This window comes from Apium graveolens, chromosome 1 (assembly GCF_009905375.1).
Source record: "Apium graveolens cultivar Ventura chromosome 1, ASM990537v1, whole genome shotgun sequence".
Classification (NCBI taxonomy): Eukaryota; Viridiplantae; Streptophyta; class Magnoliopsida; order Apiales; family Apiaceae; genus Apium; species Apium graveolens.
This window is the reverse complement of record NC_133647.1, coordinates 24,912,867-25,057,045: the sequence shown is the minus strand read 5'-3', so window position 1 is coordinate 25,057,045 and position 144,179 is coordinate 24,912,867. Positions and strand designations below refer to the sequence as shown.

The 144,179-nt window shown below is 36.8% G+C and overlaps 1 protein-coding gene and 1 non-coding gene across 2 annotated transcripts; one reads left to right on the top strand and one right to left on the bottom strand.

The window, feature by feature from the left end:
• Nucleotides 1-26,033: 26,033 nt before the first annotated feature.
• Nucleotides 26,034-26,139, top strand: LOC141682528 (small nucleolar RNA R71). The gene has a single exon (XR_012559811.1). It is a non-coding gene; the product is annotated as a small nucleolar RNA R71 (small nucleolar RNA).
• Nucleotides 26,140-71,778: 45,639 nt separating this feature from the next.
• LOC141659699 (uncharacterized) lies at nucleotides 71,779-141,645 on the bottom strand. Its single transcript, XM_074466641.1, has 5 exons — nucleotides 141,564-141,645; nucleotides 124,835-125,079; nucleotides 124,325-124,758; nucleotides 72,582-72,669; nucleotides 71,779-72,198 (listed from the first exon to the last, which is right to left on the bottom strand). The coding sequence occupies exons 1-5, from the start codon at nucleotides 141,643-141,645 to the stop codon at nucleotides 71,779-71,781; spliced, it is 1,269 nt and encodes a 422-aa protein (XP_074322742.1).
• Nucleotides 141,646-144,179: the final 2,534 nt, after the last annotated feature.

Genomic DNA, 144,179 nt, shown 5'->3' with positions numbered 1-144,179 from the left:
AATGTGTTTTTAAGTGAAAGAAACAATGTGCTAGAGACTCAATTTGTTGAGTTTGAGAAATTGAAAACTGAATGCAAGATTGCTAAGGATGAACTAACTGAATCCTTAAAGAAAGAGGAGATTTTAAGAAAGCAACTTGAATGAGAACAGGAAGTAATTAAGGCATGGATGTCATCTAGAGATGTTCATGCTCAAATTACTAAAGTTCAAGGTATAGAATCTTTTTGTGATGCAGCCTGGAAAAAGAACAAAGAGAAGCTTGATTCCAATCTCGTTGAAGGACTTTCAACGGATGTGGATTCGACGGATGATGAAAATTATCCGTCGAATAATCAAAAGAATTATCCGTCGAAAGACAATGAGCCACATCTGTTGAATGTAAGTAAGCTAGTTAGCAAAGCTAAGCTAGCTAAGTTGAATGATAAATATGGATCAATTTCTAAAAACTTTATTCCAGGAGAATCAAGTCAAGTAAGAAAAGAAAAGAGAGTCAATGTTCACTACAAGAAAAAAGTCCATAGATATCGCTTTTTGGCCGATGTCTATGTTGTTTCCCAACCGATGTTGATGTCGGTGATGTCTATTCTAGACATCGGTGAATACCCGATGTCTATACTCGATTAGACATCGATTTTAGTTAAAAAACAGATGTCTATGTGTTGATTATTAGAACAAAATGCTATAAATAAATTATTTAATAACTAAATTACACCTAATTAAACATGTTAAACATATCATGAGCTATGTTTTTTGTCACAAAAACATCGATTTTAGTGAAAAACACTGATGTCTATGTGATGATTTTTTACAAAAAATGCTATAACAAAATTATTTAATAACTAAATTACACCTATTAAAACATATTAAACATATATTGAGCTATGTTTTTTGTCACAAAAACATCGATAATTTTGACAGAGGTGATGTAAAATGGCATATTAAACATCTGTTTCTTTAATGAAAGGTGATGTCTAATTAAGCGTATAGACATCAGTTTTTTCTAGAATGAAGTGATGTCTATGTATCATTTAGACTTGAACATGTTAGTCTTTCACATCAGTTATTTGCCTTAAACTGATGTACATTGCATTTTTTGACATCAGTTTTGTTTGGTTAAAAGTGATGTTTATAACATCACTTGACATCGATTTTATCTTAAACAAAGTGATTTCTATGTTTAATTTAGACTTGAACCTGGATTCCTTTGACATCAGTTTTTTTACCTTAAAGTGATGTACATTATCTTTTTTAACATCAGCTTTTCTTAATTAAAAGTGATGTGTAAGAAATTTATAGACCAAATTGTGTAAAGTTTTATATCACTAATTTTCTAAAAAAGCGATGTACTCGTTACTAATAGACATTTGTTATAAATAAAACCGATGTCCTTTACTACATAACCAAAACTAAAACATTGGAATAACACGCATCCATACAAATCTAACCAGTCAATCATTCATACATTTAACCATTCAATCATCCGAAAACCACCAACCCCATCATCTGCATCAATCATCCAAAAATCACCAACACCAACCCCATCATCTGCATCAATCATTCAAAAATTACAGAATCTACATTACCAAATGTACAACCCCCAGCATTTGCAAACCTATACAGCAACCCCAGCATTCATACACTTACATTCTTACTACACAGAACCGTCTAAATTACCAAATGTACGACTACGCAAAAGAAAAGACCTTGAGTACAAGAATTGATCAGATATGCTCTTGGATGAACTGCAGAGCCTCAATGCGAACTTCATCTAGCTGTTCAATGCTGTAACACGATCGAGTCTTGGCCAACCACTACAAATTCCAAATAAACAAAATTCAGTACATGAATGAAAAGTAACCATATCGAAAAGTAACCATATCTCAGTATAAAGCAAACTGGAAGCGTCAAGGTAATACCTTTTTAGTAAAATTCAACTTGTCATCATCGATAATTTCTTTCATGTATCGCATTATTACATACGCACATTCAATCCCACCGGGTTGTTTGGGAGATCCCTATTTCATTAATTAAAAGATAAATCAGGCATGTCAAATAAATCATATATATTAATCACAAATATTAGGTACTCGATCTATTGTACTTACACTAAGAAACTTTGCCTTGGCCATCTTGTTGCCCCTGCCGGTTTCAGAGTTGTAACTTTTCAAAGCCCTGCATAAAAAACATAAAAACTCATATAATGTACAGAAATGAACATGCAATTATAACAAACTGTTATGTTAATAAAAATTTACCTTGATAACGCCTTTTCTAGTTCTGAAAATTGTGTCGGGTGAGGTAGTGGATTCAGAATATATATTTCCCCTTCCCAGATAACGACCAAAATCCAATACATACTATTTTCATAAAAAACAAAGACAGATAGGACACATCACATAGAAATTTGTACTGTACTATCCATGTTTTTAATTTTCAGTATTACAATAAGTACTTACTTCTGATTATGCGGAAGAAAGAATAGGCGATCCGGGTTACCCTCTCTCAACCGGTTTAAAATGTATGCTTCAAAATCAGCATTCACGTGATATGTGGATCCGGGGTCAATAAAAGCAAATGTCTCCGCCAGTTCTGGTATTTCACTAATCTCAGAATGCAAGTGCCTATCGAAAGAGTGCTGATATTAAAATGCAAGTTCTGGAAAATTACAAACATTAAAAAAATGATCATTAAAAAGAAAAAAAAGGTAACTTGCGCCATGTAACTTGCAACTACTGCTTGGCCCAACATTTCAAACTCCAATAAAGACACAACATTCTCATGCAACAAATAAATTGTTTTTTCATGTCCAAACACATTCGGCTCACATCGAACCTGGATACTGACCCCGGTAGTTTTCATCCAAGTTGTTGCATGTTTATACAACAGCTTAAAGCCCTTTGGCACTTTTGCACCTGGCTTTGCTTGAAGAAATTGTGCCTTCAAATCCTGCAACCCGTCATTCTTTTTTATTTTTCAGCACTTGTTCGGGGCCTTTCTTTTTTCTGCACCTGATGATAATATAAAACCAAAATAAAATGTACATACCACTTAATTTTTAATATCTTGAAATGAACAATTTAATTACAAAATTCAGACAATATTATACATATATATATTATTCATCATACCGCAACATTTGTGTAGCTAATTAATTCCTCAGGCCATGCCAAAAAAGATCCTAGAGCATCGCGGACAGTCATCATGTCATCATCACGTGTCTCAGCTGGAAGCAAGGCATCTGGTTTTATGAGGCCATCAACGGAGACACATTGATGTCCAATTGGTATATCAACTCCATGTACCAAATCAGTTGAATTATGCTCGCGAGGATATACCATACCAAATACAACCTTATTCTCAAGTCTCTCGGCAAATAGCTCACAAGATCGTTGGGCCTATAATATTTAAATAAACAAAATTAAAAAATTAAGGTAACAATGATTTACCTTAGTAAGATAAATGACAAGGTTGCTCACAAAATTAAAATAACTTACGTGACTTCCAGGAGGTGAAGGCCTAGTTGGGCCATCTGTAAAAACACAGTCATCATCTTCATATACCAACACAACTCCTCTTGCAGGTGGTGGATTTGACTTCATTTCTTTATCCTTTTCCGGATCGAAACTTGCCTTTTCAGATGGCATTGGAGAGTGAAAAGTACCTCCACTTTCGATCACTGACTTCAAGCGATCAATCTCTGCCTCGAGAGCTTGCATTTTTTTTTCAAGCAGTTCATCCCTTTGTCAATCACGGGCCATCAACTCTGCCTTTGTGATTCGAAACTTTGGCTCTCTTGGCAAATTAAAGTATTGTTTTAGAGTGATGTACCCTCCAACAGCCCGAACCCTCCCAGAATGCTCACGACTCTCCAAAGCCGTTGTCAGAACATCTTCAGCACCAGAAAACTGAATCTCACCCTTCTTCTCTTTTTCCAACAATGCGTTCTGTTAACAAGAAAATAAATAAAACATTGACAGGGGTCCTATTTATACTGATTCGCCTACTTTACTGATTTATGTCGTCCTAATTTTACTGATTCGCCTACTTTAATGTAATTTAACCAAAATTAAAACTTACAATTTTATCGCATACAACAGCCAAATCTTCATCGACCTCTTGTCCGTTTTTCCGCTTACGAGCCTTTTGCCAAAAAATCGCTCTATCCGGTTCTTCTCCCGGATTCAACCTTCCTTTTTTTATCTGTTACAAATAAAATAAAATACAGTAATACAAATAACTCCAGGGCTAAAAAATGTAGGACTCTAATTTATTATGGACTGACCAATTATAAATTAAATACAGTTATACAATTAAATGAACTTTTCTTACCTCATCTTCTTTTAAACCGATGTAGCCCTTTCCTGACAACCGGTGATGATATTTTCTCTTAGACACTCTTTCACTTTGTGGGTCATGAATTTCCTAAAAACATGTCACAAGATTACAAAAATTACAACAGACGATGCAAAAAAATCACCAAAATCATATATTACAGAATTAAAACATACCTTCCACTTAGAATCAGTCCTCTATCTCACAAACCTTTTCCAGGTTGCCTTACTAACATAACCATAGCCTCTTGGCGGCTTACTCAGCTTCTTCTTTTCTCCAATAAATGGTAGCACATACTTTCTCGTCAAATCAGTCTTAAACTGTCGCCATTTAGAGCCTGCTGACTTTAGGACCATGTTTTCAATTTCTGGTTTAACTTTGAAGGTAGCCTGAAAAAACACAAGTTCACAAAATCATAACAGGAAAAACTTATATTGAAGATCTACATTTGATAATAATTTTTTACAATTGATCTAGTACCTGGAGATCTAACCAAAGCTTTGATTTTAATTCAGGGTCTACATTTGGCCACGTAGGAATGTCGATTGGAATCGTAGTCCTGGCCAACATACCAATGTAAGACTGCAAACGGGCTCTAGTTTCCCAATTAGGAATCCCCCATTCATTGGCAGTGACTTTAACTTTCTTCCCGCGAGCTTTCTTGACAATCACTTTGTACATTGCGCATACGCCTCGCTTACCCCCAGACTTCCTTGTAGCAGTATTAGTTGTAGTATTTTTCTGTTCTGAGTTAGTTAGTTGAGATTCCGATGCATGCCCTTCATTGTTTTCATCATTGTTCGGAACCTCCTTCAGCCGCTTGGGGCTTCCACCGCTAAGATTCTGTGATGCAGTCTTTTCTGATTGCTTTCGTATTTGCTTTTTTGGTGCCATTCTTTCCTCTTCCTCTAATCTGAAAAATTAACTAATATTTAACAGATTAGAACAACTACACAGTTCATGGTATAATGTCTAACAGATATGCAGAAAATTAAACAAAATTCTCATTTAATTGTCAAGAAAAATTACAGATAGACTTCTATAACTACATAGAAAAATTACAAGAAAACAGAGATCACAAGATACATTACAAATAACAAGAAAAATTACAAATAACAAGAAAAATTACAAATAAGGAGAATATATAGCTAGACTCCTATAACTTTTTGACCCATATACCCTCAACATTTTCTCTTCTATTACAAACACTTGCATCATCAATATTAGCAGGGTCACATGTAGGGATATTAGAACAAAATGGGGGAGGGTTCCAGGAGGTGTCTTCAGGAGCATCTTCATTGTAAACATCATGATAGTCTCGAGTTGTCGCCGATAACACAACGGACCAATTAGCATCAACTGGATCCTCAATATAAAATACTTGGTTGACTTGGTCAACAGAGACATATTTGTCCTTTTTGTGACCTGGTCGATTGAAGTTGATAAGGGTGAAACCAAGATCATCGGACTTGACACCTTTGTCACTTGCTGTCCATGTACATAAAAACAGAGGGGCCTTGAATGCGTGGTAGTCTAATTCCCATATTTCCCTGATCACCCCATAAAATTTTAAATCACTTTCTATAGGATTCATGTCCTTAGCACTAGAGACTTGGACTGTCCTCGCAACTAATGACACACCACTATTCTTAACTACCCTTGCATTATCTCGATCCTTTGTGTGGTATCGGACCCCTTCAACATCATAACTTTCGTAAGTCAAAACTGAAAATGAAGGTTTCCCAGCCAACCATCTTATAGTTTCAGATACGGCTTCCGCATTCTCCCTCATTTCTGTACTGACCTACATATAATTTATTGATGCATATAAGTGGCTACAAATTTAAAAACACGACTTATGAAAATAAAAGAGAAGGAAAAAGAATGTAAACCAACTTTTTGTTCAAACCAATCGGCAAATTGTCGATTGTGCTCTCCCAATAGCCACTGTACACTCTTCTTTTTCCCTCGATAAATCTCTTCCAAATATTTTTTATGCAACCTGAAATTACTTACATCAAATTCGACTAAACTATACCAAATACAACTTTAACAATTATATGTATACATTTTATGTTTTACTTATATAACATATGGTTCCACTTCCGAATTATTACGAAGAACTGAAAGATGAGCCTCATCTCGTTCTTTTTCCGCAACTGACTTCATAGTCACACCACCGATTGCACCAGAAATTTTTTCTTCATCTTTCGGAAGACCGGCTGTTCTACTACTCCCGCTATAGAACTCACTACAAAATTCTATTGACTCTTCTTTGAGGTAACCTTCAGCTATAGAACCTTCTGGATAGAATCGGTTTCTTACATAACTCTTCAATATTTTATTAAAGCGTTCAAATGGAAACATCCATCTATAAAAAACCGGTCCACATAATCGCAGTTCCCTTACTAGGTGGACCATAAGATGTATCATAACATCAAAAAATGACGGAGAGAATATCTTCTCTAACTCACACAGGGTCAATATCACATCTGCTTGTAATTTATTCAACTTTGACACATCTACAACTTTGTTGCACAGAGAGTTGAAGAGAAAACACAATCTTATGATACTAACCCTAAAAGCACTGAACGAATGTAAACAGGTAGTAGTTGTTGGAGAATGATATAGCAGTCATGGGACTTTAAACCATACAACTTCATATCAATCATCGATACACAATTTCTTATATTTGAAGCATGTCCGTATGGAAGTTTCATGTCGTACAATGATGCCAATATTGTTTGTTTTTCTTTCCGGGAGAGAGTATAAGGGGCAGGAGGTAGGTATGTTCTTTTCTCACCTACTTCTGGAGCTAAATCAGGTCATATTCCCATGTCAACCAAATCAAGACGTGAGGCAAGGCTGTCTTTACTCTTGAATTTCATGTGCAGAAGTGTCCCAATTATATTATCACACACGTTCTTTTCGACGTGCATGACATCTAAACAATGTCGAACATGGTGAAACTTCCAATACTCTAACTCAAAAAAAAAACTGACTGTTTTTTCCATGGAGACTCCACCTTTCTTGGCTTCCCCCCTTCCCAAAACTGAACCTAAGTTGCTGTTGTTGCCCCAACACTTCCTCTCCGCTAAGTGGTTCAGGTGCACAACCAAATTCTTGTTCTCCATTAAAAGCTGTCATTTGTCTCCTATATGGATGATAAAGATCTAAATACCGACAATGTCCTTGGTAGCTCATTTTTCTACTACGACTTAGATATTTAGCCACGGTCTGATCACCGCATACTGGACAGGCACTATAACCCTTATTAACGCACCCCGACAAATTTCCATATCTCGGAAAGTCATTTATTGTCCACATCAAGATTGCCTTTAGAGTGAAAAAGGATTTGATATGGGCATCGTACACGTTTGGTTCACCTTCCTCCCACAATTTTTTTAAATCGTCGATCAGTGGCTGGAGATATACGTCAATATCATTACCAGGCTCTTGTGGGCCTGAAATTAATGTTGTTAAAATCATAAACTTCCTCTTCATGCATAACCATGGAGGAAGATTATATGTTACTAACATAACTGGCCAGCAGCTGTACCGATTATTTAATCCATTGTTATGTGGATTTATACCATCGGCCGCTAATCCTAAACGTATATTTCTTGCCTCCCTACCAAACTCAGGCCACCTACAATCTACATTTCTCCAAGAAGGAGAATCAGAGGGGTGACGCATCTTTCCATCTTTGGATCGATTATTTGCATGCCAACTCATTAATTCAGCAGTAGATGAAGATTTAAACATTCTTTTAAATCTGGGGATTATCGGAAAATACCACATAACCTTAGCTGGCACATTTACCCTAACTTGACCATCTTTTCCAACTTTCCAGCGAGAGAGATGGCATTTGGGACACTCGGAAGAAGACTCGAGAATTGGACCCCTGTATAATACGCAGTCATTTGGACAAGCGTGGAATTTAATATACTCGAGGCCTAAATTAGTCAAGGTTTTCTTGGCTTCATACATATTAGACGGAAGCAGATTATCTTTAGGAAGAATTGATCCAATTGATTGAAGCAGATCAGTAAAAGCTTTATCGGAAACTCCAAACCTAGCCTTCCAATTATGTAATTTTAAGACCGACTCTAGTTTAGTACACTCACTTCCCTCAAACAGAGGTTGTTCTACATCGGCAACAAACCTCTTAAAGTTATCTGACTCTTTATCGCAATCTTCCCTACTATAGGCTGCTTCACACACGTTAAATGTTTCTGAAATTGGTATGGGCTTCGAGGGAGGACAAGTACTACCAACAGATGACCTAGTACTATTATCATGGTTTTCTCCATGCCAAATCCAATCAGAATATCCTAAACTAAACCCTGATTCATAAAGATGACCTCTGATTATATTCACAGAAAACTTTTTGAAGTTAGAGCAGTGTGCATAAGGACAAGGAATTTTCTTGGGGTTTTTAGCATTTTCCTCGGCAAATATCAAGAAGTTTTCAACACCAATTTCATACTGTAGAGAATCCCTATCGGCTTTTATCCAAGACTTATCCATTTAAAACCACCTGGTATGTCACTAAAAAATTCAGTATAAGGCTTATATTTATTTTATAAGTCTAATATTTATTTTAGAAGTCTAACTTGATTTTAAGTATGACATCCACACATAGGGCAGACTATAAACGACATAAGAAAACTGAGAATTCATATTATATATAATGCATATTATACATTTTAATGTTATATATTTTATTATAATATGATATGAATCGATTTGTAATGCATTACGTAATTCATATTATACATTTAATTATAGTACTAGTACTATATATTAATTAGTCATTCGGTACTTAATGTATAATCACTATATAATTAACCATAGTATAATAGTCAGATCACAGATGCAGATTATCAAATTATAAATGTACTATTTTCAACTAAACACTTGCATACACAATCACTAAATTAACCACACACTTGCATCCAAAATTCAGAACACGACTACATTTAAATATAACATACTAATACCAAAATGAATTCTCCTGCACATAATTGCAAATAAAACAAAACTGAGATTTCATATAATACATAATGCATATTATACACAACACATAGATCAACATAAGAACCAACTACATAGCACATAGACAAAAAAAACACTATCAAAACTAACAAAATAAATCAAATGTATAAGCGTACAAAACAGAGTTGGAAAAGAAAACTCACCGAAGATCGAAAAATTAAACAGCACTAATGTCCTGCAAAAACAAATCACAACATTACAAATAAATGAAAAAATAAAAAAAATAAAAAAATACAAATGTACAACCAAAAACACCCAAATTACCTAAAGCTTTAAATCTTTTTCTCAACTTAGATCCTGTATACAACAAGAAGAAAAGTATTAGCAACAAGTTTAGACATTAAATTAATAAAAAAAATAAGGGTTTCGAATTAGATAAAACCCCAATTTACAAAATTAGGGCTTTGGATTCAAAAATCCTCAACTTTTAAAACTGGTCTTCATGCAGAGAAGACAAGTTCGATTCAAGTAGATACAACACTTACTGAAGTAGAGAGGTTAACTGAAAGAGGCTTAACGGAGAGATTGAGAGTGGGGAGAGAGAGAGAGAGAGAGAGAGAGAGAGAGAGAGAGAGAGAGAGAGGATATTCTGATTGTGATGGTGAGATGATGACCGGAGTTCAGAGAGATTGTGAGGGGAGAGAGGTTCGAGAGAGAGGGGGGCTTCGAGAGAGAGAGAGAGAAAATTTCTATTAGTTTTTAGTTTTTTTGTTTTTAGTTTTCTGTTTTGATTTTGCTGTGTCTGAAAATTGATTTGGGGGGAACCAAAATTTGGTTAAGGAGGGAGAATTTTGGGATTGGGTGGAATGTAGAACTAAAAAAAGAATGAAAATTTCACTAACGGGGGAAAGAAATGGTGGGCGCGAATTTTGTATTTTTTTGGTGAATTTTAGACATCGGTTTAATTATAACCGATGTCTACAAAGAACAAAGACATCACAAAAACACGGGGTGATGTCAATACTTTTTTTAACATCAGTGGCAAAGTTAACCGATGTCTAATGTGTGATGTCTATTGACATTATTCTTGTAGTGGTTGGTCATCTATCTATCAAGCAATTAAATGACAAATTAGAAAAGATTGATGTTAAAACAGAATCAAAAAGGAAAAATGTAACACCGCCAGATCCGGGGTCGGGGATCCGGGTCGTCACGAGTTCCATTTCCCTTAATAACACCCAATCTTAATAATTACTCAACTACTCTGTACTGTGACCCCACAATAAACACACACACCACACGTTATAGTCTCAGAGATGAACATCCAAAAATAACCACAAGTCATTTTATTCCACAATTATCTGCCAATACACCTTAAAAGGTTTTCTGAATAAATTTACATTTCTTTGCCATTATTACAATTCATAAATATAAATAAATCTGGTACATCAAAAGTTGAAAGCCTAGCCTATTGGTAGTTCCTACCTCAGCTACGGCGGCATCAATGCTTCTAGAAAACTGCGGAACGTCTCCTAATCGCTTGCGAATCGGGAGCTTGGTTCTGTTCATCTTTTCTATCTGTTGTTGTGTGATGAAAGAAGAAAGCAAGGGTGAGCAGCAAGCCCACCAAAATAATATGTATAATGATTAATAGTATATGAGCCTTCTCATAGTACTCATGAAAGTCTTGGTCAAAAGAAATGAACCAAGTTGATATCTTAATGCGATGAAGTCGCAAAATATTCAGTATATATACATATATACTTTTCAAAATCTTGGAAGTCCTCTTCCATACATAATATACACCGAGTTCCAGTTTATAACTGTATAAAAATATTGTTGTAAGGTGATCTCATATATCTAACCTTGTCTCAACATTTTTTTTTCTGAAAATCTTTGTCATGCATAAGATAATCATTTACTAGATATAAGTTTAAAAGATGAAGTTACAAGATACTCCAATATACTTATATCTTTTCCAAATACTACTTGAACTACCACCGTTCAAGTTATAATTAGTTTCAAAAGTTCATCACGTAGATGAGACTACAAGACCAGATTTGAATAGATTAAATCTTTAAAATATCATCAAAATAAAATGAAGTTACGAGATACTTCATTTGATGCAAACATCATTTTGAAAACTTGACCCTGCCAACACTCAACAATCGCCCAACCGTAGCCTTTCTATCGAAGTACTCTGGGTAGTGTTGCAGAAATTATCCAATTGGATGATGAACTCATTACGGGAGTTTGCCGCGCCAGGAAGACCACTTACGATGATCAGTCGTAGTAGTACAACCCCACCATTTTCTACATGTAGAGGAGAACCTGTCAGATTTACTTGTCAACCGAACACTGAACTCCTAAGGAATGGACCGCCTTAGCGGAACTTCCAGGCCATTTGGGCCAATATAATAAGGCTGGGCCGGCGCTACTCGGCCACTTACGTCACTCCTATTTCAGATGAAATCCATGACTCTGAAATGTAAAGCTCATCCCCACTTTCCCCAAGTAGAAACTTGTTGATACGGCTCCACCAAGAAGTCGTATCTATTTGGAAAGAAGAACTCACCGATATTTCCCAGGCGATGCCTGTTAATGGATTAACTTGTTCCAAGAATTTTACTTCCCGAGTGTTGGGTAAGTAATCGATTCATTTAACAAAACAGCAACCTTGTTACGAATATAAAACACACCACAGAGCCGGATCCCTCAGGTTTTGAGCGAGTATTTAAATCCCCTTCGAAAGGAGAATCTTAAATATAAAAATGAGTTTTAGGATCCGCTCTAACTTTTAAAAATCAATTTGAAGACTCGCAAAATATTTTTAAGAATGTTTGGAGTGATGCTGATTTAATAAAATAAATCAATCCCCAGAATATTTAGAAAATGTCTGAATATTATTATTTAAATAATATTCCCATAAAGAATAATTTTTATAAAATAATTGAAGTAGAAGTATTAAAACTTATACTTGAAATGAATAGCAAATAATCAAAGATATACTTATACGAAAGTAATATCTTTATTTGAATAATCAAAAATAAGTTTGATTATCGACACCTTATTCTTTAATACAATAAAGAATATATCTCAGCAAATAATCGGAGTCATAGATCCTCAAATGAATATTCAAATAATATTCATTAAATAATATAAACTGAGTCATAAGCCCTCGAATGAATATTCATATAATATTCAGATAATAAAATAAAAGGAGTCATAAGTCCTCGAATGAATATTCAAAATAATATTCATTTAATATAAAGGAGTCATACGCCTTCGAATAATATTCGAAATAATATTCAATAATAAAATAAAGCTAAAGTTATCGAATAAGCCGTATTCGATTAATAGTTTTGAAAACTATGACCATATATATATATAAGTATATATATATATCCATATATACAAAACCTACTCGGGATCCTCGACTCCCGGTTTTAGAAAATATTTTCACCTTTGGGTCCCTATACTAAGGGTATATGCAAATTATCGCTATCCTCTAGCATAGGTATTATCAACTGAATCAATTGAATCAACAGATATATATCAAGATTACAAAACAGACATGCATATATACCATATCAGCATGCTCCAATATATCGCAAAATTTGCTAATAACAATCATGCACTTATCACAAGATAATGCATATACATATATTTACATCACAACAACAGTATAACGGGTAGAAAACTTGCCTGAGCGACTGGGGGTTACGAATGGCTCGGGACGAATCTGGTAACCTATAAACAACAAGTAAGTTGGAATTAAACCAAAGTCACTTGTAAATCTATACTTTAACTAACTTAGACTCTAACGCTTGTTTTGCGCTTACTGACTCTCTTAAGTCACTCGAGTACCCTCGGCTCCACCATTTTTAATAATTTAACCTTTACGAGTTTTAAGGCGATTCCTTCACGAGTGTCTTACCAACTGCCTAACACACTTACCATAAATGTTTCATACATTAATTAACCTTTTTTGGTCTTTAACCTATGTTTCAAAGTAAGGCGAGGGGAAAAGTTTCGTTCGCGAAACGCCGTTACTTGAAACGGTCGTTTCTCCTAAACCGTGCATCGGAATCGAACGAACTACATATCAAAACGAAGCTCGTAACATGAGCTATCTAAACATGGCAGTGGTCATAATCTAGCAGGGGGTTCTCGGGTCCTAATGTTATGCACAAAAACAGTCCAAAGAAAATCGGACGTTACGATGGCTATGTTTACGCGATTACCAATGTTTAAACTACTCCAATTAACCACCAACCAACTCATAACCATCAATACAACAAAACTTCACCTAAACCATACCACATCAGTCCATAATCTCCAAGGTTTTCAACTCAAACAACCACAATCAAGACCTATGAACTATAATCAAGCTTCAATTACCAAAACACTTCCAAATCAAACCAAACTACTAATAATCACAATCCATGCTTCTCATTTCACAACACCAACCATTAAACTTACTAACAAATAAAGTAAAGGCTAGGGTTTGAAGTTTATACCTTCCTTGGGAGGTGTTAAGTTGCTAGGAAGCCTTAGGGAGCCTCCTACAAGCTTGATCTTTCCAAAGAAATCAAGAACACAAAGTTAGGCTTTGAAGTTTCTAAAAGTCCGATTTAAAGAACTGTAAACATGAGGGTCTTACCATGATTATTTGGACGAGACTTGTGAACAAGAGTTGTAGGCCATCTCAATACCTTTCCAATGAGCTATAGAACACAATATTTGAGTGAGAAATGAAGGAGATACAGCAGTTTTAGTGTTCTGGTTCTGTTTTGGCCGAGAGCATGAAGAACAATGCCTTGGTTTCTTTTTGATTTTGATGAAAAATGATTTGCTTGGCTTGGTTGGTTTGATTTTTGTGTTTGTTTTAGTAAATTACCTAGTTGCCCTTGATTTTGTGTGGTTAAAAAGCCACCACATCTCCTTCCTTCCCATGTCATGCTTGTGTCATCCTCATGATGTCATCCTCCCCTCCTTGTCCTCTTCTCATTGGTTGGGTGACATCATCCTCTCTAATCCCTTTGATTAACTTCCTAATTATTTGCCTAATGACCGCTGATCTGTTATACTGTTCGCTTAACTTTCGTTTTCGTTTATCGTTTGAGGGATCATACCCGGGATCTTATTACTTAGGTTCCCTTAACCTTTCTCAATACATTATATTCCTTTTTATGATCCTCTATTATAATCCTTTAATTTAAATCCTTTTATCCTGTTACCTTATACTCAATTCTTTCCGTATCTATTGGATTTCCGGGAAAAATCAAAGTGTTCGGATTTGGATTCTGACGATCTTTACATACACTTATATCCCATATAAAGTACTAATAAAATCTCAGAATATCCATATCAGAACCCCTACATAGTGTGGCATGAAAAGTTTTCTCATTCAGCAAAAACACTATTCATAAGGGTTTCAAAAATTTCCAAAAATTGGGGTTATTACAGTCTCCCCTCCTTAAAAGGATTCCGTCCCGGAATCAGATAGAAATGAATAGGGATACTTTCTTAGTATTGCACTTTCTAACTCTCAAGTCAATTTTCCCACATTGTGGTTCTACCATCAAACTCTGACTAGTTTGATAACCCTTCTCCTAAGCACTTGTCCATTTTCGATCTATAACCCTTTCTGGTTGCTCCCTATAGGTTATGTCTGGTCGCATGCCTATGCGCTCATATGCCCCTATTTATCTGGCTTCCGAATTACATTTTCTTAACATTGATACGTGGAACACATTATGAACTTGCTACATATTCGGGGGTAGGGCTAGCTCATATGCTATCTTCCCAATATGTCTTAATATATCCAAGGGTCCAACAATTCGTGGACTTAGCTTCCCTTTCTTTCCGAACCTCATCCTTCCTTTCCAAGGGAATACCTATAACAACACTAGGTCCCCCACTTCCTATTCCTTGTCCTTTCGTGTCAAATCAACATACTTCGTGTTCCTATCTTGGGCTACTACCAGCCGTCCTCTGATTAGATCTATTATATCCTTGGTCCTTTGGACCACTACTGGTCTGAGCATCTTGCGCTCTACAACTTCATCCTAACATAAGGGAGATCGACATTATCTTCCCTCAAGGATCTCATAAGGTGACACCTCAATAATGACATATGATCTATTGTCGTGATATAACTAAATCCGCGTTAAGTGATCATTCCAAATTCTTTCAAGTCTATTGCACAGACTCTTATTATAGCGTTTAGCATTAGAGCTTTTGCTTCTCAATACCCATTCTTTTCTAGTTCGTAATCGCTACAACCTTCCGTTCCTAATATTATACTAGTTATACTTTTGCTCGTTAGCGTTCTATAACCTTTTAATAACCACTTCAACCTTAGTATCACGAATGTGTTTCCATTTCGAATACTACCACAACTTTATTACTCCTTTTTCTGCTGTTTCTATTTCCCAAAGTTTGATCAATCATATAGAAGTAAAGGAATTTGTTGAGAGATCACTATGATCATGAACACTTGTTATATTGCATAGTTAGTACAGAAGGTGGCCAGCCTTTAGTACTTGACAAGCAATTAAACAATAGATGGTATCCTACTAGGCTTCTATCACACAGATAGATAGTCATTCGGCAATACCTCCCCTTCTGGAAGGATTGTTCTTCTCAGATTACATGAAATGAAAAGAAGAGAAAAGAACGAACTGAAGAGAATTGTATATATAAAAAAATAAAAATATATACTGCCACAAAATATCTGGCTTGGAACCTACCTCTGAATTATAGAGGTTTGTCATAGGAGAACAAAACATAAACGTATTTATATCAGCATCAAGTATTATAGCATCGTATTTCCCATGCCTAAATATTTCTATTCCGTTCATCATTCTATGGACCCATGCTCTTCCTCGAGCTTATACACAATCACCTTTGAAACTCCCTCGACATCGAAAATCGAATCTGGGATCTCATTCTAGACCTCATCGTTACTAGAACCCATTTCTATACCGCAACCTTCTTCGTATAATAATACGACTCTCTATTGATAAGAAAGAATAAATATTCACTAGGTAGATACTCTACTTAATTATTCTATCAATGATAACTTATACACTACCACGACCCAATTAGTGGTACTCAATCTCAACATCCATTCCAATACAACTCTCACGGTTGTAATCAGCTCGTTACTCGCAGAATCATTGCTGCCTTACTATGGTCCACCACTGACCCACTGTCATCATTCACTTTCCATGAAATCTTAATAGCTAACCATACGGAGTCCATACATGTCGTATCAAATCCTTCTAAGGAGGTAACATAATCACCATTTCTGATTCATGAAGAACACTCCTGATCCTGACATACATACATGACATGAAGCAGATAAAATTTTAGAAGAGTTTCAATCAAAGCAACGATAGCAGGTTAATACCATTCTAAATCATATGCCTTAAATAGAAGACTTACTCAAAGGTTCGTTTAGTTCTTTTGAAACATGGTCCAGGCTCATTCTCAAGATAGTACCTTCTAAGATAGATAGCCCGCTCATGGCGATTACACGAATTAAACCTTTACCAACTACTATTACGGCTGGGTATTGCACAGTCATCAGAAGGAATGTTAATCTTCCAAACCATAATACAACCTTCAGCTTTTAACCATCATCACTGTATCCTTTGGCACAAGCGCCTACAATTATCCTTTTACCGTTAAAGTGTCGGCCACCTCTTTGGCCTTTTCTGATAGTAATAGTTCCTTACAGTCAATGTCATTTTAACCACCTCCAAATAAATTTTCTGCCTTATTTCAATCACAACTTATGTGAAAATGCTTTTCTTTAATATCTGATGAGTAAATAAAAAAAAATATCACCATTTTTCCATAAGTTATTGCCTCAATCTTTAGAGGCTAATCACTGTCAAGACTGACTCTTAATCATACTTAGAACATCTTTTATCTTAAGTCCTAATTGCCCTGAACAATTTCGACCATTACTGGTTCGATCCATACTTTCTCGTGGTTTAACACGTGCCCCACTTGGCAACATTATAATTACGTCATATTTTCTTTATCAACATTTCTATTCTTGAGAATTTTGAATATTACCTTTCTCCTTGTAAAACCTCTAAGGTTATCCTTCAATCGTTCCTCCTGTATTCCCTAGATACAGGGCATATCAAAATACCATATACTAATACTAGAATCATTGTCTATATACTTTTGAAAAAAATTTCTCCACTGATTCTTTAAAGGTTGTTATTACCTTAATCCTTTCCAATTCATACTGTCAAATTTCATACTATCCCTATTAAGGGTGAAATGCCAACCTTTATGCATTCCCCTAGAATTCATTTTAAGTTACCGATGTTCTATCCTTAATTCCACCTTTGAAAAGGTACATGCATCCATCCATGGATAAACCAAGTCATATATCCTTGATAGATTATCTTCTTCATCATTCCCACCTCGATAGTCTATACCTAACTTCATAATAGCATCCTTATTCAAATTGAGGTCAATCCATATGGCCTCCAAAAGATAACAATGGTCATCCGCTTTTCTTTCCTGATTTGGTAATGATAACATGGATGTTCTGGAAGATATTGGTCATGTTCAATGTGAACTTCTTCTTAATAATTTCTTATTTACTTTTGTTGTTTATCTCAACAGTCACCTCAATGTTTGGATACCTCTCATACCTGGCATCTCCCTTTCTGAGTATCGAGCCACCGGTCTTACATTTCACATTATTGAAGGTCACTTCCTTCATCCAATTTTCCTACTTTCTTAATTTCTTGTCTCCTTAGTCTATCCGCGTCTTATTATTTATCCTTCAAACTATCTAAAGGTTTCCTTGAATCCTCCCAACTTAAAGGGGATAAAATGTACATAACTCGTATGCCTTTATATTCCTTTCCACTTCAGTTTCTTTTTATTTTCCTTTCTCTTATCATTATTTCATGAACTAACACAACATAAGTATTGATTCCAAACATCCCGTCATTCTGGATTCGTGTCCTCAGAACGAATCTTGATAACTTTTACAACTTAGATTCATAATTCATCATACTCATCCACTTTTGTTCTAGCTCCAAAGCTTTTACACTATCTCCTTATCTTTGGGAATTACTTTCCCGAAAACAATTGACTGAACTTAAATCAGTTTATTCTAACCTCTGGCTCCGTGCCTTTCTTGGTCTTTCACCAGCGGGTGGTCTCTCTCTTAGAAGGGTAAGTGACAAAAACAGTCTTTTGTGGTTCGTCAATCATTCAGAATCTCAAATGATTCCTCTATTTCCTTTAGCCAGGCTCTTGCCTCGACTAGGTCAACCTGTTCCTTGGAACTCTGAGAGCTTAGAGACTTAAAGGTCCTGAAAGAATTTCCTATCGCATTGTTTCCTCAAGGTGGTGGTTGGGGATAATAGTCTAAGTTCTGTCTAGACAGGTCCATGAATTGCCGTATAGGAGTACCGTCTCGGGTCTCCTTTCCTTACTCGACTTTCTGTTTCCTTAGTATGAAATGTTTCATCCTACTCCCCATAATTGGGGTCATCTTTTAATTTAAAATCCTCATTTTCCACTCCATTATGTCATGGGTTCCTTCTATCTTGATGGCGACCTCCCTGACTATCACGTTCAGGGTTTGCTCTAAATCTTATTCCTCAAACTATGGCTCTCATCTAAGTTCTCATCCTTATGCTCTTGAACTTTCGGAACCCAAATTCTATAGGAATACCTCATTATTCCCTTATCATCTTTCTCTGGCACCGTATGCTCTTTTCCAATAATTCGGTCTCTATTGGAATCTCAAACAGCTTTTCGGTACCGGCTCCGGTTACCTTCACTTCTATTTCCATTTTCTCAAAATCTCTTATAAACTCTCTCAAAGACATTATCATCTTGAGTCTCTCCTTTTTACTAAGGGCATCAGCCACCACATTGGCTTTCCCCCGAATGATAAAGAATCTCAAAATCGTAATCCTTGATTAGCTCTAACCACCTTCTCTGGCGCATGTTGAGCTCTTTCTACGGGAAAATGCACTAGAGCACTTATGGCTTGTGTAAATCTCGCACTTCTCTCCATACAAGTAGTGCCTCCAATCTTTAGGGTAAAACTATTGCCACGAGCCTAAGCTCATGGGCGGGGATATCGAATTTCATATTACCTTAATTGTCTTGACATGTACGCGATTACCTTACCGTGCTGCATAAGCACACACCCTAAGCCCTTGTGCGAAGCGTCACTACACTTCACAAAATCTCCTTTTCCATCCGGCAATGCCAGCATAGGGGCCATCACCAATCTCTGCTTCAGTTCTTGAAAGTTGTTCTCGCATTTCTCTGTCCATTCGAACTTCTCAGTCTTACGAGTAAGCCGCGTTAAAGGGGTTACTATCTTTACAAACTTGAACGAACCTCCGGTAGTGACCGGCCAATCCTACCTCTGGTAGTCGACCTAACCATGGTCATCAATTCATCAGTGGTCCTTTATCCAATCTTGTCAGGATCCTCCATGGGATCCTCCTCAACAACTATCCCTTCTAGGACAACATCCTTAACCGCTACATCCTCAATATCAACATCATCCGGTCCTGCATTAGGACACTCTATCGGATCCACAATCCGATCTCCAATTAGTAATAAAACATCATCGCGCTGTTGCTCCTCAACCTCAGGGTTCGGAGTCCCGCTACCATATACGATAACGAACTACGCTCCTATCACGATATTTATAAGGGTTCCCATAAGGGTTTTAACTGTCAGTACTACGTTAGGTAGTCCGACTATGAACTTGGCAAGAGTTCTTATTATCTTAGTGAACTTATTATCTTAACGTCCCATCATCTCTGAGGTTTATAACGCTTAGCTCTGATACCATTTCTGTAACACCCCCAGATCCGGGGTCGGGGATCCGGGTCGTCACGAGTTCCATTTCCCTTAATAACACCCAATCTTAATAATTACTCAACTACTCTGTACTGTGACCCCACAATAAACACACACACCACACGTTATAGTCTCAGAGATGAACATCCAAAAATAACCACAAGTCATTTTATTCCACAATTATCTGCCAATACACCTTAAAAGGTTTTCTAAATAAATTTACATTTCTTTGCCATTATTACAATTCATAAATATAAATAAATCTGGTACATCAAAAGTTGAAAGCCTAGCCTATTGGTAGTTCCTACCTCAGCTACGGCGGCATCAATGCTTCTAGAAAACTGCGGAACGTCTCCTAATCGCTTGCGAATCGGGAGCTTGGTTCTGTTCATCTTTTCTATCTGTTGTTGTGTGATGAAAGAAGAAAGCAAGGGTGAGCAGCAAGCCCACCAAAATAATATGTATAATGATTAATAGTATATGAGCCTTCTCATAGTACTCATGAAAGTCTTGGTCAAAAGAAATGAACCAAGTTGATATCTTAATGCGATGAAGTCGCAAAATATTCAGTATATATACATATATACTTTTCAAAATCTTGGAAGTCCTCTTCCATACATAATATACACAGAGTTCCAGTTTATAACTGTATAAAAATATTGTTGCAAGGTGAACTCATATATCTAACCTTGTCTCAACATTTTTTTTTCTGAAAATCTTTGTCATGCATAAGATAATCATTTACTAGATATAAGTTTAAAAGATGAAGTTACAAGATACTCCAATATACTTATATCTTTTCCAAATACTACTTCAACTACCACCGTTCAAGTTATAATTAGTTTCAAAAGTTCATCACGTAGATGAGACTACAAGACCAGATTTGAATAGATTAAATCTTTAAAATATCATTAAAAATAAAATAAAGTTACGAGATACTTCATTTGATGCAAACATCATTTTGAAAACTTGACCCTGCCAACACTCAACAATCGCCCAACTGTGGCCTTTCTATCGAAGTGCTCTGGGTAGTGTTGCAGAAATTATCCAATTGGATGATGAACTCATTACGGGAGTTTGTCGCGCCAGGAAGACCACTTACGATGATCAGTCGTAGTAGTACAACCCCACCATTTTCTACATGTAGAGGAGAACCTGTCGGATTTACTTGTCAACTGAACACTGAACTCCTAAGGAATGGACCGCCTTAGCGGAACTTCCAGGCCATTTGGGCCAATATAATAAGGCTGGGCCGGCGCTACTCGGCCACTTACGCCACTCCTAGTTCAGATGAAATCCATGACTCTGAAACGTAAAGCTCGTCCCCACTTTCCCCAAGTAGAAACTTGTTGATACGGCTCCACCAAGAAGTCGTATCTATTTGGAAAGGAGAACTCACCGATATTTCCCAGGCGATGCCTGTTAATGGATTAACTTGTTCCAAGAATTTTACTTCCCGAGTGTTGGGTAAGTAATCGATTTATTTAACAAAACAGCAACCTTGTTACGAATATAAAACACACCACAGAGCCGGATCCCTCAGGTTTTGAGCGAGTATTTAAATCCCCTTCGAAAGGAGAATCTTAAATATAAAAATGAGTTTTAGGATCCGCTCTAACTTTTAAAAATCATTTTGAAGACTCGCAAAATATTTTTAAGAATGTTTGGAGTGATGCTGATTTAATAAAATAAATCAATCCCCAGAATATTTAGAAAATGTCTGAATATTATTATTTAAATAATATTCCCATAAAGAATAATCTTTATAAAATAATTGAAGTAGAAGTATTAAAACTTATACTTGAAATGAATAGCAAATAATCAAAGATATACTTATACGAAAGTAATATCTTTATTTGAATAATCAAAAATAAGTTTGATTATCGACACCTTATTCTTTAATACAATAAAGAATATATCTCAGCAAATAATCGGAGTCATAGATCCTCAAATGAATATTCAAATAATATTCATTAAATAATATAAACTGAGTCATAAGCCCTCGAATGAATATTCAAATAATATTCAGATAATAAAATAAAAGGAGTCATAAGTCCTCGAATGAATATTCAAAATAATATTCATTTAATATAAAGGAGTCATACGCCTTCGAATAATATTCGAAATAATATTCAATAATAAAATAAAGCTAAAGTTATCGAATAAGCCTTATTCGATTAATAGTTTTGAAAACTATGACCATATATATATATATAAGTATATATATATATCCATATATACAAAACCTACTCGGGATCCTCGACTCCCGGTTTTAGAAAATATTTTCACCTTTGGGTCCCTATACTAAGGGTATATGCAAATTACCGCTATCCTCTAGCATAGGTATTATCAACTGAATCAATTGAATCAACAGATATATATCAAGATTACGAAACAGACATGCATATATACCATATCAGCATGCTCCAATATATCACAAAATTTGCTAATAACAATCATGCACTTATCACAAGATAATGCATATACATATATTTACATCACAACAACAGTATAACGGGTAGAAAACTTGCCTGAGCGACTGGGGGTTACGAATGGCTCGGGACGAGTCTGGTAACCTATAAACAACAAGTAAGTTGGAATTAAACCAAAGTCACTTGTAAATCTATACTTTAACTAACTTAGACTCTAACGCTTGTTTTGCGCTTACTGATTCTCTTAAGTCACTCGAGTACCCTCGGCTCCACCATTTTTAATAATTTAACCTTTACGAGTTTTAAGGCGATTCCTTCACGAGTGTCTTACCAACTGCCTAACACACTTACCATAAATATTTCATACATTAATTAACCCTTTTTGGTCTTTAACCTATGTTTCAAAGTAAGGCGAGGGGAAAAGTTTCGTTCGCGAAACGCCGTTACTTGAAACGGTCGTTTCTCCTAAACCGTGCATCGGAATCGAACGAACTACATATCAAAACGAAGCTCGTAACATGAGCTATCTAAACATGGCAGTGGTCATAATCTAGCAGGGGGTTCTCGGGTCCTAATGTTATGCACAAAAACAGTCCAAAGAAAATCGGACGTTACGATGGCTATGTTTACGCGATTACCAATGTTTAAACTACTCCAATTAACCACCAACCAACTCATAACCATCAATACAACAAAACTTCACCTAAACCATACCACATCAGTCCATAATCTCCAAGGTTTTCAACTCAAACAACCACAATCAAGACCTATGAACTATAATCAAGTTTCAATTACCAAAACACTTCCAAATCAAACCAAACTACTAATAATCACAATCCATGCTTCTCATTTCACAACACCAACCATTAAACTTACTAACAAATAAAGTAAAGGCTAGGGTTTGAATTTTATACCTTCCTTGGGAGGTGTTAAGTTGCTAGGAAGCCTTAGGGAGCCTCCTACAAGCTTGATCTTTCCAAAGAAATCAAGAACACAAAGTTAGGCTTTGAAGTTTCTAAAAGTCCGATTTAAAGAACTGTAAATATGAGGGTCTTACCATAATTATTTGGACGCGACTTGTGAACAAGAGTTGTAGGCCATCTCAATACCTTTCCAATGAGCTATAGAACACAATATTTGAGTGAGAAATGAAGGAGATACAGCAGTTTTAGTGTTCTGGTTCTGTTTTGGCCGAGAGCATGAAGAACAATGCCTTGGTTTCTTTTTGATTTTGATGAAAAATGATTTGCTTGGCTTGGTTGGTTTGATTTTTGTGTTTGTTTTAGTAAATTACCTAGTTGCCCTTGATTTTGTGTGGTTAAAAAGCCACCACATCTCCTTCCTTCCCATATCATGCTTGTGTCATCCTCATGATGTCATCCTCCCCTCCTTGTCCTCTTCTCATTGGTTGGGTGACATCATCCTCTCTAATCCCTTTGATTAACTTCCTAATTATTTGCCTAATGACCGCTGATCTGTTATACTGTTCGCTTAACTTTCGTTTTCGTTTATCGTTTGAGGGATCATACCCGGGATCTTATTACTTAGGTTCCCTTAACCTTTCTCAATACATTATATTCCTTTTTATGATCCTCTATTATAATCCTTTAATTTAAATCCTTTTATCCTGTTACCTTATACTCAATTCTTTCCGTATCTATTGGATTTCCGGGAAAAATCAAAGTGTTCGGATTTGGATTCTGACGATCTTTACATACACTTATATCCCATATAAAGTACTAATAAAATCTCAGAATATCCATATCAGAACCCCTACATAGTGTGGCATGAAAAGTTTTCTCATTCAGTAAAAACACTATTCATAAGGGTTTCAAAAATTTCCAAAAATTGGGGTTATTACAAAAAATAATAGAAATGGGAAAGTAGGAATCAACAAACATAACAACTACACACCTGATAAATATGCACTAAGAAAAATCTGTCATAAGTATGGTAGTGTTAATCATTTGTCTGTTAATTGCAAACTTGCTATGCCTACTCCTATGTCTGCACCTCCTTCATTTCCCAGCATGCCTACAATGCGTGTTAATGCTATGCCTGCACAGAATATGAATGCACAATTTGCTAATATTCCATTTGCACCTAATCCTTATTATGCTGCATTTCGTATGCCTCAAATGCCATTTAGCATGCCTTACTGGAATAACATGTTTACACATAACATGCCCTCTCCTGTTAATCAAAATGTGCATGACAATTCTACTTCAGTGAATGGTTTCAAAGGTCCAATTCAAATGACTAAGGATGAATCTGAAATACCCAAGTCAAATAAGGTCAAACCTAAGAAACCAAAGAAAAAGGCTAACAAGGCAGGACCCAAGGAAACTTGGGTACCAAAATCAACTTGATTTGATTTTGATGCAGGGAAACGGATAGAATCTTTGGTATCTGGATAGTGGTTGCTCAAGACACATGACTGGAGATTCTACCCTGCTCACTGAGTTCAAGGAAAGAGCTGGCCCAAGTATCACTTTTGGAGATGATAGAAAGGGTTATAATGTGGGATATGGCTTGGTTTCAAAGGATAATGTCATCATTGAGGAGGTTTCCCTAGTGGATGGACTCAAGCACAATCTGTTGAGTATCAGCCAGCTGTGTGATAAGGGAAACTCAGTCTCTTTCAACTCTAAAGCCTATGTTACCTGGATTTGTTTCTGTATCACTAGGAAGCATTCCTGGTGGTCGATTCAATAAGGCATTAGCAATTTTCCCTATTTGGTTCTCCAGAGTCTTGATAGAAATAGCTTGGCTTGGCATATAAGAGCCTGGTTTTTGCACATAAGCCGCAACTCCTCCAATTCAGATTTTTCATTCGAAGATAGACATGCGTCATGAGTTTGTTGTTTTGGTGTAATTTGTTGCTGAAAACCAGGAGGATTGAATAGCTTATTTCCAAACTGCTGGAATGGTTGTTGCATCGCATTCTGATTGTTGCTCCAGCTGAAGTTAGGATGATTCCAGTTGTCAGGATGAAAAGTGTTTGGAACTGGTTGCTGCGATCTCTGAAAGTTGCTCACAAACTGAGCTGAGTCACTAGATATAGTGCATTGCTCCATCACATACGGACCTGCACACAGCTCACAAACACTAATTATCTGCTTAACACCATAGTTAGCCAGAGAATCGATCTTCATGGACAACGCCTTTAGTTGAGCAGTGATAGCCGTAGCTATATCCACTTCAAGAACTCCTGCTACCTTGCCCTATGGACATCTCTGGGTTGGATACTGATATGCATCAGCAGCCATCAATTCAATTAGATCATAGGCTTCCTTATAGCTCTTTGCCCATAATGCTCCACCTGATGCTGCATCGAGCATGGGTCTGGACTGTGCTCCCAACCCATTGTAAAAATAATTGATGATCATCCAATCAGGCATTCCATGATGAGGACACTTCCTAAGCATTTCTTGTAGCGCTCCCAAGCTTCACAAAGCGATTCTCCCGTTTGCTGCACAAATTGAGTAATAGCATTCCTGATTGCAGCTGTCTTTGCCATAGGGAAGAATTTAGTAAGAAATTTTTGAGCAAGATCTTCCCAAGTAGTAATCGAACCAGCTGGTAGAGAGTGTAACTAGCTCTTAGCCTTGTCCCTCAGAGAGAATAGGAATAGTCTCAGCTTTATAGCATCTTCAGAAACACTGCTAAACTTGAAGGTGTCGCAGATCTCAATGAAATCCCAAAGACATTAACCTCTTGAGTCTCTCCTTTTTACTAAGGGCATCAGCCACCACATTGGCTTTCCCCGAATGATAAAGAATCTCCCAATCATAATTCTTGATTAGCTCTAACCGCCTCCTCGGGCATATGTTGAGCTCATTCTGCGTGAAAATGCACTAGAGCTCCTATGGTTTGTGTAAATCCCGTACTTCTCTCCATACAAGTAGTGCCTCCAATCTTTAGGGTAAAGCTATTGCCACGAGCCTAAGCTCATGGGCGGGGATATCGAATTTTATATTCCCTTAATTGTGTTGACGCGGACACGATTATCTTGCTGTGCTGTATAAGAAGCACCCAAATTCCTTATGCGAAGCGTCACTACAAATCACAAATCTCCTTTTTCCATCCGGCAACGCCAACATAGGGGCCGTCACCAACCTTTGCTTCAGTTCTTAAAAGTTGTTGTCGCTTTTCTCTGTCTATTCGAACTTCTCAGTCTTATGAGTAAGCCGCGTTAAAGGGGCTACTATCTTTACAAACTTGAACGAACCTCCGGTAGTGACCGACCAGTCCTACCTCTGGTAGTCGCTCTAACCATGGTTATCAATTCCACAGTGGTCCTTTATTCATTCTTGTCAGGATCCTCCACGGGATCCTCCTCAACAACAATCCCTTCTAGGACAACATCCTTAACCGCTACATCCTCAATATGAACATCATCTGGTCCTGCGTTAGGATGCTCTATCGGATCCATAATCTGATCTCCAATAAGTAATAAAACATCATCGCGTTGTTGCTCCTCAACCTAAGGGTTCAGAGTCCCGCTACCATATACGATAACGAACTACGCTTCTATCGCTACATTTATAAGGGTTCCCATAAGGGTTTTAACTGTTGGTGCTACGTTAGGTAGCCCGACTATGAACTTGCCAAGAGTTCTTATTATCTTAATGAACTTATTATCTTAACGTCACATCATCTCTGAGGTTTATAACGCTTAGCTCTGATACCATTTCTGTAACACCCCCAAATCCGGGGTCGGGGATCCGGGTTGTCATGAGTTCCACTTCCCTTAACAACACCCAATCTTATTAAACAATCAACTACTCTTTACTGTGACCCCACAATATACACACACACACCCCAAGTTATAGTCTTAGAGATGAATACTCAAAAAAAAATCACAAGTCGTTTTGTTCCACAATTATATGCCAATACGCATTAAAAGTTTTTTTAAATAAATTTACATTTTCTTTGCCATTATTACAATTCATATTATACATAAGTCTGGTACATCAAAAGTTGAAAGCCTAGCCTATTGGTAGTTCCTACCTCAGCTACAGCAGCATCAACGCTTCCAGAAGATTGCCGAACGTTTTCTAACCGCTTACGAATCGGGAGCTTGGTCTGGTTCATCTTGTCTATCTGATGTTGTGTGATGAAAGAAGAAAGCAAGGGTGAGCAGCAAGCCCACCAAAATAATATGTATAATGATTAACAATATATGAGCCTTCTCATAGTACTCAGGAAAGTCTTGATCAAAAGAAATGAACCAAGTTTTATATCTTTAATGCGATGAAGTCGCAAAATATTCAGTATATATATATACATATATACTTTTCAAAATATTGGAAGTCCTCTTCCATGCATAATACACACAAAGTTCCAGTTTATAACTGTATATATAAAAAAAATCGTTGCAAGGTGATCTCATATATCTAACCTTGTCTCAACATTTTTCCGAAAATCTTTGTCATTCATAAGACAATCATTAACTAGATATAAGTTTAAAAGATGAAGTTACAAGATACCCCAATATACTTATATCTTTCCCAAATACTACTTGAACTACCACCGTTCAAGTTATAATCAGTTTCAAAAGTTCATCACATAGATGAGACTACAAGACAAGATTTGAATAGATTCAATCTTTGAATATCATTATAAATAATGAAGTTACGAGATACTTCATTAAGTCCCGACATATATATACCTATATATATATACATTTCATACACTCCTTGAAAACCTCTGTTATGAAAATTATAAACAGAGTTGCAATATCCAATGAATTTGGAAAGGAGAAAACCTTGGCATAAACCTGATATCTTGCTGATCAGGCAAAGATACCAATAAGTAACCTTTTCTACTAGTAGATGGACGAATTCCCCACTGGTCATCACCCTGGTCGCAATAGGACCTTATGCTGGACTGCCACTCAGCCACTTATGCATTTGATGGACTCCCACTGAGCCACTTACACTATCATGGACGCCCACTGAGCACATGTTGCTTTGGCCGACTCAATAGATGGACTTACTTCCCGAATGTTGGGTAAGTAATCAATTCATTTACCAAAACTGCAACCTTGTTGTGAATATAAAATACACCATAGAGCCGGATCCCTTAGATTTTTGAGCGAGTATTCAAGTCCCCTTAAAATGGAAGATCTTGAATTTGAAAACAAGTTTTGGGATCCGCTCTACCCTTTTTAAATTCATTTTGAAGACTCGAAAACATTTTTAAGAATGTTTGGAGTAATGCTGATTTATAAAATAAATCAGTCCCAATATGAAAGGAATATCTGAATATTATTATTTAAATAATATTCCCATGAAGAATAATTGAGGTAGAAGTTGGAAAACTTATACTTGAAATGAATAGCAAATAATCAAAGATATACTTATACGAAAGTAATATCTTTATTTGAATAATCAAAAATAAGTTTGATTATCGACACCTTATTCTTTAATATAATAAAGAATATTATTAAGTAATAAGCAGAGTCATAATACCTCGAATGAATACTATAAATAATATTCATAAAATAAAGGAGTCATACATCCTCAAATGAATATCCAAGTAATATTCAATAATAATATAAACTGAGTCATAAGCCCTCGAATGAATATTCAAATAATATTCAAATAATAAAATAAACTGAGTCATAAGCCCTTGAATGAATATTCAAATAATATTCAAATAATAAAATAAACTGAGTCATAAGCCCTCGAATGAATACTCAAAATAATATTCAATTAAGTAAAATAAAGGTATCGAATAAACCTTATTCGATCAATAGTTTTAAAAACTATATCCATATATATAAATATATATATATAATATACTCGGGAACATCGACTCCCGGTTTAGAAATATGTTCACCTTTTATCCCCTATACTAAGGGTATACGCAACTACTTGCTTATTTCTAGCATAGGTATTATGCAACTATAAGCATTGAAATAACAGATAGATAACCAGATTACGAAACAGACATGCATATATACCATATCAGCATGCTCCAATATATCGCAAAATTTGCTAATAACAATCATGCAATAACACAAGATAATGCATATACATATATTTACATCACAACAACAGTATAACGGGTAGAAAACTTGCCTGAGCGACTGGGGGTTACGAATGGCTCGGGACCAGTCTGGTAACCTATAAGCAACAAGTAAGTTGCAATTAAACCAAAGTCACTTGTAAATCTATACTCTAACCAACTCAGACTCTAACGCTCATTTTGTGCTTACTGATTCTCTTAAGTCACTCGAGTACCCTCGGCTCCACCATTTTTAATAAATTAACCATTATGAGTTTTAAAGAGATTCCTTCGCGGGTGTCTTACCAACTGCCTAACACTCTTACCATAATTGTTTCATACATTAATTAACCCTTTTTGGTCTTTAATCTATGTTTCAAAGTAAGGCGAGGGGAAAAGTTTCGTTCGCTAAACGCCGTTATTTAAAACGGTCATTTCTCCTAAACCGTACATCGGAATCAAACGAACTACATATCCAAACGAAGCTCGTAACATGAACTATCTAAACATGGCAATGGTCAGTTCATGGTAGTTAGTGTTCGGGTGCAAAAGTCATTCACAAAACAGTCTAAGGAAAATTGGGCATTACGACGGCTATACCTTAGCGATTCTCAAATTTTACCAAATCAATTCAATATCAAATCACCACCAATCAACACCAAACCAACCACAACAATCCAAACATCAACCACAAACAAACCAACCTACCACTCCACCATTTTCTAAGTCAAAACATCCATGGATCATAATTTTAATACCAAGTATGATAACGGCTCAATAATTAACTACAATAACTTACATACATAACTAAACATGCTTAATATTTCATTCACTAATTCAACCATTAAAACCTCCATTTACAATCCAAGCTCATACAAACTTATAACTTAAATCAAAGGGGAAAGCTTGGTTATACCTTCTTGGAGCTTCTTAATACCATCAAAGAGCCTTGAAATTCCTAAGAGAGCCCTGATCTAAGCTTAAACAACCTTGAACTTCCAAAAGAAATCAAGAAATCAAAGTTAGTTCTTGAAAGTTACTATTCATTACTATTCATCATCATCTTTGATGAATTAATTAGCTAAGAAAGACATGATTTTTGAAGCTCAAACTTCTAGGATAACTAAGTTATAATATCAAGAAGCCATGGGAATTACCTTGAGAATTATGAATGAGCCAAGCTTGGACTTTGAATTTCTAAACCTCCATTTTTATGAAAAAGTCGAAGCTACAAGGTGGGGAGAGAAGAAAGGAGTTGCTTGGTTGATTACTTGGTTAAAAAATATGATTAGAATACTTGGTGGAGGTTTAATCTTGGATAAATATCTTGATTAATGCTTGCATCACCATGCTTACCTCACCATCTAGCCACTTGTCTAACTCTTATGGAGTGATGATGTCATCTATTTTCTACTCCACTTGATTAGTCTCCCTTGCTTCTTTTACAAGCTTGTTTCTTGACCGTTTATTTGTTTTACGCTTCGCTTAACTTTCGTTCTTGTTTATCGTTTGAGGGATCATACCCGGGATCTTATTACTTAGGTTCCCTTAACCTTTCTCAATATATTATATCTCTTTTATGATCCTCTCTTATAATCCTTTAATTTAAATCCTTTTTATCCTGTTACCTTATACTCAATTCTTTCCGTATCTAGTGGATTTTCCGGGAAAAATCAAAGTGTTCGGATTTGGATTCTGACGATCTTTACATACACTTATATCCCATATAAAGTACTAATAAAATCTCAGAATATCCATATCAGAACCCCTACATAGTGTGGCATGAAAAGTTTTCTCATTCAGTAAAAACACTATTCATAAGGGTTTCAAAAATTTCCAAAAATTGGGGTTATTAAACAAACTGTAATTTTGCAGGGGGTCGCCGGAAAACGTTATGTCTCGCCGGAGAAGACGATTCCAGCGTCCTCACCCCACCAACACCTCCAGATCATAACTACACAATACCAGGAACATAACCATGCCATAAAATTACACAACCCATCCCTGAGTTGGCCGAAATTTGGCCGAGAAGTTCGCGGGTTTCTGGCGAACTCGACGTAACTTTAAAAATACAACTCCCTTCAATTCATGAATCCTCTGTTAACGAGCTATATACCAATCGATTGCAAATTTTATAAGGAACACAACCCACTATATATTAATAGCTAATAACCCCTAAATCAAAAAGCCCTAAATTTTAATTAAGAACATTCATTCGGGTTATAAACCCTAATTTCAAAATTCGAAAATCAAACTCAATTTTGAACATGTTATTGAACTCCAAATCAGTCATATAATATATCAAAATCATCAGGAAAACAAGCTCTACAACATGCAATCATCAAATCATTCAAACAATCATCCGAAAAAATTCATATTTTTTATCATAATAATTCAAAAATAAATAAAAATATAGAAAATGAACCTTGATTTCTGCAGTTCTGGAACTTGAAGAAACTGATTGAACACTCTGAGACCTTCGTTTTGGTTACTCAAGCTTTAAAAACAGAGATCACTAACACCTTCAAATTGCTGTATGATTCTTAGAAAGGTTTATGAATATAGGTATTTTCTCTGGAAAATTATGTAATTACTATCTGCAAATGATTTTTGATACGTAATAAAATACGGTAAAGGTTATTTATAATTACGGAAAATTAGTATCCCGTTGGATCATTCCGGATATAAAATGGTACGTTTATTTATAAAAACTGATCCAAACGGTACCGGTTTTCGGGATAATTATCCAAACCAGTACAATTTGTAGTGAGGTCTTGGTCTCAGCGCCTGGTTACACGTATTATGAGGTAATAATTGTGATAGTTTAATAAAAAGATCCCGTTTATCAAAAATACGAGTTTTACGGAAACGAATAATGTATCGAAAATGTTACGCCGGGACCCGCGCAAGACAAGCCATACGCCGGATCGAAAAAGTCGAAACATGGAAAATGCTCGCAATATTGCAATTAGGTAGGGAAGGAGTTTTTGGAAGAGTTTCGGGTTATAAAAACGTAAAAACAGATGATGTCGGTTGGTTCCCGATTATATAAAATAGTTTTTAAATACCCAGAAAAAGATGTTACAAAATCCATATATTTCCTATAAAATCATAAATCACTATAAAAATAAATAGGAAGATATGACAATTATCTATATTTTATTTTGGACATATAAAAATTAAAATACTCAATTAATATTATTTTTTTAACATCCAAACACTTTTAACACTTAACAAATAATTCACTGAATAAATACTGAACATACATAATAATTATTTATTAGCAAAATAATTACACGATATATCCCGGATATTACATCCTTCCCCCCTTAAAAGGATTCTGTCCTCAGAATCTCCTAAGAAAATAAATGAGGGTACTTTGCTCTCATATCACTTTCTAACTCCCAGGTTGACTCTTCAACCTTTGGGTTTCTCCACAATACTCTTACTAGCTTTACCACTTTATTTCTTAATACTTTCTCTCTTTCCTCTAGAATTTCTATCGGACTCTCTACATATGACAAATCTTCCTGAAGCTCTATTGGCTCATATTCTATTACATGCCTGGAGTCTGGATTATACTTCTTAAGCATCGATACGTGAAAAACATTGTGAATGTGCTCCATGTGCGGAGGTAACGCCAACTCGTAAGCTACTTTGCCAATGCGCTTTAAAATCTCAAAAGGTCCAACGTATCTTGGGTCAGTTTTCCTTTCTTTCCAAATCTCGTTAATCCCTTCCACGGTGATACTTTCAGTAATACCAAATTCCCTTCTTCGAATTCCATGTCTTTCCTTGATTGATCTGCATATTTCCTTTGACGGTCTTGTGCTGCTATTAATCTCTTCTTGATAACTTCAACAACTTCCTTTATCTGCTGTACTAATTCAGGTCCAAGTATTTTGCATTCTCCTACCTCGTCCCAATACACTGGAGATCTGCATTTGCGTCCATAAAGGGCTTCATAGGGTGGCATCCCAATACTGGCATGATAACTGTTATTGTAAGCAAATTCTACCAGGGGTAAATGCTCGTCCCAGCTTCCTTTGAAATCAATAGCACAAACACGCAACATTTCTTCAATTTTCTAGATCGTTCTTTCACTCTGGCTGTCCGTCTGTGGATGGTAAGCCGTACTCATATTTAGTCTCGTTCCCAAACATTCTTGAAAACTCTTCCAAAATCTCGAATTAAATCTTGGATCTCGATCGGATATGATAGACACATGAACTCCATGACGAACTACAATTTCCTTCAGGTACATATGGACCAACTTGTCGAGTGAAAATATTTCATTTATAGGCAGAAAATGAGCTGACTTGGTAAGTCTATCCACTATAACCCAGATGGAATCATGATTAGCTTTTGTCCTTGGTAATCCAACTATGAAATCCATGGAAATATGCTCCCACTTCCACTCTGGAATCTCCAATGGCTGTAGCAATCCACTTGGTCTCTGATGCTCTGCTTTAACCCTCTGACATGTATAACATCTGCTAACCCATTCCGCAATTTCCCTCTTCATATCTGGCCACCAATAATTTTTCTTTAATCTTTGTACATCTTGGTACTCCCTGGATGGATTGAATACCTTGAATTATGAGCTTCCTGTAAAATTTCATTTTTTAACTCCGCTACTGGTGGAATCCAAATTCTAGAAGAAAACCTATGTTAGGTCACACACACACTGTAGAGGGGGTGAATACAGTGTATAGTACACTCAAATCGAACTTTAAGAACTTAAGTAACAGAAAACAAACTTTATTGAAACAATAAACTATGTTACAGTATGGAACTGTTACCTCTCAGTGATGAACAAATATCACGAGAGCTGCTAGGGTTACAATGAATAATCTTCTCTAATAATGATAACACTTTTAGTGTAAACCCTATGTCTGTGTTTATATACTACACAGTTACAAGATAATCGCTAATTGATATGGAATATAATTCTGCTTCCTAAAATATATCAATCAGATATCTTTTCTTCCAAGTATTCCATTCTTTACAGAATTCCTTCTTCATGCATATCTCTTCTTATGTTTATCTTGATCTTCTTTCCTTTAATCAGCTACTGTCCTTATCTGATCGTCCTTCAGCACTTAAGTTCTGATATCTATCTTCTGATGATTATCTCCTGATATCATAAGTACTGATATCCTTAAGTCTTGACTTCCAGTATAAGTACTGATCAACAGTTAAGTACTGATTTATCCTGTTCAAGTAAGATCTGAAAGCTAAACATAAAACATATTAGCCATGACATTATCAAATATATCTAAAAATCTCCCCCAACTTGTAAATTAACATAATATACAAGTTTAACAGATATTTAATGATGTCAAAAACATTAAGTACAAATGCATGAGAATTAGACTAGATAACTACAACTTACAGTCCTCAAAGCTTTTACCAATTTCAACTTCTGATAACAACTTCAGTCTGTATAAATATCAGAATTTAAGCAGTTGTAGATCTTCGACTTGGCTTCATCATTTTCTAATCTCTCTGATGTCAGGAGTTGTTCTGAGATAGTTCTTCAACAAACATTTCTCAACATATCTGAGTTCATCAATCATTCTCCTTTTGACATCTTTAAGCTCTGCAGTATCTTCACCAGTTTGAAAGATTGCAGCTCTGAGATCATTGATCTTTGCTTTTCTCAACTCCTGATCTAGTCTTATGACATAAGCTTTGTCAGACTCTAGATTGAATTCAAGTCCCTTAATACCAAGATATGTTCTGATCTGTGCATTATTAAGCTTCATATCAACAATATCACCATTGTGATCTATGTACTTTGGAACATATATGCTGTCAGACTTAACAGAATAAAGCCTTTTCTGTCTCTGAATCTGTTCTTTTAAGTAGTTTGCAGCAGTCCCTGTTATTCTGTCATCCACTTGAAGTAAGAAAAGTACATGCTCCAATTCTTCAAAATACTTCAATGGAATGGCATTTTGTCTTATATGATAAACCCTACCATCTGTCATGAAATACAACATGATGTATTCTTTCAAGTAGGTATGGTAAACCATCTGTACAGATTCCAGTTGATTCAATCTCTCAGGAGTTGCTCCAATACCTGGTTCACTCAAAGAAGTTGGATCATTGGTAGTGTTGTGTACTCTTCTTTCATCAACACTTCCCAATCCAGTTTTATCTCTAGCTTCCTTTCCAGTAACTACTCTTCCTTCAAAACCACTTGCAGTAGTCTTCAAAGATTGAGTCTATTTTGCTTTAGTGAATCCTGGTAGGAGTGTCTTTGATCTATTTTCTGATATCAAGTTAACTTGAGCTATGTCAGAGGTTACTTGCTTCTTCTGAATATCAGAACTTACAATTTCTTGACTCTGAACAACTTGAGCCATGTCAAAGGTTGTTTTAAGAACTTTTCTTGAAGTCAGAGCAAGATCATCCTTTTCATCAGTAATTTCTTCTTCCTCAGGAGGTACATAAACCTTGATAGGTTCACCAACCTTTTCTTTACCCTTGGATCTTGGATCTATCTGTGGTTGTGATCTAGCCAATGTTGCTTCAGTATGTGTCCTTTCTTTGTTCACAATGCCTTTGAGTTTTGGAAGTGATTTTTTACCAGAAGCTTCAGATTTAGATGTGACTTTCTCTGATTTAAGTCTGGCTTCTTCTTCCTTTAAACTTTCAAGTCCATTCCTGGATTTTCTTGAAGAAATAACTGTCTTGACATTTCCTCATCAAGATCTAGAAGTTCATCAGAACTTATCCTTTTACCAGCAGCAGAACTTATTCTTTTCCCAGTATCAGAACTTGTCCTGTGACTAGCTTGTCTTGATGTAAACCTTCTACCTTGACTATGACCGCTACCCATTCCAGAGTATCCTTGATCATCATTTCCATCATCCTTTCCTTGCAGTGTCTTGTTAATTTTGCATTTGGACTTAATTACCTTCTCCCCCTTTTTGGCATCAGCAGGTAGTAAAAGAGAGATAAATAATTCCACTGAGGATTGGATTTCAGTAAGTTGCGATTGTTGAGAAGCTTGATTTGTCAGAATTTCATCAATCTGAGCTTGTTGTTTCTCTTGAGTTTTCTCAATATAAGCAATCCTGTCAATGGTAGGTTGAAAGAACTTTTTCTTATCAATTTTCCAAACTTGTTCCTGTTTGATAAAGTTCTCCTGAATCTTGTGTAGCTCTGCATGAGTAGTTGAATGAAGACCTTGTAGATGTTTAGTACTCAATGCAGTGACTCTAAGCTGGGTTTTAAAATCATCAGAATTTAACATTTCATCAGCTTTAGTCAAGTGCTCAGCAAGATGTTTTTCAGTTGGAACACATGAAACTGAGTTCCATTCCTTAGTCCACTCCTGACCTACAGGAGTTTCACGCCAAGGTACTGGTGCTTCCCCGGTAACAAACTTCTTTACCAGTTCAGACTTAGGAAGAGTCTGTTGAGGAGTATGTCCTGAAGGACCTGCTTCATCAGCATCTACAGTTGGAGCAGCATCACCAGTATCTCCAGCATTTACAACATCAGAACTTAAAGAATCAGTATCTTCTGATAAGATAACAGTGTGAGTAGTAATGGAGGCTTCAGCATCCTCTAATTGCTGATCTGATACTAAGTTCTGATCAATAGCCATATCCTAATGCTCACCTAAAGTCTGATCATCAGCATCTTGATGCAGAGAAGGTGTTGTTGATAACTCTGGAGTTTGAACAGCATCAGTAACAGGTGTTGTGGAAGGATTATTTGCTGTTGGAGCTTCTAAGAGAAATACTTCAGACACAACCAAGTGTTGAACATCAATATCAGCACTTGTGCCTGGATCAACAAGAGACACAGATGGTGAGTTAGCCTTGTCAGATACAGCTTTCTGAGATGGAGTTGATGGAGAAGAAGTGACTGGAGCAAATTCCTTGTCTTATGAGATCAGAGATTCCTGATCCCCTTCCTTAGCTGCTTCCTCTTCATCATCTGAAACTGGCCTTTGTGCCCTCTGTTTCTTGTACTTCCTTGTTGATTTGGATTCCTTGGGAGTTTCAGGAACTGTCATTCGTCTAAGCCTCTTGAGAAGCCTAGAACCCCCAATTTCAGAATCCTTCTGAGAAATCTCTTTCTCAGCTTCAGTTATAACAGGTTCTCTAGCAGGAACCGGTTCCTCAGAATCAGATTCATCTCTCAATGCAATCCTCCTTCTCTTTTGAGGTGTTTGAGGAACATTCTTTGTCCTCTTTGGCTTGGAAGATGAAGATTTCACAGTAGGTGCTGAAGATGAAGGTTGAGCAGTCTGTGAAGTGGAGAGATAGGATTTGAGCTATGTTCTGAGGGTAGGTTGAGTAGAATGAGAGGTAGGTACTGAGGTTGATGGATTTTGGGTGTTTGGAGTTGGTTGGACATCAAAGTAAACAGATCTATAAGTATCAGGATCAGCATTTACTAGGATCTGTTTTACAGACTGAGGAATTTGTAATGGTCTAACCACTTTTTTCTTAGTATCAGCATTTACCAGGTCATTAAAGTATCGTTTTGCAACCTTAAAAGGTGGGGTTTGGGTGCTGACTAAATGAGGTTCATCAGTACAATAAGTGTAAATAAGTTGACAGAATCTAGCAAAATAAACAACATCTCGATCCTCTGTCATCCTATCCCCAATAAAACCAATTAAAGCAGTTGCAAAATCAAAATGAGTTTGATTGATAATTGCATACCCGATATGCTGACTCATAATTGGAATAGCATCAAAATTCGAACATTTGTTCCCAAAAGCTTTGGTGATGCAATCAAAGAAGAAACTCCATTCTCTTCTGATATTAGCCCGTTTCAACTGTCCAAGTTTCGTCAGACTCTTTTCATATCCCAATTCAGCCATTAACTCCCGAAGGGCTGAGTCCTCTGGAATTGAGAAAGTACAATCTTCTGGAAGATGTAAAGCCCTGCGTACTGTACCAGGAGTGACTACAAAGGATGAATCACCCACTTGGAAGTTAATACTGGGAGTTCCACGTTGACCACCATCATCAAAAAGTACAGTCCTCCAAAACCTCAGAACTTGTTGGCTTGAAAAGAATTCAGGTTGTGTTAATGCATACCCAACCTCACTATGTGCAAGAAGATCTTGCACAAAGTGCAATTCAGATGGAGCTTCAGTGTGATCAAGAACTGCAGCATAGTTGTTGGGGACAAACTTAGCTCCATCAATGATTAAATCCTTTGGTGCCATGTGAAAAAAAATTGAGATTCAAGTATGCCTGTTAGGTGTTTGATATAATGTCTGTATGAAAAACCAACATGAGAAATAAAGAGAAAGAGAGTAAAAGTAAGGAGAGAGATAAAATATGAAGAAAATAAAAGATTAAAGAAATCTTCTCTCTGTTGTACTTATACTCTGAACAAAAATGTTACCGTTGGACACCTGTCAGACATGCAGTAATAACGGACAGTTACTGGGCTCGAGAAAACAGGAATCATTACTTACCCATTTGCCTAGTTTCAAGGAAAAACCGTTCCATTTATCAAGAGAAATAGTTTTAATTCAAAATTTAAACCGTTCTCACTGATTGAATTATTTTTCACTGCATCATTAATATTCTGAAAATACATCACATGAAAATGACCAAGATAAATTAGATAAGTAAGTGCTGAAAACGAATCAGAACTTAATATAAAACAAAATTTATATGGTCATCGGAATATCAATCAGGATTTATCAACACAAGATAAAATAACTCAGAGACAAAATCTTGAAGTAAAAATAACTTTCATTAATATATCAAGACAATACATTTATGAAATGGAAATTACATCAATACTTATACAAGATTTTCCCTAAGCTTCTAAACCGAACATCAACAGCCTTAGTCCTAGCTAAGAAGCCTGACAAAGCTGATGATGAAGAAAAACAGGAAGAAGACAAGATTAAATCATTTCTTCTTCTTCCTACTCTCGACAAACAGAATGGCGAGTCTGATGATTCGCTCTTGCTGGCGGAGAGCTTCCAGCCTTTCCTCCTCCAATCGCTCCAGATGGCGATGGTAGTCCATATAGAAGAACAGGAGGTGTGTCAGTACCTCCTGTGGGACAGAGTCCCATATCTCCTCAGGAATGGCTGTGACATGCCATTCCTGCTGCCAATCGGCACAGCTTAGCTCCATATTGAAGTTTTGGTAGTTCAAAAACATGTTGTATCTGACCATTGTGTTTTTGAAAGAAGAAGTATGAAGATAAGTGTGTGAGAAGAATTTGATGGAAAGACTGATGTGAAGTGGCTGCTTATATAGGCAAGAGAATGCCAGAAGACGCAAAGAAATTGAATGTTGATAGGTAGAATTAATTCTACCTCGTCTCCCTAGACTTTGAAAAAGAATAACATTCATTGGAAAGAGGAAACATGGTTTAAAGCGCACAAGAAACAAGTAACATTGGACTGTTCAGGTACAAATACCATTAACCCTAACCATAGTGACTATTAATCTTCCACTTCAACATATTCAATTATTAACTGAGACTGTTATCAAATGTTATTCACAGATAAGTCAAGTAAAACATTAGACTGTAATATCAGAACTTAGACTTATATCAGAACTTAACAGTCATCAGAACATAATTTCTTAACTCGAAAAAGGAATGCCCATCTTAGTAAATCCTCATACAAGTTCTGAGTTGTAGACTTCAGAACTTAATCATTAGAACGTGTAACTAGAACTTGTCCTCAGAATTTGTGCAAAGTGACACAGTGACTGTTTATCTAAAATAACATAGACCGCCACAGTAATTTTCATCATTCATATGGACTGATTAGTGTGTGCATTAAGATAAATAACAGACAAAGAGTAAAGTCTGAGTCACTTCAGTACATCTTAGAAATAAGGCATAACTAAAATTTTGCTAAAGAGCTGTCATTGTCCTGAAACCTACTGATGAATGAGTTCATGCTTGAGTCCACCTCAACTGTTTTGTGCTAATTTTATGCATCTTTTGAAATTCTATTTTACAGTGGCTTCTCAGTGTAAGTGAGTCACGACTGTTTATCAGAATTTATGCTATTATCAGAGTATTTCTCCAGTAATCATAGAGTGTGAAAAGTCACCAAGAAAATATTTTGCTTTTCTAATGCATATTTACTTAATACCAGCAATGCACTTGGGTCGTCCCTTCCATATTTTTACTCTAGATCTCAAAGGAGTACCTGATTTTATTCTTTGATCTTTTTGCTTTTTCTTTTGATAAGTGAGGTTTATCAGCACTTAGTACATTCAGCAGTTTTACTAGTATCAGAACTTAACAGATGAGTAACATTATTCTAATTTGTGACTTAGTAATAAGATATACAAAGTAAACTTAATTAAGCTCAATTATCAGAATTTGCTAGTGTCATAAGATTTCCACTGAAATAATTACTTCTTACATGGAATCATTTGTTTATTGAAGACTACTAGGTCAGTATCTAGCACAGTTATCCTCATAGGATTGAATAGGTACTTGAACAGACATATCACTTATCAGAGTTTAGAAATATATATCAGACAACAGTCAGTACTTAAAGACATTTATCAATTAAGCACAGAATACACAATGAGATTAATTCTGTAAATACTGAGCATAAAGTCTGATAACACAGAACAAGACTAAGCAGATTTAGAGAAAGAACCTAAAACCATTCCAAGTTCATTTACCAATCTTGTAAAAGTAGCTTCACACAGTGGTTTTGTGAAGATATCTGCTAGTTGTTGATCTGTGGGAACAAAATGCAATTCCACTGTACCTTCATCCACATGTTCCCTGATGAAGTGGTACATGATGCTGATGTGCTTTGTCATAGAGTGTTGAACTGGATTACCTGTCATAGCAATAGCACTTTGATTATCACAGTAAATAGGGATTTTGAAATATGTTAACCCATAATCCAGTAACTGATTCTTCATCCAAAGAATCTGTGCACAACAGCTTCCTGCAGCAATATACTCTGCTTCTGTAGTTGATGTGGAAATTGACTTTTGTTTCTTGCTGTACCAAGAAACCAATCTGCCTCCAAGAAATTGACAGCTTCCACTTGTGCTTTTCCTGTCAATTTTGCAACCTGCAAAATCTGCATCTGAGTAACCTATTAGTTTAAAATCTGATTCTCTAGGATACCATAATCCCAGAGCAGCTATTCCTTTAAGATACTTAAAGATTCTTTTTACAGCTGTTAAGTGAGGTTCTCTTGGATCTGCTTGAAATCTTGCACAAAGACAGGTAGCATACATGATATCAGGTCTACTAGCAGTTAGATAGAGTAGAGAGCCAATCATACCTCTATAGTCAGTAATATCTACTGATTTACCGGTATCCTTATCCAGTTTTGTTGCAGTGGCCATTGGAGTGGATGCACTTGAACAATCTTGCATTCCATATTTCTTCAGCAAGTTTCTGGTGTACTTGGTTTGACAAATAAAAGTGCCTTCCTCATTCTGCTTGACTTGAAGGCCCAGAAAATAGCTAAGTTCCCCCATCATACTCATCTGATATCTTGACTGCATTATTTTGGCAAACTTCTTGTAAAGTTTGTCATTTGTAGATCCAAAAATGATATCATCAACATAAATCTGGACCAGAAGTAAGTCCTTTCCATGGTTGAGGTAGAACAGATTTTTGTCTATTGTCCCTCTGTTGAATCCACTTTCCAGAAGAAACTGAGCTAAAGTCTCATACCATGCTCTAGGAGCTTGCTTAAGTCCATAAAGTGCTTTATCAAGCCTGTAGACATAATTTGGATGTTTGGTATCTACAAAACCTGGAGGTTGTTCAACATATACCTCCTCCTCCAATTCTCCATTGAGAAAAGCACTTTTCATATCCATTTGAAAGACAATAAACTTTTTGTGAGCAACATAAGCCAAGAATATCCTTATGGCTTCTAACCTAGCAACTGGTGCAAATGTTTCATCATAATCAATTCCCTCCTGTTGAGAATATCCTTTTGCAACCAGCATTGCCTTATTCCTTGTAATTATGCCATCACTGTCAGTTTTGTTTCTGAATACCCACTTTATACCAACAACAGATCTATTCTTTGGTCTTGGCACTAGGGTCCAGACTTTGTTTCTTTCAAATTCATTCAACTCTTCCTGCATTGCTTGCACCCAATCAGCATCTTGAAGAGCTTCTTCCACTTTCTTTGGCTCAGTCTGAGAGAGAAAAGAATTGTAAAGACATTCATTTGAAGTACCTGTTCTAGTTCTAACACCTGCATCAGGATTTCCAATTATCAAATCAGGTGTATGTGATTTTGTCCACTTCCTTGCAGATGGAAGGTTTTCTCTAGAACTGGATGCTCCCCCATGATCCATGCTATCTTCATTTTCATTTTCTGATGCTCCCCCTGAAACTATGCTCTCTGAGTTGGAGTCTTCAGTATTTAAATTTTCAGCACTATCAGAACTTGGCTTATCAGAACTTGACGAATTAGAATTTAAAGAGCCAGATGTATGTTCTGATGTTTCTTGAGCTGTGGTAGGATCTTGAGTATGCTCCCCCTGCATCGGTGCATCTTCCCTTGGTGTAGCCACCACAGTTTCAATAACATCAGAGTTTATTCCAATCAGAGTTTACAGTATCAGGACTTAGACTTTCAGGATTTTCAGTATCAGAATTTGAGTCTTCATTTTCAAATCTCAGCTGATCATGGTCAATGAAATCTTCAAGACCAGTAATCTTCTTGTCATCAAAAGAGACATTGATAGATTCCATGACTACTTTTGTTCTCAAATTATAGACTCTGAAGGCTTTTGTGGAAAGTGGATATCCAACAAAGATTCCTTCATCAGCTTTTAGATCAAACTTTGATAGCTGTTCAGTATGAGTCTTGAGAACAAAACACTTGCATCTAAATACATGAAGGTATTTCAGATTTGGCTTCTTTTTCTTCACCATCTCATATGGTGTTTTTCCATGCTTGTTAATGAGTGTTGCATTTTGAGTAAAACAAGCAGTCTGCACAGCTTCAGCCCAGAAATAGGTTGGAAGCTTTGCTTCTTCAAGCATTGTACGTGCAGCTTCAATGAGAGTTCTATTCTTCCTTTCAACAACTCCATTTTGCTGTGGAGTTCCAGGAGCAGAAAATTCCTGCTTTATTCCATGGCTTTTGCAGAACTCTTCCATTATCAAATTCTTGAACTCAGTGCCATTATCACTCCTTAAAACTTTCACAGAATCTTTGACCATTTTATCCAGATGTTTGACATGATCAATCAAGATTGATGCAGTTTCACTTTTTGTATGCAAGAAATACACCCATGTGTATCTGGTGAACTCATCCACTATGACCAACGCATACTTCTTCTTTGCAATAGACATGACATTTACTGGACCAAATAGATCAACATGTAGTAGATGATAAGGCTCAAGAATTGATGATTCAGTCTTGCTCTTGAATGAAGATTTTCTTTGTTTGGCTTTCTGACATGAATCACAAAGACCATCAGGAGCAAATACTGTGTTTGGCAATCCTCTCACAAGATCTTTCTAGACCAGTTCATTTATATTGTTGAAATTTAAATGAGAGAGTTTCTTATGCCAATTCCAGCTTTCTTCAATTGATGCTCTACTCATCAGACAGATTGCAGAACCATCAGTACTTGTTGAAAGCTTAGCTTCATAAATGTTACCACGCCTGTATCCTTTCAGAACAACTTTGCCTTTAGATTTACTCACAATTTCACAGTGTTCTTCAAAGAAATCAACATGATAACCTCTATCACAGATTTGACTTATACTCAGTAGGTTGTGTTCAAGTCCTGAGACCAGAGCTACTTATTTAATTATGACATTTCCAAGATTGATATTGCCATATCCCAATGTTTTTCCAATGTTGCCATCTCCATAAGAAACACTTGGACCAGCTTTCTCCACAAAGTCTGATAGCAGGGCCTTATTTCCAGTCATATGTCCTGAACATCCACTGTCCAGAACTAGAATATTTTTCCTGTTTCCCTGCAATCACAAAGACCACTAATTATTAGTTTTAAAGACCCAGACTTGCTTGGATCCTTTGGCCTTATTAAGTTTGTTAACATTTGCAGTGGATTTAGCATCAGAGTTTATGTTAACATTTTTCTTATCAGAACTTACACTATCAGACTTTGAATCAGAATTTACACTAGAAGGAACAATGGAAACTTTCTTCAAAGAAGGTTTTATTTGATAATAATCATAGTACAAGCTATGATATTCCTTACAAGTATAAATGGAATGCCATAAACTACCACAATGAAAACAAGGATTTTGTGGTTTGTATCTAACAGACTGACTCTTAACTCCTGACTTTGAAGGTAAGGAGTTAATATTCTTATTCTTCCTGCAAAAAGAAGCCAGATGGTTAGAACTTCCACAGTTATGACATGTTTTCCTAGAAGCATCAGGAACAGGTTTATAATTATTGCTTTTATTCACACCTTCCTTTCCATTCCTATTTTTCCTAGGTGATTTTACCTTGTTTGCATTCTTAACATCTTTCAGCTTATGCTTAAGCTGCTTCTTTGTCATTAAGCCTATGTTCACTTCAGCTGTCTTTTCCTGTTTTAGTTTGTCAGAAGTTAATTTCTTTGTAACTTCTGATTTTTCATTTTCAGACTTTACAATTACAAACTTAACAGGTTTTAACTTTGGCTTTTGCTTATCAACAGACTTAATTTCTTCAGTTCCTTTATCATTCTTATCTTCTCCATAACCTAAGCCCTCTTTTCAGTTTCCACTACTTAGCAAATTTTGAGTTGTTTTGCCAGAGTTAGTCCAAGTCCTGATAATCTCTCTTTCCTTTTCTAACTCAGTTTTTAGAGATTCATTTATTTTTAGCACTTCATTCCTAACATAAAAAGCATCATCTCTATCCTTCTGAGTTTGATGGAACATGACTAACTCTTTTTCTAAGAAATCATTTCTTTTCTTAAATGCAAGATTTTCAGAAGTTAATCTTTCACATGTTAAAGTTTGATCTCTATAACTAACAAACATGGTTTTAAGATATCTTCTCAACTCATTAATATCATCAGTATGAAAAGCATAAGTAGTCTGAGGTACCTTTGTTTCAGCAGCTTCAGAACTGCTCTCAGCAATTTCTTTATCAACATTTGCCATCAATGCATAGTTTTCCTCACTTTCAGAGTCTGAGGTGTCTGTCCAGCTTTTCTGCTTTGTGATAAGAGCCTTGCCTTTGTCACCCTTTACCTTCTTGCAATCAGGAGATATGTGGCCTTTCTCACCACAGTTATAGCATTTAACATTGGTGTAATCTCCTCTGTCAGACTTTCCTCCTCTGCCTTCAGATCTTCTGAAATTCTTCTTATCAGAACTTATGCCTTTCCTGGAAAACTTCTTTCCCTTCCTGAACTTCCTGTATGCAATCTTTGTGATTCCTTTCACCATAAGAGCACACAGCTTCATCATCTCCTCATCAGCATCAGTCTCAGGCAAGCTTTCAGAATCTGAGTCATCATCACTCTCAGAACTTGATGACTCAGTATCAGACTTTATGAAAAGAGCTTTACCCTTGTCTTTCTTTGAGGAAGCTGCTTTGGGGAATTCTTCTTCAGCCTTAAGAGCAACTGTCCTTGACTTTCCTCCTTTCCTCTTGCTTCTTTGTTCCATCTCCAGCTCATGAGTCTTGAGCATTCCATAGATTTCGTCAAGAGTTGTTTCATCAAGATTGTAGTTGTCTCTTATTGTCGTTGCCTTCAAATCCCAGCATTCAGGAAGAGCTAACAGGAACTTAAGGTTTGAATCTTCAAGATAATACTCTTTATCAACCAATGACAAATCATTCAAAAGTTTGACAAATCTATCATATAAATCATTCAATGACTCATTAGTCTTTGAGTCAAAGTGTTCATACTCTTGAGTGAGTATTGTCTTCCTTTTTCATCTTAATTGTGTCAGTTCCCTGACACCTTGTTTCCAGAGCATCCCATATCTCCTTAGCAGTCTTGCAGTTGATTACCCTGTTTGACATTACATTATCAATGGCACTATGCAGTAAGTGTCGTACCTTAGCATCCTTAGCAATTGATGCTATGTCTTCAGCAGTATAATCACTCTTCTCCTTTGGTACGGTCTTTGCTGCTTCACCTGCAACTGCAACAGCGAGCTTGGTTGGTTTGTGAGGGCCTTCCTTGATTCTATCAAGGTATTCTGGATCTGTTGCTTCCAGGAACATGGTCATCCTTACCTTCCATATGGGATATTCAGATGGTCTCAGTATGGGAACTCTGATGGTCTCATACCGACTCTGAATTTGTGTCTTTGGTGGTTCCTCAGTTTTGGTAGGCTTAGTTGGAGTTTCTGTGTCCAACATGATTGTGTTTGGATCTTTAACTGTATGTATGTTAACAGATAGGCTCTGATACCAATTGTTAGGTCACATACACTGTAGAGGGGGTGAATACAGTGTATAGTACACTCAAATCGAACTTAAAGAACTTAAGTAACATAAAACAAACTTTATTGAAATAATAAACTACTGTTACAGTATGGAACTGTTACCTCTCAGTGATGAAAAAATATCACGAGAGCTGCTAGGGTTACAATGAATAATCTTCTCTAATAATGATAACACTTTTAGTGTAAACCCTATGTCTGTGTTTATATACTACACAGTTACAAGATAATCGCTAATTGATATGGAATATAATTCTGCTTCCTAAAATATATCAATCAGATATCTTTTCTTCCAAGTATTCCATTCTTTACAGAATTCCTTCTTCATGCATATCTCTTCTTATGTTTATCTTGATCTTCTTTCCTTTAATCAGCTACTGTCCTTATCTGATCGTCCTTCAGCACTTAAGTTCTGATATCTATCTTCTGATGATTATCTCCTGATATCATAAGTACTGATATCCTTAAGTCCTGACTTCCAGTATAAGTACTGATCAACAGTTAAGTACTGATTTATCCTGTTCAAGTAAGATCTGAAAGCTAAACATAAAACATATTAGCCATGACATTATCAAATATATGTAACAACCTAAGAATACCTTGATCATCCTTTTGTGTGCACAATTCTTCACCTACCAAACGATTTATGTCTTGATCCATTACCTCTTCTTGACACTTTCTTATCTTATCTAATAATTCTGGCTGGAAAGTCATACTATACACTTTCGCTTCGTCAGGCTTGCAAACTCTAATCTCCAATTCCAATTTCTGAAATTCCGTATATATCTCCTCAGGTACTGATAACACATTTAACTTTTCTTTCCGACTCAACGCGTCTGCCATAACGTTTGCGTTACCGGGATGATAGTTAATCGTGCAGTCGTAATCCTTAATCAATTCTAACCATCTCCTCTGCCTCATATTAAGCTCCTTCTGTGTGAATATGTACTTCAAGCTTTTATGATCTGTGTAAATCTTGCATTTTTCTCTATAGAGATAATGTCTCCAAATTTTCAAAGCAAAAACTATGGCTGGTAGCTCCAAATCATGAGTAGGATATTTCTGTTCGTGTTGTTTCAGTTGCCTTGACGCATACTCAATCACCTTATCGTGCTGCATCAGAACGCATCCGAGTCCTTTATGAGAAGCATCGCTATAGATTACGAAATTTCCTTGATCGTCTGGAAGTGAAAAAATAAGTGTCGTGATTAATCTTTGCTTCAATTCCTGAAAACTTTCTTCGCATTTATCGTTCCATATAAACTTTTCATTCTTCCGTGTAAGCTTTGTCAATGGTGTTGCAATCCTTGAGAAATTTTGAACGAATCGACGATAATATCCCGCTAATCCCAAAAAACTTCTTACCTCTGTTGGTGTTCTCGGTCTTTCCTAATTTATAGTTGCTTCAATCTTTGTTGGGTCCACTTGGATTCCTTCATTACTGACTATGTGTCCTAAGAACTGAACTTCCTGTAGCCAAAACTCACACTTCGAGAATTTAGCATATAACTTCTTTTTCCTTAAAATCTCCAAAGCTATTCTCAAATGTTCTGCATGATCCTCTTCTGTCTTTGAATAAATCAAAATATCGTCTATAAACACAATAACAAACTTGTCCAAATATTCCTTGAAAATTATGTTCATCAGATCCATAAGCGCTGCCGGGGCATTGGTCAATCCAAAAGACATCACTAAAATTCATAATGTCCATACCTTGTTCTGAATTCTGTCTTTGGTATATCCTCTGGCTTAATCTTTAGTTGATGATATCCCGATCTTAAGTCAATTTTGGAGAAGTACTTGGCTCCTTTCAATTGGTCAAACAAATCATCAATTCTGGGTAACGGATATTTGTTCTTGATTGTAAGCTTGTTGAGCTCCCGATAGTCGATGCACAGTCTCATGTTTCCATCCTTTTTTTTGACAAATAGTACCGGTGCACCCCACGGGGATACACTAGGTCTGATTACTCCTTTCTCTAACAATTCTTTTAATTGCTTTGCTAGTTCCTTCATCTCAACGAGCGCCATTTTGTACGGGGCCTTGGATACTGGTTCCGTTCCAGGTGCTAAGTCGATTGCAAGCTCAATTTCTGTATCTGGAGGAAGTCCTGGTAACTCGTCGGGAAACACGTCTGGAAATTCAATAACTACTGGAATATCCTCAAGTTTTGCTGGCTCCTGACTTCTATCAATCACATAAGCAATGAAATGCTCACATCCTTGACGTAGTAACTTCTTGGCTTGAATCATCGTTAAGAATTTCTTTAAATGTTACTATCCTCTCGTCTGGCATCTTTACCATTACCTTCTTATTTCGACAATCTATCTGGGCATCATGCTTAGATAACCAATGCATTCCTAAGATAACGTCAAATTCTCCTAATTTAAATGGTATCAAATCTACACAAAACTTACTATTAGAAATCCCAATCTCATAATTCCCACAAACTTGATTAACAGATATACATTCTTGATTTTCTAATTCCACAATCATTATTTCATTTAAATACTCAACTGGACAATGTAACTTACATACAAAATCTTGTGAAACAAACGATCGAGTTGCTCCCGAATCTATTAACACTTTGGCATATAAAGAATTCACATTAAGCGTACCTGCCACGACATCAGTATCCTGGATAGCGTCCTTTACAGACATGTCAAAAACTCTAGCCCTTGGAGTCTCATTCACTGCTGGGGTAGATCCCATAATTCTTAATGCATTACTGACTGGGGCTGGTGTCTTGCAATCCCTGACTATATGTCCTGGCTTCCCACATTTAAAACATGTAAATCTAATAGCTGGAACCTTTACTGCTGGATTCCAGATAGGCTGATCCTTGTTTGATGGCTCTCTCGCCGGCTGATTTCGGCACTACCTCGAATAGTGCCCTTTCTGATTACACTTGAAACAAGCTACATTCAACTTGTTACAAACTCCTCCATGTTTCTTCCCACATACCTGACAATCTGGAAAAGTTAACCTGTACTGATTCAGATGATTTATATTGACTGGACAGTTGCCCTGGCCTCCGTCGCCTGCATTTGGTCTCTTGAAATTAAAATTTCTCCCTGGCTGAAACTTGCCCTTCTTAAAATTTGGAAACTTCCCTGGTTGTGACTGACCTTCATTTCCTTAAAATTTCCTTTTCTTACTTTCCTTTTCCTTCTGTGACATCTCACTCTCTGTCTCTGTAATCATGGCCTTCTGTACAACTCCTGCATAGGTATCCAATTCAAAAATGGCTACCTTCCCTCTGATCCATGGCTTTAGACCTTGCTGGAATCTCTTAGCCTTCTTCCTGTTAGTATCCACATATGACGGCACATATCTTGACAACTCTTCAAACTTACTTTCATAATCCGCCACCGACATATTTATTTTCTTTAACTCTAAAAACTTTAGCTCCATCTGATCCTGAACAAACTAGGGGAAATATTTTTCTAAAAACAATTCCTTAAACCTCTGCCAAGTAATAACATCTGTACCTTCCAATGTCTTCACAGTCTCCCACCAATAGGTGGCCTCATTCTTCAAGTAATAACTCGCAAACTCAACCTTCTGTTCTTCCTCACCTTCACTAAGGAAAATGACTTCTCTATTTCCTTTAATAAAGTATTTGCTTCAATCGGATCTAAGGAACCCTTGAATTCTGGTGGGTTTACCGCCTGAAAAGTTTTGAAAGTTACCTGGGGATTGGTCTGTCTTTGTTGTTGTTGTGCCAGGTGAACTGTTTGTTGGGCCAAGATTTGAAGAATATGGGCTATTGCTGGGTCTATGGGTCCTGGGTTTGCATTCTGTTTTGTATCATCTTGGTTATTATTGTTGTTGTTGTTGGTTTCTTCATTCTGAGAGTTGGTGCGGGTATTTCTTCTGGGAGGCATTTTTCTGTAAAGAATCAAACAACTTATTTAGCTTTTAAATCAAATCATTTGCATAAAAGAAAAGTTTTGTAAAACAGAAATATCTCTTTTTTGAAAACAGTTGTAACAGTTGAACTAAGTAAATTGCATGCTTCTTTATAGAATATAAACAGTTATGGAAATAGGGTATATGGTATCACAGGGGTATGACTGGTGCAATAAATAAGGTAAAATAAAACAGGTGCGGTAAAGCAAATGACAATGCTGGAAAGGAAAGGTACTGATATATATAGATCAAAAGTTTTAAGTAGTACAAGCTGAAGGGTTTTTAGCACATAAACGCAGCGAAAACGTAAATTTAAATCTTAAAAAAAAATCGAAACCCTCCGCAGGATCCATGCGAAAAATAATATTTAATTCATAGTTCAGTATGTTTACCTTATGAAGCTTTATGTTAATGGAAAGATGGAGGTCTTTAATGGCGATCCAAAAATGATGAACGGAGATCCTTAGCAGCTGCTCCTCAAGTGTGAAGCACTCCACCGGTATTCACCAAGAAAACGATTTAATGAAGGAGGAGGAGATGGAGAGAATTAGGGTTTTGTAAATCTTTTTGGTTGAGGCAAAAATAAGGTCTATAATAGTATATTTATAGGCAAAATTTTCAGCTGAAAATTTTCCCATAAAATATTATTATTATTAACCCTTTATTATTATCACTAATAATTAAAACACCTTTTAATTATTAATCCTTTTTCTAAACTCTTTAGAAATAATTCTCTCACTTGATTTAATTTCCAAAAATTAAATTCTTAATTAATAATATTAAGAACCTTTTCTTAATTAATTTATAATCAATTAAATCTCATTTAATCAATTATTAAATTTGCCAATTAATTATTTATTTCATTAATAAATAATTATCAGCCATTATTAATTAATTCCTCCACCGTTAAATCATTCTCTTTTATGGTGTGACCCTGTAGGTTCAATATTAAGCCGGTAGTAGAAATAAATAATAATAAAACTATTATATCATTATTTATATAAAATCTCTAATTCCTTAAATATGATTAATTAATTAATCATATTTATTCTACATCGTGAGGGATACTTCTCAGCATATCGCGACTATCCGGATAATACGAATTCACTGCTTAGAATACCAAGAACCTATTCAGTGAGTAGTTACCGTACAATCAATTCCTTCAACCCTGCAATGTCACGATTAAATACAAGGCATGGAACTTGTGTCAAGCCTATCTTATTTAATCATTTGCTTTCCCATTCACTATGCTTAGTTCTATTTAATGTAAATTAGAAACTCATTTCTAATTTCAATCACTCTGGCAAGAGATTCCTGAACTAGCATAAGTGGATCAACATCGGACATTCTCTTCTTTCACTGGACGGGGTAGATCCTTTATTGATCGTACACTATCTTCGTGTACAAATTCCTATACCCAGTAGAGCCCTTATAATTGTCCCTGGAGACTAAGAACTAAACCAAAGCATAGTTCAGTCTACACAAGATGAGTATGATGACCTCAAGTCTAAGGATACTTGTACAACTATCACTATGTGAACAACTGCTGACACGTGAGTGAACTCCATCAGTTGTTCAGTTGTGTGAGTCATGTTTAGTGAACTTATTCTATAATAAGCACCTACATACTAGCTATAGTGTCACCACACAAATGTCTATGAGAACAGACATCCTTCATAATGAAGCAAGCATAGTATGTACCGATCTTTGCGGATTACTAATTACCAGTTAGTAATCCTACGACCAGGAAATATTTAAGTTTAGAGTTATCATCTTTTAGGTCTCATTATTATGATCTCATCATAATCCATAAAAAGCTTTACTCTAAACTATGGTATATCATATTTAAACACTTTTATAGATAAAACCCGCAATAAAACCAAAACAAGTCTTTTATTAATATCAATGAAATCAAAACAGATTACATAAAAGTTATTCCTAAATCATCATACATGATTGGACTTATGACACATCTCTTTCAATCTCCCACTTGTACTAAAGCCAATCACTCTGGTATATAATACCCATCTTGTCTTTATGACGATCAAAGTGACTTTGAGAAAGTGGCTTTGTGAGTGGGTCTGCTACGTTGTTATGTATGTCAAATCTCTTGACGTCTCCTCTTTCAATACAATACAAGAAATGTTACCGCGCTCTCACTAACCTTTTTGTAGACACATGGTTCATCTATGTTTTTGATAAAACCAAACTCTTTGATTGTCTCATCAAAACTGATGTTCCATCTACGAGAAGCTTGCTTTAAACCATATATGGTTCACAGCAGCTTACACACTAGGTGTTCATTTCCCTTGGAAAGAAAACCCTCTGAATGTATCATATACACTTCCTCTTCAAGTTTCCCATTGAGGAAGGCCGTTTTCACGTCCATTTGCCAGATCTCATTGTCGTAGTAAGCAGCAATCGCAAGCAAAATCCAAATTGATTTTAACAGGGCTACAGGCAAAAAAGTTTCATCAAAGTCAATCCCTTGCCTTTGTCTGAATCCTTTTGCCACGAGCCTGGCCTTATAGGTCTCCACCTGCCCATCTGCTCCAATCTTTCTTCTGTATACCCAGTTGTACCCAATAGGCTTAACACCTTCAGGCGCCTGAACCAGAGTCCATACTTGGTTGGTATACATAGATTCCATTTCGGATTTCATGGCACTATGGCATTTCTCTGAGTCAACACTACTCATAGCCTCATTATAGGTCACAGGGTCGTCATCATCAATGATTGACAACTCATTGTCATTCTCAATGACAAGGCCATAATACCTCTTAGGTTGGCGAGACACTCTCACTGACCTACAAATGGGCTGTTCCATAGAAGGTTGTTCAGTCTGAACAGGTGTTTCCACTTGATCCGTAGTAGTTTGTGCTTCTTGAACTTCATCAAGTTCAATTTTGCTCCCACTGTTTCCTTTAAGGATAAACTGCTTTTCCAAGAAGGTAGCATGTCTGGAGACAAACACCCGATGATCGGTGTAAAAGTAATTCTCTAAAGGCTCTTTAGGATATCCCATAAAATTACATTTTACAGATCGAGATTCCAGCTTATCTGGGTCAACTTTCTTGACATAAGCTGGACATCCCCAAATCTTAACGTGTTTAAGACGGTTTCCTTTCTTTCCATATCTCATATGGAGTTTGAGGAACAGATTTGGAAGGCACCTTATTCAGTAAATATGTTGAGGTTTCCAATGCATAACCCCACAGGAATACTGGAAAATTCACATAGCTCATCATGGACCGAACCATGTCTAACAAAGTTCGATTTCTCCTTTCAGATACCCCATTCAACTATGGAGTATATGGAGGAGTCCACAGGGAGACTATACCATTTTCTTTGAGATAAGCTAGAAACTCTCCATTCAAGTATTCACCACCTCGATCTGATCGAAGAGTTATAATACTATGTTTGGTTTGTTTCTCCACTTCATACTTATATTCTTTGAACTTTTCAAAGGCTTCAGACTTGTGTTTCATCAAATACACATATCTGAATCTAGATCGATCATCTATGAAAGCAATGAAGTATGAAAATCCACCCATGGCTTGCGTAGACATTGGTCCACATACATCTGTGTGTACCAATCCTAGCAAATCTGCAGCCCTCTCTCCAGGTCCACTAAATGGAGATTTGGTCATTTTACCCAATAGACAAGACTCGCATGTAGGATATGATTCAAAATCAAAGGGGTCAGATAACCCTTCCTTATGCAATGTCCGCAGTCTATTTTCACTAATATAACCAAGTCCGCAGTGCCACAAGAAAGTGAGATTTTCATCATCAATTTTTCTTTTATTAGTATGTTCAATTTGTAGTAAATTATGCTCTACGTCACATACATACAGACCATTGTTTAAAATACCACTTCCATAAAGAACGTTATCTCTAAGAATTGAACATTTATTATTCTGAATAATAAACGAAAATCCAGCCAAGTCTAACATGGAATAGAATAATATTCCTCACAATCGAGGGAACAAAATAACAATTATTTAGAACAATAGTCTTGCCCCTAGGCATATGTAAATGAAATGATCCTACAGCTTCAGTAGCAACTCTTGCTCCATTTCCCATCCGTAGAATCACCTTCTCTTCTTCAAGATTCCTACTTCTCCTTAGTCCCTGCAACAAATTGCAAATATGAGAACCACAGGCGGTATCTAATACCCAAGTAGAAATTTGACTTAGTGACATATTAGCTTCGATCATGAACATACCTGAATCAGAAGCGGTAGTCTCACTACCCTTCTTCTTCTTCTTCTCCAATTCTGCAAGGTAAACCTTGCAGTTCCTCTTCCAGTGCCTCACCTTGTTACAGTGAAAGCAAACAGCTTTGCTCTTGGGGTCTTCAGCTTTTGGTGGAACCGGCTTTTTCTCACCTACTTTTTTCTTCTTGGAAGAGTTCTTCTTCCTTTTCTTAGGATTGGAACCTTCGCCAATTAGAACAACAGAACTCTTCTTAGGGGGAAAATTCGATTCCGCAGTCTTCAACATGTTGTGGAGTTCAGGCAGGCTGACATCTAGCTTATTCATGTTAAAGTTCACAGCAAACTGCGAGAACGAACTCGGAAGTGATTGCAAGACCAAGTCTTGGCTCAGCTCCCCATCCATGGCAAAACCAAGTTGTCCAAGACGTTCAATCAAATTGATCATCTTAAGTACATGGTCATTCACAGATGATCCCTCAAACATCCTACAACTAAACTGTTCCTTCGATATCTCATATCGAGCTGTCCTCCCTGCCACATCATACAACTCTTGTAGATGTATAAGGATAGTGTGAGCATCCATATGCTCATGTTGCTTCTGTAGCTCAATGTTCATGGAAGCTAGCATGATGCATTGAGCAACATTTGCATCATCTATCCACTTACGATACACAACATGTTCATCATTATGTGCATCGCTAGCAGGTTCAGAAGGCTTAGGTAAGTCAAGCACATATTCCAGCTTCTCAACCCTAAGAACAATTCTCAAGTTTCGAAGCCATTCAGCAAAATTAGGACCAGTCAACTTGTAAGCATCTAGTATACTCCAGAGTGATAGTGCAGAAGACATAACGAATATAGTAAATATGTAAATGATGAACCCATAACAACACTTAGCAAATATTCAATTTATTTTCTAGACACTATATGAATCGGGTCTTTATTCATAAGTGGCTCCCACTAGTGTATCTAATTTTTTCAACCCCCTAAGTGAAAATTAAGCATTCATAATGCTAGTGGGAATAGGGATCCTACATTCCATCACACAACCTCGGTTGTGGCATGAAACGTCATGTGATGTTAAATAGGCAGACAACTCTTGTCAATTACATCTTATGTTATTCCCTAATATAAGTTTAGCCTCTTGAATAATTGAGTAACGGCTGTGGCACGACAAACTCAATATTCTAAGTCAAGTCTAACCCAAAATTTCCTACAATTGAATCAGTCCCCAACGGCCCATGGCTGTAGCACGTACCGACCTTTAGATTCTAATTCACTGTACACATCTCTATGTAATAGACAAGTATTTCTTATTTCGAAATCAAAGCCCTCGGCTGTAGCACGAAACGACAATGATTTAAAAATAAGAACCACTTTCTACCATGTTGGAAGGCTATGACCTACACAAGTCCGTTGTGTCATTGGCCAATTACTACTTGATATTATTTAATTTTAGAGGGATTATATTACGTTACAATCATAATCAAATTATAAAGAGATTCTTCCTTTTAAATTAAATATTTCAAATCAATAATCGATAATCAGATGATTCCCAGATCGGGTGGAGCATTGTCAAGAGGCGTCACTTAATAACCCTTTCTTACAGATATAAATCTGTTGTTGACAGAATCATCCTTTCTCTCAATATTGAAAATTCATATTCAATTATGTTTTTCATAAACACAAGAATCTCATGATCGTATTCATAATATTTATTGTTAAGGCAAGAAACGATTCCTATTATAGATTTTCTAGAGCACGCCTTATATTGATTTAAGTTCACCTAAATCTATCATCGCATGGTAAACATAGGCATATATCTCGTATATAAAATTAAATAAATAAGTAAATGTAAAGTGCAATAAAGTAAATGTGTTTGGTTATGGCCCCATCCTATGTGATCTTTATCAAGCTCATGATAAAGATCAAGGTCAATCTAATATGGTGATGGAAATAAATACAACTACTTATTACATAAGTCTTCTTCTTTGTTTAGACTTCTTGTATGCTTCGTCTTCTTCTTTGTATCACCTCCATTGGATAGCCTTCTTGAGTCTTCAATTACATTACATAGATTGAAAGTAAAACTAATCTAATGAACTTACAAGAATAACTCGAGTTACATTCGAGATTTATGATTACAAAGATTGACGACATGCAAGTCGTATTTAAAATCAAAACCAAAACCAAAACCATTACACTAAGGTCGAAAGGCCATAACCATCCACCATGCTCATACAACACATAAAAGCATGTTAAAACACATAATCTGATCTTAACATATCATATTATCCATGATCTAATCATAAAAAAAATGACAAAAATCAGAAAAATCAGAAAAATCAGAAAAATCAGAAAAATCAGAATCAAATCAGAAAAACAAGAATCACTGTTTACGGGCAGTAAACGTCATCAAACGCCTTACAGATGAGTCTTTGATAGCTTTAGCTATAGGTTTTGTTCAGACGCTCGTTTACCTATGGAATAGTGTATTCGTTTGCGTAAATCGGACACCAGACCCAGATTTCAGCAAATCTGCAGCAGCGAATTCAGAATCCGTATCTAATATGATTCTCATAATTAGAATAAACATAAATCATGTATATATCAGTATATATACAGATTACATAATCATCTTATGAATATACAACTCACATGAATATCATATATTCAAAACCATACATATATAAGCATATCATATCAACATCAAATCATGGCGAATCACGTACATGCTCATATATCGAAAACAGTTAAACACATAAACGAATTAAAAACTTTTCGCAAGTAGCTCTGATGCCATTGAAGGGTTTTTAGCACATAAACGCAGCAAAAACGTAAATTTAAATCTTAAAAAAAACCGAAACCCTCCGCAGGATCCATGCGAAAAATAATATTTAATTCGTAGTTCAGTATGTTTACTTAAGAAGCTTTACGTTAATGGAAAGATGGAGGTCTTTAATGGCGATCCGAAAATGATGAACGGAGATCCTTAGCAGCTGCTCCTCAAGTGTGAAGCTCTCCACCAAGAAAATGATGTAATGATGGAGGAGGAGATGGAGAGAATTAGGGTTTTGTAAATCTTTTTGGTTGAGGCAAAAATAGGGTCTATAATAGTATATTTATATGCAAAATTTTCAGCTGAAAATTTTCCCATAACATATTATTATTATTAACCCTTTATTATTCTCACTAATAATTAAAACACCTTTTACTTATTAATCATTTTTCTAAACTCTTTAGAAATAATTTTCTCACTTGATTTAATTTCTAAAAATTAAATTATTAATTAATAATATTAAGAACCTTTTCTTAATTAATTTATAATCAATTTAATCTCATTTAATCAATTATTAAATTTGCCAATTAATTATTTATTTCATAAATAAATAATTATCAGCCATTATTAATTAATTTCTCCACCATTAAATCATTCTCTTTTATGGTGTGACCCTGTAGGTTCAATATTAAGCCGGTAGTAGAAATAAATAATAATAAAACTATTTTATCATTATTTATATAAATTTTCTAATTCATTAAATATGATTAATTAATTAATCATATTTATTCTACATCGTGAGGGATACTTCTCATCATATCGCGACTATCCGGATAATACGAATTCACTGCTTAGAATACCAAGAACCTATTTAGTGAGTAGTTACCGTACAATCAATTCCTTCTACCCTGCAATGTCACGATTAAATACAGGCATGGAACTTGTGTCAAGCCTATCTTATTTAATCATTTGTTTCCCATTCACTATGCTTAGTTCTATTTAATGTAAATTAGAAACTCATTTCTAATTTCATTCACTCTGGCCAGAGATTTCTGAACTAGCATAAGTGGATCAGCATTGAACATTCTCTGCTTTCACTGGAAGGGGTAGATCCTTTATTGATCATACACTATCTTCGTGTACAAATTCTTATACCCAGTAGAGCCCTTATAATTGTCCCTGGAGACTAAGAACTAAACCAAAGCATAGTTCAGTGTACACAAGATGACTATGATGACCTCAAGTCTAAGGATACTTGTACAACTATCACTATGTGAACAACTACTGACACGTGAGTGAACTCCATCAGTTGTTCAGCTGTGTGAGTCATGTTCAGTGAACCTATTCTATAATAAGCACCTACATACTAGCTATAGTGTCACCACACAACTGTCTATGAGAACATACATCCTTCATAATGAAGCAAGCATAGTATGTACCGATCTTTGCGGATTACTAATTACCAGCTAGTAATCCTACGACCAGGAAATATTTAAGTTTAGAGTTATCATCTTTTAGGTCTCATTATTATGATCTCATCATAATCCATAAAAAGCTTTACTCTAAACTATGGTATATCTTATTTAAACACTTAAATAGATAAAGCCCGCAATAAAACCAAAACAAGTCTTTTATTAATATCAATGAAATCAAAATAGATTACATAAAAGTTATTCCTAAATCATCATACATGATTGGACTTAGGACACATCTCTTTCACAAGCGTCAAGACGTTTCGGAAGTAAAAGAAAAAGGGTACAACAACCTACTCACTAGTCAGTAGATCTAGTCTGTAAATATAACCCAAAAGTCTACTGATACATACTACACACTACTGTACATACTAAACATCCACAACAACACTGATCAACATCTCCATCTCTATATTTAACTCCAAGGAAACTCTGGTCCTCCCAGCCTCTCAAAGTCCTCCATCACCTCACTAGCCCATCCCATAAGTGCATCAGGGCCTCGACCAGGTAATGTAGCTCCATATAGCCTAGCCTCAAGAATCCTATGTGTCACATGGATCTCCTCTCGAAGCTCCCTCACACCGCGATCAACATCTGTAGTCCTGATGATAAGCTGCAGCTCTCAGATCTGTGCCAACAGGGAATCACGCTCCAATAAAAGAGCCTCATACCGGTAATAAGGAACAGGATGCAATATAGACTGGAATGGGGCACCCGCAACTGAATACCCAGTGGAATCTGAATCAGCTGGTGGGGGTCCTCTGATAGGTGGCCTCATGCCTGGGGTAGAATAGCCTGTAATGGTACGGGCTGCAACACAGATGGAGGTAAAATAGCCAACACTGGTGGAACAACAGGACGTGGATCTGAAGATGATACTCCAACTGAGGGCTCTGAATGATCTGTTGATACGGGGATGAAAGAGTCAGCCATCGCTGCTATCTGAAATCATATCGCAATATAAGAATTTTGAACCACGACGCGAATCATACGAATACCTATTATACCGTAGCACTCAACCTCTCGAGGTTCTATTTTTCTATTTCTTACTTCTAATCCTAACCCTCTACCCATTCCCGTCAACCTAGGCTTGTGTCAGTGACTTATAACCTGTAGCTCTGATACCAAACCTGTAGCTCTGATACCAAACCTGTGGCGCCCTCCAAACCCGGGTGAGAAGTTTGGGGTCCACACACACACCTTATATATAACCTGCTTATAATAAAAATAAAGATAATAATAATATGCAGTGACCCTACTTACCAACTACCACGGATCGCAACAGGTTAAAGTATGTACACAAGCCAAACACACACTTATATTACAAACCATTCAAATCCCAACTATTCAAACTCAAAACTGAGTATTAAACATTATTACAAACTTTTACAAACTTAAATTATATCAAAAGATGCCTACTATCTTAACTCGATCAACCTGAACCCCTAGCTCTCGCGCTGGACTAGGGATCCTCGCTACCAACTAGTTCCTTCTTAACTGGAAAAGAACATAAACAACATTGCACAAATGAGCTAACTAGCTCAGCAAGTCACAATGACAAGACTGAGAATAATGATCATCAAGTGAAAAGGGTTATGATATCAAGTGAACAATGAATTATGATTTAGAATTGGATATTATAATTTTATTTAAAGAAAAAAAACCAAGGTTAGGCTGCTGATCAGTCACGCACTAACCCCGAGCAAAGTACACATCACTACTCTAACTACTGGATCGAAGGCACACATTGGCCTAACTTGACCATTAATATGGTCTGACCACGAATCTGGTCCACAATTTTATAAAAACAATCAAATTCTAACATAATAATAGGATAAATAATGTAAAACATTAAACAGAATCATAAATAACATGGGATGTTCGATAATGAAATGGTTTCAATCTTCACAAGGATCAATATGGCATTTTTAAAGCTTAGCTGTTAGGTAATGAAAGAATTGGATAACAAAGGAATCAATGTTTCAGGATTACAAGGATTTGGTATTTCAAAGCACAAGATACAGTGATTTGAATATGTAAGTAAATCGGTTCAGTGTTTGGTATTTAGTTTGTATGTATTTGTGGAGTAGTATCGTATATTGGTGGTACGTATATGGGTATACAACAATCAATGGTTTAGAAAGAATAAGGTTTACGGCTCAAGATCAATAACTAAAATCAGGGTGTAGGGTTCAGTGCTTCAAAGCACTTGCAATATAAAACATAACTATCAATCAACTAAAATTTATCTCGAGAAAGTTCAGAATACTTGCCTGGTACTAGCTTTCTATACCGCGCTAACTTCCAATCACAACCGTCTACTCCTCGACTATCTGTTTCCCTTTCCTATGCCTTGCCTCTTCTGCCCACATATCATAAGCATCTATCAATGCTCAACTTATACGATTCTATTCGATACACACTTCTATCTACCTTTCGTCTTACCCAAATCCGATTAACGGATTGAAAGTTATGCTATAAACAAGTAAACATCAAACACATAGATCGACAGTCAAGTAATAAGTCACATATAGCACATAACACGTCAAATAATCAATGACATATCATTTATAAAGGGATCTCGGGTCATAAACAGGCTTTCGGGTATTTAAAATGATTTTGAAAACATTTTTCGGAATTAAAACGTGTCGTTGGATCAAGTTCAGGGTAATAAACAGGGTTCGGTTGGCCAAATCTGGCTTCAAAACAATTTTATAATAATTATCGAGCCTTGAAAACAATTTAAAATAATATTTTAAAACTCGAAACTATTTTTCCGAATTTTTAAATCATTTTTTGAATAATTAAATATAATTAAATAATTAATTAAAATCAATCAATAATTAATTAAATCAATTAATCAATTAATTTTCGAATTAATTGACCAATTAATCAATTATTTATTAACTAAAACTAATTAACTAATTAATTTAGATTTATTTTTGAATTAAAAATAATTTTTGGAATTAAAATAATAATTTTTGGAATTTTCAGAAATTAAAAACGAATTTTTATAATTAAAATAAATAGAAAATATGATTTTTAAACATTTTTAAAACAGGAATCCTAATTTTGAAACTTCTGGAAACCTCAGGGACTAATCTGCATCGTCCCCAATAGTTAAGGTACCAAACTGTAATTTTGTAGGGGGTCGCCGGAAAACGTTCTGTCTCGCCGGAGAAGACGATTCCGGCGTCCTCACCCCACCAACACCTCCAGATCATAACTACACAATACCAGGAACATAACCATGCCATCAAATCACAAAACCCATCCCTGAGTTGGCCGGAATTTGGCCGAGATGTTCGCCGGTTTCCGGCGAACTCGACGTAACTATAAAAATACAACTCCCTTCGATTCACGAATCCTCTGTTAACGGGCTATATACCAATCGATTGCAAATTTCATAAGGAACACAACCCACTATATATCAACAGTTAATAACCCCTAAATCAAAAAGCCCTAAATTTCAATTAAGAACATCCATACGGGTTATAAACCCTAATTTCAAAATTCGAAAATCAAACTCAATTTTGAACATGTTATTGAACTCCAAATCAGTCATATAATATATCAAAATCATCAGGAAAACAAGTTCTACAACATGCAATCATCAAATCATTCAAACAATCATCCGAACAAAAATTCATATTTTTAATCAAAATAATTCGAAAATAAATAAATACATAGAAAATAAACCTTGATTTCTGCAGTTCTGAAACTTGAAGAAACTGATAGAACACTCCGAGACCTTCATTTTGGTTACTCAAGCTTTGAAAACAGAGATCACTAACAACTTCAAATTGCTGTTTGATTCTCAGAAAGGTTTATGAATATAAGTATTTTCTCTGGAAAATTATATAATTACTGTCTGCAAATGATTTTTGATACGGAATAAAATACGGTAAAGGCTATTTATAATTACGGAAAATTAGTATCCCGTTGGATCATTCCGGATATAAAATGGTACGTTTATTTAGAAAAACTGATCCAAACGGTACCGGTTTTTGGGATAATTATCCAAACCAGTACAATTTGTACTGCGGTCTTGGTCTCAGCGCCTGTTTACACGTATTACAAGGTGATAATTGTGATAGTTTAATAAAAAGATCAAGTTTATCAAAAATACGAGTTTTATTTATTTACCGAAACGAATAATGTATCGAAAATGTTGCGTCAGGACCCGCGCAGGACAAACCGTACGCCGGATCGAAAAATTCAAAACATGGAAAATGCTCGGAATATTGCAATTAGGTTAGGAAGGAGTTTTCGGAAGAGTTTCGGGTTATAAAAACGTAAAAACGGATGACGTCGCTTGGTTCCTGATTATATAAAATAGTTTTTAAATACTCGGAAAAAGATGTTACAAAATCCATATATTTCCAATAAAATCATAAATCAACATAAAAATAAATAGGAAGATATGACAATTATCTTTATTTTATTTTGGACATATAAAAATTAAAATACTCAATTAATATTATTTTTTAACAACTAAACACTTTTAACACTTAACAAATAATACACAGAATAAATATTGAACATACATAATAATTATTTATTAGTAAAATAATTACACGATATATCCCGGATATTACACTCGACTCCTCGTATGAGGTCCCTGTCAAGCTCCAGCCACTCGTGTTTCGGTTCCGGCTCCAAAGGCAAGGCCCCTTCGGGTAGTCCCAAGTCCAAGGCAACCCTTCGAGGGAAGACGAGGGAGCCAATTCCAGGGAGCAGCGTCTCTTCTTCTGAGGAAGGGTCAGACGGAGAGGGGGAGGATTCCTCTAATGAGTGAAGGAAGTGGCCTTGCATGGCTTTGAGTGCCATATGTGGATTTTGATTTTTAGACCTTATTTATTTGAACTTTTATTGGTTTGCAACCTACCGGTCCTTCCGGACTTTAACTTATGATCCTTCGGGATCTTTTATCTATGCACTATGTTTAATTTCATTTCATACTTGTCTTTTATTTTCGGCATTTGGTCCTTCGGGACTTGCATTCTTTAGATGCTCGTACTTAAATACATTGGTAGACAAGATGATAGAAATAAACTTGCATAAATAGATAATGTCTCTCAGAAATGGGTTCAACCCTTACATAAGATGGTTTCATCGACCTTATTTATAAAACTAATACTAAGTACTAGGAACATGTAGTGAATTTCCTAAACATAATAAACCTTCAAGTTCGAAGCATGCCAAGTGCGAGGTTCATCACCATTCAGGGTCTCTAACTTCTAGGATCCTCGTCCCAGTGTCCTTCTGACCTTATAGGGTCCTTCCCAGTTGGGGGCTAGATTTCCTCTCTCCCATACTCCTGATGCCTCAATCTTCCTCAGAACCAAATCTCCCTGTTGAAAGAACCTTTCTTTAACCCGTCTATTGTAATAGAGGGTGGCTCTTCGTTGATGCTCTGCATTGCGGGCGTTGGCTTCATCCCGGACCTCATCAATGAGATCAAGAGTGGGCCTCATGCCTTCTTCATTTATCTCTGTCTCGTAAGCTTCGATCCTAGGGTTCCATGAGTGATTTCAAGGGGCACCACTTCCTCGGCTCCGTAAGCCAGCATGAATGGGGTCGCTTCAGTTGTCACTTTACAGGTGGTTCGATATGCCCATAGTATAGGCAGCAACTCATCCACCCAAGTGTTTCTCAAGCGTTCAATCCTGTTTTTAAGTCCATCAAGGATGATTCTGTTAGCAACCTTCGCTTGCCCGTTTTCCTGAGGATGTGCAATGGAGGTGAAGCGAAGTTCTATGTTGTTATCGTCGCAGTACTCTCTGAACTCTGCATTATCAAATTGTTTCCCATTATCTGTGACAAGGATGTGTGGGATTCCATATCGACATATCACATTCTCCCAGAAGAATTGGGTAATTTGCTTGGTGGTTATCTTGGCTAGTGCCTTAGCCTCGATCCACTTTGTAAAGTAGTCTATGGCTACCACAATGAACTTCCTCTGTCCCGATGTCATAGGAAATGGTCCAAGTATGTCCATCCCCCACATTACAAAAGGGATGGGTATGCTGATTGACGTAAGCCTTTCTGGGGGCTGTCGTACTATCGGAGCATGCCTCTGGCATCTGTCGCATCTCTTCACATAAGCCTTTGCATCGGCTAACATAGTTGGCCAGTAGAACCCCAACCGAGTTATCTTGTGAGCGAGGGCCCTGCCCCCAAGTGTTGTCCACAAATCCCTTCATGGGCTTTTTTAAGTGCCTCCTCTGCTTCAAGAGGTCTTAAGCACTTCAAGTACGGAATAACAAAGGACCTTTTATAAAGAAGGCCTTCAATCAACGATTATCTTAACGTTCTAACCGACAACTTGCGTGCCTCCTGGGCATCGTCGGGGAGCCACCCAGTTTCTAAGTGGGTCTTGATCGGGTCTATCCAACAGCTTTCCACACCAACCGGTGCTATCAGATTTATGACATGAATAGTAGAGGTCTTCAAGACCTGGAAGTAAATACTTCTCGGATAGTTCTCGATTTCAGACGAGGCGAACTGAGACAAGGCATCCACCGTAGTGTTTACCTCTCTCGGAACATGTTCTGCGTACCATTCATCGAACTGAGTCAGTATTCCCTTTACGACTCTTAGGTACCTGGCCATAGTTTCATCCTTGGCCTCAAACTCTTCATTAACTTGAGCAACTACAAGTCTTGAGTCTCCGTAGACCTTCAGGTTTTTGGCCCTCACGGCTCTACCCAATCCTAAGCCAGCTATTAATGCTTCATATTCTGCTTCGTTGTTCGTAGTCAGAAAGTCCAACTTCAAAGCATATTCAATTATAAACCCATCAGGGCTTTGCAAGACTGGTCCTGCACCACTAGATTTTGTTTTGGACACTCCGTCAAAATGGAGAACCCAATACTCTTTTAAGGTTGTTTCTTAATCCTTCTCCTTTTCTCCTCCCTCTGGGGTTACTATCTCTTGCCCCCCGACTTCTTGGTCATTAATGGTGCATTCGACCATGAAGTCTGCTAAGGCCTGAGCCTTGATGGTTGTTCGAGGCTTGTACTTGATATCAAATTCTCCTAACTCAATCGCCCACTTGATGAGCCTTCCACTGGCCTTCGGGCTATGAAGAATGTTCCTCAAGGGTTGGTCCGTTAAGACTTCTATCTTATGATACTGGAAGTATGGTCTCAACTTCCACGAGGCTGTGATGAGAGCAAGCACGAACTTTTCCGTGGTGGAGTAATTCAACTCTGCTCCGTGGAGCACCTTGCTTACATAGTATACAGGCTTCTGGAGCTTCTGCTCTTCCTTCACGAGGACTACACTCACGGCTTGTTCAGATACCGCGAGGTACAAATAAAGAATGTCCTCCGGACTTGGTTTAACCAACAATGGGGCTTCAGTCATGTACTTCTTCAGCTGTTCAAAGGCCTCTTGGCTCTCAGTTGACCATTTAAAGTCCTTCACCTTCTTAAGGGTTTTGAAAAAGGGCAGACATTTGTCTCCAGACATGGAGATGAACCTCCCTAGAGCTGCGATTCTTCCTGTCAGCTCCTGAACATCCTTAATGGAGCATGGTGACTCCATGTCTAGGATGGCTTTGATTTTTTCGGGGTTGGCCTCTATCCCCCTCTTAGAGACCATGTGACCCAAAAAATTTCCAGACCCAACGCTAAAAGCACACTTGGCTGGGTTTAACATCATCTTGTGGTGCCTTAGCACTTCAAATGCCTCATTGAGGTGACTAATATGATCGGCCTTGCTTAGGCTTTTGACTAACATGTCATCGACATAGACCTCCATGGTCTTCCCAATTAGATGGGCAAATATCTTGTTTACCAGTCTTTGGTAAGTAGCTCCTGCATGCTTTAGTTCAAAAGCCATAACAAGATAACATAATACACCAAAGTCGGTTATAAAAGATACCTTGGGGGTGTCATCCTTATGCATTTTGATCTGATTGTAACCACTGAAGCCATCCATGAAGCTTAGCATCTCGTGTGCAGCAGTGGCATCGATCAGGATATCAATCCTTGGTAGGGGGTAACAATCCTTGGGACAAGCATCATTCAAGTCAGTGAAGTCAATGCACATCCTCCACTTTCAATTGGCCTTCTTAACCATTACGGGGTTGTCCAACCAATCAGGAAATTGCACTTCCACAATAAATACAGCTTCTAAAAGCTTCTCGACCTCCTTTTTAATGGCTTCCATCCTATCAGGGGCATAAGTTCTCTTCTTTTGCTTTACAGCCTTTCGAGTTGGATCAACGTTCAACCTATGGGTTATAAAGTTTGGGTCAATCCCAGGCATATCAGCTGTTGTCCAAGCAAATACATCATTGTTTTCCTGGACGAAAGTTATCATTCGGCCCTTCAAGGGCTTGTCCAAAGATGCCCCCATGTACATGACCTTCTCCAGGTCCAAGGGGTCTAAAGGAATTGGGACCAAGTCCTCGGTTGGCTTCCCTCGCAGTTCGTCATTCTCTCAGACATCCATGTCTTCTATGGGGAGGACCTGCCCCCCTGTTCCATCGGGCCTAGGTGCTGCAACATAGCAACTTTGGGCCATCTTCTGATCTCCCCTTGCTTCTCCAGCATCATTTCTAGTTGGGAACTTCAGTACCATGTGGTAGGTTGAGGGCACAGCTTTAAAAGCATGGATCCCTGTTCTACCCATGATAGCATTGTAGGTAGAGGCTGCCTTGACAACCTGAAAGTTCAACATCTAAGTGGCCTCCCTGGGCTCTTCCCCGATAGTTACGAGAAGTTTTATTGCTCCTTCTACTTTGTATTCCACATGGTTAAACCTGTAGATGGGTGTGTCGGATGGAGTTTGCTGAGAATCATTGTAGCCCATCATTATGAATGTGTCATGGAAAAGAATGTCTACGGAAGCTCCATTGTCCACTAGAACCCTCATAACATGACAATATCCAATTATCGGAGTGATAACTAGAGGATCATCCTGAGCAAATTTCAAACCTTCAAGGTCAGGGTCACCAAATTTAAGCGTCATCTCTGTGGCGCCCTTCAAACCCGGGTCAGAAGTTTGGGGTCCACAACACATACACAAAATATAAACATGTATAAGAAATATTATTTGCAATGACCCTGCTTCACATAACCATGGATCGCAACAGGTTAAAGTATGAAAACAAGCCACAACCTTAACTTTTATTACAACGTACTAAATCCCATCTAATTTAACTTACAACTGATAATAAAATTATTCTTACAATCTTACTATCTCTCTATCGAATGAAGCTCCTGCTAGCTCGATCCAACTCAAACTGGAACCTTAGACCGTACTTTGGACTGAGGAACTTCACTATCATCCATATCCTTTTTAACTGTAAAATATAAAAAGAATCGCAAGAGTGAGCTAACTAGCTCAGCAAGTCATAATAACGATAACTGAGGTTAAAAAATGATCAATGAGATGATTCAGAGGAATCAAGTTTCTTTTTAACTAATTATTAGAATTGGATTTTCATTTTAAGTTTTAAAAACTAAGGTTAGGCTGCTGATCAGTCACACACTAACCCCGAGCGAAGCACACAGCTCTGCTCTACGAACTGGATCCAAGGCACACATTGGCCTAATTCGACCACGAGTCTAGTCTGACCACGAATCTGGTCCACATAAAGAAAACTATCTAATTTTAAAACAATTCAGTGTAATAGACAATGTAATTCAATAAGCAAGATCATAATCAATAGCGATGAAGCATTGGTATAAAAGCATAATGCGATTCATGAGTATCATGAGGGTATATCAGGGTATGTATAAGAAACGTTTTTCAGTTTGAAAAAGGATCAGGTATTAGACCAGTAATGATTTTTCAAGGTATAGTTCTTTGATGTTATAAAGAATGATTGGAGTATAAAAGTTTATGTGTTTTCAAACAATTCTCTTCCAGGGTTTGGTGTTTGGTAGTTATACATTTGGGGAGTAGTATCATATTTGGGACGTTTGGTATCTGAAAATCAACAAAGGATGGTTTACAAAGAATAAGGCGTATGGCTCAAGATCAAGAAAAGTCAGGGTTCAAGGTTAAATAGTTTAAAGCACTTGTAATATTAAAACAGGAGTTATTTTGAATAATAGTGACACGTTATGAAACAGTTCAAAAATATTTGCAGTATATCTTGAAGAAAAGTTCAGAAGTACTTGCCTTACAGGGCTTTACAACTATTACTGATCGACTCTAAGCCGACTCTGTCGCTCAGTCTTTATTGTCTATCCACTAGATCACTCTGGATTTGACCTCAACACTTAAGTCCTTTGATCGGAACCTTACTGAGCTTCTCGACTAACCACCAACTATCTTTCGTCCAATCCCAATTCTCGGGCATTCCGACTAGAACCTACAAGGTCGAAACACCCTAACTTAGACATTTGATTATGCTTGACATATCCTCGCTAACAGTCTACCCATGTGTTAATAAAACCCGACTCATAACATATACATTATTGCAATACAAACATCAGTTAAGGTTCACATCCTCAAAAATCGGTTCGGTGTTCGTTTCCAGAAAATATGCTTATTTGTCCTTTTATGAAATTAGGGTTACTGAGTTTTGGACAGAACATTTACCACAATATACAATCAAGTTCGTATAAAGTATAAGTATATATATTCACTCGACGTCCCGATAATTACCGGATACGCTCTCGCATTTCCATAGTTGATTTCCCGGAAATCGGGCAGCGTCTCCTTTGTTTATCGGACTACCCGTCGAAACATCAATCGACGTCAATTCACAGTCAATCAATTCAATCTAAACCAATCACGTAATCCAACCAACCTTACAACCGGATATTTAACTCTTACATTTATTTATTTATTTCAAAAATTACCAAATAATTATAAATTGTTTTTTGGCTCAAGAATCATCATTGTTAATAATCCGTCGACTCAATGAGTTCATTGCCGACGGCGGCATAACTCCAACGGTGCCCATACGGGTTTACGGTCGGAATTTCACCAATCATTTCTTATGTATACATTTTCTTTTAAACCCGAATAATTCAATTGATTATTAAATCATAAAATCACAAAAGCCATCATCGAAAACACATTATCGGATTAAACCGAAATTCACCGAGCAAGTTTTAGCTTACTGTCGATACAACAACCAAATTTCCACATGAACAAGACACCCAACACGCGCGCACGCGTGTAAATGCGCGGCACAGGAGCAGCGGCGAAAACAAAATCGCCGGAAACAGAAGTATAGCATAGCAGCAAGTACAGGAAACACAACCACTTAATCCATATACCCATATACACATGATCTGCATACATATAAGATCAGGCAATAAGAAACCCGAAGCTACCAGGCCAACCGGAGTTTTAGGCGGCAGCGTCCCGGAAAAAGGAACGGAATCAGGCGACGATCGGAGCAAAGAAAGGGGAGGAAGAAACGGGGAGGGAAGAGAAGACAGAGGGAATAAGTGAGGGAGAAACACAGAGATGACATATGAGCAGAGGAAAATGTATTCCGATGAGAGGATGAGGACAGCCCCCCACCCGTGTTTTCTATTTTTACCCCATGTTTCTTCTTCTTGTTTCTTTTTTTTATATCTCTGCTGTACAAATCAATGCAGTACACATAACAGTACAATTAGTAGTACAATTCCTGTAATTCAAACACGTATATTATTAGATAATTACGAAGATTCTGGGACCCGGTTTATCCCGAAATTCGAAACTAACGGACAAAGGTGCACGCGAAACAATTTTTGAAAATTATGAAAATAATCTTAAAATGTCATAAATATCTCGAAATTTATAAAAACATAAATTTCGCAATATCAAAATAATTTTTGAAATGCAATTTATACCCACTCTTAACAATTTAACGAATCAATGCGCGGGTGAAATTAATCCCAAAAAATTTCAAAATAATTTTAAAATTCTCAGAATATTCCAAACTTCAATAAATATGAGTTTCATAATTTTTGAAGAATTTTTGAATTAAATATGGATTTTACAATTAAAAGCAATCAGAAAATCATTTAAAGATAAATAATTAATAAAATATTGATTTCTCAATTTTATAAAATTCTAAAAATAATTATTGTAATTACAAAATCATAAAAACAATTTTAGAGACAGTCCAAATATTTACGAATTTTAAAACTGTACTAAAATCACCTTTAAAAATAAAACAGAACAATATAACTAAATGTTTAACTACACATTCCAATCCTTTACACCAGTAAATCACAAACAAATAGTATATATCAACACACTGCTGCCAAAACCAAGACATATATTTTATTTAATTAATACTTTCCATAATAACATATTTAAATAATTCAAAAATACACGAGTCATTATAATCTCCGACTTAGAACGCTTAGATGGTTCTCCAACTATGCTCATCACTTCTCTTGCATTAGGTTTTCAAGATTCCTTGTAGTACCAACTGCTGTAGGTCCTCCTGAGATCATATTGATTACTGGACCTCGGGGATGTGGGTTGCGATCTTTGTCGTTACCCCTTTGATCGTCATCTCTTCGATCATTATCTCTCTTTTGGCCTCCGGCCTCCTCACCCTTGGTGAAACGTCCAAACTTTCCCCTTCGGATCAGATACTCAATCTCATCCTTAAGTTGTCTACAATCGTCAGTATCATGACCAACATCTTTGTGAAACCTGTAGTACCGACTCTGGTCTCTTTTCTCGGGGTCTCCCCTTAGTGGCTTCGGCCATTTGAAGTCCTTATCCTTTTCAATTTCCATAAGGATTTGGCTGCTTGGAGCATTCAACCTTGCATATTCAGCGAACCTTGGTTTCTGATTCTTTTTAGAATTAAAAAAATAAATTTTGGGAATTTAGAATAATTAAAATCTATTTTCTGAAAATAATAGAAATAGATAATATCATTTTTGAAATTAAATAAAACAGAATCTAATTTTTTGGATTTTTGAAAAGCCCAGGGACTGAAATAGAAGTTTCTGCAAAATAGGGGGGCTAAACAGCAATTTCGCTGTCTTCCCTGTTTGCTGTCGTCCCGCCGGCCAGTCGCCATTAACGGCGACTAGAGCTTTTCCGGCCAACTGATAGACTGCCCAGAAAGACTCCAAAATCACAGAGAATGGTGTCCAGACTTCCAGAAACACAATAATTCATTTCAAATCGTTCAAAACTCCGTCGATTAATCGGAAAAAATGCCGAAGTTTACGCTGCCATTTCTCGTTGTTTTATGGAGAACACCTTCCCAGAACCCTCTGTTAACCACATATATATTAATAGATTCATTTTTCAGCGATCTACACAATGGTATAATCAATTTAACACAATAACCCCTATAGCAAAAACGTCTAATTTCCTATTAAGAATAATCAAACACATAAACCCTAATTTATTAATCCGAGAATCAAACGTCATTTTCTTCTATATGTTATTGAACTACAAATTCATCATATAGTATACCAAAATGACCAGGACAAAATTATCTACAAGATTTAAGCATCAAAATACATAAACAACTTCAAAATTAAAAAGCCCCAATTTAATCATAAATTAGTTCGAAATAAAATAAATAAATAGGAACAACACCTTGATTTCTGCACTAAAATTGATTGTAGAGTCTGATAGAACTTTTCAAGAGCTTCGATTCGGTATATGGCACGCTCGATTCCGAGTTTGGTAATGCTTTCGTTTTTAAGTTTGATCCTCAAGAACGCAAAGATTTTACGGGTTTTTCTCTGTAATTCTATATTTTTACTAATTGATTATGATTATACGAATAAAATGAAAAGAAATAGGATACTTATATTTATGGAATATTAATACGCGTTGGATCGTATTGGATCGAAAAAATAAGTTACTTAGCCGCTAAGTAACTTCAAAAATGATCCGATTGGCTACCTGTTTTGGATAATTATCACAACCGAGCTTCTTATAAAACACGTTATACAAAAATAATGTAATAATATCCCATCTCTGGAGAATACGGGTTTTATTGATCTATCGAACTGATTACCGTGTCGAAAATTTTGCGCTGGGACGCGTACGCGTCAAACCGTACTCCGGATCGAAAAAGTTAAAACACCGAAAATGTCCGAAATTATCAGATTAGGTTAGGAAGGAGTTTTCTGAAGAGTTTCGGGTTGTAAAAATGTAAAAAGATTGAAGTTGGACGATTCTCGACTTTATAAAATAGTTTTGTAATTATTCAGAAAATAATTAATTGTTAGGTCACACACACTGTAGAAGGGGGTTGAATACAGTGTCTAGTACAATCAAATCAAATTAAGAACACAAGTATGTAACACAGAATAATCTTATTAATAAAACTGTATTACAATGGAACCGTTCTCTCTCAGTGATGAACAAATATCACGAGAGCTGTTAGGGTTACAATGAATAATATTCTCGATTAAGATAACACTTTTAGTGTAAACCCTATGCTGTGTTTATATACCACACAGTTACAAGATAATCTCTAATTAATATCGAATATGATTATGTATCCTAAAATATATCAATTCGTTATCTTTTCCTCCAAGTCTTCTATTCTTCATAGAATTCTTCTCCGTGCATATCTCTTCTTGTTTTAGCCTTGATCTTCTTTCCTTTCAATCAGCTGCCTTCCTTATCTGAATGTCTTCTTAAATCCTGATATTATCTCCTGATAAATATCTTCTGATATCCTAAGTTCCGATAACTTAAGTTCTGATATCTTAAGTTCTGACTTCAGTATAAGTACTGATTTCCAGTTAAGTCCTGATTTGTCCTGTTAGTCAAGATCTAAAAACTAAACACAAATCACTATTAGACATGACATCACAAATATATCTAACAATCTCCTCCAACTTGTAAATTAGCATAATATACAAGTTCAATAGATATTTAATGATGTCAAAAACATTAAGTACAAATGCATATAAGAATTTGACTAGATAACTACAACTCACAGTCCTTTAAGCTTTTACCATCCTTAGAGTCTGATATCAACTTTAGCCTGTATATCCTTCAAAATTTATCAGCTGTAGTTCTTGACTTGGCTTCAGTGTGTGATCTCAGTAATGTCAGGAGTTGTTCTGAGATAATTCTCCAACAGACTCCTCTCAGCATATTCAAGTTCATTTTGCATCCTCCTTTTTGCTTCCTTAAGCTCTGCAGTGTCTTCACCAGTTTGAAAAATACCAGATCTGAGATCATTGATTTTACACTTTCTTATCTCCTGATCCAGTCTGATGACATAGGCTTTATCAAACTCTAGATTGAATTCAAGACCCTTAATACCAAGAAATGTAGTGATTTTGGTGGTATTAGGCTTCATCTCAACTATATCACCATTGTGAGCTATGTACTTAGGATAGTTTGGCCTGTCAAACTTTACAGAGTATAATTTCTTCTTTCTTTCAATATTAGACCTTATGTATTTGGCAGCACCATCTGTTGATCTGTTCTTCACTTGAAGTAGAAATAACACATGTTGCAATTCTTCAAAGTACTTCAAACGAATAGCATCCTTTCTTATATGGAATACCCTCATATCTGTCATAAAATATAACATGATATCTTCTTTTAGTACAGAGTGGTAGACCATTTATACATACTCCAGTTGATTCAATCTTTCAGGAGTTGTTCCCACTCCTGGTTCACTCAAAGAGGTTGGATCAGAGTTAGTATTATTTACTCTCTTTGCTTCAGAACTACCCAATCCCGATTTGTGTCTAGCTTCCTTCCCTCGAATAACTCTTGCTTCAAAACCACTTGATGTAGTCTTCAAAGGTTCAGTAGACTGTTGAGCTTTAGTAAACCCAGGTAGTAGAATTTTTGAAGGTTTAACATGAGCAATGTCAGAGGTTTCCTTTTCTTTATCTTCTGATATCAAGACAACTTGAGCTCTGTCAGAGGTTGCTTGCTTCCTTTGAGTATCAGAAGTTACTAAGTCCTGATCTTGAACAACATGAGCTCTGTCAGAGGTTGTTTGAATATTCTTCTTCTTCTTCAAAATCAAACTAGTATCTTCATCAGAATTTACTTGTTCATCCATGGCTGGAAGATAGATTTTTACAGAATCATCAACTTTAGCTTTGCCCTTGAACCTTGGATCTACCTCTATTTGTGATTTGGATTTGAATTCAAATTTGGTTGCCTCAGAGTTTGTTTTCTCTTTAATCACAATGCCCTTAGGCTTTGGAGGTTTCTTTGCAGTAATAGAAGCTTTAGACTTGAATTTGTCATTTTCTGCTTTAAGTCTGGCTTCTTCTTTCTTCAGACTTTCAAAGTCCATTCCTGATTGTCTTTGAGAAATAGTCTTTTTGAAATTTCTTCATCCAGCTTCTGTATCTTGGGGTTTTGATAGTAGACTGTTGTTTCCTTCCCCTTAAGCTTCAGTGTCTGCATAAACTTCTGTGATTCTTGACTTTCACCCTGTATCAAAACATCAGGCTTAGTCAGAACTTGTTTATCAGAACTTATTCTTCTACCTGCATCAGAGCTTGATCTCTGTGTAGAAGTTCCTTTTTTCCTAGATGAAGAGCCTTTGCCTTGACCATGACCTCTACCCTTTTCAGAGTTTCCCTGGTCATCATTTCCATCATCCTTTTTCTTCAGTGCTAAATCAGTAGAGCATTTGGACTTAACCACCTTCTCCCCCTTTTTGGCATCATCAGGTAGTAGGAGAGAGAGAAGTAGTTCCACTGAAGATTGGATTTGATTTAGTTGAATTTGTTGAGAAGCTTGATTCTTTGGTACTTCAGCAATCTGAGCTTGCTGTTTCTCCTGAGCTTTCTCAATAGCCTCAACTCTGTTAAAGGTAGGCTTGAAAAACCTGTTCTTATCCAGTTTAACATTCATGTCTTGCTGAATCAGTGTTTCTTGAATTTTGTTCACCTTGGCTTGAGTTATTGAGTGTTGACCTTCAAGGTTCCTTAATCTCAATGCAATAACTCTGAGCTGTGCTTTGAAGTCATCATTCATTAGCATCTCATCAGCTTTAGCCAGGTGCTCAGCAAGAATATTTGCAGTAGGAACAAAAGCAACATTGTTCCACTCCTTGATCCATTCTTTTCCTCTTGGAGTTTCACTCCAAGGTACTGGTGCATCCTCTCTAACAAAGTTCTTGATTAGATCAGTTTTTCCTAGAACTTGTTGAGGTGTATGTCCTGAAGGACCAGCTGCATCAGCATATATATTTGTAGCAGCTTTACCAGTATTGTCAGCATTTGCAGCATCAGAACTTACAGAGCCTGCTGAATCAACTTCCTTTGATAAAATGATAGTGTGTGAGGCTATAGAGGTTTCAAAATCATCCTCTAAGTTCTGATCAACATCCAAATTCTGATGCTCTCCTAATATCTGATCTTCATCATCTAGATTCAGAAGAGGTATTATTGGAATATCTGCATTGAAATCAGCATCTAAAATTGGTGTTGGTGGCGGAGTATGTTGAAGAATGGTTGGAGCTTCCAAGTACAGAACCTCAGGTACATTCAAGTTGTGAATATGTATTTCAGCCCTTGTACCTGGTGCATCTGTATGTAATGGATCATTACGTGGAGATATAGAAGGTGTAGACACTCTTTCTTGAGCAGTTTCTTCAGCTTGAATTGGAGACAGTGGAGGTGTAGATTCAGTGGCTTCAGCACATTCTAGTTGTGTAGATGGAAGGGATTCAATCATAATTGGCTCCTTTGGGATCAGAGATTCCTGACCCCTTCCTTAGCTGCTGCTTCCACATCCTCTAAATCTGAGACTCAGCTATGTCCCTGTTAGCTCTTTGTTTCTTCAATCTCTTCAAGGGTGGAGAGACTTTGGGAGCTTTGTCATCAGAATGTATCTTTCTAAGCCTTTTGAGGGGCCTAGAACTCCCAGTTTCCTTTGTTTTCCAAGGAGACACTTCCTCAGCTGCTTCAGCAACAGGTTCTAATGGTTAAACATGTGCCTCATCATCAGATCCATCTCTCAGAATCATCTTCCTTATCTTTTGTTATTTCTGAGGTACAATCTTTGTCCTCTTTGCTCTAGAAGAAGAAGGCTTCACAGGAGTAGGTGCTGATGACTGAGGTTGTTGTGGTTGATTAGTGTTGGATTCTGATGGCTGTTGTTTGTTGATTGGTTGGACATCAGGATATAAAGGTGTATAGGTTTCTGGATCAGCATTTACCAATACTTGTTTTACTGATTGAGGGATATGTAAAGGTCTCAACATATTTTTCTTGTTATCAGTATTTAACAGTTCATTAAAGGCCCTTTTTGCAAGCTTAAAGGGTGAAATTGAATCACTGGCTAGTTGGGGTTCATCAGCACAACAGAAACTATATATAAGCTGACACAATCTAGCAAAATATACTACATTCCTATCTTCTGTGATCCTATCCCCTATAAAACCTAGCACAACACTTGCATAATCAAAATGAGTTTGATTGATAAGACCATACCCGATTTGTTGACTCAGACAGGGAATAACATCAAAGTTGGAGCATTTATTTGCGAATGCCTTGGTGATGCAGTCAAAGAAATAACTCCATTCCTTTCTGATATATGATCTTTTCAGTTGACTAGCTTTCCCAAGCTTTGCTCATAGCCCAGACTGGCCATAAGCTGCTGTAAAATAGGCTCCTCCACTATTGAGAATGTACAGTCTTCAGGTAAAAGAAGAGCTTTACGAACAGTCAATTTAGTAACCACGTACTCGACATCTTCTGATGTGAAAATTATGCTTGGAGAACCAGCAGCACCACCATCATCGTATAACCCAGTTTGCCAGAATGTCGGCATTTGTTTGCCAGAAATAAATTGAGGTTGAGTCAGAGCGTACCCAATCTCACTGTGAGCTAAGAAATCTTGTACAAAGTGCAGATCTGATGGTGCATCATCCTTGTTAAGGATTGCAGAATAGTTGTTTGGTACGAACTTTTCTCCATTAACGATTAAATCCTTTGGTGCCATCGAAAATAAGTGAGAAGTTAGAGTGCCTGAAAGATGTTTGATAAAATGTCTATATAGAAAACAGTCAGTGAATATGAGAGAATAAGAAAAAGAGAGAGAGTATAGATTAGAAATGTAAATAAAATATTTTAAAATCTTTTATCTCTTTTACTTATACACTCCACTTGACAGCAGTTATTGAGAAGTGGAACAGACGTTACACCTGTCAGCCATGCAACAGTTAAAACAAAAGTTAATGGGCACGGGAAATAAGTAATGATTACTATGTACATGCAGTTTTTTTTAAAACTGTTCCCACTAAACAAATGATTATTACTTTCTTTATCTCACTTAAAGCAATATTCTGATAAAATATAACCGTTCAAGTATTGACCTAAAATAAATCAAGGAAATAAATATTGCCACGTAAGCATCAGAACTTGATTATTATCAGAATTTAAAGGTCATCAGAATATGGCTCCTTAACTCAAAAAGTGAATGTTTATTTCTGTAATTATTCACACAAATACTGATATGGTTTCCTCAGAACTTAATCATCAGAACTTCCATCAGAACTTGTCCTCAGAATTTATTCAACTGACACTTAAACTGTTCATCTAAAACAACATTGATCACCACGAGAATTTTCATCATTCATATGGAGTGTAATTGTGTGCTTTAAGCTAAATATCATACAAAGAGTAAAGTCTGATTCACTTCAGTATATCTTAGAAATAAGGCATAACTAAGAATTTTGCTTAAAATCTGTCATTAGTCTGAAGTCTACTATAGAATGAGTTCATGCATGAGTCCACCTCAACTGTTTTGTGCTCATTTTATGCTTCTTTTGAAATTCCTTTTTACAGTGGATTCTCAGTGTAAGTGAGTCACGACTGTTTATCAGAATTTATGCTATTATCAGAGTATTTCTCCAGTAATCAGAGAATGTGAAAAGTCACCAAGAAAATTTTATTATGCTTTTCTAATGCATATTACTTAATACCAGCAATACACTTGGGTCTTCCCTTCCACATACATTTTTCTCTAGATCTCAAAGGAGTACCTGATATTTATTTTTTTTCTTTACTTTTTCTTTTGATAAGTGAGGCTTATCAGCACTTAGTACATCCATCAGATTTACCAACATCAGAACTTAATAGATAAGAAGCACTATTCTATTTTGTGACTTAGTAATAAGATACACAAAGTGAACCTAATCAAGCTCAATTTCAGAATTTGCTCGTGTTAAAAGATTTCCATATAAACAATTACTTCAAATATGGGATCAGTAGTATATTAGAGACTACTAGGTCAGCATCTAGCACATTTATCTTCATTGGATTGAATAGTCACAGAAATATTCATATCATTATCAGAGTTTAGAAATTCACATCAGACAACAATCATCACTTAAGTAAATTTCAATTGAAGCACAGATTACATAAAGACAGTAATATCTGTAAATACTGATCATAAAGTCTGATGTAGCAGAACATAAACTAAACAGATTTAGAGAATGAACCTGAAACCATTCCAAGTTCATTTACCAATCTTGTAAAAGTAGCTTCACATAGTGGTTTTGTGAAGATATCCGCTAGTTGTTGATCTGTTGGAACAAAATGCAATTCCACTGTACCTTTCATCACATGTTCCCTTATGAAGTGGTACCTAATGCTGATGTGCTTTGTCATTGAGTGTTGAACTGGATTACCCGTCATAGCAATAACACTTTGATTATCACAGTAAATAGGGATTTTAGAAAATTCTAACCCATAATCCAGTAACTGATTCTTCGTCCAAAGAATCTATGCACAACAGCTTCCTGCAGCAATGTACTTTACCTCTGCAGCTGATGTGGAAATTGACTTTTGTTTCTTGCTAAACCAAGAAACCAATCTGCCTCCAAGAAATTGGCAGCTTCCACTTGTGCTTTTCCTGTCAATTTTGCACCCTGCAAAATCTGCATCTGAGTAACCTATTAGCTTAAAGTCTGATTCCCTAGGATACCACAATCCTAGATCAGTTGTACCCTTAAGGTACTTGAAAATTCTTTTCACAGCTGTTAAGTGAGGTTCTCTTGGATCTGCTTGAAATCTTGCACAAAGACAGGTAGCATACATGATATCAGGTCTACTTCCAGTTAGATAGAGTAATGAGCCAATCATACCTCTGTAATCAGTAATATCTACTGATGTACCAGTATCCTTATCCAATTTTGTTGTAGTGGCCATAGGAGTAGATGCACTAGAACAGTCTTGCATTCCAAATTTCTTCAACAAATTTCTGGTGTACTTAGATTGACAAATAAAAGTTCCTTCTTCATTCTGCTTGACTTGAAGGCCCAGAAAATAGCTAAGTTCTCCCATCATACTCATTTGATATCTTGACTGCATTAGCTTGGCAAACCTTTTACAAAGTCTGTCATTTGTAGAACCAAAAATGATATCATCAACATATATCTGCACCAAAAGTAAGTCCTTTCCATGGTTGAGATAGAATAAAGTTTTTTCAATTGTCCCTCTGTTAAATCCACTTTCCAGAAGAAACTGAGCTAATGTCTCATACAATGCTCTTGGAGCTTTCTTAAGACCATAAAATGCTTTATCAAGTCTGTAGACATGATTAGGAAATTTTGAATCTACAAAACCTCAAGGTTGTTCAACATATACTTCTTCTTCCAATTCTCCATTAAGAAAAGCACTTTTTACATCCATTTGAAAGACTGTAAACTTTTTATGAGCAGCATAAGCCAAAAATATCCTTATGGCTTCCAATCTAGCAACTGGTGCAAATGTTTCATCTTAATCTATTCCCTCATGTTGAGAATATCCTTTTGTAACCAACCTTGCTTTATTCCTTGTAATTATGCCATCACTATCAGTTTTATTTCTGAACACCCACTTTGTACCAACAACTGATCTGTTCTGTGGTCTTGGCACTAGGGTCCAGACTTTATTTCTTTCAAATTTATTTAACTCTTCCTGCATTGCTTACACCCAATCAGCATCTTGAAGTGCTTTTTCCACTTTCTTTGGTTTAGTCTGAGAAAGAAAAGAATGATAGAGACATTCATTTAATGTTGATGTTCTAGTTGTAACACCTGCTTCAGGATCTCCAATAATCAGATCAGGTGTGTGTGATTTAGTCCACTTCCTTGCAGATGGAAGTTGATCTCTAGAACTGGATGCTCCCCCATAATCCATGCTGTCTCCATCAACATCTTCTGATGGTCCCCCTGAAATTATGCTCTCCGAGTTGGATCCTTCAGAATTTGAGTTTCCAGAATTATCAGAACTTGGCCCATCAGAACTTGATGAATCAAACCTTGAAGAGCATGTTCTAGGTTTTGATGCTTCTTGAGATGTGGTTGGATCTTCAATATGCTCCCCTTGCACAGGTGTATTTTCCTTTGGCGTAGTCACCACAGTTTCAATAACATCAGAGTTTAACCCATCAGAGTTTGCAGTATCAGGATTTAGACTATCAAAATTTACAGAATCAGAATTTAAAACTTCATTCTCAAATCTCAGCTGATCATGATCATTGAAATCTTCAAGTCCAGTAATCTTCTTATCATCAAAAGAGACATTGATAAATTCCATGACAATCCTTGTTCTTAAATTGTAGATTCTGAAGGCTTTGGTGGAAAGTGGTTATCCAACAAAAATTACTGCATCAGTTTTTAGATGAAATTTGGATAGCTGTTCAGGATGAGTCTTAAGAACATAACACTTGCATCCAAATACATGAAAGTACTTCAGATTTGGCTTCTTTTTCTTCACCATCTCATATGGTGTCTTTCCATGCTTGTTGATAAGTGTTGCATTCTGAGTAAAATAAGCAGTCTGCACAGCTTCAGCCCAAAAGTAGGGTGGTAACTTGTTAGTCCCTTAACAATGTAGCAAGAATTACAGAAGGGGGGTTGAATGAAATTCTTGAACCTTTTTCTTGAAATAAAAATGTTCAACTCGATTATTGATATATTTGTTTTGATTAGCACAATGCGGAATATAAACTTCAATGAGTCAAAACACAAGTAATTAAAAAAAAGAGTCTTTAAAAACTTTCTGGTGGATTTAAACAATTCCACCAGAGATATATATAATATATCGAGAGGACTCTGTATGCAGAAATGCTCACAGCTGCTTACAAAATAGAACTGCTGAGAATACAGGAAATGCTAAAGATTAAGCTTACAAAGATTTCTCTGTTTTTGAGTTTCTCTCAGTTATCTCAGTTCTTTTTCTATTTGCTACATTCTTGGTTTATATAATGCCAAGATTACAAAGTCAAAAAGACTGAACAAATATAAAATCTAACAGTCTTAATCTTTGCTGCTTTTAGTCCTCTATTACCCAGTTAAAGGTCTTCCACAATGTGTTTGTATCCAACTCGATGGCTGTGTGTCAGCTTTCACTGTTCAACTGATGTTTGAATTCTTGATATGATCATCCGTCGACTTTCAGATCATCCGTCGATGACTTAATTGATCATCCGTCGACTGCTATGTTAAACATCCGTTGATAGTCATTTGATCATCCATCGAAGGCTTTGTTAATCATCCGTCGGTAGCTATTTTGGTACTTGACTTCATTTCACTTATACAGAATTACAAGACATTACTTATGTACAATTAATCAACCTATTCTGCATATCTATTTAAAGTCAATATGACTTATATGCTACTACAGATTCTATACAAAGGTGCATACATCACTGTGCTAAAAAACTTATTATTACATAAGCTACTCACTCTATGGATAATAAGTTAATCATCCGTTGTGACTATAATGAGTTATCCGTCGGGACTATAATTCTTATCCGTCGAGTGCTACATTATTTCACTAAGTAAAATCTACTTAGATGTTTTGTTTAAGTGATCATCAAGTACACAACATATTCACAATAATCTCCCCCAATTTATGTCTACTGGAATTGTAGCCATAAATTAAGATATACTTGATGATAACAAAACATCCTAAACATATATCTTTAAAGATAAGTAGATAAAACTGAAAGTGCTTCAATTAAACAAAATGTACAAGGTTTGGCTCACAGTCAGTTCAAGATGCTCCTCTGGCCTGAGCAGGTTTTTCTAGTTTCTTGAAGGTCTGGATCTTCTTCCAAGCTTTCTGTTGTTTTCTTCAATTTGATTCTGGAGCTGCCTGTGGAATTCTATTTCATCATATTCTGAGAGATCTAGCATTTCTTGCATCTCCAAGAGAGTCTCATTGCTAGAGATACTCAATTGGTCTTCTAGTCTGAAGAATCTTCTCACACCCTTGTCATCCATAATTCCATCAGCCAGTAGGGCCTTAGATGCACTCTTCTCCCTGTGTATGGGATGATTATAGTCTTTGGGAGTGCATCTTTAGCTCTAACACTCCTCAGCTCTTCAATCTTCTTCAATACTAGTCTTCTTACAGTTACATTGAACCCAAAGTTTTTCTTGAAGGATGAATAGACTTTGATCAACACAGCTTGGCTTTCTTGAAGTATCCTGTGAAGAGGCCACTGAATCTCCCTTCCTCCTTTGTACTTGAACACCAACCTTTCAGGTAGGTTTCTGTATGCATCAATTGCCCTTACTTCATCCAGTTCCTCCAGATAAAGGTTTAGATCTGTGAATTCTTTGATGTCACACAAGTACAAGTAGTCTCCCCTGTTGACCTTGGGTTGAGCTTTAACTACTAACTTGGATTTGAGAGGTGACAGCTTCACTTTCTTGACTGCCCTTGATTTTGTCCTTTTTGGCTTGGTAAGGATTGGCAAGTTGAAGTCAGGAATTGGTAATTTATCCCACTATATTGGCTCATCCTTTGGCACAATAGGCTCTCCATGTATGTTCCTGTAGGGGTCCACCAACCTTATATCTTCAAATACCACAGAGGGCTTTGATGCTTGAGTTTTAGCTTGAGTGGATTCCTTAGAAAATTGATCTTCCAATTCCTTGTCAACAACATCCAGTTTCCTTTTTGTTCTTCTAGCCAATTCTATCTTTCTTGGGGATTTCTTCTGTTCTTCAATCTTCTTCTTTGATTCAACAGCTTCAGATGGTTGAGAGGGAATTTGTTGAGAAGAGTTTACAGCCTGTAGTTTGGCCAAGATGACAATCTGCTCTTTCTTTTGTTTAGATTTCTTTGCATCTAGAGCAGCTTGTCTCTTTTTCTTCTTTAATCTTGCTTTCTCTTCTTTCTTTACTTGAGCAAATTGTGGATGTCCAGCTACCACAAAAATTTTCTTTCCATTTCTGAAAATCTTAGCAATTCTCCTTTTTGAGGCTGAATCAGCTGGATCTTTATAGAAGACAATGGATCTTGACAGAAGCTTCTTTTCATCAGGCTTGGGTGTCTCATACACAGTGTTCAAGGGATTCTTCAAAGATGACTTTGGATAATTTGCCCTTGGTTTGAGAATTATTTCAGCCTTTTGTGATTTGATACAGGAAGATTGTCCTTTCTCCAGATAGTTCATGCTCATCTCATTCACACTGATTGGCTTGACATGAGAGTGATGGATGGCTGACTTAACTGGCTCCTTGACTAGTTCAAACTTTTTCTGTATCTCCTCATCAATCTTATCCAAGTTGATCAAACTCAACTTTCCTTTTTCAGCAACTTTCAAATTTGCCGCTGCTGCTTTAATTAGATCTATACCATCTACAACTGGTGGCTTGGAGATAGTAATTGAAGGTACAATTACTTTGCTGATTTGTACTTGAAGTTTCTCCCCCTCTATTGGTCCTTTCTCCCCCTTACTTGATTCTCTCTCCCCCTTTTTGTTATCATCAAGTTGAGGAGTTAGGCCTTGTGCTTTAGCCAGTTGCATGAGAAGATTTGTCTGAGTCTGTTAATTTTGAAGAAGAATAGCTACTGAATCTTCAATAACTTGAACTTTGTTTTCCAGCTTGGCTAGCTTCTTTTCAGAGTCTGATTCTCTCCTCAATCTTAGTAGTAGATCTTGCATGGTACCATATGGCATCACTGAATCCAGCTTCTCAGAGTTATAGGTCTTCAAGTCAGCTATATCTCTTTTCAATTCATCCACACTGAGATTCTGTCTTAAGTGCCGGATCTTCATTAGATGTAGAGAGTCTAGGTGAGCTTGAAGAACAGCCTTGGTACCAGCATCTGAAGTTTCCTGAAGGGCTTGTTGAATATCTATTACTTGTTTGACCAAAGACACCTCAAATTGCCCTGGTGTAGATTCCTTTGCCCATGCCCATTCAGGTAAACTTAAAGCAAAACTTGGGCCTTCAGCTCCCCCTAAGTTCATGCTTCCATCCAAAGAACCAGAGTCATCATCATTAGAATTTACTCCAAATTCTTCAGATGGCTCTGCAGCTTGAGAAGGCATCCTGTTAACAGCAGCTTTATCTCTTTGAAGAGATTCTGTGGTGTGCACCAAATAAAAAGTCTGCTCTGCCTCCACATGGCCCTAAGCAGCCAACAATTGATAGGCTGACACAGGATGAGTAAAAGTGTCAGCATCCAAGGAAATGTTATCAATTTCAGCTTTGTAATGTTGCTGAAATTGTCTTCCCTTTTCAGCATCATCCAGAATCATTGACTCACTAGCAATGGCTGGATCCACCCTTATTTCTCCTGTACCTGCCTTTCTCTCATATTCTCTCTTTTGTTGCATCAGGGTCTCACCCTGGCTCCCCACCCTCACACCCTCACCTTCACCTACTAAGGTGGGACTCCTCTCACTCACTTTTGCCAATCCTGAAGAAATGGATTGCTGAGATTCACTCTTTTCCTCTCCTTTTGCCTGGGAGCAACCCAGCCTCTCACTCAAACCACTCTCCTCTCTCAGTCCTAAGAGTGATTGTATTACTACTAAATCTTCTGCACTAGAAATAATTGAAGTTTGAAGTTGTGCAGAGACACTCGACGGATGAGTGATATCCGTCGGGTGAGTGGTAAAGCTATCCGACGGATAACTGCTGTTAAGCTTATCCGTCGGGATACAATCACTACTCGACGGATGAGCAATATCCATCGAGAGAGTAGAAATGAATGAGGTGGGAAGAGAAACTATTGTTGACTCTGTGTTGATTGAAGTTATTTGAGGCACAGATGTCACAATAGTATCTGAAAGAATTGGCAAGTGAGCCAACAAATCATCTAAAAGATGATGCTCACTTGCACTAGATTTTGGCTTCCCCAACAGAGTTAAAGAAGGGGAATCAGGAATTGAAGTGTTTATCATATCCACTTCCAGTGAGTTAGTTGGTGAGTATGGTGTTTCAGTGGCTTCTATTATAAGAGATTTTGGCTGTGACTCCACATTTATTGGAGCCACATCAATCTGAATTTGAGAAGGTGCAGGGACTGTGTCTTTAGCACCAGTTTGCACTGTGTGTTTATACCCTGTGCACCCCCAGTTGTTTTGGATTTTTTCTTTCTAGTGTAAGTTTGGGGTGAGCTTGTGTCCCTAATCCTTTTGGCCTGTGCTCTTGGATGAGAGCTTTGTTCAATAGCCACATCCTTTTGGGAGGATGCAGCTAGAAGTGAGCTTTTGTCCTTTTTAAGCACTGCAGTTTGTTGGGAAACTGCAGTGTGGCTAGGCTGGGATTCACTCAACTCTCCAACATTATCCTTGGGGTTTCTTTGATGTTCACCCCTTCCCTAACCTATCTGACCCTCCTTCACACTCCCCTCCTTGGCTTTGGTAGATATTTCAACTGGTACCTTTTGAGAGATACCAGAGGGGGTTTTCTTTGATTTGGATTTGGAAATTACAGTTAATTTGGCAGCTTTGGTACGCAACTGTTTGGTCATTGTCAAAGTTGCCATAGCTATGCCTGAAGTCAAAGAAATAGAGGAGATTGGAATAGTTGAGGGTATGGATGAACTTACCTCACTTACCTGAGGTGTCAACATTACAGGGAAATAGAACATTGGCACATCCCTATGGTGGTTGGCTCTGTTCAAATATGCAATGATTCTTCTCTCTTGAACCCAACAAGCTAATTTGTTGTTTGGGTTCTCAAGTGCAATTTCTTGACAAAGATGGTTAGCCAATAGCATAAAATATCTAGCATAATATATGTTCTTTCCCCTTTTGGCTAACTCACCTAGTTTAAAACCTAACTCATATATGACAAGGTCACTGAAATTGTAAAATTTGTCTGTAACTAGCATGTATAGCATGTTAAACATGGAAATGTTCACAGAATCAAAATTACTGATTTTTCCAGAGAAAACTTTAGTTACAACATCACACATAAAACTCCATTCCTTCCTAAGACCTAATCTCCTAATATCACTTAACTTATTAGTAGGAAGTGCATAATGCATGGAATTAAGCATATTGATCAAATCAGTGTCAGTGTGTGGTGAAGTTACATTATCATCAGGAATCTTGAAACTTGCTTTTATCACATCACTATTGATACAGAATTCATTACCTTTGATGGTCAGAGTGATGATTTTGTCAGTAGAGTTGTAAATTGCAGAGGTCCACATCTCTTCTACAACTTCACAAAAGATTGTGGGTGATTCAAGCATGGCAAAACTTAACTTGCAGTTCTTCACGAAGTCCATCATCTTGTGATAGTCTTCTGATTGCTGAATGCCCTTGTTGACCAAAGCAGTGAAGTTGTTCTTCTCATAAATGAACCCAGTCTGAGACATAATCTTTACTACAGGTGCCATTGTTAGAGAAGGAAAGCTTGAAGAGAAAGAGGATTTTTGCTTGAGAGAGAATGAAATAAACACAGTTGAATTTGAGAGTGATAAAAGAAAATGATTAGAATGAAATAAGCTTTTATACTTTGCTCAAAAACAACGGATAAAAATATTAAAGAGAAGTAAATTACCCAATAGAAATTGCCTAAATTAGTCGTTTTAAGAATAAACTGTAAAAATTCCACTCATTATCCGTCGTGTAATGCTTACAAACTGTAAGTATACTCGATGGATAATGTTCAGGGAATTAACGGTTAAGATTTAGACACTTCGACGGATGATGATAAACTGTTATCCGTCGAGTTTTAAAAGATTCCAGAAAAATAATTGATTTTTATTTGCACATTGTATATCGATGGATGACAGAACTCGATGGATAATGGTCATCCGTCGAGATGTAAATTTTGACTTGGTCAAAATTTCATTCATGACTAAAAATCAGTTAAATTTCTGGCTACTTTTCAACTTGCAAAATAACTCAGATAGATTCAAGAGTAATTAAGTATACCTAACTCACTTACCAACCTAGAAAAGGTGGATTCATCCAGTGGCTTGGTAAATATGTCTGAAAGTTGCTTCTCACTTGGAACAAAATGTAACTCTACAGTACCATTCATTACATGTTCCCTTATGAAATGGTACTTGATGTCTATGTGCTTTGTCCTTGAATGTTGCACTGGATTTTCAGTGATGGCAATTGCACTTGTGTTATCACAGAAAATAGGAATCCTCTCAATTGCAGACCATAGTCTAGCAATTGATTTTTCATCCATAAAATCTGTGCACAGCAACTGCCAGCAGCAATATATTTAGCTTCAGCTGTAGAAGTAGAAAGTGAATTTTGCTTTTTACTGAACCAGGACACAAGCTTGTTTCCTAGAAATTGACAAGTTCCTGTTGTGCTTTTTCTGTCAATTCTGCAACCTGCATAGTCTACATCTGAATAACCAGTTAGATCAAAACCAGAATCTCTAGGATACCAAATGCCAAGTTTTGGTGTTCCCTTGAGATATCTGAAAATTCTCTTAATAGCTATTAAGTGAGACTCTCTAGGATCAGCCTGAAATCTAGCACATAAATATGTAGCAAACATTATATCTGGCATACTAGCTGTTAAGTACAGAAGTGAGCCAACCATGCCTCTATAGCTTGAAATATCCACAGACCTTTCAGTAGTGTTTAGTTCAAGCTTAGTTGCAGTGGCCATGGGAGTTTTTGCAGATGTGCAATCCATTAGATCAAACTTCTTTAAAAGATCAAAAATATATTTAGTTTGACTAATGAATATTCCATCACTAACTTGCTTAACTTGTAAACCAAGAAAGTAAGTTAGTTATCCCATCATACTCATTTCATACTTACTTTGCATCAGTTTGGCAAACTTTTTACAAAGTTTCTCATCTGTAGATCCAAAGATAATATCATCTACATAAATTTGAACAAGTATGCTAGAGCCATTAACATTTCTGAAAAATAAAGTTTTATCTACAGTACCTCTTGTGAAGTGATTTTCCAAAAGGAACTTTGATAAAGTGTCATACCAGGATCTAGGTGCTTGCTTCAGTCCATAAAGTGCTTTCAGTAGATAATAGACATACTTTGGAAAATTTGGATCTTCAAAGCCAGGAGGTTGACTAACATACACTTCTTCCTCTAAATCTCCATTCAGAAAGGCACTTTTGACATCCATTTGATAGACCTTGAAATTGGCATGGGCTGCATAGGCTAAGAAGATTTTGATGGCTTCAAGTCTTGCAACAGGAGCAAATGTTTTATCAAAATATATTCCTTCTTGATGGCAATAGCCTTTAACAACCAATCTGGCTTTGTTCCTTACTACTATGCCATTTTCATCCATCTTGTTTCTGAATACCCATTTGGTGTCTATTGGATTCTTTCCTTTAGGCTTGGGTACCAGCTTCCATACTTTATTCCTTTCAAATTGGTTTAGCTCCTCCTGCATAACTAAAATCCAATCAGGATCTAACAAAGCTTCTTCTACCTTCTTTGGTTCTTCCTTTGACAGAAAGCTGTTGTATAGACATTCTTCTTGAGTTACTCTCCTGGTTTGAACTCTAGAAGAAACATCACCAATAATTAGTTCAAAGGGGTGATCTTTTGTCCATTTCCTTGGTTGAGGTAGATTAGCTCTAGATGAAGAGACCTCAATGTTGTCTTGATGTGTGATTGTGTTTGGATTGCTAGAAACTCCCCCTGAGTTTGTGGATCTTTGATTTGAGAAAGGGGTACTTTCTATAGGTGACCTTCCTTGATTTCCTGCTCCTTTAGATAACCCGACGAATGGTGAATTTTGAGTACCGACGGATGAGGCAGGTTGTCTTCCGACGGATAACACAGATTGCCTTCCGACGGATGAAGCATTATGTAACTCGACGGATGTTGAGTTATGTGCTTCATTGTTGGTAGATTTGTCTGCATTATCCTTAGACACTGTTTCTTGATCACTTTCATCATCACTTTCATCACTGACCATCTCAACATTGTCGAATTTGAGGCTCTCATGGTAATCTCCATCTTTTAGTCCTTCAATCTTTTTATCATCAAACACAACATGTATAGATTCAACAACAATGTTGGTTCTTAGATTGTAGACTCTATATGCTTTACCAACAACATATCCAACAAAAATTCCTTCATCTGCTTTAGCATCAAACTTCCCATTTTGATCAGTTTAATTTCTCAGAATATAGCATTTACAGCCAAAGACATGAAGAAAGTTTAGAGTTGGCTTCTTGTTCTTGAACAATTGATAAGGTGTCATGCATCTTGCTTGATTAATCAGAGAGATGTTCTGAGTGTAGCATGCAGTGTTTACAGCTTCAGCCCAGAAATATGTTGGTAATTTTGATTCTTCAAGCATTGTCCTTGCAGCTTCAATAAGAGATCTATTCTTTCTTTCCACTACTCCATTCTGTTGTGGAGTCCTTGCTGCTGAAAACTCATGCAAGATCCCATTTTCCTCACAAAATGCTCTCATGACATAGTTCTTGAACTCAGTTCCATTGTCACTCCTGATTCTTCTAACTTTGAAATCAGGATGATTGTTAACTTGCCTTATGTGATTGATGATGATTTCACTAGCCTCATCTTTAGAATTTAGGAAATATGTCCAAGAGAACTTTGAGAAATCATCTACAATTACTAGGCAAAATCTTTTCTTTTAAATAGATAATACATTGACTAGTCCAAACAGATCCATGTGAAGGAGTTGCAGAGGCTCTTCAATTGCTGAATCAAGTTTCTTCCTGAATGATGCTTTGATCTGCTTCCCTTTTTGGCAGGCATCACACAGTCCATCCTTTGTAAACTTCACTAGAGAAATGCCTCTAACTAGCTCTTTTTTTACCAGCTCATTCATGGTCTTGAAGTTTAAATGGGATAGCTTCTTGTGCCATAGCCAACTTTCATCTTGACTTGCTTTACTGAGAAGACAAGTTACAGATTCTGCTTTAGTTGAGTTGAAGTCAGCTAGATACACATTTCCTCTTCTCACACCAGTGAGAACCACTTTGTTATTTTGATTGTTAGTCACAACACAGGCTTTTTTGTTGAAGGTTACTGAGTTGCCTTTGTCACAAAGCTGGATGATACTCAACAGATTGTGTTTGAGACCATCCACTAAGGCAACCTCTTCAATGATGACATTTTCCTTTGAAATCAAGCCATATCCCACAGTATAACCTTTGTTGTCATCTCCAAAAGTGATACTTGGGCCATCTCTCTCTTTAAACTCTATGAGCAGGGTAGAATCACCAGTCATGTGTCTTGAACAGCCACTATCCAAGTACAAAAGATTCTTCCTGTTTCCCTGCACACATCAAAATCAAATCAAGTTGATTTTGGTACCCAAGTTTCCTTGGGTCCTGCCTTGTTAGCTTTCTTCTTCTGTTTCTTAGGCCTCTCATTTGACTTAGGAATTTTAGATTCTTCCTTAGTCAATTGGGTTGTACCTTTGAAACCACTAAATGCAACAGAATTATCATGCATGTTATGGCTAACAGGAAATGGCATGCTTGGTGCAAACATGTTATTCCAGTAAGGCATGCTAAATGGCATTTGAGGCATATTGTATGCAGCATAATATGGATTAGGTATAAATGGCATATTAGCAAACTGTGCATTCATGTTCTGTGTAGGCATAGCATTAACAGGCATGGGAGGCATGGCATTCGTGTTAGGAAATTGAGGCTGAACAGACATGGGAGTAGGCATGGCAGATTTGCAATTAACAGACAAATGATTTACACTACCACACTTGACACAGATTTTTCTAGAAGCATATTTATCAGGTGTGTAGTTATTGTGTTTGTTAATCCCTACTTTACCATTCCTATTGTTTTTCCTTTTAGTCTCTGTTTTTACCTCTATTTTCTCAAGTCTGTCACTTAACTGTTTGACAGTCATGTGACCAACATTAGCCTTTTTCCCTTTCTTAGCTTGACTTGACTCTCCTGAAACAAAGTTCTTGGAAACAGACCCATACTTTTCATTTAGCTTGATTAATTTGGCTTTGCTAATGGGTTTGCTTACAGCCGACGGATGAGGATTTTTATCATTCGACGGATAACACTTTTTGTTATCCGATGGATAGTCCTCATCATCCGTCGAGTCTACATCTGTCGGCAACCCATCTACCAAAATAGGTTCTAGTTTCTCCTTATTCTTTTTCCAGGATTCATCACAAAAAGACTCAATTCCTTGAACCTTGGTGATTTGAGCATGAACATCCCTAGATGTTTTTCATGCTTTAATCACCTCTTGTTCACGCTCGAGCTGCTTCTTCAAAATTTCTTCCTTTTTCAAGGACTCTGTTAATTCCTCCTTGGCAATCTTACACTCAATTTTCAGTTTCTCAAACTCAACAAATTGTGACCCAAGCACATTATTCCTCTCACTTAAAAACAAGTTGTTTTTTTTTATTTTAGCATTTTCTTTAGTGAGAGACTTAAGTGTAACACGCAAATAATACAATTATGTAGACATGTCATTTATTGCATCATTACACTCAGCTTTAGATAAATGTGCAAGGTTTGTAGTGATTACCTGATTGCTTGAGGAAATTGTCTTTGTTTCATCAGACTTGGCCATAAGGGCTAGATTGACATAGCTGACATCTTCATCTTCATCCAAACCATCTGCTGCCCAGTCATTCTCTTGTGTAATAAAAGCCCTTTCCTTTTGTTTGAGTAGATCAAAGTATTTTTGCTTGTAATCTACAGACTCAAATCATTTCTTACTGGAATCTGACTTTCTACACTCATTTGCAAAATGCCCTGCCAAGCCACATTTGAAACATTTGAATTTTGACTTATCCACCATGTTTCTATTTGGCTTGGCTGCTCCAAAGTTCTTTTTGAACTTGAGCTTGGCAAATCTTCTTGAAAGGAATGCTAGGTGCTCATCAATGTCCTCCATGTCATCTTGGCTCAATGATTCTTCACTTTCTGCAGCTAGCCCCTTACCCTTGCTTTCACAGACCTTTGAAGTTGATTCCACAACTTCCATCTTCACTTCTTTCTCCTTTTCCAGATCAGCAACTACTGCAATGGATCCTCTTTTTTTCTTTCCTCTCTCCATTCTTTCATCCTGCTCTATCTCAAGCTCATAGGTTTTCAGAATGCCATACAGTCTCTCTAAAGTAAACTCCGTATAATCTTGTGAGTTTCTCAATGAGACTGTCATTGGTTTCCATTCCTTTGGAAGAGATCTGAGAAATTTCAGATTGGAGTCTTTAGTCTGATAGACTCTTCCATGCAACTTAAGAGCATTTAGTAGTTTTTGGAATCTACTAAAAATGTCAGTGAGTGACTCACTTTTTTCATTGTGAAAGTGCTCATATTGCTGAATCAGGAGCTGCATTTTATTTTCTCTTACTTGCTCAGTACCATCACAGATTATCCGTATTGTGTCCTAAACTTCCTTGACAGTCTTGCAGTTGATGATGTTATCAAACATGTTTGCATCAACATCATTGAACAGAATGTTCATGGCCTTTTTATCTTTCCTAACTTGTTCAATGTCAGGATCTAACCATTCATGCCTTGGCTTTGGAACATATGGCTCATTTTCTGTTGCAGCTCTCATTGGAACATGAGGGCCTCTTTCTATGCAGTCCACATAGGCCTCATCTTGAGAAAGCATATGAAGATGCATCTTTACCTTCCAATGATGGTAATTATCTTTATCAAGAAATGGAATCTTGACTCCAACATCTTTCTTGTTCATCTTGCTGAATTGTTTTGATCTTTAAACTCTTTCTAGATTAAGAGCTTGCTCTGATACCAATTGTTAGTCCCTTAACAATGTAGCAAGAATTACAGAAGGGGGGTTGAATAGAATTCTTGAACCTTTTTCTTGAAATAAAAATGTTCAACTCGATTATTGATATATTTGTTTTGATTAGCACAATGCGGAATATAAACTTCAATGAGTCAAAACACAAGTAATTAAAAACAAGAGTCTTTAAAAACTTTCTGGTGGATTTAAACAATTCCACTAGAGATATATATAATATATTGAGAGGACTCTGTGTGCAGAAATGCTCACAGCTGCTTACAAAATAGAACTGCTGAGAATACAGGAAATGCTAAAGATTAAGCTTACAAAGATTTCTCTGTTTTTGAGTTTCTCTCAGTTATCTCAGTTCTTTTTCTATTTGCTACTTTCTTGGTTTATATAATACCAAGATTATAAAGTAAAAAAGACTGAACAAATATAAAATCTAGCAGTCTTAATCTTTGCTTCTTTTCGTCCTCTATTACCCAGTTAAAGGGCTTCCATAATGTGTTTGTATCCAACTCGACGGCTGTGTGTCAGCTTTCACTGTTCAACTGATGTTTGAATTCTTGATATGATCATCCGTGGACTTTTAGATCATCCGTCGATGACTTAATTGATCATCCGTCGACTGCTATGTTAAACATCCGTTGATAGTCATTTGATCATCCGTCGAAGGCTTTGTTAATCATCCGTCGGTAGCTATTTTGGCACTTGACTTCATTTCACTTATACAGAATTATAAGACATTATTTATGTACAATTAATCAACCTATTATGCATATCTAGTTAAAGTACATATGACTTATATGCTACTACAGATTCTATACAAAGGTGCATACATCACTTTGCTACAAAACTTATTATTACATAAGCTACTCACTCGATGGATAATAAGTTAATCATCCGTCGGGACTATAATGAGTTATCCGTCGGGACTATAATTCTTATCCATCGAGTGCTACATTATTTCACTAAGTAAAATCTACTTAGATGTTTTGTTTAAGTGATCATCAAGTACACAACATATTCACAACATAACTTTGCTTCATCAAGCATAGTTCTTGCTGCTTCAATAAGAGTTCTATTCTTTCTTTCAACAACTCCATTTTGCTGTAGAGTTCCAGGAGCAGAAAATTCCTGCTTTATTCCATGGTCTTTGCAGAACTCTTCCATGATCAAATTCTTGAACTCAGTGCCATTATCACTTCTTATGATTTTCATAGAGTCTTTGACCAACTTATCCAGTTGTTTGACATGATCAATCAAGATAGATGCAGTTTCACTTTTTCTGTGCAAGAGATACACCCATGTGTATCTAGTAAACTTATCTACTATGACCATAGCATATTTCTTATTTGCAATAGACATGACATTCACCGGACCAAATAGATCAACATGTAGTAGGTGATAAAGCTCAAGAATTGAAGATTCAGTCTTGCTCTTGAATGAAGATTTTCTTTATTTTACCTTTTGACAAGAATCACAAAGGCCATAACGAGCAAATACTGATTTTGGAAGTCCTCTCACAAGATCCTTCTTGACTAGTTCATTTATATTGCTGAAATTTAAATGAGAGAGTTTCTTGTGCCAATCCCAGCTTTCTTCAATTGATACTTTGCTTAACAGACAAATTGCAGAACCATCAGAACTTGTTGAAAGCTTGGCTTCATAAATGTTACCATGCCTGTATCCCTTCAGAACAACTTTGCCTGTAGATTTGCTTACAACTTCACAGTGTTCTTCAAAGAAATCCACATGATAACCTCAATCACAGATTTGACTAACACTCGGCAGATTGTGTTTGAGTCCTGAGACTAGAGCTACTTTTTCAATGATGACATTCCCAAGATTGATATTGCCATATCCCAGAGTTTTTCCCATGTTGCCATCTCCATAAAAAACTCCTGGGCCAGCTTTCTCCACAAAGTCTGATAGCAGGGCTTTATTTCCAGTCATATGTCCTGAACATCCACTGTCCTGAACATCCACTGTCCTGAACTAGGATGTTTTTCCTGTTACCCTGCAATCACAAAGACCACTAATGGTTAGTTTTAAGGACCCAGACTTGCTTGGATCCTTTGGCCTTATTAAGTTTGTTAACATTTGCAGCGGATTTAATATCAGAGTTTATGTTAACATTTTTCTTATCAGAATTTACAGTATCAGACTTTGCATCAGAACTTACACTAGAAGGAATAATGCTAACTTTCTTTAAAGAAGGTTTTATTTGATAATAATCATAGTACAAACTATGATATTCCTTACAATTATAAATGGAATGCCATAAACTACCACAATAAAAACAAGGATTTTGTGGCTTAAACCTAACAGACTAACTCTTAACTCCTGTCTTAGAAGGCAAGGAGTTTACATTCTTATTCTTTCTACAAAAGGAAGCCAGATGGTTAGAATTTCCACAGTTATAGCATTTCTTTCTAGGAGCATTAGGAACAGGCATATAATTATTGCTTTTATTGACACCTTCCTTTCCATTCCTATTTTTCCTAGGTGGCTTTAGCTTGTTTACATTCTTAATCTCTTTCAGCTTATACTTAAGCTGCTTCTTTGTCATTAAGCCTATGTTAACTTCAATTGGCTTATCCTGTTTCAATTTGTCAGAGTTGACTCTGCCTTAACTTCTATCTCAGTATCTTTCATCTTTTCAGAATCAGACTTTACAGTTTTAGCTATAAACTTAACAGGATTTACCTTTGGCTTATTAGTCTGTTTAACAATAATTAGCTTAATTTGTTCATTTCCTGTTTCACTTTTATCATCTCCATAACCTAAGCCCTCTTTCCAGTTTCCACTACTTAGTATATCCTAAGTTGCTCTACCAGAGTTAGTCCAGGTCCTGATAATCTCTCTTTCCTTTTCTAACTCAGTTTTTAGATATTGATTCAATTTTAACACTTCATCTCTAACATAGAAAGCATCATCTCTATTCTTTGGAGTTTGATGAAACATAACTAACTCCTTTTCTAAATAGTCATTCCTTTTCTTAAAAGCCAGATTTTCAGAAGTTAACCTATCATATGTTAAATTCTGATCTCTATAGCTAATGAACATGGTTTTAAGATAAGATCTGAATTCGGTAATATCATCAGTATGAAAAGCATAAGTTGTTTGAGGTACCTTTAACTCAGCAGCATCAGAAATGCTATCAGCATTTTCCATCAAGGCATAGTTCACCTCATCTTCAGAATCTAAAGTGTTTGTCCAGTTTTTCTTCTTTGTGACAAGTGCCTTGCCTTTGTCACTCTTTCCTTTCTTGCAGTCAGAAGATATGTGGCCTTTCTCACCACAGTTGTAGCATTTGACATTTGAGTAATCTCCTCTGTCAGACTTTGCTGCTTTGCCTTAAGATTTTCTAAATCCCTTCTTATCAGAACTTCCACTTTTCCTGGAAAACTTATTTCCCATTATAAATTTCTTGTAGGCTATCTTTGTGATACCCTTCACCATAATAGCACACAATCTCATCATCTCTTCATCAACATCCATCTCAGATAGACTTTCAGTTTCTGAATCCTCATCATCATCATCAGAACTTGATGAATCTGAATCAGACTTTATGATGAGAGCCTTTCCTTTGCCTTTCTTTGAAGCAGCCACTTTGGGGATTTCCTCCTCAGCCTTAAGAGCAACCGTCCTTGACTTTTTCCCATGTCTCTTGCTTCTTTGATCCATCTCAAGTTCATGAGTTTTGAGCATACCATAAATTTCATCAAGAGTAGTTTCATCAATAGCATAGTTGTCTCTTATAGTAGTTGTCTTCAAATCCCAACTTTCAGGAAAAGCTAAAAGGAATTTAAGATTAGTATCTTTAAGATCATATTCCTTATCCACCAGTGACAGATCATTTAAGAGTTTGACAAATCTGTCATATAAGCCAGTTAATGACTCATCAGGTTTTGAGTTAAAGTGCTCATACTCTTGAGTGAGTATAGTCCTCATGTTCTTCTTAATTGCATCAGTTCCCTGGCATCTTGTCTCCAAGGCATCCCACATCTCCTTTGCAGTCTTGCAGTTGATTACCCTATTTGACATGACATTATCAATGACACTATGCAGCAAATGCCTTACCTTTGCATCCTTGGCAATAAATGAGATATCTTCAGCTATATACTCACTTTTCTCCTTTGGTACGACCTTTGCCGGATGATCTGCAACTACAACAGAGAGCTTGGTTGGCTTATGTGGTCCTTCATTAATTCTGTCAAGGTATTCTGGATCTGTAGCTTCCAGAAATATAGTCAACCTCACTTTCCATATGGGATACTCAGAAGGTCTCAGCATGGGAACCCTAATAGTCTCATATCGACTATGAATTTGAGTCTTTGGAGTTTCTTCAGTTTTGGTGGGCTTGGTTGGAGTTTGTTCTTCTTCAGACATGATTTTTTTGGATCTTTATTGTATATGTGTTAACAGATAGGCTCTGATACCACTTGTTAGGTCACAAACACTGTAGAAGGGGGTTGAATATAGTGTCTAGTACAATCAAATCGAATTAAGAACACAAGTATGTAACACTCAATAATCTTATTAATAACACAGTATTACAATGGAACCGTTCTCTCTCAGTGATAAACAAATATCACGAGAGCTGCTAGGGTTACAATGAATAATATTCTCGATTAAGATAACACTTTTAGTGTAAACCCTATGTTGTGTTTATATACCACACAGTTACAAGATAATCTCTAATTGATATTGAATATGATTCTATATTCTAAAATATATCAATTAGTTATCTTGTCCTCCAAGTCTTCTATTCTTCATAGAATTCTTCTCGATGCATCTCTTCTTGTTTTAGCCTTGATCTTCTTTCCTTTCAATCACCGCCTTCCTTATCTGAATGTCTTCTTAAATCCTGATATTATCTCCTGATAAATATCTTCTGATATCTTAAGTTCTGATATCTTAAGTTCTGACTTCAGTATAAGTACTGATTTCCAGTTAAGTCCTGATTTGTCCAGTTAGTCAAGATCTGAAAACTAAACACAAATCACTATTAGACATGACATCACAAATATATCTAACATTAATAAATTCATAAATCATTATAAAATCATATAACATTCCAAAAATTACCAGAAAAATACCATAATTATCTATATTTTATTCTAGACATAATAAAATTAACATACCTATACTTTACCACATAAAAACATCCACTTGTCAACATCAATCATCAGATAATTCATCAAAAATCACATAGTAAATATTTATTGATAAAAATAATTACACGCTATGCCCCGGATATTACATCCTTCCCCCTTAAAAGGATTCTGTCCTCAGAATCACACTAAGGATCAGATAATGATACATTCAAGTATCTCATTTCCATTTTCTCAGGTGGATCTTTTAACCTTACAGCTTTTCATAAACTTTAACTTGCAACATCAGTCATTACTCAACAACCTTTTGCTGACATCATATTCTATTAGTTGCTCGTATAACTCAACTCAAGTCTTCATCTTATATATATAATGGAACTAAATAACTCTTCCTGAGTACACGCATATAAACATCCTATGAACCTGCTATACATGTGGCGGTGAAACCAACTCACTTACACTTATTCTGCCTATTTTACAGTCTCAAAAGGACCAGCATAACACATATTAATTCTCTTTTCTTTCTAATTCTAGTAATTCGTGCTGATGAACGTTTCCAATCGCATTTGAGGTTCTTTAATCGTTCCCTTAATCTTCTTGTCTATCTGCGAATGATATACTAAAACCCTGGAGTATTTGATTTTTAACGTTCTCGAAATTACTTCAGAATTAAGAATCAACGAGAAAATCTCGACTGGATATGATTGACACACAAACTTATCATCATACCTTAATTTCCTTGAATCACAATCAAGTATATCTGCCGAGCGAAAATCTCTTACTATTTAGAAGAAAATATACTAACTTGGAGGCATCACCCGCATATTCTAACCCATATTATCATTTATTTTGGTTCTAAGGAGTTCTCATATGAAACTAACTGCAATGCTCTTCCTTGACATCTAGTCACATATAACGTTTATTCTTTTCTTTATGCTATATTATCAGAAAGTCTTCTTTGACATTTATGTCTTGTATCATATTCTCGGAGTAACTTGAATCCATTAAGTTAACGATGTTTAGCCAAATTCCTATCTTTTAGTTCTGCTTTACTTGATGCCCGTTCATTCATGAGTGGTGTATATTATTCTGGTTCGACATAACTCATCATATTCTGAATACTTTCGTCAAATCTAAAATCAAATAATATTGATTATTTACAATCAATTAATGGATCTGATAATGTACCACAATCTCTTCAAGTAACAACTAACCCACTTATTGGATAACTGCTTATTAATAAAAGAGAATGACTAGGTTTGGATAACTTATCAATAATAAGTCAATTAACGCTTTCCTCACCTTTGGTTCTCGGGTGATTTTACTATGTCGTCTCTTAGTGTAATATATCCATCTTTATTTGAGAAGGTCAACGATTATAATAATCCATCTAGCCTTTGATGTTCAGCCTTAATTCTTGGGCATGTATAACATTTACTTACATGTTCCACTATTTTCTCTTCATGTCTGGTCACTAGGTATTTTTTTAACCCTCGGTACTTAATCGTACTCCCGGGATGCATTCCCTATCTCAATTTACAAATGTTTCATCAAATTCTTTACTTTACTTCTATCCCACATAATACCCATACCTTACCTATATCATGGGCATCTTATAAAGTTTCTTTATCATCCTTTTAATTCCATTTTCTTTCCTATTAAATTTTTAATTATCCTGGCTCATCATTGTTTCTTATCATAAGTGAGTCCTTCTTCCCAATAGTATTAATCGGTTCTTCATTAAATAAACCATTCCTATGGCTAACTCTGGAATGAAAGACTTCCATTCAAAACTATTCAAACTCTTTTATTATCCTTTATAACAAAATCCATCTTTCTATTTCGCTGAGAATGTCAACTACATTGTTAGTTTTGCTCAATTAACTGTTAATCATGCAATTATCTTTCTCAATCAACTATAACTACCGTCTTTAATCAATTCCAACTCGCATCCCGATCTCATACTTGACTTTCTCTAGATAAAGATATATCTTAACCTGTTGGAGTCTGTGTAATTTCCTTATTTTTTTTAATAACCGATGCTTCCCCATCCTTCACTCATATACTATCATTATTAACTTATACCATACGTCGGAAACTTGCATTCGCGATTTTTCTGGTATTTCAGAGTAATTCTTATTACATCGTCGTTCTATATTGGTATACCTTCAAGTCCTTGAATAAAACCTTATTGCAGATGATAAAATCTCTTTGATCGTCTAAAAATATCCATATATATGTAGTTATTAATCTCTTCTTCATTCTCTTCCTTCCTTCTCTTGGCCCCTATCTTGAACCTTTAGTTCTTGAAAACGTTCTTCTCACTTACATGTGCAAATGCCTTTTTAATTCTCTTGTCAATTGCAAAAGGGCATATTCATCTAAATAAAGCCTCGCACACTTGCAGTAACATCGCGCTAATTCCACTAAACTTCTGAATTCTACTAGGGTCCTTACTTCCTCCAAATTCCTCATTGCTTTGATTTCGGATCTGAAAATCACATCAGAATTTGACTTAATCTAATTGGAATCGATTTCCATCTAACTGACCATATGGTGGTAAATTTAACCAATTAGCTCTTTTAATTGATCAATCGAACCAAGTGATGACTAGCTAAATGGAATCAGAGACCAATTATATAAAGTCAGTTTGGCTACAACCACTTCTTTCAAGAACCGAGATCGCAATCATTTGGAGTATCAACAAGAATATTAATAACACATGGAAGTCTACTTTTGCCTTTAAAAGTAGGATATTTCTAAAAATTTGGGCAGCATCTCCTCTGTATTATTGACTACCAGTCGGACTCAAGCCGACACCAACAATAAACCAAACAACCAACAATCATCTCAATCCACCACCATCAACCAAACTCATTATTTCACCATACTTCAGAACATATCATGTTGATAACCATATATACTACAAACTAACATAACATACATCTTTTAATCGAACTAGGATCATAAATAAACAATTAGTTAATATAACCATATCTTTCTTCAGTTCTTTCAGAATATCATAGAATATTACTAATGAATAGAAAATTATTCTATTATTTCTCAAAAACTTTATTCGTTTATTCCAGAATCTTTTTGGTGAATGCTCTAGTTAATAATTTATATCACTTATACCAGTTCATAAATCCGTTTTAAGGATATATTTTTTTCTTATTTTTCACTGTCAATACTTATATGAAGATCCTTTTAAGAAACTGCACTGCATCTTTCAACTGATCAAACAATTCCTTCATCCTTGAGAATATACATTTATTCTCATTAGTTAACTTGTCTAACTTCGGATTACCAACACATGGTCTCAACCAATATTATCATAATATGTGAGAATTCATTTAGTTTTGAAGCGTCACTTCTTAAGAGATTTCGCAATTAGATTCCTATTTTTTCATTTCCACTTATGTCTTTCTATATAGAACCTTCGTCGCTAGCTCAGTTATGAGCGTCAAACTCACCCTAACTCGCTTACTTGAGTTGAACAACCTAACAATTCCTTGAAGAACACGCTCGAAATTTATTCATACTTAGGATTTCTTCGACCTCAAAACTTCATGACAAATATCTACCCGTGATAGCGGTATGGTTTGCCTTCTTAATGTATTAATCACTTATCCGGTTTATTATTAGAAATTCCTTCATCTTTTTCTACTGTCCAGTCAAACAGTTGCTAACTAATTCTTTTCACGGAAAAATCTTAAACTTGAAATTTATCATGTATAGCAAATATCTGCTTCTAACTTGATGTCTCGTAACACCCACATTATCTACATATTGATTCTTCTTTGCGCGAAAATGTCCACCATTTATCATTTTGCAATCATCTCTATACTCAACAAGTAATTTCATCTGCTACACGAGGTTATTTCACTTCTTTTAGAACACTTAAAGAGTAGACTTCACATAGGAAAAAATCTGTGTACATGATTGTGACTGGAAAGTTTTGTAAAGAACCATAGTGCAGTGAAATAATTAGAAGAATTTATAAGTCAATAAATCATATTTGGAGAAGAAATAATGAATGATAATTTAGAAATGAATGAGACAACCATATTTGTACTCAAGATGGCCAGTCTTTCGTACTATATAGCATACATCAATAATTAGGTGGCGTCCCACTAGACTCTTTATCATTTCAACAAAGTGTCACACCATAACACTGTTTATCTCGATCAGAAAGCAATATTTTAAAGGAAAAATAATTTGAAAGGAACATAATAAATTTTCTTTCCTTCTTGCCTCATATAACTTATTACTAAAAGAAGCTCATGCATAATCAAGAATCAAGAAGTTTTTACGCTGTTGTATTATAGAAAAGAATGATACCGTTGATCGACATCCACATTTCACTTATGTGTACCTTTAGGGTTTGTTTGTTTAATAGATCCAAATCCAAGTCGTACAATAACTTCTGAAAGTCCTTGGGAAATGCCTTCGTAAATTCGCCTACTATACCAATTTTCTACTATAGCGTCGTGCCTCCATCTTCGATACTTTAATAGTTTGACCATAATCACGTTCTTACAGAATTTAGAATCATAGCTTCTAATTTCGTCTATGTCGCATTGGCCAACCATCGATCATACAACACCTCGACTCCGTTTATAATATTCTTCTTCAAAAATCTGGAAATCTCTCAATCCTCTTCAACCATATTCTGGCTTCTTCTGAATCATCAAATCCTTTAAACTTTAATAATTTCATGAATAATGTTTCCACGCGTTAATTCTATCGTTGGTACTATTAAACAAGGTTTACAATCTTTCGTTAGGAAAATTTTTAAACTTCTTCGTAATAACAGGTCCACTTGACCCTATGAATTTAACAATACTGGATCCAGATCAAGTATTCTTCCAGGTAATTTAATGCTAATAACAACAAGAACTTAAATGGTAATTCGACAACCAAATTTTAAAACTCATTTTGTATAAAGATGTTTTAGGAATTTGTTAAGAAAATCTTTTTCAAAAACTTGTTTTAAAATTTTAAAAATCACACACCTAGTCGTCATTACTATATGAGTTATTTGTTATTCTCGTAATCCACCCATAAGGTACATAATTAAAAAAATGACCACATAAGGGTTCATTTACTTCAGTATATCTTCTACCCCTTATTGGGTTCATTTTGCCTTCATTAGTCAGCAAAAACTTCATTTACTGTTGCATACCATTTTATTCGTAACTCTAACTTCAGTGCTGGCATCGAGTACTATCTTTGATATTTTCATCGTCATCCTTGATGTCATACTTACAACCAGTTAACACAATTCAACATTCTATCCATAAATAAAAGCGTATCTTCTTGTTAATCTTAAGTATATCTAATAAGACAGATTCATTCCTTACGCGGTGCCCGAAAAGTGATAAAAACTTCTTGCAGCGATGGTGCCTCTGAAACTTGCAACGTTGGCTCTCCATCATCTTCAATCATCTCGTTGCCTTTCGTCTGAAGCTTGTCCTACTACACAATTCTAAGTTAAGTCGTATTAAAACTCATCTATCTTTCCTTATACGAAGTTTTCACCATAATCAATCTTCTTTTTCTTTAAGACCACATGAAAAGTAGGGTAATTTACCCATTATCGAGCTGCCGACTCTTCGCAACTATAGGATCTAGGAACTCAATATATCTATAGTGTCAATATATTCGACTTCCACTTATCTTAACAATATCCTATCTTACTAATCCATATCAGATCTGCTAATCTTAATTCACACTTAACTCGAACTCAAAATGAGTATACTTAAGGTCTTTCCTATCTTACTTCCACCTATTCTTATTTCAAGGACCAATAAACTATCGGTCTGATACCAACTTGTAACATCCCCAAATCCGGGATCAGGATTGGGTGTCACCAAATAACTTTAAACAATATAACCCTGTATATTAAAATAAATATACAGATAATTCCTCGATTCCGGACCGTTTATAGGTTATGGTATGAAACAAGAATCTAACCTTCAAAAATTTATATCAACTAATTACAATTTCATTACCTCTTTACTAATTTCCTTGTCTTACTCACGCTAACATCTCCAACTTTTCGCAACAACAATTTCTCCAACTTTGCTGTCTACTAAGACCTACTTACTTTAATCCTCATTTGAAAGTGAAAGAAATAAGAATTCACAAAGCAAGAGTGAGCCAAAAATGCCCAGCAAGTATCATAACTAATTTCCGAGTATCAATATCCAAAGAAATTTCCGGACACAATCTTTACATAATTTATAAACATTTTTAATAATTTGAAGTAGTTGAGCGAATAAAATATTGGCCTATATTAGCCCTTAATCATAAATCAAAAATAACGAGCAGTTCACTGATTCATTACCTGCATCAATTCTTCGTCCAATTTTGTAATCATAAAACTTTTCAAGAAGGAATGTCGTTAATAGTGATCAACAATAAATTAGACTGGACACTAGAACCAACATATGCACTATAACCTGCTGATCAGTCAGGGTATAGTGCGGATCTATACAGTCAGGGTATAGTGCGGATCTATACCCATCTGTATAGATCCACCAACATATAGGGTACCCATCCAGTTCTATACCCATCGTAATTAAGGGTCCAGCCATCTCTGGCCCTTAGGGTCCAGCTCATTCTTGGCCCTCATCTAGAACCAACATATGCACTATAACCTGCTGATCAGGTAGGGTATAGTGCGGATCTATACCCATCTGTATAGATCCACCAACATATAGGGTACCCATCCAGTTCTATACCCATCGTAATTAAGGGTTCAGCCATCTCTGGCCCTTAGGGTCCAGCTCATTCTTGGCCCTCATCGTAACCATCCAGTTTGTAAAGTATTTTGATGTTAAATTATTTTAATTTCAAAACATCATGATTTAGGTTTCGCAAATAACCCGAAATAATAGGTATTTGCTTAAGAGATCAATCAATAATAATAAAGAACAAGAACAAAAAGGTACTTTCATAATTAAGAGTAATTGCAGTGAAATGTAAAAACATTTATCTATTCTGAATTTAGAATAGGGAAGAAATATTTGCAGTATATTAGAAGAAAGTTTAGGAATACTTGCCTCAATTAATAATCCTCTGATATTTAACTATCTGCCATATCACTCAGTTCTGGTATATCTGTATTTCTAGTGATACGCTATCTGACCCTTCTTGTTAATCGCCATTCTCTGTATATCTCTATTTTGTATTCACTCGTCTCAATACCCCACAAATCAAGATTTACTTCTATCATCACTGTATGGCTTTGAACGTCCCGACCTATGTGTATCTATCATAAAATATACCATTTCAATTAACTGACAATGTATAATTGTCCATCATACGTTTATTCTTATCCTCTACCCACCCAGTAATAATAGATAAGGATCATATTCTGACCATATAACGTTTAAAAGACACGTTGACTCGTAATTCACATAACACGTACACATAAGGTATGTAATCATGTTATTCATATAACACGTAGTCACATAGTATATATAACACATAAGTCCAATCGTTAAAAGGTAGTACTCGAAATTTCTAGAACTGAAACCGGGTCAAAAATAGTATTTATCGATCAATGACGGACTCAGAATGACTCGTACATCAAACAATCTTTTGATGCAAAAGAAATTAGGACTCGAAAGTATTTTTATTGAAAGCGGAATATTTTTTTGAGTATAGGAGCGTTCGTTTCATATTAAACGGACGAAATGTTTATTTATTACGAATTATTGAACATTTTTCGAAAATTAAAACGGGTCAACATATCATTTTATAAATAAATAATAAGGTTTTAACACCCGAATATGATCTTAAAATAATTATCGAGCCTTGAATATAATTTAAAATAATATCTTGAAGCTCGAAACTAATTTCTTGAATTTTTAAATCAAAATAAATAATTAAATCTAATTAAATTATCAATTAAAATTAATTAATAACTAATTAAATCAATTAATCAATTAATAATTAAATTAATTGACTAATTAAATAATTATTTATCAACTAAAATTAATTAACTAAATAATTTAGATTTAATTTCGAATTAAAATAGTTTTAAGAATTAAAAAAATGAATTTTGGTAATTTAAAATAATTAAAATCAATTTTCTGAAAATAATAGAATAGATAATATCATTTTTAAATTTAAATAAAACAGAATCTAATTTTTGGGATTTTTGAAAAGCCCAGGGACTGAAATAGAAGTTTTTGCAAAATAGGGGGTCTAAACAGCAATTTCGCTGTCTTCCCCGTTTGCCGCCGTCCCACCGGCCAGTCGCCAGTAACGGCAACTGGAGCTTTTCCGGCCAACTGATAGACTGCCCAGAACCACTCAATTAACCAAGATGGTATAATCAATTTAACACAATAACCTCTATAGCAAACCCAATTTCCAATTATGAACATTCAACCACATAAACCTAATTTATTAATTCGAGAATCAAACCTCATTTTCTATATGTTATTTAACTCCAAATTCGTCATATAGTATACCAAAATGACCAGGACAAAATTATCTACAAGATTTAAGCATCAAAACACATAAACAACTTCAAAATAAAAAGCCCCAATTTAATCATAAATTAATTTGAAATAAAATAAATAAATAGGAACGACACCTTGATTTATGCACTGAAATTGATTGTATATTCTGATAGAACTTTTCAAGAGCTTCGATTCGGTATATGGCACGCTCGATTCAGATTTTTGTAACGCTTTCGTTTTTAAGTTTGATTCTCAAGAACACAATGATTTTACGGGTTTTTCTTCGTAATTCTATATTTTTACTGATCGATTATGATTATATGAATAAAATGAAATAAGAAATAGGCTATTTATATTTATGGAATATTAATATGCGTTGGATCGTATTGGATCGAAAAAATAAGTTACTTAGCCGTTAAGTAACTACAAAAACGATCCAATTAGCTACCTGTTTTGGATAATTATCACAACCGAGCTTCTTATAAAACATGTTATTCGAAAATTATGTAATAATATCCCGTCTCTTGAGAATACGGGCTTTATTGATCTATCGAAATGATTATTGTATCGAAATTTTACGTCGGGACGCATACGGGTCAAACCGTACTCCGGATCGAAAAAGTTATAACACGGAAAATGTCTGGAATTATCAGATTGGGTTAGGAAGGAGTTTTCCAAAGATTTTCGGGTTGTAAAAATATAAAAACGTTTGAATTTGGACGATTCCCGGCTTTATAAAATAGTTTTGTAATTATTCAAAAAATAATTAATAAATTCATAAATCATTAGAAAATCATATAACAGTTAAAAAATTACCAGGAAAATACCATAATTATCTATATTTTATTCTAGACATAATAAAATTAACATACCTATATTTTACCACATATAAACATCCACTTATCAACACCAATCATTTGATAATTCATCAAAAATAACAAAATAATTATTTATTGATAAAAATACTTACACGCTTTGCCCCGTATATTACAACCTCCATCTCTGGTGGCCGCCCGCCATTAACGGCGGCTACCAAGCTTTTTCGGTAACTGAAAAGCTGCCCAGAAATTCACCTAATTATCAATGAACGATCTCTGAGATGCCAGGAACATATCTACAGGCTTACAATCATCAAATAACTCGGATTTCGACCGAAAAATCCGATCGAAGTTCCGCCACCGGCGAACCTTCAAACTCCGACGAGCCACTTTCGGCTACCCTCTGTTCATGACACTAGTACCATTCAACTCCCCTTTTAACGATCTATCTATTGGTGTAAACCAATTAAACTAATAACCCTCACAACAAAAATACCCAAAATCAATCAAGAACATTCATATGAATATTGTGACGCCCTCCAAACCCGGGTCAGAAGTTTGGGGTTCACAACACACACCCAATATATATAAACCTGTGTATAAAATATTATATGCCTTGACCCTTCTTTACACAACCACGGATCACAACAGGTTTAAGTATGAAAACAAGCCACAACCTTAACTTTTATTACATCGTACCAAATCCCAAGTAGTTCAACTTACAACTGAAAATGATATCGTTCTCACAATCTTGCATAACTCATCTACAATAAAAAGCTCCTGCTAGCTCGATCCAACTTATCCTGGAATCCTAGCTCGCACTCAAGACTGGGAATCCTCGTTACCAACAATTTCCTTTTTAGCTGTTGAAAACATAAAAAGGTTTGCAAGAGTGAGCTAACTAGCAAGAGTCATAATAGCAATAACTGAGGTTAAACAATGACCAATTGAAATGATTCAGAAGAATCAAGTTTCTGGATAAGCAATGATTAGAATTGGACATTCACTTTTATTTTTAAAAACCAAGGTTAGGCTGGTTATCAGTCACACACTAACCTCGAGCAAGGCACACATCTATGCTCTCTATATTGGATGCAAGGCACGCATTGGCCTAATATGACCACGAATCTGGTCTGACCATGAATCTGGTCCATATTTATAAAACCATCCAATTCTAAAATGATTCAATATGTAATTATTGTAATTCAATAAAAATAAAATCATAATTAATATTTATAAAGCATTTATCTCAGAGCATAAAACATTTCATAGGTATCACCAGGGTATATCAAGGTGTAAATATGAAGAACGACCGCAAGCATAATGAAGGATCAAGTATTTGATGAACAATGGTTCAATGATAATACAGGGTATAGATCTTTGATGTCATACGGTATTCCAGGGTATTTAAGTTTCTGTTTGTTCAAGAAATTTTGTTGTAATACCTGGTTTATGGTGTGTATGTATTTGTAGAGTAGTATTGTATTTGTATGGTTTAATATCTGGAAAATCAACCGTTGGTAGTTTACAAGAAATAAAGCTTACAACACAAGTTCAATGATATGATCAGGGTTCAAGGTTGAACAATTTAAAGCACTTACAATATAAAACAAGACTTATTTTGAATATTAGCAACATGTTATGAGAAAGTTCGAAAATATTTGCAATGTATCTTGAAGAAGGTTCAAAATTACTTGCCTTATCATAGATGATTTCCAACCTTACTTTTACTCATATAACAGTTCTACTCATCAACCACTTTCCTTCATTTTCTATGCCTTGCTTCTATTCATCGATCACTTGCTTCTTTTTTCTATGCTTCAGTTCTATTTATAGATCACTGGCTTTCTTTCCTATGCCTCGCTTACTCTGCTAGGCATCACAAGTATCTATCAATAGTTAATCTCATATCATTCTAATTGTCACATAGACATCATAAGATTTCATCTACCCTTCGTTTCACCCAAATCCGACGTACGGATTGAAAGTTATGAATAAAACCGTCAAACAATGCTCACACAGTCATATTATGCATCAATCAGATCATATATAACACGTAGCACGTAAGATATTCAACTAAAATAATTATTCAAAGAAGATTCGGGGTTAGAATGATTTTCCAAGTATTTAATACGAATTTTTAAACATTTTTCAAAATTAATACAGGTCTCCGAATCATTTTATAATTAAATAATAGGGTTTGAACACCATAATCTGACTATAAAATTATTTAATAATAATTATCGAGCTTTGAAAATAATTTTTAAATAATATTTGAATGCTCGAACAATTTTTCAGGATTTTTAAATCGAAAAGAATAATTAAATCTAATTATTAAATCAATTAAAATCAATTAATAATTAATTAAACTAATTAATCAATTACTATTAGATTAATCGATTAATTAAAATAATTAAAAACTAATTAAGATTAATTAATAAAATAAATTAGATTTGTTTTTAAATAAATAAATAATTAAAATAATTTTCTGAATTTAAAATAAGTGAAAATATAATTTTTGAAAACAATCAAAACAGAATCCTGTTTTTGTAAATTTTAAAAACTAAAATACAGGATTTAAAGTTTTTGAAAACTGCAGGGGTGGAAAATATAAATGCCCCCCACCTTCTTCTCCGACGAGCACTTGCGGCGATTCGCCGACCGTCGTCTTCCCCTGCCCAAAAACATCCAAGAAGGTGCAGATCAATGGTTCTTTGTGCCAGTCGTCTTCCCCTGCCCAAAAACATCCAAGAAGGTGCAGATCAATGCTTCTTTCTGTCAACAACTCATCCCTGTAGTTGGTTTTTACCAATCATTGACAGAGCGGCCGGAAAATCCACTCGAAAAAGATGTCGCCGCCGTCGAGTTCAAGAACTCCGGCGACGCGGTTCTGGCCCCTTCCCGGAATCGTTTAATATATTTATATATATGAATCAGTTGCAAATTTCTTGAGGAACATTAGTCAATCATCGAAAACGCACATTCCAACTTGTATAAATGTTCTTTTAAGTGCACTTCTTTTAGAATTTCAAAACAGTTTCATAGGAAGGCCTCCAAGAATACTCTAGAGAGGTCCGGACCATCCTTACAGGAGGTCTTGGTTGGCCTAATTGGCCTTCAATGTGACCTGGTCGGCCCTGCCTGGTCTTGGTCATCCAGAGCTTTGTCTATTATGGACTCGGCCCTTATGATTTAAACTTTTTATAACTCTTCTTTGTGTTTTCCTAATCAGGCAAATGCTTAATTTACCGCATCTTCTACTCAGAGCATAAAGATGAGAAGTGACTGTGCAGCATTACAAACCCTTATGAATAAAATGAAGATCTCCTCAGATGAGTGGGAGTCTAAGGCTCACATGGCAGAAGACCAGGTTGCTATCTTGGAGTGAAAATGCATCAAGGAGATGCAGAAGAGGAAGAAGGAGTGAAAGGACCTTGTGGACTCATATCATAGATCCCAACGTTTACTCAAATAATAGTTGACCATGACGACCAGATGCGCCTCGTGAACTTGGCCTTAGGATGGAGAAGGGGTGTTAAAGATGTTCATAACTCATATCCGGACATGGTCAATCCGAGTCTCTTCACTTGCCTTTGGGAGTTACCTGTTATGGACTGTTAGGGCTAAAACACGCGCTAATATTCATGCAAGTATACGTGATCGCAAGTAATATAGAATAAATTCTAGTTCGTTCCCACAAGGATAGGTTTAGGTTAATTTTAATCAATGTATCTATGCAATACTAGTATGGTTATTATCCAATGCTAAGACGAATAACAATTTGTGGTTGTTTATACTAAGATTAACTAAGAGATTATACTAAAGAACATAAACTAAGAGATTAAAGAGAGTTGAATAATATATGATACAAACATGGGATTCTAATTTCATTAAATACTTCATTCAATAGCCTTTTTGATCTTAACCTTAGCATGTAATGGTGATGACACTAATCAGATAACACGAAACTGATAAACGCCAACTTTCGTTGTACGAGTATCATACTACTAGACATCCACAAAAGAGATAGAAGCTGAATAGACAACAATTATATTGAGACCCTATATGTCTATAGAATTTGACAATATAACAGTTTAATGCACAAGTTATCTCTCGTGATTACATAGGGCAAGTAAGATGGTTAAAATTATCTACGAATCATGCATATCTCATACATGAACTTATGCTAGCATGGAAAGTTATAAACCCTTAAATTCACTTTCGCTTCATTATAGATTAACACACTATCTTATAAGTTCGCGACACTCATAAGACGAATAAGCACAACAAAAACTAGGTTATCATACAATCACCACACACTAAGGCATCGAAACGAATTAACTAAAGAAATCCATAAATAAATCCGTTAGAACCCCACGATAACGATTAGCCCATGATCTGACTCATCATTAACATGGGTTCCGATGAAAGCATGGTATAATAAACTGTAGTCTTTATACTTAATAAAACCAGATACGAACAAGAGTAAAAGTTCACGAATAAGAAAACTAGCATCCAAAGTTACAACTTAAAACAAAGAATCACAAGAATAAACTAGATCTTCTTCGCCTTGGTTGAATTATGCTCTACGATCTTCTTACGCCTTCTCCTTATCTCTAGTACGTGTCCTTATGAAAAACGACCTTAAGTTATGTTTATATAGCAGCCCATGCAAAGTAGAAGTCTTCTGGATCAAAATGAGAATAGAAACATAATTTTCTTTTCTCGACCTGGCGCGGCCGCGCGCTGCTTCAGCGTGGGCGCGCTGACATTCTGTCTTCCCGGCGCGGCCGTGCGCTTCTTCAGCGCGGGCGCGCTGTGCCTCTGGAAAAATTTCTATACTTCTTCCTTTCTTGCTAATTTGAGTTGGTCTTTCACGAGCTTTTATTCTGGACACCATCCTAACACCAAATTAGCACTAAAACCATGCTAATTCACCTGGTTACCTGGTAAATGCCTGAAATGAAAAAACACTACAAAAACACGTTAAAAACACCAACATCTTGAGTACAAAACACTAATTCAAAGCTTTACGAAGCATTATAAAGTGTCATAAATGCCACTCAACATACCCTCAAACTTGAATCAATTCTTGTCCTCAAGCATAAACAAACTCAAAGAACAAGAAATGAAAAAGCATGAATGCAAAGTATATGAATTCAATGATCCCCATAGAATAACTAAACCAATCAACAAGCAACATCTCAACAAATGCAGTTATTCGCACAAAGATCAACCAATCCCCATAAATCAACTTACAAGCCAGAAATGTATGTGTGTACAAATGCTTACAGATGTACTATCGCAACCAGATCAATAATCATGACTCACTACTCAGCAAAGCAATCGCAAGGTTATAAATAGAATAAAAGCTAGAATCAAAATAACTTGTGACACTTCAATTTTTATATCGGAGGCCACATGGATTCACGCTTTTATTCATAACACAAAAACAACACAAATATGCTTATTTAATCGTGCAATGAGTGAAGTCCACAAAAGACTTATACAATAATACCCATGTAGCGAGCATTAGGTTAGTAGATCCCAGACTATAAAAAGCCTTAGGTCACTAGGCACAAAGTCCCCTAAGAACTTAATAACTCGAATATTAAAGAGCCCACTCGTGATCAATTATGTATAAACACATATTTTTTTCTTTTTGTTTTTCCTTTTATTTCTTTTTTTTTCACAAATTTCTGAATGAGTGTGTTTCGCTCCATCTCGTTCAACCCTAGAATACTCATATAAAATGAGCTGGCTACTAGCCATTTAACACCTAGCTACAACAACTAGCAATGAAATCTAATTTTCTCCAATTTTTTAAATTTCCATGTTATTTTATCATTAATAGAATATCCTAAATTCTAAATATAAACAAGCGATTAAACCTCGACAAACAAATAAACCATGACCATGACTAGCACTCAAGCAACCTATAAGATTTAGTGAAATACAATTGTCTCTAGCATGCAAATCAACTCGACAAGACTTAACATCACTAAATACGACATCACTACACTATCATCAATATCACAAATCAATCGGCAAAATCATCTACGGGATCATGTTATTATGCAAATGCATGAAACTATATGAACAAACTATCATAAAAATTACAAAAAATAAAAAAACTACTACATGGAAAATATGCAACTATATGAACTAAACTAGCATGAATATGCAAACTACATGCGACTCACACAAAACACATACTCCTTAACTACTACATGGCAAACATGCAACTATATGAACTAAACTAGCATGAATATGCAAACTACATGTGACTCACACAAAATACATACACCATAACTACTACCCCCAAACTTAAAATATTCATTGTCCTCAGTGAAGGTAATAGCAAGGAATCAGGCATACCTAATCAGAACCAGGATCATCAACCGTAAAGGGTGGAGTGTCAGGAGTGTCTGGAGGTGGATACATCGAGTCCTCACCGAATACTTGCCATTGGATGTTAGCTCATGTGGCTCTGAAAGCAGTCCTCAATGCCTGGGTGAGGTCATGTGCAAACCTGCTATGGATGTCATGCATCGCATTCATCCTCCTAGCTAGATGCTTATACTGGATCGAACTCAAACCAGCACTGCCTTGTGCTTCCTCATGCTGTTGCTGCGATCCCAAAGGACCAGCCTCCTTTCCCGACTGAGCTCTCTAAGTTGCTCGACGAGCCTGCGAAGTCCCACCAGCATAAATCTGATCCGCTGGCCTTCCACCTGGAAGATAGTCATAAGAATAACCAAGCCCCTTAATATCGGGCTTCCCACCATACCACTCTGTCATGTTCAACAATGTCGAACTATCAATCGGAGCACTAGGGAGCTACAGCTGCTCATGTGCGGGCCAACGAACTCCAACCGCCATGCACAACTTCGTCACAATGGACGCATAAGGTATCGAACCCGTAGTACTCCCTCGCAAGAACCTCAGAATACCTTGATGGATCTCCATCCCAAGATCCACATAATCCCTCTGCAGAATACCCCACAACAACCATGCACGCTCCACAGTAATCTCATGCACATGAGAAGATGGCTTGATATTAGCACAAATAAAAGAATTCCATGCACATGAAAACCTGTTCATGCACGAGGCAGGGAACGTGGTATACTCGTTCGTGCCCTTCTTGAACTTCCAATGCATCTCAGGAACGCACAGGGTAGCAACAATCAAATCCAAGTTAAACTCCTCCGGAGTTTTCTCGTTCCAGTTCTCCTGCTCCTCCTTCTCGGGCTGCTCAATCACCCTACCAATCGCCTCCGCACTATAATCCACCGTCATCCCCCACACCACCGTGAAACCGTTCTTCTCCGCCTTAGCATTAGCATAAAACTCATGCACCACACTCATGGGCACAGCAGCGCGTGTGTCGCAGAAAGCAACCCATCCCATCTCCAAGATCATCTCCAACAACTTACCATCCTTCCCCGATGGCAGAAAACCATGCTCCTTGGCTATAGGCTTCGAAAGCAGCCTCACATACTCCGCCTCAGCCTAGGGAGTTGAAAACCTAGGCCTCACACCACCTACACTCGAAGAATCGATGGTGCTGCTGCTTACTTGAGTTCGCTGTCTTTTTGGTGCCATTGAGATTGAAAGAGATTGAGAGAATAGAAGTTTGTAAGAGAGATTGTGTGTTAGAGAGTTTTGAGAAGTGATGGAGAAGTTTGTGTATAAGTGTGTGTATATATAGGAGATTGGGAGAGAATTAGGTATGGAAAAGGAGTGGGAATTGATTATGGGAATAATGGGTTTAATTTGGAGAGGGAAATTTGGGGTGTGGACGAGTAAAATTTGGGTGGGAATTGATTTTGTATTAAAATCCCCAAATTTTCTCTTTATTCTGCTGTTTTTTTTTCGAACTCAGGATCCGGCGCGGTCGCGCTGATCTGCTAGATCAGCACGGGCGCGGCCAGTTTCTGGAATTTCAGCGCGGCACGGGCGCACCGTGCTACTGTAGTTGGCACTGATTTTTTTTATTTTTCTGATTTTTTTGTGTTTTTCTCTTTTCTTTCTGCTTCCTCTATCTACTAATGTACAACATACTTGGTTTGCCTCCCAAGAAGCGCTTGGTTTACGTCGTTAGCTTGACGTAGAATCACGAGATCAAGTAGTCAATAAAACGGCACTGACCACCTCACGGTTTGCCATATCCCCATAGTAGTGCTTCAACCTCTGACCATTTACCTTAAATGCTTGACCTGGATCATTCTCAAAAATCTCCACAGCTCCATGCGGAAACACAGTTTTGATTATGAAAGGCCTGGACCATCTCGACTTCAATTTTCCAGGAAAAAGACGGAGACGAGAGTTAAATAATAGAATTTGTTGTCCCGGCACAAATGACTTGAGCACTAAACCCCTATTGTGCCACCTCTTGACTTTCTCCTTGTACATTTTGTTGTTTTCATACGCTTGAAGCCGAAATTCGCCGAGTTCATTCAATTGAAGCATTCTCTTCTTACTAGCTGCATCCAAATGAAGGTTCAACTTCTTCGAAGCCCAATATGCTTTATTCTCAAGCTCCACAGGCAAATGACACCCCTTACCATAAACCAAATGAAATGGCGACATTCCAATGGAGTCTTGTATGCTGTCCTATAAGCCCAAATAGCTTTATCAAGCTTCAAAGACCAATCTTTCCTTAATGGACACACAACTTTCTCTAGAATACACTTGATCTCCCTGTTAGAAACCTCTGCTTGACCATTAGTCTGAGGATGGTAGGCTGTAGCAATGCGATGATTCACATTATATCTTTGCATCATGGTAGTGAATTTGCGATTACAAAAATGCGATCCATCATCACTGATTATGACTCTTGGAGTCCCAAATCTTGTGAATATCTTCTTATGAAGAAAATTAAGCATTATTGATAGGGATAAATAAATTATGATTGTATAATTAAATACTGCATTAATTGTACAAGCTGTGGGCTGCTAGGCCCAATAAAAAGATATATGAAACTCAGACCAGAAAGGTTAAGCCTGATGGACCAGATCAGGCCTGATGGAATAAAAAAGGCCCAAAAGCCCTAATTATTAATTAATTTCGTAATTAATTAATAAGGGAAAAATCAGCTATTGAGAAGAGTCCCGATAAGGATATAAATCCTTATAGATTAGCCTCAAGGGGACCTAAAAGGATAAGGAATCAGCTTCCTACTTCCTAGGACTCCTAAGTCTATCCTAATTCAGAGGCTTGTCCACCAAGTCTCCTATACCAAGTCCAATTCAAGGACTCCCACATCTATATAAGGGGTCTCACCCCCACCAATCAGAACTACATTTTTTGGCTTGATTCTCTAATTCACAGAGATACGTAGGCATCTCGTAAAGGCAGAATTAAGCTACGAAGTATGAGAGCAGCCATTAAAGGCCTTGAGCTCCCGAATCTTAGTATTAAATACAGCAAGTAGTAACCTTAGCTTTTTATCCATAACATTTGGCGCCGTCTGTGGGAACGAAACAACAACCATGGCGAGAACACGGAGAACAATTGGAGCTCTAGAGGAAGGAACACCATCAGAGACAACCCAGGTGATTTCATCAACCGTGGAGGTTCCTCCCCATTCAACTTATGCATCTACTCAGGGGGAAGCCCAGACAGGGGCAACTCAACCTCAGCCACAAGGGACAACTCCCCCGACTATTCAAGGTACGAATCCTCAAGTTCAACAAGTACATATACCTGTGAATTCTCGACCCATCGGGTATGAATATTCAACTGTTGTTACTACTAACCCCCCTTATGGGATGCCCCTTCACCCTGAGGTTGGAGGAAGCGGATATGCTGGGCGAAGTGAAGCACGAGGGCGGTCGCCCCCCTATATACGAGGTTTGGATCCTATCCCTGAGGATCGGGAATTTTCTGGTCCATACACTGAGAGAGACTCCGAATCTTCGGATGATGAAGTGGCCCCGAGAAGGAGGCGTCCTGGAAAAGAGCCAATGGCCGATGGAAGGCAACGCCCCCAAAGCACCCCAGGAGCGAATCCCCAAGAAGTGCAGGAAAAGATCAGGGCTCATGAGGCTGAAATCCAAAGGCTGAGGCGTGACTTGGAGGCTCACCAAGCCACCAGAACCCACATACCTCCTAGGGGGAGAAATCCTCCTCCTATCATAGACCTGGATGGTCCGGTAAGAAGAAGGGCTGCTGTCCCAAGAACTGATCCAAGCAATCTCCTTCCCCTTGGAGATCCTGATGATCCAACTCCACCCTTCACAGAAGAGATAATGAATGCCCATATCTCAAGGAAATTTAAGATGCCCACTATCAAAGCCTATGATGGCACGGGAGACCCCGTTAATCATGTTAGGACATTCTCTAATGCACTGCTGCTGCAACCCGTGAACGATGCTATAAAATGTCGGGCCTTTCCTCAAACCCTGTCGGGTATGGCTCAAAGATGGTACAGTCGCCTACCCCCAAATTCTATTGGATCATTCAGAGAATTAAGTCAGGCTTTTATTAAGCAATTCATCAGTGGAAGAGTCCATGAGAAAAGTTCAGCATCTCTTATGAGTCTTGTGCAGGGAGCTAAGGAATCCTTAAGAGATTACCTGAATCGTTTTACAAAGGAGGCTTTAAAAGTCCCAGACCTTGATGATAAGGTAGCCATGATAGCACTACAACAAGGAACTAGGGATGAGTTTTTCAAGATGTCTTTGGCCAAACGACCCCCTGAGAGCATGTTGCAGCTCCAAGAGAGGGCAGGGAAGTATATCAAGGTTGAAGAAAGTATGAGGAAGACCGTAGTAAGTAATGAGCCCACTGGAGGCAAGAAACGAAAAACTGATTTGGAGTATATCGCTAAGGATAAATATCCTAGAACTGAACAAAACCCTGATTCAACCCCCAAGAAGGGAGGACCTGGGCAAAAGTTCACTGAATACGCTAAGCTGAATGCTCCCAGAAGTCAGATTTTGATGGAGATTGAGAAAGACAGAGATATTCGCTGGCCTAAGCCCTTGAAGGCTGATCCCGCCAAGCTAGATAAGGGCAAGTATTGCAGGTTTCACAAAGATGTTGGCCATGACACCGATGAGTGTAGACAGTTGAAAGATGAAATTGAGTTTTTGATTCGAAAAGGAAGATTGAACAAGTATACTGGAGATGGAGGAGACAGAAATAATAATGGAAGGAAGAACTTTGAAGATCGTAGGAGGGACCAAGATGATCAGGGGCGGAATCCCCAACCTAGAGGACCAGTTATAAACACCATTTATGGAGGGCCGAGACCTCGAGGGCCTGTGATAAACACGATCTTTGGAGGTCCAACTGCTGCTGGATTGTCCAAAAATTCCAGAAAGGCATATACTAGAGAGGTTATGCATATTGTTGGAGAAGCCCCGAAGAGGGCCAGGACAGAAGTAACATTGGCTTTTGATGATTCCGACCTAGAGGGTGTGAAGTTTCCCCATGACGACCCGCTGGTCATAACACCGATAATAGGAAATAGCCCGGTTAAGAGGGTCCTTGTGGATAATGGTGCTTCTGTGGATATCTTGCTCCACGACACCTTTCTAAGGATGGGGTATAACGACTCCCAGTTAACACCAACCGACATGCCGATATATGGATTTGCTGGAGTAGAATGTCCTGTGGAAGGGATAATCAAGTTGCCAACCACCATAGGTACGGAGCCAAGGCAAGCAACGCAGATGCTGGATTTCGTAGTGGTAAAGGCTAGTTCAACTTATAATGCTATCATGGGGAGAACAGGGATACATGCCTTCAAGGCAGTCCCCTCTTCCTACCATTCAGTCATGAAGTTTCCCACCCGAAACGGGATTGGAGAAGAGAGAGGGGATCAAAAAATGGCTAGAAGCTGTTATGTGGCCTCTTTGAGGGCAGATGGAGTCGGGGGGCAGGTTCTTCCTATTGAAGATATGGATGTTCGAGAAAATGATGAGAATAGAGGAAGGCCAGCAGAAGAATTGGTTTCGGTTCCTTTAGATCCCAAGAATCCTGAGAGGATGACTTTCATTGGAGCCACATTAGAGGAGCCCCTTAGAGGGAAGTTAGTGAAATTTTTGCAAGAAAATAGTGATGTGTTTGCATGGTCAGCAGCTGATATGCCAGGCATAGACCCGGAGTTAATTACTCACAAGTTAAACGTGGATCCAAGCCGGAAGACAGTGAAACAAAAGAAAAGAAATTTTGCCCCGGAAAGACAAGAGGCTATAAAGCAGGAAGTGGAAAAGCTCTTAGAGGCTGGTTTCATTGAGGAGATTCAATTTCCGGAGTGGTTAGCAAACCCTGTAATGGTGAAGAAGGCTAATGGAAAGTGGATGATGTGTATAGACTTCACCGATCTGAATGATGCATGCCCCAAAGACTGTTTTCCGCTGCCTAGAATTGATACTTTGATTGATGCCACCGCTGGACATGAGATGCTGAGTTTCATGGATGGGTTTAGCGGATACAACCAGATCAAAATGCATAAGGATGACATTCCAAAGGTATCATTTATCACTGACTTTGGTATTTATTGTTATCTTGTTATGGCGTTTGGTCTCAAGAATGCAGGAGCCACCTATCAAAGGTTGGTGAATAAAATTTTTAAGGATTTTATTGGGAAGACTATGGAAGTCTATGTTGATGACATGCTAGTCAAGAGTCTAGTAAAGACTGATCATATAACCCATTTGAGGGAAGCTTTTGAGGTCCTGAGGTACCACAAGATGATGTTGAATCCTACGAAGTGTGCTTTCGGAGTAGGATCTGGAAAATTCTTGGGATTGATGGTCTCAAAGAGGGGAATTGAGGCTAACCCCGATAAAATAAAGGCAATCCTGGACATGGAACCCCCAAAAACTGTCAAGGATGTTCAGAAACTCACAGGAAGGGTTGCTGCGCTAGGACGATTCATCTCCAAGTCAGGAGACAAGTGCTTGTCATTCTTCAAGTCATTAAAGAACATTAAAGACTTTGTATGGAGTGAGGAAAATCAGAAGGCATTTGAAGAGTTAAAGAAGTATATGGGCCAGGCCCCGTTGTTGGCCAAGCCAGTTCTGGGTGAAGTTTTATTCTTGTACTTGGCTGTTTCAGAAAGCGCCTTGAGCGCGGTGTTGGTTAAGGAGGAACTGAAAGTCCAGAAACCCGTATACTATGTCAGCAAAATTTTGCATGGTGCTGAGTTGAATTATTCAGCCATTGAGAAATTCGCTTTAGCCTTGGTAATGGCTTCAAGAAAGCTGCGTCCTTATTTTCAAGCTCACCAAATTGAAGTGCTAACAAATCAGCCACTGAGAAATATCATTCATAGTCCCAAGGCAAGTGGGAGACTGGTTAAGTGGGCAATAGAGTTGGGAGAGTTCGATCTCAAGTATAAGCCACGTATGGCCATAAAAGCCCAGGCACTAGCTAACTTCGTGGTGGAATGTACCATACCCAACCAAGAAGTCGGGGGGCAGGAAGATACCATACCTCAAGACAAGGGAGTCGACAATGGGGACAAGGAGAAAGAATATTGGGTTCTCTATTTTGATGGAGCATCAAAAACAAATTCCAGTGGAGCAGGGTTGGTTTTGCAAAGCCCTGATGGATTCTTAATTGAGTATGCCATGAAGCTAGACTTCCCAACCACAAACAATGAGGCAGAGTATGAAGCCCTGATTGCTGGCCTTGGTCTAGCTGGGACACTTAGAGTCAAAAACTTAAAGGTCCGTGGAGACTCGAAGTTGATCATATCCCAGGTAAAGGGAGAATTTGAAGCAAGGGATGATACGATGGCTAAGTATGTTCGCCTAGTAAGGGCTGTGATGACCCAATTTAATGAATGCCATGTTGAACACATTCCAAGGGAAGAAAATGCTAAAGCAGATGCGCTATCAAAGTTTGCTTCATCTGAGATTGAAGAAAGTTCAGGAAGTGTGTACTTCCGTGTTTTGAAGACACGAAGCATAGATGTTAAGCTTGTGGCTCCCGTAGGCTTGGGGACGTCATGGATTGATCCCATCAAGGCTCACATTCAGACCGGTTGGTTGCCAAGCGATGCAATTGAGGCACGGAAGTTAGCTGTTCGAGCACTAAGGTACTCTTTGATAGATGGGATTCTATATAAAAGATCTTTCGTGGTTCCTTACTTGAGGTGTCTCAGGCCCGATGAGGCACGCTTAGCTCTTGAGGAAGTGCATGGAGGTATTTGTGGGCAACACTTGGGGGGCAGGGCCTTGGCTCATAAGATAACTCGTTTAGGCTTCTATTGGCCAGAAATGATGGCTGATGCCAAAGAATATGTAAAGAAGTGTGACCGCTGTCAGAAGCATGCACCAATTGTTAGATAACCCCCTGAGATGCTGACCTCTATCAACTCGCCTATTCCCTTTGCCATGTGGGGGATGGATATTCTGGGGCCTTTTCCTATGGCCACGGCACAAAGGAAATTTCTGATTGTAGCCATTGATTATTTCACCAAGTGGATTGAAGCCAAACCCTTGGCCAAAATCACTACTAAGCATGTTGCACAATTCCTGTGGGAAAACATTATGTGCCGATATGGAATTCCCCGTATCCTTGTCACTGACAATGGAACACAATTCAACAATGAGGAATTCAAGAAGTATTGTGAAGAAAATGAAATCGAGTTACGATTCACCTCTGTGGCTCACCCGCAAGCCAATGGACAAGCAGAGGTAGCAAATCGGATAATCCTGGATGGACTAAAGAAGAGGATCGAGAAGTCAAGAAATAATTGGGTAGATGAGATACTTCCAATATTATGGGCCTACAGGACTACTTGTAGAGTCACGACAGATGCAACTCCTTTCATGTTGGCATATGGGGCGGAAGCAGTAGTTCCCGTGGAGATATCACATTCCTCTCCAAGGATTCAGGCTTTCGATGAGAAAGAAAATGAGGAAGGGCAGAGATTAGCCCTGGATTTAATTGATGAAGTGCGAGATAAAGCACATGCAAAGATAGTAGAATATCAGAAAAAAGCTTCATTCTACTACAACCTAAGGGTTAAAGAAAGGTTTTTTAAACAAGGCGATCTAATCTTGAGGAAGATAGAAGCATCTGGTGTAGGACAAAAGGGAAGCTTGCCCCGAATTGGGAAGGGCCGTACAGAGTCAAGAGTGTTCAAGGTAGAGGAACCTACAAGCTAGAGACTATGGATGGTTTTGAAGTCCCGAGAACTTGGCATGCACAAAACCTGAAGGTTTACTATGTGTAGGGAAGCCGGATACGATTCTCACTCGTCAGGATGGCGAGTAGGTTGAAAAGCACCTTGAAGCTTTGCTTGCTTAGGATTTATATGTTTTAGTTTTATTACGAAATTTATTAAGACTTGTGTAAGGGACGAATCCCAGACAATTTTATGAAATTCATATGTTCTTCAAAGTATGTTTGTGGCCTAACAAATAAAAATCAAATGCATGGATGCAAGCATAAAAGGTGATAAATGAAATAGATCTGATAGATGTTACAAAAGTTTGATAAATAAAGTCTCGAAAATAAAAAAAGCCACGCAGGGCTGAAAAAGCTCTAAGGAGCTGAAGTACCCTCGGCATCCATATCATCGTCCTCTCCACTCTCGCTGGATGTCTCTGTCATCTCGGAGGAGGAGGAAGAGCTGTCGTCCTCAGCAGGTCTGGAAGAAGACTCGGGAGGAGGAAGGAGTGGATCCTGAGGAACATGGTCCGAGACAACTACTCGGGTACGAAACCTCTGTAGCAAAGCCTCGTCATCAGGGCAGATGTAGTCCGCCGGGTTAATATCAGGACAAGCCTCGTTCACGGTCCCAAGGGCCGTGTCCCAACCAGTCCTAAAAAACTCGGGAAAGACTGAATCATCCCTAATCCTCATGGATTGGGCAAACTCCTCCGAGTCCAGATAGTTGTCTATAGCTTTATCCTTCTCCGCCCGAAGTACCACCAGCTCGGCGTTAGACTCTCCGAGTTCTTCCTCCTTGCGCTTGAGCTTCTTCTCCAGGGTAGCATACTTCTTCTGTTGCCTCCTGAGGGCATTATCGGCCTTATCAGAAGCCCGCTTCCATGATTCGGCTTGCCTCACAGCGCCTTGAAAATAGGCGTTAGACTGAAACAAAGCAATTAACAAAGTATAAGGCAATGCTACAAGAACGAAAAATAAGTTCAAAAAAGAGAAGGCATACCGAAGCCAGAGACTGAGCTCCCATGAGCTTGATCCTCTCAAGATCAGGGGTGGCCACCACATCAGTAAAATCCTTGGGGGTCACGCTATGGTAAGACCAATCCCAAGCATGTTTCGTGGAACCAACTACGGTGTCCCCTCGGCGGAATCCCCAGAGAGGCTGAAAGGCGCCTGTGGCAGCAGCAGTAGGGGCAGCAGCAGTGATAGGAGTACCATGGCCTCCAGCTCCTTCAGTTGAGGCCTCCCCTATAGGCTCTTTGTGCTTCTTCAAAAAGATAGGCTCCGTGGCCTTTCCCCGGGTGTCTAGCCCTGCGAGCCGAGCTTTCTTCATCCTAGCTGTTTCCTCAACCAAAGGACCATTGTCCTCGTTAATCTCCTTAGCAGCTGAAACAAAGCAAAGGACAAAATAAGTGAAGTTAATAATGCATGAAATGAAGTAAAATTGAGAAGGGAAGAAAAATACCCTGTTGAGAAACAGAGGATAGTCCCACATGAATCAGGGAAAACTCCTCTAAGAGAGTCCAGCTGGTGGTCGTGCCATCATCCTGAGTAAGCCCATTATAAATAATAGTTTCTTCAGGAGTTAAGTGAATGGATTTGAGGCTACCATCACTGACCTTCCCAAAGGAAGATCGAAAAAGTGTGCCCCAGTCACCATTCTCCCAACGTAACCCGACGAAACTATTCCTCCAATTTTGATTATTATCAGGAATAGAGGCACTGTTAAAAATATGTTTGCTTTTGGGCCTTTGCTTGACATAGACCCAGCCGCAGATGCTGGAAGAACTATTGTAACACTGAAAGACTTTCCTAAAAACAGCTACAGAAAGAGGAAAGCCCTCCCTAAGACAGCAGACCATAAAATATAGAATGTTCCTCCAGGCGTTTGGAGGAAGCTGACACGGGTTGATTTGTAAATCAGCCAAAAGATGAGGAATAAAGGGGTGAAAAGGAAACCTAAGCCCAGCATTAAGGGCATCTGTGTAAATGAAGAGAGTATCGGGTCTCCAGTGGCAAGTACGATCACCACCAGAGACTGGAACTAATCTAAGGGGAGGAAGGACGTTATAACGAGCATTTAGTTTATTGAAATCTATGTTGTGCCAAGTATTACAATGATTAAAAGAGTCGAGATGTGCAGTGGAGGGATATTCATCCCCCCTAGTGTTAATCATATCGATTAAAGACATATATGAAGAACGGATCTCGATATCCTTACCTCGTTTTGAAGCCGAGGCTATCTTGGCCGCCCTCTCAGAACTCTTGTCAGCCATTAGTAAAGCTAGGAAGGAGAGGTTGGAAAACTAAAGGAGGGGATTTGAGAGAGGAAAGGTTAGAAAGTTGGAGGAAGGATGAGGAGAAGTTGTAGAATGAGTAGAGAGGTGAAATGAGAGGTGTGGAGAAATCAAACTCTCACCCCACCTTTATATAGCCAAGGAAGGGGGATAATGGGCCTTAAAAAGCCCATTTGGGCCCAAAGCTTAGAAGGTTCTGGAACTATCCAAGAAGTTCCTGGAAAAACCAAGTGAAAAATTTTAATTTTTAAAAGATTCTAGAAGAATCCAGAAAAACCTTAGAAGAACCTGGAATTTGGGCTTAAAGATAAAGGCCCAGAACTAAGGCCCAGGTATAAAAGCCATGTTTGAGGCCCAAATACCTTTTTAAGAGGGGTGAAAGAAAAGCCCAGTTAAAAACAGAGGGCCCAAAGATTAGCCCAATAAAACTAGCCCAGAAAAAGGGCCCATTTAGTTGAAAATCAAAGGCCCAAAAAGGAAAACCCAGATTTATTAGGGAATGGGCCCAGGATTAAAACCCACTAAAGGGTTGGCCCAAGAAAATCTAATCAGAAAAAGGGATGGCCCAAGATAGAGGCCCAGGAAAGTTAGAAATAAAAAGTTGGTACCCTTTGCCCAATTCGATCAGGACTTGCCTTAAAATCCTAGTCGAATGAATTGAGGTAGAATTTCCTTCGACCAGGGCTGAAAAAAGGGGCTAATTCGGTCAAGAAAAAATTCTGACCAAAATTCTTGGTCGAAAATACCGGAATAATTTTTAACCCTGCTTCTTGACCCAGCTCAACCAGAAATCATAAGAATTCCTGATCGAAATGCTTAAGGTCGAATAGAATTCGATCAAGGCTCAAAACCAGACTTAATTCGATCAGGATTTAGACCCGTTCGACCAAGAAATACGAAGGAATCCTGGCCGAACCAATCCTGCTCGAAATAGCCTCGACCAAGGCAAGAAAGGTGGTTAATTCGGTCAGAAACACAGGAATCCTGACCGAAAGGGACGAAAATTCCTAGTCGAAAATTTCTGCTCAAAAAAATAAAAAAATAAAAAAAAATATATTAAAAAACAAAGCAAAAATCCTGGTCGAAATTCGACCAGGAAGTGAGATCGAATGTATCCTCCTCGAATTCCCTTCGACCAAGGCACAACAAAGGCTAATTCGACTAGGATCCTGGTCGAATGGATTCCTGGTCGAAAATTGTATAAAAAAAAAAAAGAGAGAGAAAAGGAAGAAAAAAGGAAGAAAAAATCCTGGAAAATTACAAAAAATAAGGAAATTCCTTAAATAGTTTCTGAAAAATGTTAATGTTTTCAGAAATAAGGAATAAATCCAGAAATTAAGGATAAATCCCAGAAATTAAGGGAAAAATCCAGAAATTAAGGGAAAAATCCAGAAATTAAGGATAAATCCCAGAAATTAGGGAAAAATCCAGAAATTAAGGATAAATCCCAGAAATTAAGGGAAAATTCCAGAAATTAAGGATAAATCCCAGAAATTAAGGGAAAAATCCAGAAATTAAGGGAAAAATCCAGAAATTAAGGATAAATCCCAGAAAAATTAGGGAAAAAACCCAGAAAAATTAGGGAAAATTCCAGAAATTAGGGAAAAATCCCGGAAATAAGGGAAAAATTCCTGGAAATCAAAATAATTCCTAAATAAAAGGAAAAATTCGTTGTAAATGTGTAGGTTGCTCCACACTTTACGGAAAAACGAAACCCTGTAAGGGAACAAATAGACTTAACTTCTGCGAAACCTATTCAATGTTTCCCAAAAGTTGGGGGGCAAATGATAGGGATAAATAAATTATGATTGTATAATTAAATACTGCATTAATTGTACAAGCTGTGGGCTGCTAGGCCCAATAAAAAGATATATGAAACTCAGACCAGAAAGGTTAAGCCTGATGGACCAGATCAGGCCTGATGGAATAAAAAAGGCCCAAAAGCCCTAATTATTAATTAATTTCGTAATTAATTAATAAGGGAAAAATCAGCTATTGAGAAGAGTCCCGGTAAGGATATAAATCCTTATAGATTAGCCTCAAGGGGACCTAAAAGGATAAGGAATCAGCTTCCTACTTCCTAGGACTCCTAAGTCTATCCTAATTCAGAGGCTTGTCCACCAAGTCTCCTATACCAAGTCCAATTCAAGGACTCCCACATCTATATAAGGGGTCTCACCCCCACCAATCAGAACTACGTTTTTTGGCTTGATTCTCTAATTCACAGAGATACGTAGGCATCTCGTAAAGGCAGAATTAAGCTACGAAGTACGAGAGCAGCCATTAAAGGCCTTGAGCTCCCGAATCTTAGTATTAAATACAGCAAGTAGTAACCTTAGCTTTTTATCCATAACAATTATCTTCATATCATTTGTAGGCAAAGCCTTGACTTTAACCCATTGCGACACATAATCGACCACCAGTAAGATATATTGATTATTGCAAGATGAGACAAACGGCCCCATGAATTCTATTCCCCACACATCGAAGAGTTCAACCTTGAGAAGCATATTAAGAGGCATCTCATCCCTCTTGGACATATTACCCACATGCTGGCATCGATCACACTTCAAAACAAATTGATGCGCATCCTTAAACAATGTAGGCCAGAAGAATCCCGCTTGAAGGACTCGAGTTGCTGTCTTCTCTCCACCGTAGTTGCCTTTATAAACAGTTGAATGACAGTCTCGCAAGATCCCCCCCGGTTTCGCTGTACGTAATACATCTCCTCCTGATTTGGTCAGCTCCTTGCCTAAACAGATATGGTTCATCCCACATGTACCACTTCACCTTATAAAGAAACTTCTTCCTTTGAGCATACGACAAGTCGGGAGGCATAATATTACTCACAAGGTAGTTCACAATGTCTGCAATCCACGGTTCTTCCTCTTGCACTCCAAACAACTGCTCATCGGGAAAAGACTCATTTATCAATGTCTTATCCAGTGAAGTTGCACTCGGATCTTCCAAACGAGAGAGATGATCAACAACTTAATTCTCAGTAGCTTTTCTGTCCTTGATCTCCAATTCAAACTCCTGAAGTAAAAGAATCCATCTGATCAATCTAGGCTTCGAGTCTTTCTTCGAGACGAGATATCGAATTATAGCGTGATCACTGAAAACTGTCACCTTCATCCCAAGCAGATAAGATCGAAACTTTTTAAAATCGTAGACAATAGCCATAAGTTCTTTCTCAGTAGTAGTGTAATTCAGTTGAGCACCATTTAGGGTCTTACCAGCATAGTAGACCACATGAAATATGTTGTTCTTTCTCTGCCCAAGAACTGCTCCAACTGCAGAGTCACTTGCATCGTACATCATCTCAAAAGGTTCATTCCAATCAGGTGTAGTTATGACAGGTGCCATGATTAAACTCATCTTCAAGGACTCAAAAGCAGTTAGGAACTCGTCATCAAACTTGAACAGGACATCCTTCTCAAGAAGATTACACAAAGGTTTAGAAATTTTTAACAAGTCCTTGATGAACCGCCTATAGAAGCCCACATGACCAAGAAAGCTGCGAACTCCCTTAACAGAAATTTATGGAGATAGATTTTGGATGATCCCTACTGTAACACCCCCAAATCCGGGATCGGGGATCCGGGTCATCACGAGTTCCATTTCCCTTAATAACACTCAATCTTAATAAACAATCAACTACTCTGTACTGTGACCCCACATTAAACACACACACCACAAGTTATAGTCTCAGAGATCAATATCAAAATAACACGAGTCATTTTATTCCAAAATTCTATGCCATTACACCTTAAAAGGGTTTCTGAATAGATTTACATTTCTTTTCCATTATTACAATTAATAAAGATACATAAGTCTGGTACATAAAAAGTGGAAATCCTAGCCTATTGTTAGTTCCTACCTCAGCTACAACGACATCAACGCCTATAGGAAACTGCGGAATATTTCCTATCCGCTCACGAATTGGGAGCTTGGTCCTGTTCATCTTTTCTATCTGTTGTTGTGTGATGAAAGAAGAAAGCAAGGGTGAGCAACAAGCCCACCAAAATAATATGTATAATGATTAACAATATATGAGCATTCTCATAGTACTCATGAAAGTCTTGGTCAAGAAGAAATGAACCAAGCTGATATCTTAACGCGACCAAGTCGCAAAATATTCAGTATATATACATATATACTTTTCACAATCTTTGAAATCCTCTGACATGTATAATATACACAAAGTTCCAGTTTATAACTGTATAAAAATATCGTTGCAAGGTGATCTCATATATCCAACCTTGTCTCAACGTTTTTCTGAAAATCTTTGTCATGTATAAGATAATCATTAACTAGATATAAGTTTAAAAGATGAAGTTACAAGATACTCCAATATACTTATATCTTTTCTGAATACTACTTGAACTACCACCGTTTAAGTTATAATTAGTTTCAAAAGTTCATCACACTGATGAGACTACAAGATAAGACTTGAATAGATTCAATCTTTGAAATATCATTATAAATAATGAAGTTACGAGATACTTCATTAAGTCCTGATATATATACACACCTATATATATATACATTTCATACACTCCTTGAAAACCCCTGTTATGAAAATTATAAACAGAGTTGCAATATCCAATGAATTTGGAAAGGAGAAAACCTTGGCATAAACCTGATATCTTGCTGATCAGGCAAAGATACCAATAAGTAACCTTTTCTACTAGTAGATGGATGAATCCCCCACCGGTCATCACCCTGGCCACATAAGGACCTTGTGCTGGACCGCCACCCGGCCTCTTACGCGTTGATGGACTGCCACCCAGCCACTGACACTTTGATAGACCGTACCCCGGCCTGTCGCTTATGCCGACTCAATTAGATGGACTTACTTCCTGAACGTTGGGTAAGTAATCAATTCATTTATCAAAACAGCAACCTCGTTGCGAATATAAAATACACCCCAGAGCCGGATCCTTTAGATTTTTGAACGAGTATTCAAGTCCCCTTCAAAAAGGGAGATCTTAAATTTTAAAACGAGTTTTGGGATCCGCTCTAAACTTTAAAAGTCATTTTGAAGACTTTAAAACATTTTTAAGAATGTTTGGGGTACTGCTGATTTATTAAAATAAATCAGTCCCAATATATTAGAAAATATCTGAATATTATTATTTAAATAATATTCCCAAAAAGGATAATCTCTATAAAAATAATCGAAGTAGAAGTGTTAAACTCATACTTGAAATGGGTATTAAATAACCAAAGATATACTTATACGAAAGTACTATCTTTATTTGAATAATCAAAAAAATAAGTTTGATTATCGAAACATTATTCTTTAATAAAATAAAGAATATTACTTAGTAAATAATCGGAGTCATAAGTCCTCGAATGAATATTCAAAATAATATTCATTAATAAAATAAACGGAGTCATAAGTCTCCGAATGAGTATTCAAAATAATATTCATTAATAAAATAAACAGAGTTATAAGCCCCGGAATGAATATTTGAAATAATATAAACTGAGTCATAAGTCCTCGAATGAATATTCAAAATAATATTCATTAAATAATATAAACTTATCGAATAAACCTTATTCGATTATTAGTTTTGAAAACTATATCAATATATATATATATATATATATATATCATATACTCGGGAACATCTACTCCCGGTTTTAGAAAAGGGTTCACCTTTGGGTCCCCTATACTCAGGGTATACGCAACTACTGCTTATCTCTAGCATAGGTATTATGCAACTAATAAGCATTTGAACCAACAGATATATAAATCAAGAATACGAAATAGGCATGCATATATACCATATCACATGCTACAATATATCACAAGAATTTGCTAATAACAAATATGCATTTATCACAAGATCATGCATATACACATATACATCACAACAACAGTTATACGGGTAGAAAACTTGCCTGAGCGACTGGGGGTTATAAATGGCTTGGGGCGAGTCTGGTAACCTATAAACAACATGTGAGTTGGAATTAAACCAAAGTCACTTGTAAATCTATACTTTAACCAAATTAGACTCTAACGCTCGCTTTGCGCTTTCTGATTCTCTTAAGTCGCTCGAGTACCCTCGGCTCAACCATTTTTAATAAATTAACCATTAAGGGTTTTAAGGCGATTCTTTCACGAGTACCTTATCAACTGCCTAATCCACTTTACATAAATGTTTCATACCCCAATTAGTCATTTAAGGTCCTTAACAAAGGTTTCAAAGTAAGGTGAGGGGTAATGGTTCGGTCGCGAAACGCCGTTACTTAAAACGGTCGTTTCTCCTAAACCGTACATCGGATTCGAACGAACCACATATCAAAACGAAGCTCGTAACATGAACTATCTAATCATGGCAATGGTCAAAACCTAGCAGTGAGTTCACGGGTCCTGATTGTTAAGAACAAAACAGTCTTAAAGTAAATCAGACATTACGACGGCTATGTTTACGCGATTACCAAATTTTAAACTACTACAATCAACCACAAATCAACCACAAATCAACCCATAACCACCAATACCACCAAACTTCATCCAAACCTTACTAACTCAGTCCATAACCTCATGATTTTTCCAACTTATTCAATCTCAAACAAGAGCTACTAATTATACTTAAGGTTCATCAACCAACAACCAAGATTTATAACCCAAAATCATTATAATTCCATCCAAACTCTAAACATACAAGAATCATACTCTCATGAACTATAACAAATAAAACCAAACCTAATACTCAAAGTAAAGTTAGGGTTTGGAGGGGTTATACCTTCCTTGGAGAGTGGAGAATCACGTAGGAAGCCTTGAATAACCACTAACTATCTTTACTAAGCTTGGATATTGAAGAAAACATAAGAAAACACAAAGTTAGTTTCTTGAAAACACTACTCACCAAGAACTTTGATGAATTGATTAGCTATGTTAAACATGGAATCTTGAGCTTAAACTTATGGCTCATCTTAGTTATGAATTATGGAAGCTAAAGAAACAAACCTCTTGAATTATGAAGGTGTGTAGCTTGATTTTTGAAATTTCTCCTTTGCTTTTCATGGAAAAGCCGAGAGCAAAGAGTGGGGGAAGAAGAAAATGTTTTTGTTTTGGTTGCTTTTGATTTTTGTGTTTGTTTTGCTTGTTAATTAGGTTGTTACCATGGTAAATATTGTGTGGCTCACAATCATCCAACAATTCCTTCCCTTATGTCATGCTTATGTCATCATGTGATGTCACCCCTCCACACTTGTCCTCATCTTGTTGGTTTGATGATATCATCATCCCTAACCTCCTTGATTAACTCCTAATTGCTTGCCTAATGACCGCTGATCTATTATACGGTTCGCTTTACTTTCGTTCTCGTTTATCGTTTGAGGGATCATACCCGGGATCTTATTACTTGGGTTCCCTTAACCTTTCTCAATACATTATATTCCTTTTATGATCCTATATTAAAATCCTTGAATTTAAATCCTTTTTATCCTGTTACCTTATACTCAATTCTTTCGACATCTGGTGGATTTTCGGGAAAAATCAAAGTGTTCGGATTTGGATTCTGACGATCTTTACATACACTTATATACTACATAGAGTACTAATAATATCTCAGAAGATCAATAAAAGAACCCCTACATAGTGTAGTATGAAAAGTTTTCTTCTTCAGCATAATCTGCAAAATCACTATTCATAAGGGTTTCAAATATTTCCAAAAATTGGGGTTATTACAGTCTCCCCTCCTTAAAAAGATTCCGTCCCGGAATCAGATAGAAAATGAATAGGGATACTCTCTTAGCATTGCACTTTCTAACTCTCGAGTAAATTTTCCCACATTGTGGTCCTACCACCAAACTCTGCCTAGTTTGATAACCCTTCTCCTAAGCACTTGTTCCTTTTCACTCTATAACCCTTCCTGGTTGCTCCATATAGGTTACGTCGGGTTGCATGTCTATGCGCTCATATGCCCCTATTTATCTGGCATCCGAATTACACTTCCTTAACATTGATACATGAAACACGTTATGAACTTGCTAAAGGTTCGGGGGTAGGGCTAGCTCGTATGCTAACTTCCCAATATGGTTTAGTATATCCAAGGGTCCGACAAATTGTGGACTTAGCTTTCCTTTCTTTCCGAATCTCATCAATCCTTTCCAAGGGTTTCTAAGGGGATACCTTTAAAAACACTAGGTTCCCTACTTCCTATTCTTTGTCCTTTCGTGTCAAATCAACATACTTCTTATGTCCATCTTGGGCTACTACCAGCCATCCTCTGATTAAATCTATTATATCCTTGGTCCTTTGGACCACTGCTGGTCCGAGCATCTTGCGCTCTACAACTTCATCCTAACATAAGGGGGATCGACATTGTCTTCCCTCAAAGATCTCATAAGATGACATCTCGATACCTAACATACGATCTATTATCGTGAGAAAACTCAATCCGCGTTAAGTGATCATTCCAAATTCTTTCAAGTCTATTACACCGGCTCTCATCATAGCTTCTAGCATTACAGCTCCCGCTTCTCGATACTCATTCTTTTCTAATTCGTAAGCGTTACTATCTTCCGTACATAATACTATACTGGTTACACTTTTGTTTGATAGCGTTCTATAACCTTCTAATAACCACGTCAACCTTAGTATCACTAACGCGTTAGAATCGGAATACCACCATACTTGGTACCACTTCCTTTCTAGCTGCCTCCATCTTCGAAAGCTTGGTCCTTCATATAGAAGTAAAAGAATTTATTGAGAGATCACTATGATCATGAACACTTGTTCTATTGCATAGTTAGTACAGAAGGTGGCCAGCCTTTAGTACTTGACAAGCAATTAAACAATAGATGGTATCCTACTAGGCTTCTATCACACAGATAGATAGTCATTCGGCAATACCTCCCCTTCTGGAAGGGTTGTTCTTCTCAGCTTACATGAAATGAAAAGAAGAGAAAAGAACGAACTGAAGAGAATTGTATATTCGTAAATTTTTTTTTTTATTGCCATAAAATATCTGGCTTGGAATCTACCTCTGAACTATAGAGGTTTGTCATAGGAGAACAAAACATATATGTATTTATATCAACATTAAGTATTATAGCATCGTATTTCACATGCCTAAATATTTTTGCTATTCCGTCCATCATTCTATGGACCCATGCTCTTCCTCGAGCTTATACACAATCACCTTTGAAACTCCCTCGATATCGAAAATCGAATCTGGGATCTCATTCTAGACAGCATCGTTACTAGAATTCTATGTGTGCACCGCAACCTTCCTCATATAGTAATACGACTCTCTTTTCATAAGAGGGAATAAATATTCAATAGGTAGATATTCTACTTGATTAGTCTATCAATGATAACTTATACACTACCACGACCCGATTAGTGGTACTCAATCTCAACATCCATTCCAATACAACTCTCATGGTTGTAATCAGCTCATTACTCGCAGAATCATTGATGCATTACTATGGTCCACCACTGACCTACTGTCGTCATTCACTTTCCATGAAATCTTAATATCTAACCATACGGAGTCCATACATGTCGTATAGAATACTTCTAAGGAGTTAACATAATCACCAATCATAATTCATGAAGAACACTCCAAACTCTGACGTACTTTCATGACATGAAGTAGATAAAATTGCAGAAGAGTTCCAGTCAAAGCAACGATAGCATGTTAATACCATTCTTAATCGTATGCCTTAAATAGAAGACTTAACTAAAGGGTTCGTCTAGTCCTTTTTGAAACATGGTCCTGGCTTATCTCAGGATAGTATCTTCTGAGATAGATAGCCCGCTCATGGCGATTACACGAATTAAACCTTTACCAACTACTATTATGGTTGTGTATTGCACAGTCATCAGAAGGAATGTCAATCTTCCAAACCATAATACAACCTTCATAGCTTTAACCATCATCACTGTATTCCTTTGGCACAAGCGCCTATAATTATCCTCTTACCTTTAAAGTGTCGGCCACCTCTTTGGCCTTTCCTGATAGTAAAATTTCCTTACAGTCAATGTCATTTTAACCACCTCCAAATAAATTTTCTACCTCATTTCAATCACAGCTTATGTGAAGATGTTTTCCTTAAAATCTGATGAGTAAAAAAAAATATCACCATTTTTCCATAAGTTATTGCCTCAGTCTTTAGAGGTTAATCACTGCCATGACTGACTCTCAATCATACTTAGAACATCTTTTATCTCGTGGTTTAACACGTGCCCCACTTGGCATCATTATAATTACGTCACATTTCCTTTCTCAACATTTCTATTCTTGAGAATTTTGAATATTACCTTTCTCCTTGTAAAACCTCTAAGGTTATCCTTGAATCGTTCCTCCTGTATTCCCTAGATACAGGGCATATCAAGATACCATTTATTAATACCAGAATCATTGTCTATATACTTCTGAAAAAAATTTCTTCACTGATTCTTAAAGGTTGTTATTACCTTAATCCTTTCCAATTCATACTGTCAAAACTCATACTATCCCTATTAAGGTTGAAATGCCAACCTTTATGCATTCCCCTAGGATTCGTTTTAAGTTACCGATGTTCTATCCTTAATTCCACCTTTAAAAAGGTACATGCATCCTTCCATGGATAAATCAAGTCATATATCCCTGATAAGGGTGTCTTATTCAATCATTCCCACCTCGATAGTATATGCCTAATTTCACAATAACATCTGTATTCAAAATGAGGTCAATCAATATGGCCTCCAAAAGATATCAACGGTTATCCGCTTTTCTTGCCCAATTTGGTAACGATAACAAGGATGTTCTGGAAGATATTGGTCGTGTTCAACGTGAACATCTTCTTAATAATTCCTTATTTACTTTTGTTGTTTATCTCAACAGTCACCTCAATATTGGGATATATTTCATACCTGGCGTCTCCCTTTCTGGGTATCGAGCCACCGGTCTTACACTTTACATCATCACACTGTTGCTCCTCATCCTCAGGGTTCGGAGTCCTGCTACCAAATACGATAACGAACTACGCTTCTATCACGATATTTATAAGGGTTCCCATAAGGGTTTTAACTGTCAGTACTACGTTAGGTAGCCCGACTATGAACTTGGCAGGAGTTCTTATTATCTTAGTGAACTTATTCTCTTAACGTCACATCATCTCTGAGGTTTATAACGCTTAGCTCTAATACCATTTCTGTAACACCCCCAAATCCGGGGTCGAGGATCCGGGTCGTCACAATTTCCATTTCCCTTAATAACACCCAATCTTAATAAACAATCAACTACTCTGTACTGTGACCCCACATTAAACACACACACCATAAGTTATAGTCTCAGAGATGAATATCCAAAAATAACACGAGTCATTTTATTCCAAAATTCTATGCCATTACACCTTAAAAGGGTTTCTGAATAGATTTACATTTCTTTGCCATTATTACAATTAATAAAGATACATAAGTCTGGTACATCAAAAGTTGAAATCCTAGCATATTGGTAGTTCCTACCTCAGCTACAGCGACATCAACGCCTATAGGAAACTGCGGAACGTTTCCTATCCGCTCGCGAATTGGGAGCTTGGTCCTGTTCATCTTTTATATCTGTTGTTGTGTGATGAAAGAATAAAGCAAGGGTGAGCAACAAGCCCACCAAAATAATATGTATAATGATTAACAATATATGAGCATTCTCATAGTACTCATGAAAGTCTTGGTCACGAAGAAATGAACCAAGCTGGTATCTTAACGCGACCAAGTCGCAAAATATTCAGTATATATACATATATACTTTTCAAAATCTTTGAAATCCTCTGACATATATAATATACACAGAGTTCCAATTTATAACTGTATAAAAATATCGTTGCAAGGTGATCTCATATATCCAACCTTGTCTCAACGTTTTTCTAAAAATCTTTGTCATGCATAAGATAATCATTAACTAGATATAAGTTTAAAAGATGAAGTTACAAGATACTCCAATATACTTATATCTTTTCCGAATACTACTTGAACTACCACCGTTCAAGTTATAATTAGTTTCAAAAGTTCATCACACTGATGAGACTACAAGATAAGACTTGAATAGATTCAATCTTTGAAATATCATTATAAATAATAAAGTTACGAGATACTTCATTAAGTCCTGATATATATATACACACCTATATATATATACATTTCATACACTCCTTGAAAACCCCTGTTATGAAAATTATAAACAGAGTTGCAAGATCCAATGAATTTGGAAAGGAGAAAACCTTGGCATAAACCTGATATCTTGCTGATCAGGCAAAGATACCAATAAGTAACCTTTTCTACTAGTAGATGGATGAATCCCCCACCGGTCATCACCCTGGCCACATAAGGACCTTGTGCTGGACCGCCACTCGGCCTCTTACGCGTTGATGGACTGCCACCCAGCCACTGACACTTTGATAGACCGTACCCCGGCCTGTCGCTTATGCCGACTCAATTAGATGGACTTACTTCCCGAATGTTGGGTAAGTAATCAATTCATTTATCAAAACAGCAACCTCGTTACGAATATAAAACACACCCCAGAGCCGGATCCTTTAGATTTTTGAACGAGTATTCAAGTCCCCTTCAAAAACGGAGATCTTAAATTTTAAATCGAGTTTTGCGATCCGCTCTAAACTTTAAAAGTCATTTTGAAGACTCGAAAACATTTTTAAGAATGTTTTGATTTATTAAAATAAATCAGTCCCGATATATTAGAAAATATCTGAATATTATTATTTAAATAATATTCCCAAAAAGGATAATCTCTATAAAAATAATCGAAGTAGAAGTGTTAAACTCATACTTGAAATGGGTATTAAATAACCAAAGATACACTTATACGAAAGTACTATCTTTATTTGAATAATCAAAAAAATAAGTTTGATTATCGAAACATTATTCTTTAATAAAATAAAGAATATTACTTAGTAAATAATCGGAGTCATAAGTCCTCGAATGAATATTCAAAATAATATTCATTAATAAAATAAACGGAGTCATAAGTCTCCGAATGAGTATTCAAAATAATATTCATTAATAAAATAAACAGAGTTATAAGCCCCGAAATGAATATTTGAAATAATATAAACTGAGTCATAAGTCCTCGAATGAATATTCAAAATAATATAAACTTATCGAATAAACCTTATTCGATTAATAGTTTTGAAAACTATATCAATATATATAAATATAAATATATATATATATATATATATATATATATATATATATATATCATATACTCGGGAACATCTACTCCCGGTTTTAGAAAAGGGTTCACCTTTGGGTCCCCTATACTCAGGGTATACGAAATTACTGCTTATCTCTAGCATAGGTATTATGCAACTAATAAGCATTTGAACCAACAGATATATAAATCAAGAATACGAAACATGCATGCATATATACCATATCACATGCTACAATATATCGCAAGAATTTGCTAATAACAAATATGCATTTATCACAAGATCATGCATATACACATATACATCACAACAACAGTTATACGGATAGAAAACTTGCCTGAGCGACTGGGGGTTATAAATGGCTTGGGGCGAGTCTGGTAACCTATGAACAACATAGAAGTTGGAATTAAACCAAAGTCACTTGTAAATCTATACTTTAACCAAATTAGACTCTAACGCTCGCTTTGCGCTTACTGATTCTCTTAAGTCGCTCGAGTACCCTCGGCTCCACCATTTTTAATAAATTAACCATTAAGGGTTTTAAGGCGATTCTTTCGCGAGTACCTTACCAACTGCCTAATCCACTTTACATAAATGTTTCATACCCCAATTAGTCATTTAAGGTCCTTAACAAAGGTTTCAAAGTAAGGCGAGGGGTAATGGTTCGGTCGCGAAACGCCGTTACTTAAAACGTTCGTTTCTTCTAAAGCGTACATCGGATTCAAACAAACCACATATCAAAACGAAGCTCGTAAAATGAACTATCTAATCATGGCAATGGTCAAAACCTAGCAGTGAGTTCACGGGTCCTGATTGTTAAGAACAGAACAGTCTTAAAGTAAATCGGACATTACGACGGCTATGTTTACGCGATTACCAAATTTTAAACTACTCCAATCAACCACAAATCAACCCATAACCACCAATACCACCAAACTTCATCCAAACCTTACTAACTCAGTCCATAACCTCATGATTTTTCCAACTTATTCAATCTCAAACAAGAGCTACTAATTATACTTAAGGTTCATCAACCAACAACCAAGATTTATAACCCAAAATCATTATAATTCCATCCAAACTCTAAACATACAAGAATCATGCTCTCATGAACTATAATAAACAAAACCAAACCTAATACTCAAAGTAAAGTTAGGGTTTGGAGGGGTTATACCTTCCTTGGAGAGTGGAGAATCACTTAGGAAGCCTTGAATAACCACTAACTATCTTTACTAAGCTTGGATCTTGAAGAAAACATAAGAAAACACAAAGTTAGTTTCTTGAAAACACTATTCACCAAGAACTTTGATGAATTGATTAGCTATGTTAAACATGGAATCTTGAGCTTAAACTTATGGCTCATCTTAGTTATGAATTATGGAAGCTAAAGAAACAAACCTCTTGAATTATGAAGGTGTGTAGCTTGATTTTTGAAATTTTCTCCTTTGCTTTTCATGGAAAAGCCGAGAGCAAAGAGTGAGGGAAGAAGAAAATGTTTTTGTTTTGGTTGCTTTTGATTTTTGTGTTTGTTTTGCTTGTTAATTAGGTTATTACCATGGTAAATATTGTGTGGCTCACAAGCATCCAACAATTCCTTCCCTTATGTCATGCTTATGTCATCATGTGATGTCACCCCTCCACACTTGTCCTCTTATTGTTGGTTTGATGACATCATCATCCCTATCCTCCTTGATTAACTCCTAATTGCTTGCCTAATGACCACTGATCTGTTATACGGTTCGCTTAACTTTCGTTCTCGTTTATCGTTTGAGGGATCATACCCGGGATCTTATTACTTGGGTTCCCTTAACCTTTCTCAATACATTATATTCCTTTTATGATCCTCTATTAAAATCCTTGAATTTAAATCATTTTTATCCTGTTACCTTATACTCAATTCTTTCGATATCTGGTGGATTTTCGGGAAAAATCAAAGTGTTCGGATTTGGATTCTGACAATCTTTACATACACTTATATACCACACAGAGTACTAATAATATCTCAGAAGATCAATAAAAGAACCCCTACATAGTGTGGTATGAAAAGTTTTCTTATTCAGCATAATCTGCAAAATCACTATTCATAAGGGTTTCAAAAATTTTCAAAAATTGGGGTTATTACACCTACTTTGGATTTGTCCACCTCAAGACCCTTACTAGAGACCTTGTGACCAAGAATAATGCCCTGTCGCACCATAAAGTGACATTTCTCCCAGTTGAGAACCAAGTTGGTGTTAACACACCTTTTAAGAATATCACCAAGATTCTGCAAAAACTCATCAAATGAATCGGCAAACACAGAGAAGTCGTCCATAAACACCTTCACATTCTGACCAATCATGTCAGAGAAAATAGCCATCATACATCTCTGAAATGTGGCCGGTACCCCACATAAACCAAAGGAAACTCTCCTAAAGACGAAAGTTCCAAATGGACAAGTGAAAATATTCTTTTCCTGATCTTCCGGGGCAATGAAAATCTGATTATAGCATGAATAGCCATCCAGAAGACAGTAGTACTCATGCCCAGCCAATCTGTCAAGCATCTGATCGATAAAAGGCAGAGGTAAGTGATCCTTTCTCGTGGCCTTGTTCAGCTTCCTGTAGTCCATGCAAACTCTCCACCTCGTGACTGTTCAAGTAGGAATGAGTTCACTCTACTCATTAGAAACAACGGTGATACCTCCCTTTTTTGGTATACACTGAACTGGACTCACCCAAGAACTGTCAAAAATCGGATAGATGATCCCTGCATCCAGCCACTTAAAAATTTCCTTCTTCATAACTTCTTTTATGATAGGATTTATCCTTCTTTGTTGCTCAACAGTAGGCTTACTACCTTCCTCTATCAGAATTTTATGCAAACAATAAGAATGGCTGATTCCCTTGATATCTGCTATCGTCCATCCAATTTCCAATTTGAACTCTCTAAGAATTGTCAAGAGTTTTTCCTCATCACTACCTGAAAGGTCAGACGTAATAATAACAGGCAATGTAGATTCCTCACCCAAAAAACATACCTTAAGTGTTGAGGTTATGGTTTAAGCTTAAGTGAAGGAGCTTCCTCAATAGATGGCTTGAGGCGCTGGGGAGATTTGTTCAGCTCCTCCATTCCAAGAGATTCAAAAGGCATTTCCATCTTCCTTTTCCAGGGAGAAGCATTTAGAAATTGCAATTGCTCATCACCTTCATCATCTTCGCTATCAGAATTCCCCAACAAGGCCTTTTCTAAGACGTCAGACCTTAACAATTGATCAAGTTCTGAAGTAATCACAGAATCGACCAACTCCACCTTTAAGCACTCCTCATTTTCAGTAGGGAATTTCATGGCATTGAATACATTAAAAGTTACATCCTGATCCAACAATCGCATTGTGAGCTCACCCTTCTACACATCTATCAAGGTTCAGTGTAACGACCGAGAAAATTATGCTAGAATTATATTATAATAAAGATAAATTATGCTAGAATTATATTATAATAAAGATAAATTATGTGTATTATTATGTAATTAAATGTGTTGAGTCATTAAACCCTAATTGCTATGTGCTACGTGTTGTCTGTTTTGATCCGAATGTGATTTGGATATTTATTGAGTGTTTTATCGTAAGTTATATGTTTTATATTAAACCCCGTATAGCTCAAACAGTGTTTTAAAAGCCCGTATTTCAAACAAAATCATTGACCCTGTTTTGCCAAAAACGACCTATACCATATCGCTATTCTGAACCCCTAGACGTTTTACAAATTTACCTTTTTCGCGAAAAACGACTTTTCCAGACCCCTTGGTGCCAAAAGGCCCACAAAAATCACATTTTTATTTTTATATGATCATGAAATTATTATACATCATTTTTCTTTGCTTCTTGTAATATTCATAATTTTTGGGAATTTTAGCATTAATTTTGTATTTATTGGATATTTAAAAATTCATTATTAATACCCAAAAATTATAAAAATTGGGGCCAAATATTTTTATTAGGAGTGTAATTAGTCCCTTAATTTTATTTGGGGGTATTATTTTTCATAAATATAAATAGCTGATTATTAGTAATTAATTAGTTAATTAATCACAAAAATTCAGAAAATTAGCCAAAAATCCCCAAATTTCAGAATTAGGGTTCTTGAGTTCTTGATTTCAAACCAAATTTTCAATGTGATTCCGACCTCCAAATCGAACATGTAAGTATCCGTTGTGAAGCTCTTTTGATTTCCTCTCTGATTATGCAATTATTTTTAGTATTTGATTACTCGATATTTAATTCATATATTCGGGTTTTTATTTCGAATTTGGGTTGAATGAATCGTTAGTTGTTTGATGTTATTGTTGTTGGGGATGATTAGATCGTTAAAAACCGAGTTGATTAACCCCGGTTTCGACAATTTTTTCTTCGGGTTTTGTCTCGCCGGAAAACGGCGTCGCCCCGGGTTTTTGTCGAGTTTTCCGACTTGCTCTTTGCTTCTGTGGACTGGGTTAGCTTGGGGAAGGTGTGAGGAGGAGTTTGTGATGTGTTTCAATAAGTTTTGAATCAAAAACGGGGTAGTAGATATTCTGATCGCCGCCTTGACGACGGTTCCGATCATCGGGGAAGAAAACCATGACGGGGACATTCCAGTAGGCTCGTAAATGAACTGCAGTTGGATTTTCATGTGTTTCGGCTGTAGAATCAGGTTCAACGGTGCAGTAATCGGGCTCAACGAGGCTGGCCGGAGTTCGTGGCTTCACCGGAATCTGAAGAAAAATCTGGTGAAGTTCCTTACCCTTTTCGGCGACCCGTTTGACCCGTTTCACTGACCCATTGACCCGGTTTCAATCCCCTAAACCCTAAATTGATTTCCCTCTTTCTGTTTCTGATTAATTAATAAATTATTTATA

Coding starts and splice junctions, on each gene's coding strand:
- LOC141659699 (XM_074466641.1), bottom strand. CDS start 141,645: ATGATTGGTCAGAATGTGAAGGTGTTTATGGACGACTTCTCTGTGTTT. Junction 125,080..141,563: donor TGAGTTTTTGCAGAATCTTG/GTGATATTCTTA, acceptor AAGAGCCTATAG/GGGAGGCCTCAACTGAAGGA. Junction 72,670..124,324: donor CCACTCCTTCCTCCTCCCGA/GTCTTCTTCCAG, acceptor ACCATTGTGTAG/ATCGCTGAAAAATGAATCTA.